General features: G+C 41.7%; 3 protein-coding genes across 7 annotated transcripts; 1 reads left to right on the top strand and 2 right to left on the bottom strand.

Moving 5' to 3' along the window:
• Window positions 1–57787: 57787 nt before the first annotated feature.
• On the top strand, window positions 57788–63978 carry CTXND1 (cortexin domain containing 1). Of its 2 annotated transcripts, XR_012652581.1 has the most exons (3): window positions 57823–57967; window positions 62752–62831; window positions 63841–63978. XR_012652581.1 is itself a non-coding variant. In XM_075043963.1 (2 exons), exon 2 carries the CDS (start codon window positions 62806–62808, stop codon window positions 62983–62985), a length of 180 nt encoding a protein of 59 aa, XP_074900064.1. In that variant the 5' UTR covers window positions 57788–57967; window positions 62752–62805. The 2 variants fall into 2 exon arrangements, 1 of the variants encoding a protein (XP_074900064.1); XM_075043963.1 differs by lacking the exon at window positions 63841–63978 and having other exon boundaries at window positions 57788–57967; window positions 62752–62985.
• Window positions 63979–74025: 10047 nt separating this feature from the next.
• FAH (fumarylacetoacetate hydrolase) lies at window positions 74026–91332 on the bottom strand. Its single transcript, XM_075043962.1, has 14 exons — window positions 91137–91332; window positions 88541–88651; window positions 87775–87896; window positions 86595–86644; window positions 84991–85081; window positions 84372–84469; window positions 84051–84103; window positions 82536–82635; window positions 81713–81843; window positions 80871–80946; window positions 80183–80229; window positions 79092–79193; window positions 77975–78092; window positions 74026–74248 (listed from the first exon to the last, which is right to left on the bottom strand). The coding sequence occupies exons 1-14, from the start codon at window positions 91215–91217 to the stop codon at window positions 74169–74171; spliced, it is 1260 nt and encodes a 419-aa protein (XP_074900063.1). The 5' UTR covers window positions 91218–91332; the 3' UTR covers window positions 74026–74168.
• Window positions 91333–94433: 3101 nt separating this feature from the next.
• ZFAND6 (zinc finger AN1-type containing 6) lies at window positions 94434–133429 on the bottom strand. 4 transcript variants are annotated; one of them, XM_075045109.1, is made up of 8 exons: window positions 133318–133429; window positions 131525–131567; window positions 130262–130355; window positions 106858–107027; window positions 105496–105607; window positions 103225–103325; window positions 95976–96089; window positions 94434–95394 (listed from the first exon to the last, which is right to left on the bottom strand). In XM_075045109.1, the coding sequence occupies exons 4-8, from the start codon at window positions 107006–107008 to the stop codon at window positions 95246–95248; spliced, it is 627 nt and encodes a 208-aa protein (XP_074901210.1). In that variant the 5' UTR covers window positions 107009–107027; window positions 130262–130355; window positions 131525–131567; window positions 133318–133429; the 3' UTR covers window positions 94434–95245. The 4 variants fall into 4 exon arrangements, with proteins under 4 accessions (XP_074901210.1, XP_074901211.1, XP_074901213.1 ...); XM_075045110.1 differs by lacking the exon at window positions 133318–133429 and adding an exon at window positions 132432–132632; XM_075045112.1 differs by lacking the exons at window positions 130262–130355; window positions 131525–131567 and having other exon boundaries at window positions 133318–133419.
• Window positions 133430–139938: the final 6509 nt, after the last annotated feature.

Genomic DNA, 139938 nt, shown 5'->3' with positions numbered 1-139938 from the left:
CCCAAAACTGAGGGGGGGAGGTTGGGGTGCAGCCTGCCGCCACCCAAAACTGAGGGGGGGAAGTTGGGGTGCAGCCTGCCGCCACCCAAAACTGAGGGGGGGAGGTTGGGGTGCAGCCTGCCGCTACCCAAAACTGAGGGGGGGAGGTTGGGGTGCAGCCTGCCGCCACCCAAAACTGAGGGGGTGGGGGGGGTGTAGCCTGCCACCACCCAAAACTGAGGGGGAGGGGTTGGGGTGCAGCCTGCCACCACCCAAAACTGAGGGGGGGGGATGGTTGGAGGGCCACCTGCCACTAGCAAAAGTGAGGGCCCTGCTGAGAGGGTGCAGGAGGGGAACCATTAAACAGCGTTAGCGCTATCCCTGTCATCACCAGACGATGATGGACGTCCTCTGGGAGGTGGAAGTGGGATGGAGCCCCGTGATTCCATACCTCTTCAGCGCTGCTTCTGCTCGGGCTTCAGGAGTGCTGTTCCTGTGGTTCCCCGGGATCAACACACACAACTGGCACGGGGTTGGCATTCAGCTCGGTCGAGCGTGAAGTGAGCCCTAGAGCTTTTGGGGGAAAAGAGGAGCTGTGGCGTCATCTTCACATTACAAACATGCTAAGTGTATGACTGTAAGATGGAGGACTTGGTGCTTCGAGTGGGTAGTGCTATACGGAAACATCTTAGTCCTTTGTTAATAATACTGATTTCCTGGAATTACAAAGGCAAATGTAATAACTCTTGGCGTTCTTTAAAAAAATATCCAGGAATTCAGAGACAGGTCATTCTGCGCTCCTCCGGGTGGAGTACAAGAGTTGTATAGTATCCCTCTAAAAACCGTGGTTTACCTCGCACTACGCTCACATTCAAGCTAAGCAGTGCAACTGAACAACTGATCCTGTGTAACTCAGCTCACATTTTAAGGCTTTCCATTACAAACACAAGGACTAAAGAATACACTTTGAATGAAATCTGAGATTTTTCTCATAACTCAAGTCTTTAAGGGGAAAAAAACCCCAGTATAATAGAATCATCAAACTGCAAGATTTGTGAAAAACCACCAGTGCAATAACTGCAGCAGTCACGTGTAGCATGTATGTAATAGTGAAAAAAAATTTTTTTTGATGGCTTTTTCACACCCCTGGAATGCTGCAAAGGTCTGTTAATCTTTAAACGTCTCCCAATGGCTGTGCTCGGTTGCCCTGAACAGCCCTGCAGAAGTTAATGGCAGCACTCAAAATGAAAAGTTGCAAATCAATCCCTTGCTTTGCTGAATAAGTAACCTGAAACAGTTTAGCCATTAAGGTGTAAATTGGCAGAAAGATGGAGAAAGCATGGAGGCTGTGTTTACTCGTTTCCTGTAGATGAGTTTAATCAGAGTAGCATTAAAATGCCCCTGCTTATCTAGAAAGTTTACTTTATCTTTGATTTATTGTGCTTTTGCCTATCAGATGTTGAGCTGTTTTTCTAAGCATCTTACTGCTTTAGTGCCTCCTGATGCTGTGGTGGTTTGGATGCTCAGCAGGTAATCTTAATTCTTATCTTAAGGCATTTACCCTGCTAATACTAGAAGACTGTGCTAATATCAGCAATTTTGTAAATACGGCTTATTTCCATTCAGATAAAACATTGTTGTGATTTGAGAGAACCTTGGTCACAGTATTTCTAGATTCTTACCTTTAATGAGGAAAGCAACATTCGGAGTAGCTTACCCTGCTGTAGGAAACAGGTCATAGCTCAATTCCTTTAGGTTTCTATAAAGTCTGGTGTTCAAATTGCACAGGTAATACTGCTCATGAAAGCTTTTCCGTGAGCTTCCATTATGTCAAGTTACATACATGCATAAAGGGCCAAACCCCTAATACTATAATGTTAGTAAAATACCTTATAAAACCATAATTTATAGCATTAGGCACTTCTGAAGTGTCCTCTGAAGGCATTTACACATCTTCATGGGTTAAGCCTTATCTCCGTCTTACCAGAAAAGCATTGATATTTCTTATTTCATTTCTATTTTAGAGATAAGGAAGCTACCCCGGAAGAAAAAAACCCAGAGAGATCTGACAGTGTGCTATCGTAGCTTTCGATAGACGTATGGAATAAGCCATAGAACGACTGAATATAAACCTGTGAAACATTCAACTGTGTGTGCTGTCCTCTTGCGTAATATCCCATGAGACGTTAGATTAGTCCAGAAAGAGCACATTACAGCCAGTATATTTGATATTGTGCTCTGCCTAAATAAGACCTTAGGGCTTAGAATGGAACACGTTCTGTCAAATCTACTGTGATTCAGACATAATTATGCAAAATAAAGCTTCTTTTCTTTTGTGTTTGGTGTGAGCTTTGTTGACTCGCTCTGTTCAGTTTCACACGCGGTTCTTTGTTCACTTAAATAGATTGAGAAATGAGATTGATTTTCTCTCCTCCCCATCTTCTCTATCTTAATAGGCAGTATTAGCAGGGTCTTTGAGAATCCTTGAAACAATCCATAAATGAATGGAACTATTCCCTGTTTATCTGTAATAAACGACTTCCTTGCTATCTCATTCTGAGCCTTTCCATGTCTGTGGTGAGATCTGTAACACTGGTAGCTGAAGAGAGAAACCATCACTGCTCTTAAAATTACGTTCTAGTAATGGTGGAAATGCATGCTCCGTGTTTTACTTTCACTGTAATACAAAGAACACATATACATTAAAGCATGAAATCAATCTAGTTACTGAATTTGTGTTTCCCCAAGTTCATGCCAAGCTGTGTACCTTGAAAGCCTAATTCCTATGGAATAGCATTCCTAAAAACAAAAGCAGAGACAGTGCTGGACTCTACCTTTGCACTTGCTGAGAGATTAAACAGCGCTACAGTAATACCAAGCGCAAAATCTAATACATGTGCAAAATAGCAATATACAAAATTTTTACTGTTCATGTGGCACAACAGGGGGTGCTTCACTTACCGTATTAATATAATTATAAACAAGTGTTGACATGATGTGTAGCAACAGGAAAGTAAATGAATTAAGAAAAGTGATTTTTATCTCAATCTTGTTATTATGTACCAGAGAATGTCTGTTAGGTGTCTTTACGTGATTGTTTCCAGTTTAGAGGGCTATTATCACTGATAGTAGTGCTCAGTGTACATGTGTATTCTGTATCTTGGCACTAACATTAGTAATAGATCAGCTGAGTAGTGCAGCGTACTGTAACTGCTTTTCATTAACGCCTTTCCTTTGAAAGTTCAGCACTGGCCTGCAAATTGGAAAACCTGGACTTGTACTTTTTATGTGTTTTCATCCCATGCCATGAACTAATAATTTCTAAAAGATTGTTATTTCTTTTAAATAGAGGAAATGGGGTTTTTTTATCATTTCCTTTGAAAAACTGAAGTCTTTCTGAGATGGTTTACTGCATGTGAATGAGTAAAGTCCAGAAGCAAAAAATTACAAAAGAAAAAGGTAATAAATTGAAGCAAATGAGAATATATGTTCAGTGTCAAAAATGGATAAAAAAGGTCTTTGGCTTTTCTTACCAATTTATGAAAATTCCACTTTAACAGAATTGAAAAACAAGGTCTGAAACCTTGAACCTACAGTTCCTCAATAGAATTTTCTTTTCTGGGGACATGAAGGAGCTAAGTGAAGCTTCAGACATTTTAATCCAGTATAATCAAAACCAGGGACATTTTAATGAAGTCTCATACTTTAATAAGACCTCCCAGCTACATTCTTTGATCTGTGTTTCCATTGTAATTGAGGTAATATACTGCACCCAATTCATCCAAAAGTCCTGGATAGTTTGCAACGAGTATGATATATGTATATTAAGCAACCCCATCCACCCAAGTACACGGCACTGGAACATTACATGCCCTTTTTAATTTGTTTTGTCACGTATGGATGACCACACTTGCCTAAATAAGCTATAGAGAAAATGATGAAATTTAAAACATGAACTATCATAGGGAGGTCTTAAAAGCATTTGTTAAGGAAATTACAACCTTGTTCTTTAAACTATCCCATATAATTTAAGAGAAAATTGTATTCTTCCTACAAAATGCAATAAAATACCTGGATAAGAATGTGGAAGTTATATTAATGTCTATTCAGTCCTGGAGGTATAGAAATGTAATTTCTATGATGTTCTCTACAGTTATTGCTGTTATATTCTGCAGTGGTTTTCCTTTAGGGGAAATGACATTGAGCATTAGAGAAACACTCCTAAAGGTGAAATGTCTGTGGCAGAAATGTAACGGAGATAAGACAAGTATTCCTGTGCTAGTAAAAGTACGGACCAGGAGCCAAACACATGGGCATCTTTTATGTCAACTTCAGCTCTAACATTTCAAGCTTCTTCTAAGTTTGTATAAATTTAACCATGTATTAACAACTGAAATTTAAACAATGAAACTTGATTATCAGGCCTAAGAGAGGAATAGCTGGTGCACACACATTAACACATAACTTGTTTTCTTTACAATATTTACTAAGCAGATTTTGTTTTATTTCCTGATATTAACATCACTCACTGGGAGAAGCACTGCGAACAATAGACATCATTAAGCTGATAGAGGCTGTTGGTGGTTACCTCAGGCAAAACTGACCACATAGCATATGGGAATATAGTTTCCACAGTGCATACGTAATTATATCCTTGAAACCATTCTGTGAAGCAAACGGGTAAAAAACAAAAAGCTGTAAACAATACTGGTCTACTTACCAAGACATGAACAAAAAGATAGATCCCAGAAACAGCACTGGGGCCTGAATCAGCAAACTGACACAGAGATCAGAAGTACATGCATCAAGCCTTTTTTCCCCAAATGCCATGTTTCTTACTTTGAAATAAAATAAAAGCTTATTCATTTGAAGGGATGTGTTTCTGGTATATTTTAATCAGGATATTATGATTTAAAGCATGAAGTGAGTGAGACCTGTTGGGTTGGAGACATAGAAATGGAGTTCCAAGTTAGTAGATAGTCCTGAACATCTTATCCCTTTCCACTTTCAGAAATAAGGGCCTAAGCTAAATTCTGCAGAAACAAACATGCACATCACTATTAGCTCCAGCAAGCTGAAGGCTTTCTTTAAGAATTTTGCCACTATGTGGCATCCCCCCCCAACTCACTAGTCCTATATAACTAGCTGGAGTAAAAAAATCAGTCAGTTTAATAAAAATTAACAGTAAAACAAGAGCTGGTCTTTTGCATGGGAAAAGGGCCTTTTTTTCACTCATTGCTCAGGGTGGGACCAAACTGCCAATTTCCCAGATCCCTGCTGCCCCATCTGCTCTATTACAAAGTCTATGAATGCAGTAAAATATAAGGATTCAAATAATGTAACATCCACACATCTTGACAAAAGCATTCCATTTCTTGGTTCATGATTTCTGGTTTTACAATATTTATAGAACTGATCTGTCTGTAATCCACAAAAGATTGATACATTCTGACATACAATAAAACTAACAGTAGGACCAGGAAATGTTTACATTTATGTCAATGCGGTTTGAAAAGTATACTTTAAGAACATGGTATATTGGAAAAATAGTGCTGCCAACTGAGTGGGGGCCTTTGCTTTGTTTGAAATGAGAATTTATGATGAGTATTTTGGTAAGTTCTATAAACAACATTCTATTCTCTTTACAGAGTTTGCTTTATCTCATCAGAGAGATTTACTGAAGATCATAAGCTGCAAAAAGACTAAAATGGCAGAAAATCTCTCACAGTTAATTGCAACAAAACCGTCTGTGTCCCATGAGATGTAGAAGGCAATTTGTGTCCTAAGGAAAATAAGAAATTATGAGGAATCTGAAGCATGCTGTGCTATTTCAGTTGAGCACAGGACAGCTGGAAAAAACCAAATATGCGAAGGAAGTGGCTGGCTGATATTTGCCCTCTATTCTAATGTGTTCCTTCTCTGCTTTCTTTAGCATCTTTTTCTCCAGCTACACAAGATAACAATTTCCAAGAACCGTAAAAGAGAACAGAAACACATGCATTTAATTGTCTTATAAATTGAATTATGATTTATGACAGGTTTTACATTTCACAAGTAAAATATTATGCAAATTCTCAGGAGACCCTTTCATTTAAAAGCTTGCACGAAATATTTTTGGTAGCTTCCTACTTGATTTTATTTCTGAAATAGACAAACTGAACACATGTACCTGTGTCTGAAAGACCAGACAGTACGTGCTTAATTATGTTCAAAAATCTAATCCCTGAATTATGGAATGCAGCATAATTCATTTCTACATTAGCAAAAGTGTGCTTTAAAAGTGACGGAGCATCCCTTACCATATGCTTTATGGTTCTTGCATTTGCATTAACAAAGAAGGAACAACCATCTTGAATATTTTAATAGCTGGATATATAGCCACAGATAATTTTTCTTTCTTATCCATACTTCCAGATCACCTCAAATATAATCAAATTCTTTTACTGTATCTGCTAACATATAAAAATAAAAGTGCATTAGTATATTTAAGTTAAAAACAGTTACAAATATATGGCAGCTAATCAGACTGAAGATCCACCTGGCCAAGCATTTTGTTTCTGACAATGTCCACTAACTCTGCAATGCTTGAGAAAACAGGGTGAAGACAAGGCAAATACTGAGTTATACTTCCCTCTGCTGTACTCTTGCAGCTTCCAGCAAGCTGCGACTAAGGGAATTCATGCAGTAGATGATTTCATCTGCATAATTAAAACCCCTCATAGCATAAGCCCAGTGTTCTGAATTAATTGTAAAATGTCACATCAATTAATTTCTATCCAGCTGGGCTGGATCATGTATTGATCCCCTCAAACAGGAGACTGAGTGTCAGGATTTTAAACAGTGGAGTGATAGAGTTGGCACACAGATTCCTGTTTCGTAGCTGCATCTTCTGGGGCAGGAGATAATGGTACAGTGCAAATAGCACTGCAAGGCACACTGAGATGAATGCTTATAAGAAAAAGACTGTGGAATAGCAATGCCTGAGGTGCGTGCTTTGAACTGGACAAAATAGTAGGGGAATCTGTCACAAAATATCCTGGGTAACCAGAGATGGAAATGCATTTTACTGTGTTCATCTCGTCTGAATTCACTATGTCCGAGTGTTTCATATCCACAAAGTTTTGTTGAGGATAAGGCTGCTGGACAATATTAGGCAAATGCATTTTGGGGGTTTGGAAGCTGGAAAATAATCATCTTCCTTTTCCCACTCACCTTTGTCTAAGAAAAAAAGAAGACAAAGTAGTTAGCTGTTTCACAATTCAGTCACCATATTGAAAAATGCAGCATGATGAGGGCTAGGTTGATAGTTCGGGCTTTTCCTGTTTGTCTAGCAGGTCAATTCACACTGCCACTCCAGAGCAACGTTTTTCCCTGAGTGGGCATGGAACGCACTCCAGGGCAGCACGCTCACAACAAACTTGGAAAGGAAATACCTTTAAAGCTTTGTTGGTGGGGTGTAAGCAGGACACTGTTTTTTCATACTACCTCTTTCATGATGTATTTTATCCTGTCCATTGGTGTGCGGCAGAAGGACAGATAAAGACACAGAGACCCAAAGAATGGTGGATTGGTGACTGATTCTTCAGAGCCTAAGCTATCATTTCGTAATGTGATGTTTACAGGTTTTGTCAGGGATTTCCCATTCTAAGCACGTTGTGCTTCACCTCAAAGTTACAATCTATCAATTAGAGTATTGAACGGTGATGGAAGGCAAAATCAGAGAACAGGATTTTCGAGAAATGCCCTTGGTGCATTGGAGCTATAGAGGACCACAGAGGTTATGCTAATTCCCAAACCCCAGTAGGGAGGATATTAAGGCTATGCAGCTGTATCTGTCTGGACAGGGCTACACGTTTTCCCCCATGCTACAGTAACATTGCCAGCATCTGTGGCAGTGACTGTGCATGGTGGAGACAGACCAGAGCACTGAGCAACTGCAGGAGGGAGCTATGCGAAATGTGGTTAGCCAGAGCCTAAGTAATAGTATGGGATTACAGGAAAGTACTGCCCCCAACGCTTCCTGGAATGGTGCTGGACACAGCTGATACTTGTCAAAATTTGCCTTTAATCATACTCAGCATCAGTCTAATGCTTCCTCTGCTGCTCCTGCTGCCTGAAAAAGATGATTTCCATAGAGAACAGTGAGACTTCCTAATCGTGACCAGGCTGCCCGAAAGCTGCTGAATGTTACAGAGGCACATGGGTAGATTCACTTCTTGAATGGGCAAGGCCTGATAATAAGAAATGTGCACACTGTTGTGACATTGTCCAATGCCAAAATGAGGATTGGAGAAGTTCTACATCCCCCTATTTACCCTCAGCTGCCTCACTGAATTTAGGATCTTCAAAAGGCTTGAGGAAACTAGGCCTTTGAGAATCTCATCCTGAAATGGAAGACCGTCATTAAAAATAGGATTGAGTACTCTGCATTTTCCTAGTGAAGAACATTCTCTTCTTCTCATTCCCAATGAACACATTCTTTGGTATGTGTTTGGGTTATTTGTTGTACCTCTCACTGCCTTACCCCAGGAGCACAGGTGACTGAATAGTAGGAATGTGTCCTGAAGACTAGCATCTGCAAAATACGTCTTTCCTAGCAATATTTTTCATGGAAAAAATATTGACACAATATTTTCATACTATCATGACTAATATCAAATGCTGTTCTCAGACATTATTTGAATTGTTTAAAAAAAAAAAAGTGAACTTCTATTAATAAATACCATATGGAATCAGATTAGCCCTGCTGCTAAAATATTCACGAAGGCGGCAAATCCTTCCATCTTCTCCTGCTCAAAGCAATAGCAAAATAGACATAAGCTGTGTGATTACCAGTTTGTGGGTGATAGAATTCAAGGTCATGTTGAATTACTAATCATCTAACCATCACTTGGCAACACACAGCCACACATGCAAGGCCCACTCCACTGGGTTGTGTTACAACAGAATAGTGGTAACAGGGAAGAAAAATAATTCCTTAAAATGCCAATGATTTTTCTGGAATTCACACTATATTTACCCCATAATTTTAAGTACAGATTAACTCTAAATTTTCTGCTTTTCTGTATTGTATCTTCAGAATCAAAACTCTGCCACAGTCAAACAAAGGTTTAAGTACCCACAATTAAATGGTGTGATTCAATGTTTTCAAATTCTTAAGTGTGATGCTGCGGGGCATGTCTCAGGATTAAAATAGAGGAGAAGAACTCAGCGGTAACTGCTCATTTATTCCTGTCTTCACTGCCAGGCAGAAGAAATAATACTCAGTAAATTCATGGCTTTCCCTCACCACCGGATCACAAGGGGTTGAAGCTTCACTCCCAGATCATCTGACATCCATTGCATAGCTCATCAGCATCATCTTTTTTTGTGTGGAGGAGCATGGAAACATGTTCTCCAGCCACCTGGGCTTTCTGTTAATGCTTGGGGCTGTTAAAATCTAAGATAAATGAACTCTAAGTTTCTATTCTACCAGGATTTGGAAGTTAGACATGCACCTCTTGCTAGGGAGGCGTGACTATTTATAAGAAGGCTTTTAGGGGACTTCTGTAGCATACAGTCCTGCATAGAACTGCCCTGGTTTTATCACTTTTCAGGCATGCATGCCTGCAGAAAGGAGTAAGAATCTGACTTCCAATTAATAGCTAATGCCAAGTACTTGGCCTGATGCCACACACATCCTACAGTTCTAGTGTTTTCCGAAATTAATTTCCCTTTAAAAAATGTATCTCTAGTCCTTCTTGATTATGAGGGGAGGGAAAGTGTTAGCTTTTGTGGTCATTAAATTGCCTGAATGAGCCCCAAGACAGGTTGCTGACATTTCTTGAATGGAACATTTTTTCCCAGAATCTGTAGTTTCATCAAAGTGTTCCTTTGGAATATGCTCCCCACCTCCACCCCCCACCCCCCCCCCCAAAAAAAAAGATTTTGGAAAAAAAAAGGAAGTATTATTTACTTCCTAATTTTATTTCAGTCATATCAAAATAATTAATTTCAACCAGAGAAAAACATTTAGGTTTTTTTCCCATCCTTATGTATCTGGCTTAACCATTTGTAATCTATTTTAATAGCACTTTAGTATAAAAGTCAAAACAGGATAAATTGCAAAAGTCAGCATCAAATACTTCTGTCCTATTAAATGAAGCAAGTCATCACAGCTTTCTGGACTTGAATGCATTTTTGCCACATCAGCCCCCCTAAAAGCTAGGGGTTTTAAACTGATAATGAAGAAAGTCCTTGAGGTGCTAGAATTCCCTGGGAAATTGCAATTTTATTTTACGATCAGCTTTTTTAAAATAGTATTTTGGCTATATTTCCAAATACGTGTGCTTAGCATTATAATATTATTTGTTGGATCGTTGACAATATTGACATTTTTAATTACTGCCATTAGGTTTCAGAGTAACTAATTAAACTGCTGTTATTTTCAACAAGTCTACCTGGCTGCTGTACTTATCCTATGGTCCTAAGTGCCTCCAAACGGCAAAAAACCCAGACATACCTAAGACAACAGCCAAATGGTCTGCAGAAGTTCTCAATATAAAAGCCTGCAAGATAATAAAATACTGAGATTGTGGCTATAGCATTAAAAAAAAAAAAGTAAAATTAAAGTAAATGCAAGTGCAGTAGACATATACATCATTCATCTGCATTCAGTAAGAGTCTCAGTTTTAAATATATATTAAGCTGCTACACAATTTCCTTTTTACTGGACCAGATTGTGAAAGAACATCTAAATTCTTCTGCAAAATTTATGTTTCATTCTGGTGCAGAGCACAAAGAGCTTTAATGCACAACACAAAATTGTCATGTTCTTGTCTGGGGAACAGTCTTGAAATCATTAGTCAGTTTGCCAGCATAAGGAACATAACACAGAATCTGTGAGATGCATATGGTAACAACTTTAAGTCTTATGACCAATCTGTTTTTTATAACAGTTTGTGAATACCTTTAAAGTAAATTAGATCTATTAATCTATCTCTGATTTTGGATGGGGTTTTTATCTCATGTCAATTGTTTCTTTGCAGATTTTGATGTTTTCTGTTTTAAACGTATGTCCTGTGATTAGAATACCAGAGTAGATAGGGATCATTAAAATAACATTTATCATCTTAAACTGTTATTGTTGGTTTTGGAACATATCTGGTTCTTTTAATGTGTTCTCCTTAAAGAGAAATAAATGACTTCATTTTCCTGGGAAAGTTCAATCTGTTCTTGTGAAAGCCTTGCTTTAAAGCTGCCTATACTGTCTACTAGGTTCTCATAATGCTTTTTATTCTTGTATTTTGTTTTGCCAGTGGCCGTCTCTAGGAAGCCAGTTTTGCCTATGTAACAAGATTGACACGTGGCATACTGGAGGGAAATTTTGTCAGAAAGGCCTAGTCCCACAAGAAAAATTGTTTGTCAAAAAGTATGCAGCACAGCTTTCATTTGCTCTAATTAAAGCATAAACATTATTGTTCTAAGGTTCTTTAAATTAGGCTTATTAAGCTATATGCCACGTTTTGGAATGCAATTAATGTGTGCCTAAGCTTTCCATTTCCTTTAATGTCACAGGGGATGTATCTGATATAATGTTATTTAATATTTTAACAGAAGCTACAGAAACTGAGATTAGGCAAGTTTGTTATAAATTAAATAGAACTCAGTGAATCAACTTTTCTTCTGGCAAGAGTAATTTCTTCTGCATGTTATATTCTTTCTGTGTGTAACTTACATTTCAAAATCCTACTCCCTAACATCAAGGATTTATACACAGTTCACCCGTTAATGGGCAAGATCATTTTTGTCTGTAATTACACGAACAAGAACATTCACACAAGGGTCATGGGAGGTTATTTAAATTATACAGATGTCGTATAGATGTAAATGAATGCCCCGATTCTGCTTTCATTGTGCAGGTTGGACTGTATATTAATCTATCATCTGAGCCACTGGAATTGAGGATATTACTCTGAACACAAGGTTTAACTGCATAAGTAGAGAATCGGGTCCCAGAAAAATATCTTGATTTGTCATTTTAAGGGACTAACTAAGACTTCATTAGACCAGTTTTATAGCAGCTTAACACAAGTGCCTGCAGGATCACATGTCATGAAATGTTTTCATTAAAAATGAAATGTAAGGACAAAATGCCAAGTTGTAGCATTAAAGGCTGAGGTATGGCTCTCCCAAAGTTCACACTCACCTACGGACAGCAGCAGGATGGAGACAGAGTTAATAGCCAGAAGTGCTAGACTCCAAGTCCCTCACTCATGTGAACGAGTAGGTCTGCAAGATCAGTTCCTTTGGACCTCCAGGAGTTCTGAGAAAACCAAATTATCCCACAAATAATATGACATCAATTTCTTACTGTCAACATAGTGTTTGATTACTTCCAAAGCTTTAAATCAAAAGAGGAAGCAACGAACAGGCAAAGTATGGGACAAATGCACCCTGAAAAAACCCTGCCACTCAAGCTTGCTTTTTTTGAAAAAAGGTTTACAATGATCAGAATTTCACATTGCATTTCTTAAAGTATCTTCTCTACTTCATGTTAGTATTAAATGAAATTCTGCAGTTCTTGCATAACGAGCAAGTGCTCATTAGTGTGAGTGGTTTAAAGAAGTATGCAGATGCAAGACCTTCTCATTGTAAGAGATGAGTATTAATGAACAGTAAAATGAGACTGAGGTACTGAATATAATTTAAATCACCAAGAGAGCAACTCTAGATAGTGTACAGGACTTGTGCTGTATGAGCCACAGAAAAAAAACACCAAAAGTGAAAAAAACATTTTAAAAACCATAATGTTACTTAACTGTTAAGATCTCTTTCTTGTTTGTTTCAATAATTTTGCACCTCTGTTCCCACACTGTTAAGACACACAGTATATTTGGCTGGTGACTATGTGGCATTGAGGTATTCTATCTATCAAGACAGTTTTGCATTCTTCATTTCCATTAAGGCCATCGCTTGCAGCTAGGAAGACATTTGGGCTTGGAAGTCTGACTCGTACAAGTAACCCTTAGTTTCACAAAGAGTCAGATCACAGAGGCAGAAGCAGCAGACAGGGATGGAGTGAGTTGCCTATCTTACCTGTAAGCTGATGAAGGAATAGCATGTCTGTTAACGTAGGTGCAGTACTAAGGACAATGTAATTAATTTTTTTCTGACTCTGATCCATTGTTGAGTAAAAGACTGATGTAAGGTCAGAAATAAGACATAGATTAGTTTATTAGCAATAATAATTTTTCAGTAGATTCAGTCCATGAATCCAGTGTCCCTGAGGAGAAGGCATTATTTACTGTCATCTAGATAAATAAGAAATTTAACTTTGGATCTGCAGAAATGCTCAAAACCAACTCATACAAGGGAAATCATCATTTGGATGGACATAAAAAATCTGAGATGTTGAGGCAAATACACCCCCGGTGCAAAGGATGAATACAAGGTAAATAAAAGATCTAAGATGCAAAGATTTCTGACTAATCACTAGTTCATATTTGTAACGAAAAAGAGTTTAGGATCCGCAAAACTACATGCTTCTAAGAGACAAATAACAGCGTGTTAGTAAGAGCTTGCTGAATCAATGATCCCTAAATAGGGGGAATGCAGAGACAGTGGTATTGTTGTATCACTGTCTTATCTGGCAAAAATAAGAAATAATATCTACCCAGACATGAATTTGGCTTTGACACAGAACAGCACAAAGTTAAAAAATACTTCTTTCAGTCCAGTGGAATTACATCTGACCAGCATTTCCAGAAATGCCTTTTAAAAATCCCCTAATAAACTCAGTGGGTTATGAAGTAATGTTGGATAGCAGACACAGAACAGCAAGAGGTAATAATATATGTTGTTGGTTTTATTTACTTACTTATGGCACAAGATTACTGTTGGAATACGTGCTGGAAGAAGAAAATGCATGGGCAGATACAGAGACACTGCGTTTCTATCCTATGGATCACATTAGAACAATTTGGGGAAAAAACAGGGAGCCCGATTATCAAAATGATGTAAGTGGATGAAAGTAATTTCATTCTGTGGAGTGCCTTCTTTGAGAATGGGTGTCAGAAGACGTAGCAAATACATTTTTACCTTGATATTCAGTGAGTGTTAGTAGTATTAGATAGCTGTGTGAAAAGATATTTTACAATTTTATTGGAGCTAGGACAGCCTTCCCTCTATCCAGTAGTAAAATTATAGATCAAAATGGAGAAATTTTTGTCTCATACATATCAAGGTGCTATGTTCAGTGAGGCACTGTGAAAGAAACATAAAAGTAGACCCTCCCAATCCTACTCACATACTGTCTCCTTGTAATAGACAAGATATTTTTCCTGTTGTCAAATAGAAAATGAAATTTATAAGTGGATTGTGAGTCTTAAATACCTCCAGCAAGCTGTTATGAAGTTCTTGATAATCCATCCTACCTATTTAAGCATATCACCATTAATTTATCTATTCAGATATTTATTTAGCCCTTATCTCTGCCTCCTGTGTTCTATGTCACTTTTCAACAAGGCACGTATTTTAAAAAATGCATATTTAACCCCTACGCATATCTTCCTGTCCTTTATCCAGCTATAAATGACATCAGTGTCAATGGGAAGACTCCAAATGACATCAGTCAGAGATGCTGAGTGTTTTGATCATTAAAAATGTTTCATTATTTATTTGTAATAATTTTTTCCCAAGGAAAAAGATTTTGTTGGTGGTGAGTTCAAACAATTCATTACGTTTGAAAACCAAACACAATGCTTGGTCCTGTTACGCTGAATAAGAGTAGAAAAAAAGCAAGAGAATTCATGGGAAAGGGTCAAGAGCTGTAGAGGGACCCAAAGCAAAAATGCATCAGAAATCCTGAAAATCACTATTGATGGAACACAATGAACTTCCTGAAACCAGACGTGCTGCTCCCAGTTCTCACACCCCTGAACTGACATCCACTGGTGCTGCAGAAGATCTCGTTCCCATGTTTGTAGCCCCTACACAAATATCTCTGAATGCAGCACTTTTTTTTTTTTCTTGCCAGGCCCAGAAGTCTTCATGTGGAAAAGTCAATGAAGGTTATGGCTGGTTCAGAGCATTTGAGTATTAAAATACCATGCTCACAACTGACTCCCCAGTCCTACCCGCTCACTGAACATACCTGGCAGGGTGTCTGAGTAGGCTCTCTGTGAGTACTGTGCAGAGCCAGAACCATTAATGTCATCTTTTTTTTTTCAATCACCCTTCAAGACTCACTTTTTCCAAGTCCACATGTTTCTTCCAGCGAGGATGCTGTTGAGTAACAAATCGGAGCTGTAAATCTGTGACGATTTAAGACCTGGCCTTCCCATGGGTTTCGTGAGGCTGTCAATGCCTCCTTTGTGATGGCAGTTTCTTGGGAGCAGTCCTGAGCCTTCCTTTTCCCTGCCTTGGGCTGAGAACATGGTTGGCCCTTAGCCAAGATGCAGAGAGTTGCTTAGGTGGATGTTAATTTGGAAGAGGCAGATGAACAAGGATAATACGTCACTCTGAAAACTCTGTGGCACAGTATTTCTGATAGACTTTATAATCCTCTGCTGTATGAGCTAGCATAGTTTTATCTTCAATGGAAACATTAAGCTAGTTCTCTACAGAGACGGAAAAAAAAAAAGAGCTGTAGCATTGCTCAATACTCTGTGCTAACATTAATCCGTGGGTGGACCTGGACATCTGAGCCCACATTGACACAAACTTAGGCAGATGTGTGCCTATAACACAGCTGGCACACATTCATTTTATTGAGGGGAGAGGGAATGGACTCAGCTATACCATAAGGGTCTGTTAGCAACCGCTCAGCAAACTGAATCATTGTTAAGGTCCACTGGGAGAATTTTAAGCACCCATAAAAATGCAATATTTATTCCAATATCCACCAAAGATTCAATCCAAAATGGTGATCATTTGCCACAGCTTAGAAGCATATTTAGGGCTTTGTGTTCCAACTGCACATACTCCAACATGGAAGTCACTATCGAATGATCTTTATTCTGCGGTGGGCTATGGCTTTTGTACTGCAGAGGGATTTCCTCTCAGAAAACTTAGTATTTTCCTGAAGATTTGAAAAAGAAATTCCAAATTCAAAAGCAATAATTCAATACTTAAGTGAAACCCACTTGGACGAGCTGTTGTTATTATTTGTAGCAAATATTTTTGTAGCATCTAGTGGCCAACTCATTGAGACAGGAAGATAATGACAATCCTTCCTCCATGGAGCCTGCAGCTCAACCGCTGAGCCATAGCAGACAGACAAGACAAATCTGTGGGATGGGGTGGGAGGCAGGCATGATGGGATTCCAAAAAATCCGTCAGAGAATCAGCTTCCAAAATATTTATTAAGGTTTTCAAGGCTTCAAAGATAAAAGAGTCATTCCAAACATAAACTCTCAACCCACACAGACAATGCTTGTACTTACATGCTGTTGTCTCAACGAGCTTTTGTTTTCAGTGGAAAACCTTATTGCTTTTGAATATAGTTGCGGGGAGTTGAGTTAGCAGATGTGATGTTCACTACAGAGAAGTGCTGCATGTGGAAGATCACTATTAATTTTTACCAAAGGGCTGAGCATGGCTTGTCTTAGCCTGTATGGCTTGGGATCAGGTTTAAAGGAAGGAAAGAAGGAAAAAGAGGAAAAAGGGAAGGGAAAAGGAACTATGTCACAATCGTGTTCAAACACAGTGTGTTTTCCAGAAGAGTTCAACCTCAAGGGACTTACTTTCCAGACAATTTCAATGCAATACATTCTTTTACTTAGAGTTTAAGCAAACCTTGAAACACCAGCAATTGCTGCAGCTCATCTAACATGCAGTAGCCTGATGAACATTAATTGATGAACAAAGGTATTAGCACTTTACAGATCCTTATAAGTAAAGCTGACAGGAGAATTCTCCACTGTGTAGAAAGAACAGTCTGGCTAATTCAGGGAAATATTAGTACAAAAAAAGCTGAATTTCAAACTACGAGGGAATTTCAGCTTCACAATCCAGTTTCAGAGTTTGCCCTCTTCCTTGTCCACTGAAAACCAAACCCCATCAAAAAGCTTGGTGATCAGTGCAGATCCTTATGGTGATCAGATATTTCTAGTTACCATATGCCCAGGTGCAGTAGGATTTACTTCCACCTGCTGCTGAAATAAGCACTGTGCAGGAGTGAGTTTCAGCCCACGTTTTCCCAATCTGTTCAGTTATCTCCATCTTTGGTCTCAACTGCATTCCCTTCCTTTTTCAGACTCTTCCTCTCATCCCCAGGCAGCTGCTCACAACCCACTCCTTCCTTTCTTGTTCCAATGAAGTCCTTTTAAGATTCATATTCTTTTTGATCTCTGGGCTCTCAGACTTGGCAAGCCAGCTGTGTAAAAGCCCGGGGCCTGGAAAATAACATTTTCCCAACTGATTATTGAGTTATTGTTATTTTAGCTCGCTTGAAGTTGTTTACCCCAGGTATCATGTCTCGATCGCTGTTTTGTTGCCCGTTGTTTTCCATCTTCTCCCAGACTAAATAGCTTTCTCAGACTTAACTATAAATAATCTTCACATGCACGGGCTGAAGCATATAAACTCTTCCTGAAAGCAGTATACTTAATTCCCCTGGTTCTCCAAACCACAGTAGTTAAGATCAGCTATCTAGAACATTATACTAACAATTCCCAGATTTATAGGTTAGATCATTGGTGGAAAAGACTTCTGTGCTGCAGGGTCTCTGACTCTTGAATTTGCTTTCCTTTGTAGGTCTTCTCAGCTCTCTGCTATTCACACGAGTAGAGGGGTGAGGAGGTAGGCGAGTCATCACCTGAGGTATTGTATAAGTAGGTATCTTCCTTCAAAAAAATCCTAGCAACCAGAGCTTTCATGCTTTGTAAATTAACTTGCTAAAATTTTCCCTTTGTTTAATGTTTTCTAGTTTTCCAACACTTCTGTTTCCTTATCTTTCTTTTCTGCCCCCCTCCAACTTACAATATTTTCATAACGGTTCTTTTTATAAATCATTTTATACCAAGAATATTTTTCTGATATAGCCTGAGGTTTCTCACTTTTTTGGATTTCTTTTTAAAAGTGGGGGGAACTGAATACAAGAGAACACTTCTAGCATAAAATGGAAAATATTTTTCAAGACTTCTTAAAATATACTATTTGTGGGTAGAGCAATGCACTGAAAACAGAAAACACTGCATCCTACTTCTTTGCCTAATTCCCCGCTTCTGCTACTTACAATTAAAATGAGGTACACTTAAAACCTAAGGAAACGAGCATAAATACCCAAAAGAGGAAAAATAACTTGCAAATACATTTCCAGTTTTCTGGGCAAATGTAGCTTAAATCAGCACGAATGTCAGATTTAGCAGCTGACATGTACAAACAGCTAAGTTATATGGTGAACACCTCTGACATGATGCTGCAAGAAGCTGCAGTGGGAACAAAAGAGGAGATAGGGCTGCAACAACTGCTGTCATTAACTCTAGCTTGCTCAGGTCCACATAACACTGTATTAAAATCTTTTGTGTCTTTTGAAACCTTGAATATGCCTGTGTCTCACTGCTAACAAGGTGGCACACTACAATAGCAGCAGTGAGGGAAAGCCTTCCTAAAGTAGCCTGGATCCATCTGGAGTTAACTTCTCCTACTAACACCCAGTGCTCTCTTCACACTTAGTGCAAGGCTGAATAGTTTTCTCCTAATTCAGCATCGAGGTGGAATTGCAATAGCAGGCGTTTTGTGGTACTTTGTAAGAAACTGCTGGAGCCACTGCAAAATCCATCCAGACAAAACATCCAACTGCTATATAAAATGTAGTATCTCGTTGCAGAATTAGGAAATGTTCCTTTGCAATACAGGAAAACCGTTCAACATGCTGGTATTTATAAATAGCCACACGTCACAGTCATGAACTTCTGAAGAACACATTCTTTCCAAGAAGAATGTCAATGTTAATCCACTAAGGAGTGAGTGGGTGAGTGCGAGAGATGGTGTGAACGTGTGAGCGCAGCGGTGCAGTGTGGCTGGCAGGAGCTGCGGTAGAAGGAATGAAGGGTGACTCTCCACCCAGCCAGCTGCCAGGGCTTGCTCACCTCCTGCCCCTGGCGAAGTCCAGCAGCTGGACCCTTGAACCCCTGGCACCGGTACAGTTAAAAGCCTTGTACATTTGATGAACTGCGCTATCTTGACACAAAAGAGAGAGAGGAGAACTGTATCCCGTAAGGAACAGCTTCAGGAGCATATCTGTGCACTGACACTATGGCAGGGGAAAGTCCTCTTCCAGCCTTTGAAGGCTTTCTGTTGAGCCACTTTTGGGGTAGGATGTGGAAGAAGATTTTGGGATGCCCTTGAGGAAAAGTCTGTCCCACATCTTCAGATTCTCCTAGACAATGGGACTCATTGAGAAGAATTCATTCTCTTTTCCCTGGCACATGATGAAAAAAATCCATCAATGTGGTCCGAGTAGCAGGAAGAAGTCAAAGTTGTTGTTATCGATGTGTAAGGCTTCTCAGAAAAGGATAGAACAAGCTCTGATTCCCTTCTTAGCTGAATAGTGAATGAGAAAGCCTGCAAAGGGATTCCCATGAAGATTTCCATCAGTCACACTGGGATGGTTTCTCTGGCGCGAACAGGCTCACACTTAGCTGAGACAGGACTCGGATTTTTTCTGCGTTTTCATTATACTAAAATATCTAGCAGCACTGAATAAATAGCAAACCTTACTTTTTTTTCCAAATGTGAAAAGAGTTGCAGGTCACTAAAAAAATTAAAAGCTCAAAACCCTAAAAAACATTCTATTACAATAACAAGGCTGAGGTCTAGAAGGAATTTTTTTCTGGTCTTTCAGTTTGTGACAGAGATTTTAAAACTATTTTAGTAAAGGACAGATAATCCTAATATGAGCAAAAATTAAAAGAAATTAGTTCACCACTGGACCATTCACAGACACTTGGTCATAAAACAGCAAACAACTCGTCATTCTTAATGTTATTCTTCTCTAGGGAACTGAGCTTTTTGTTTGCTGTAATGAACTGTTATAATTGAGCTCAACTTTACTGGAGTAGAGCTTTTTTCTTAAACAGCTGAAAAATGGAGATTTATTCTGATTAAAAAAAGATGCTTGCAGCAGAATAAATGTGCATGAGATATAACCAGGTTCTTCTATGTGTGTAAAAAAATGACGTTCTATTACTTTTATTTTGCACTTCCTTTTTCAAGGAAAGGCATTTCATATTCATTGCTAATACATGCTGGGCATAGAAGATCAGACGGCAGATATTATAATGAAGTGTTCTTTGTTTACAGAAAAAATTGTGTTCATGATTTTTTAATAATGTTTGACAGTTTCATCATAAAGAAATGTATGTCTCCACTGCAATTGTTGTTCGTCATATATCTGAGGCCTGAGGTTGATTTATTTTGTCACCAAGCTGAGCTGATTTTATTGGAACTAGTAACTGAAACTTTTCTTGCATCTTTTGCTGTGGCAGTGCAATGAATGAATTCCTAACGCACCAGCTGTATCACTCAGAAACTTGTCATTACCTGAATGCAGGCTTTCCCTCCATTGCCTGTTAATTTTTAAGGCTGTAATGTTTTATAAGGAGGTACATGTAGTAGGTAAATCAAGATATAGGGGTATCTTTGCTCTTCCCTCTACATCTACAGCTCTGATCAGAGCTGATTATTTGTGCCAAATCAAGCACTGACTTATAGAACAGACTAATACATAATACGTACAAGAGCAAAATAAAAATCCTATTCATGCAGCTTCATCTCAGGACCGTAGTGAGGTTTGTGATGTGGCTAGATAATAAGCCCACAGGTGCAATTTACATACCATCTTACCAAGCACATCAGCTAGAAAACCTCAAAGATAACAGTTCTAGTCTAAATTGGGCTTGGCATGCTGTTTTACAGCGCTGCTTGGAAATCACAGAGGATAAGCCTGGAAAATTATTTTATCTAATGAAAAAAATTGGGAGCATGTAAGCGCTGCCTTTCATACGACCAAAAAATGCTCTACGGAAGGAAAAGGACTGTGACAGCAAAACAGAGATGTGTCCCACCCAAAGCTCATCACCTATCGGCTCACTAACTAAAGGCCAGTTTCTAGCTTAACTGCACTTCCAGAGGAGCGTCGGCTCCACTGAAGTGGATTGCAAAAAACCAGTGAGTTAGGGGTCTATGATTTCTCCATTTGGATCCTAGGTATACTTTTTACAACAGCAAAGGAAATCTGGGGACTTGAGGGCTGGTTATCATCTATAGAGTGGTTTGCTTCTAAGCACAAATCAAAACCTCAGGAGGGAACTGAGTGCAGGTGGGACTTTCTTCTCCTGTGTGCTAAAGACCAGGTGTGTAAAAGCCATGACATTTTCCCACTGAACACAATTCTTTTTGAAGGTAAATTTTAATGGGGGCAGAAGAAGAACATTTTCTAGTAGATATCAATATATATGACTAATTTCATATTTTCACCACTGCTTAAGCAATATGAGGTTGTCTTTGTAAAAAAGAGAAGCATAACTTCTCTCAGACATTTCCAACCTCTTCTTAACCCATGTCCTAGCAAATAATTTTTCTCTCTCTTGTTTCATGCTAAGCTAAAGAGAGCAACAGTCTGACTTTTAGGGTTTTTTTGGAAATGCTTTCAGACCATTTTTTGACCCAACATGCCTATATATATTCTCTTTGGCAATGGGACATACTGGAAGGTTTATATTCTTTTAAGATATTTTTCCTGCAGTTCTCTGAACTACAGCAAGATGCCTGCTTCTTGCACAAAAACCCCAAAGCATCCATGGCAGGAAGGCATGATTTGCTCTCTAGAAGAAAAAAAACCCTTCCATTTGGCATGATGAACCTTTTTTTGTTCCAAGTCCATATTTTCATTTTGGTTCTCCCAGTCATAAATGTCTTGTGATACTGAGTAACAGCAACATAATCTTAAAATTATGCACAGATGAATGAGATCGTTCATAATTGTTATTCCTCATCTATGACTTACACATTCCACATACGATGCATTTTTTACCTGCATACTGTTCCAAGGGATACATGCCACGCAGAGTGGTAAATATTTGAGGGGAGCCTGGCGTAATGTATGACCCTATTACCCACAGGTCTTATGATCTATCATGTAATAACCTATTTTTGGTTTGAGATTGTTTCCATCTCTTAAGAAGGTCTAACTTACTATAATTATTTCTGGATTTAGTTTTGTTTCCTAGACATCTTAATTTTATAAGTTTTTAGTTGTTGCTTAATACAAAGCATTAAAAGTAGATTCACACCCAACTATTAACCACTTGATGTATCCAGACATTAGCTAATAAGCTAAAATTCGTGTGTTGAAACTGATTCTAATAGTCTGTGTCTGCCCTCAGAGGCCATCTGAAATGAACAGAAGAGTCTTTTCCATCACTGTTACTTCAGGTCCCAGGTCACCAATCTCCCAGAGTGGGAACCACAGTCATTTTGAATTGGTTCCACTGGGAGACTGAGCACATCAGTGTCTGCAAAGCAACAAGATCTATCTGCTTTCATGAGGGCTCATTACCTCTCTGCTCAGCGCTCCCAGCTTCATTGTGCAAAACCTGTAAAGACAGGAAACAATCCAGTTCTCTCCTGGAGAAACACGGGGCTAGGAGGATAACTCACAGGCGTTACTTTTTAACATTTGACAGTAGATTCTTTAAAGCATTGCTTGCACAATGCTTGCACCATTACCCATGTCAGACAGCCTCAGAGAGAATTACGGACCATCAGACCTGAATTCCTCTCTCATCCCAGCTCCTCCAGATTAAGTCAGAAGAACATTAATGGGACAGCATGGGCACTGCACTTGCCTTTCTCTTTGTAGAAGCTGGCTGCATAAAAGACCCATTTTACTAAATCCTTCATTTGCAGCCAGATTGCTTTCTCTGCTATTGCACTTCTTTTGACCCAGCCTTTTGAGTGTTTGACTTCAGCTCTGAAGAGAGTAAGAATAAAGATGCACAGATAAGGAGTTCATCAGATCATCCATTTTCCCAAAGACACAGGAGGAAGAGAAGAAAATATTTCTCAGAAGAGCTCATTCAATTATTGTTCTCTTGGAGGCTTTTGGGAACTGGCTGCATAAAAATAATTTGGTTTATTCCTCTGAATTTTCAATACCAAAGGAAGTTTGATAGGTAGAATTAACTCTGTTCAAATGGGAAAGGAAATTCATTATCTCTCAGCGCTGTGCAATAAATAACTGTCACAGAGGAGCAGTAAGAGACTGGTCGCTTGTCCTAGCTTCATCCCATGACCTGTATCAGAGTTGTGAATTTCCAGCCTCTGTCCTGGCACAGTAACTGATAGCCGGGGCTGTGGTTTGTCCACAGCCTCCAGGTCTCACTTTCCTTTTTTCTTCAGCATAGCCAAGAGGCAGCTAAACCTCTCTCTTCTGAAATGTCACAGCACCCTCCTCAGTTGCTGTTCAGGACTCTCAGTAGCTCCTGTCTGAAAGTCCTGTGCCTTGCCACAGCCAAGTTCTCATCCCCATGTTGACAAAATCAAAACCACACCACTTACTTAAACTATCCTTCAGCCTATGATTACCTCTGGTCAGGTCAAAACCAGCTCCAAAATGAACATATAAGCCTTCAGAGTTTAGTGTCAGTCAGTTCCCCAGAAAATCCAGTGGCAAGATCCAAATGCAAAATGTGTTTGGAGGGAAGACATTCTCTGATCTCATGGACAATCAGGGATGTCTGCATACCTTTCAGTTCGCATCATCTGCTTTCCTCAGTAACACTCTGCTCTTCTTTCCCTCATGCTGAAATACAAAACCATAGCTTCCCACAGCTCCATAGTACATCCTTTCAGAGCAGATGTCTTTTTGCCAAACTGAAGGATTTTTATGGCTGGGCCTGCCTTTTCACCACCCATGAAGGGCCTAATGCATTTTTGGGCACAGGGACTACAACTTTTGTAAAACTATCTTGAATATTCTGTGAGACCACGTTCAAATTCTATGATCCCACTTTCAATTTTACTGGGGACAAACCTGGATTTTCCTGTATGACAGGAGGATTTCCTCTTATTCTTGACCTGAGAGAGAACAATCATATAGGAAGGATAAGGAAAGTAAAGTTGAACTCACAGCTTTAACTGGAAAACATTATGGATGAAAAGTTGAGGATTAAATAATGCATTTTATTGGTAGCAAGTCAATAAGACTAATAGCACTGAGAGTAACAAAAGAAGAAAAGCTGAAACAGACTATAGAATAGTATGCAATCTGCTAATTTAAGAGAAAAATATAAGCTAATTAAGACATTGATCCCCATAGTTAAGTGCCCCATGCAATTTGAAAGTGTGTCTCTAATTGAAATGAGATGCTTTGCTGACTAAATACTCAGTTGCTTTTGCTTCCCATCTCCACAAGCTGTAGTATCTCAAATGGATCAGTTTAAGAAAGATTTGGAAATGTCCTCCTAGAGGGGACAGACATGACTCCTGTGCATTCACTTTTACAGGGTCTGCCTATGTAGGCATATTCACGAAAATTCACCTGAAATAAGTAAAGATGTGTATTTAAAGCAGATTCCTAAAAACTGCATTCCTGTTTAGTTTGTAGTTATATGCTTATGTTGAAAATTAAGGTGTTTTTCATTCAACTTAGGTTAAATTATTCTATAATAACAACACACAGATTATCAGAGCTATAGTTATGAATGGGTGTCCATCTCACACATTAAACACAGTTTAACCATGATAAGTTTCATTATGTATGCAAATCTGAATTTGGGCATCAAACAAAGTATTATTGTCCTAACTCTCAATGTGCAAATATCTAATTTTTGTAATCACTTTTCTTCTAGGACACAATATCAGGCAGATTTTCCTCTAATTACTGTCATAAGATGATGTGTAGTAAGGAAGTCCTTTTCCAGTGCTTGATTTTTATGGGTTGCAGTGAGCAGCTGACCATAAAGCCAGCTAAAAGATGATGAAGCAAGAGAATATTTCAAATTTGAATTACATCATAGTTTATTAAAATAACTAAGGAAAAAGGATGATCTTTTGCCTAACTCTTTGAAAAGACGCACAGAACATCCTTGGCTTTTTGTCACCTGAAGTTGTGCTCTCTGAATTCTCTGAAGACTCCAAGTGACTCAAGCAGGCTTTGCTCAGTCTCTTCCTCCCCATTTTTCTATTCCCTGTCCGGAATAGAAGTGCCAAGGTGATGTGCCTGCACACATTGGCCTGCAGTTCAGCTGCCCACTGTGCAGGCCATGCTCTTCACCTTGCTGTACAATAACCACCAGTTATCCCAGGCTATTGCAGCCACAATAAACCTGTCCTGTATTATAACACTGAGTAATTTGATAAAGGCAAATCAAGGCTGCTCCCAAATTCTTTTAAGCTTATGGAGTCTCTTCTTGACACAAGTATATTGCTACTGTATATGTCTTTCTATATTTATGACAAACAAATAAATAAATTTACAATAAACATAAATTCATATGTGAACTAGTTTACTTTTCTCATGGACGAGCACTCTGCACTATATGGCTCTTTTCAATATTACACGTCCAGAGTCAATTATAAGCCCTTTATGTTTCCATAGCAGGAAGGTTAAAATTCAATTCCCTTTTATTGCAGTTTGCAAATATAATATACTCTCCAGCTGGCTTGGAAAAGCTCTTCAGTTAAATCATCTTGTGCAACACTGCTTCTTAGACGCTGGTACCTCCCTACACAACAACGAACTGACAACCCCACACTTCCATGGTATTTATTGGTCTGTTCCTTAAATGTGATAGTTATTTTACAACATATTTATTTTTCACTGAAATGACTGCATAGACAGTTTTGGGTTGGGTTGCTTGGGGTTTTTTTTGAGTGGGGGAGCAATTGTGCTTTTAAATTTAAAATGTCTCCTAAAGGCTCTGAGTCAACGCTGTCGTCCTTTGTGCCTCTCCCCAGTAAATCATTTGCTCAGTTCTTTTTAGTTTTAGGGTTTGAAATACTGTTACTAGCAGAAAGTGAAGTGATGTGGTAGCATAGCAGAGTTTGCTGTGTTATTGAGCTGAGGCAAGGAGCCCAGAAAACTAGAGGAAAATGATCCATTGAAATCTATAATCCTTCCGTATGCCCTCACCATAGCTCCAGAACATAACATTATTATGCTTGTTAGAATAAGTACTTATCTGCCCATGGCCAGGGCTGGTGTCTACTGGAATGTTAAAAAGGTCCACACCTAATTACTGTGCTGACTCAATTATTTTTGTCCAACTCAAACTTCAAAGAAATCCATTATAGCTTATCCTCCAACCAAGGAAAGTAAATGGACTTACTGGAAGGATCAATATGCTCCAAAAGGGTGAGAGAGGAATAAAGAGGAGAATTTGAGTGCCTTTCTATAGGGTCCTATAAAAGCAGAGATCCTTCAGCATGAGTTAATTGTTTCTGCTACCAATGCTGCAGCTCCCAAATCTGGCCAGATTTTCTTGCTCTTCTTGCAACAAGGCTAGCACCTGGCAATCCTGGTTGTTACACATATGCATCATTTTGTCTGATTTTTACCGGATAGCCCTTGGGACAGGGACTGTGTCTCTTCTGCATTTTAAGAGTTAAGACATGGGCGCCTAATACACATTTACTATACACATCGAACTTAAAATTCAAGGCGCCTTCGTTGGTTCTTACTTTCTATGACTCAACAAATTTGTTATCTTGTGGTGCTAAACACAGCTCTGAGTACAACAGGGAGCAAAAAGGTCAGTTTTTCTACTACAGGAGTGTCTTCTCATTTCATAGAAACCCACTGGTGCTGACACCGCTATATCGTGTGCTGGTTTCCCCTCTCCTCCAATATGTTATTTTTGTGAAAGTGCAAACCAGCAAGCTTTCCAGCAACATCCGACAGCCAGGAAGACTCAGTATCTTTGGCATATTCACAGGCAGAAATTACAGCACTGAAAACAATAGGTACAGTACCAGTGGTGCTGAGGGGTATCGTAGAAAGCTGCATTGGTACAGAAATTCCAGAAAATGCTGAAGTCCAGCTAATAGAACACTTTCCAAAGGAAAAATGTGACATGCTCTTTCTAGATGCCTGTCCTTGACTGCCCTTTTTCTAAAGGATCCAATTCATATTCCTGCAGAATTTGTTAGCCACACTGTTTTGGTGGCTGGGATTTCCCCACGCTATCTGAAAGGATAATCAGCCTCTGGGGATGCTCAAAGCCATCACTAAGGGGGTTAAAGCCTCCTCTCACCAACATGAGGCTGCTGCTGTTCTCATGAGGACTTAAAGCTCCTGTCAGTGGCAGAGAAAATCTCCCCTGCCCAAAAGCCTTAGGGGGATGAGTGAATCAACACCTTACACAACACCTAGTCTCAAGAAATCTTAATTAATGATTGCTGTGTTATCTATTGGGGCACCTACATGGAGAAAGAATCACGGTTTTACCAGCAGGATTGCAATGTATTTGTTTTCACAGATTTACCACACATGGTTAGGCACAATTAGCACTAGCAGGTCACAGGAGGCCTGGGTAACAGGGAAGCATAGCACCAGAACGGGTCTTTTCTCCTAAGAGTCCCTTTGAAGGTCAGGGTTGGAGTGGGTGGCAGTCTGGCTTTGCAAATCTGCTCCTCCGTACACCTCGCTCGAGCTGGTTACAGGGAAAGCAAGTGCAATTCCACCATGGCTTCCCAAAGGCACAGAGTCAAACTTGTCACGGTAGTGAAAAAATTAGGGTCCCTAATGAGAAATTATTTACGGTGGCTCTTGCTCTTACTGCCTCTATTACTACTGCTTGTTATTTCTACCCTGTCAGCATGCTGTAGGACCAGTTCCCCCACCATACAGTGACAGACACTTTACAGACAACGGACAAGGGTGACAGTCCCTCCTTCAAGACTAGAGCAGTGCTTGGAGAGTGTTAAATGTGGGTGCATTGAGTGTTAATCCGTGAAGCTTTACGCTGCTACTTTTTGACTGTACTCTTTATGTAAGCGGGGCTGGTACAGTCTGTTTCAGAGCTAGGAAACCCATCCCCTTCGCTTGTACTTCTGAAATACAGAAGGTGAAGTTCAATTGAAAGAGTTTGTTCTTCAACATTTAAAAATGCATTGCCTTGAATTTGTAATGTAAACTTAAGATCTCTCTGAAACATAAAAAATAGCGTTCGGCTGTGAATTCGACTGCAAGTTACAGAATACAACAACTTGCACTATAAAGAACTGTAGGGCAAGATGAAGAGAACCCCAGCCCCCTTTGCCTTTAAAATGCCATGGAAGCACAGAGGCTTTCGGCAGAACACCTTATCTGCTCTCGAAAGCTGTGACTCTTCATCCTTTCATTATGAAGACCCAGGGGATTGCTTACTTAGCATACACCAGAGGCAATGGGTAGGGTGAGCAGTCACTGCAGCCAGAAAACCCCAGTACAGAGCATAGGCAATTACCCTCCACATGCAGAGACTTTGGAGCTGAATTGTGCTGAATAGAGAACCCCTCCAGCTGAGAGAGCCATGTGTGCCTGGGAAGAGCAGCCACTTTCACTCCGCTGAAAAGCAATGCAGTAAGTGACTTGGATATTGCAGCAGGCACCAGTTCCCTGGGTTAATCAGCAGCTTTTGCTGGGAGAGAGACAACCTCCAGTCCGGGAGCAGTGTCAGAGCTGCATGATTTTTCGTTGTCGTTGTTTCTAAATCAAGTGAGGGAATCGAGCCGATATGCAGTGACACTAACTGTATCATTTTGCATTGTGTGGGGGTGTGTGTATTGCAGGGAAGTGCTTGCTGTATGGTCCGGTGCTGAACTAGTACTGTTAGGTTTGTAGCTTTTTCCTATAGTCACATTTGACAGTGCTTAAGCAGAGATGGTGCTTAATAACTTAATGTCAGCTTACATTTGTGTGCTCTCTGTTAATTATACAGCATGCTTCCTATGCTTGGGTGCAAACTATTCTCTGTACTGTTACTCTAATGCTGGATTTAGAGGGACTGTGCCTTTGGAAAATGATAAATTGTAGATTGCAAGTATGTGAATGAGTGCCTTGATGATGAATAATACTTTTATTTGACTTCAGCAGATATGGCTAATTTCTAGTTTGAGGTAAATTCTTCAATGTGGTCTGAAATTACAGATGCTTTTTTGTAGACAAATGTTTATAAGCAGTACTTTATCATAGCATAGCTGTGATTCTTCTTGTGGTTCAAATGTTCTGTTTCTGTACTCTGCAGTAACAGCTTTCTATTTGTAGAATACTGTACTGGGTAGGAGAGGGAAAGCATGATTTAAAGTTTGGTTTATAAGAGGAGGGATTTTTACACAGTTTGAAAGTGTTTGCAAAATTAGAGTTTGGCCAATAATTTCAGGCCTTTGGAAGAAACTCTGCAGCATTTAAAGCAAATTTGACTATGCAGTTTTCATTCTGTTAATTTAGGGACTAATATTAAGCTGCATTCCTCTGGTTTCTTGATACAGCTTTCTCAGTGACTTATGAGGCTCTGGCTTTAGAATAACCGCCTGCCTTGAGAATAACTGCCATTTTGGGCTTCAGGCATGTTTAACTCTTTAAGGCAACGCATGCTAAATTTTTTAGAGAGCAGCACATAGAAATGCCAAAAGTTAGGGATTCTTTTCTTGCTGTTCAGTCAAATGTCAATATTAAATAAGCATCAATCTCTTGTAAAGGAGTACCAATGAAAGCAGTCTTTAATTTTCCAACTCAATTTTTGTTTAGAAGTTGGGGTTTATTTGGTTATTGTAAACTCTTGGGAAACATATAGCAAGAATTTACATAATGAAGAAAAAAATTCCTTTTTATCTGTCATTTTAGTTTCAAGCACAATTTCTAGTGTCACTCTATTAGAAGGGATAATTCTCAGAAATTAGACAAATGAAGTTCAGTTTCTGCTGAAAGAGTTTTTGCAGAGATGCTGCTAAAGATGTGTGTAATGTTTAGTCCTAGGAACAGCTAATGACACCAAGAAATACCCTGGCAGTTATCGCACTTTTCCACTCACATGCAACATGCATGTCTTAGAGACTTTTCTCCTTGAGATTGATACTCAGGTGCTGATAAGACCTATTTCTGACACTGCAGTCAAGAGAATTTTCTCCTTTTTGCCTAAGAGAACCCTTGTGACATATGGTGCTATTGAGTTGCAATTGTTAAGATAATGAGCAATTAATAAGAAAAAATTATTCTTCATTAGCTGCACAACTCTGAAGATGGACAAATCTATGAGGAGCATGAATCGCATCTGAATCTGATCTGCTCCCTACTTCCCTTTCTCTCCTATCCCAACCTCTCCCTTTCTGTTTATAAGCATTTGGTAGGTGTTAACAGTTGCTGTCATTTAAGGACCTGAACCTAAGATCAGTGCAATTTTTCCAGTGACAGGTTCACAATCAGTGAGTATATCATCGGTCCCCGTTTTCTCCACCTAGATATCCAGCAAAGTCAATAATGGATTTGGAACATAAGAGGATTTATTATAAGATATCTCTGAATGAGCATTATAAACCTAGTATTAATTTACCTATCGTGAGGAAATAGCAGGGATTTTACCTATAACTAGAACGTACTCAGAACATGCAGTTTTGATGACATTATCATCAGATGTTTTCAGGTAAGCTAATGCTGGTAATTTAACAAGCTACTGTTTTCAAATTATTTTTTCTGAGGACCAAAATGGGGGGAAGGAAAAGAAATGCAAATAAGAGCTGATGTTGGAAAGATACTGGATTCATAATGAGAATCACAAGATGAAAAGAAAGATTATAGCTGGGTTTATGCCTTCATGCAATTCTGAGTCTCTAATCAAAATATGTTTCCTGAACTGGAACCTTAGAATTATTGTTCATGTCAAATTTAAAATGGAGAACATTAGGTATAAAATCTAATTTCTCAACAGTCTAGAATAAGTATATTAGTAAACAAATGTTTTCACTTCTTCATCCTGTCTTTTAAGTAATCCTGGCAGGAGCCTTGCCTCATAAGTCAAGTTCACTTTATTGCATTGCAATCTTAGAGAGATACAAGCATAGGAAAGTTTACTAATTTTATCCTACATTGCCGGTAATGAGTTGCAAGTCAATTTAATTAATTAACTAACGGTAGTTGCTCAATATTTGTAGTCACCTAAACTACTTTAATTCACATCACTATATCTCTACTGCTTTTTCACTTGTAGAAACACTGACAACATTTCCTTACAATATGAAATACGACTGCACCATCTTGTCATTTAAGTACCAGAGACAAAACTTCCAGTACAAAACTGTAGGAAAGAATATACAGTGGGTGGATAAACACGCCTCATAATTTCAAAGCACAGTGAAAATGTATGTCATAGTTATACCAGGAACCAATGGTGCAGACAACGTTACATTAAAAGATACGACATTCAGCACATTCTCAAAGAGATAAGCTTAGCTGTATTCATACAAGAGTAGAGAATTTTTGTACCATGCTTAGTAGAGTTGTCATGTTTATAAAGCAAAATAACTTACAGCTAGTGGCGTCCCAAATGTGCCACATACATAGTCAATACTTTCCTTCTGACTACAAAAGAAAGGACATTTTCTTCCTTTCCTGTTATTCAAGGGTAGACTTTCTGATGGTGTCAACTACTTAGATATGCTGCATAATAATTATTTTATTCATATGTATGAAAGCAGATCTCTTAGAATCTTCATTATACTTACCTGCTGTGAGCATCAAGATGGACTTTAATTGGGATTTTCAGATAGACGCTTAGATAATCCATTTTCAACAACAAAATGAATATACCATTATTTGCTACTATCACTTCTTATCAAGGGCAATTGCGTAATACTCTGTAATAGCTACAATTCAGAATATTTTCTTTGCCACAGTGACTCTCTTCGCTTTCCACACCCACACAAGCCCCAGAACCTACTGTGTGTAAAGCAGCAGTGCAGTAGTAGTCAAGGAGGATTAAAGGACTAAGATTGGTACTTCCTAAGTACTGCTGCCTGAGCTGTTGTTTTAAACAGGAGCAAAAATAATGTACTTGCCTTTTCCAATGTTCAAAGGTATAGCTATGCAACCCAAACCCATCCAGAATTAGAAAGATCATGGTCTACATTTTGCAAAGTACCTTCAAAGTGCACCTGTAAGGCAGGCTGACCTTCAGAAGATGCAGAACTGGTCCACAATTCTTCCACCTTCTGTATCTGTGCCCTAAAGCTTTAGGCAAGAATTCTGGCATCTGCCTTTTTGGATGATAATTCAATACATTGAACTTTAAAATAAGGCTGTGAAAGTATGTATCCTAATGAACTTGATGATCAGTGACAGACTGCAAATCAGACATCTGCTTTTCACTGAAACATCTGGAGAAAACTCCAAAAGCTGTGTGCTCAGTTCTGAATCTTCATGACTTAGTTCATGGAATCTTTAATGATCTTTTCATCCCGTTTGAACATAAATACAAAGCAAACAGCATGTGAACTGAACAAGGATTTGCTTGAACAATGGCCACAGAGGCACATACCTTTTCTCAGCATTATTTTAGCATTTAAGTTTCAAATCTGTTTCATCTAGCCCTGGCCAGACTAAGCCTCTGGGGGTCCTATCCACAGATCCTCTGAATTCATAGTAGTTAGCCAGAGAGATTCCTAGACAGGAAGAACATCATATCCCTCGTGTCAGTCAGTACTTTGTTCAGAGGGAAAGATGAGGAAACAAGACAGAAGGTTGCTGAAAACACAGATGCTCACATTTCTTCTGCTAGAAACAGAAGAAGGATTTATTCCTTCTTATCATAAATCACAGCTTTTCTGTTATTGCTTTGCTTTAGAGTTTCAATCAGTGCTGATGCCTGTAAAGAACCACATGCTCAAGCAAATCTGAATTATCTGGTGGACAAACCTCCCCTTTCTCTCCCTGCCCTGTCTGATTGATTTCATGATTATTGGAGAATTTGCTACATCACACATTTTGTTTGTATTATAAACAGGTCCAAAGTAGCTGATGTCACCCATCCAATTTTTGTTTCCATATTCAAAATTCAAGCTCGCACTCCCTCTGTCAGCATCACCAATATATCTATGACTTCTTACCAAATAACCGTATCACACCATATGTTGCAGAATTGTTCTGGATTTTCACCAGCTGAGTTTAAAATTCAGCCCTCAGTCTGAGCATAATTCAGCTAGGAGGAGATATAGTAATAGATCATTTTTTCTACCTCACTTGGAGGCATTAACTCTTTGTCACATTGAGTCTTGGCATATTGATTCCTTTACCTCCACTATAAAAATGGAGCATCTGGCCAGTGGGGCTACCCAAGTCATTTTGTGATCCTTGGGCTTTCTTTATGGGGGAAATCAGGGGAAAGAACATGTTGTATCAATACATCAGAGTGGCTGAGCAGTGCTTGCTCACTTTCAACAATGATTTTTTAAAAGCCTGGTGGGAGCCATGAGCCAGAAGCCCCATCTGAGACTATGAAGAGAAGAGGAAGCCTTAGCCCTCAACACAGGAGCCAAATTTCGTCAGCAAGATCTTGCCAGGAAAGTGTCTCCCATTATTAGAAGTCCAAATAATGACAAAACATAACTACTCAAAGTCATGAAACTTGGATAAACCAAACCAAAAAGACTGTACTCTGAAAAAATAAACATTGCGTTCTTTTTGTCTTCCATTTTGGGGGATTCTTTAGGATTCATGCTTCAAAACTTTCATCTACAAGGATATGAGAACATTTTAGAAAAAAGAATTTGAGATCTTTGCACAATAACCTCACCAGAGCTTAAAAAGCATCACTGCATGTGAAAATCATACAAGTTTATAAGTCAGATAACCCCTATATTTAGAAGCACAATTTTACAAAGCATTGCTTTCTTTTTTTTGTTACATTTTTACATGCCTGTCTTTGTGTCTTAAAAGTTTCCTGGCCAGTTTCCTGGGAAGAGAAATGGAAGGATTTTCTACTGTCTGCATCTGCAAACTGCCAGAAAATGCTGTTTTCTGGATTGTATTCTGCTACTGAGTTCACTATACCATCACTGCAGTTTTGCAAGTTGCAAGCAAAAGGCAGCCAGAAAGGAAATACTCAAGTAAAGCTGATCCAATCCTTGTTCAGTTGCAAAAGTATTCAGAAAGATCTCTCCTTTCTCTTTTCGTGTGCTGTATTTGGTCAGCACACTGAAGATGACTAGCATTATATTCTCTCTCATTCAGACTCTGTCACACCATTACAGCATTTACAGTTCTCATCTTCCTGTTCACTATGGGTATTTTCTGGAAAGAAGCAGATTCTCCTGTTCAGAAAACACCTGCTGTCACTTTCTATCATTTTCCTTCTGCCAGATCTTAGTAATGAGCTCTTTTAAGAGTTGCCTGGAGAATGGGAACAGGTTGGTAGTAGCAAGTAAAAAAAAAATTCTAACCCATAATTGCATCTGTAAAGGAGTTTTTCCCCAGCCGCCTTCTGCGTTGGGTCTTGATCCCAAATTCATGGAAGGCAATGAGGAGACTCCCACTGACTTTGGATCAGAACCTAAGAGACTTCTGTGAAAAGTATATTGAGAATAATTTTGGTAATCTACAGCTACTTGCATTTGCAAAAGTTACTCTGCTTGTGATGCAGAAAAAAAAAGAAGTGCAAGAGATCCTGACCTTGCAAACACTCGCCTTTGTGAGCAACCCTCTCCTATGTAAACAGCCAGCCTTTCATCAGTGGCTTTATTTGCCAAAGTCCTTGCACATACATTAAAGATTTATAACGGGACTGTTATAGACAATGAGGTTATGTGCCATCCTGTTGTTTTCTAATAGTGGTTTGATTTAAGTTATGTGTGGAACAAAGGAAATAATATTTTAAGAGAGGAATGAAAGAATGATACAAGCACAAATAAAATTTGGTTACAGATGGAATTTAGGTAGATGGAATAACTTTTCTTATGAAGAAATACTGTGCCTAGGGAGAATGTTTTGTGTAGTACTCCATAGCCTGGGATTTGATTTAAACCATCCTTTAGACATCCTTAGATCTCGAAATGTAGCCCACTGGAGAAAACCAGCAAGGGGATGTGTCTTTTTTTTTAAGCATTTACTTCATATAATCCTCATAAAACCAAGATTTTGGTAAGAAATAAGAAGCGCATACAAATGAAGCAGTATCTCTGAAAGAAAAAAGAAAAAAAGCATATCTCAGTAAATCAAGATTTGAAAAGGAAATGAAAGCAGCATATATTCCACAGGAAAATTTCCTTAAACAGGAGTTAGTACTAAAGCATTTATTGTCTTTAATCTAAGAGAAAAAGCAATGTGTCAGCTGGATACACCTGCCTGTCTTGACAAAAGCAGCTGACCATTTCAGCAAGCAGCTAAGGGAAGGGATATGTTTATATGCCACTTCATTTCAAGCTTACCGGACAAGACTTGTAGAGCAAGCAGCCACAGGAACAGCTGACATTAGGATTTGTTTCCAAAACTATCTTGTGACACCATGACTGATTTAAAAGGATACTATCTAGCTGTTAGGAAGCACAATCCATGCAGAAATCATCATTGTCCATAAGAGCAAGAGGTTGAATAACAGTAAAATACAAAGAGGGCATTTCATATATAATTGTGTATGTACACACACACACACACGCAAACCTTAGGCTTCATCTTTGGGGATTCCACCAGCTGCTATTAAAAGGGCTGCTAAGAAGGACTTGAGAGCCACTGGAGCACACAAACACCACGACATTTTTGTAGCATTTATCCACAGTGTGAAAGGAATATACTAAGTTTCTTATGAAACAAAAAACGCTCAAAGCTTTTCTATTCCTCCTTTTTTTTTTTTTCCTGCTCACCTACAGATGTGGCACCTCTGAGCTTCCTTCCTTGAGCTTGTAGACCTGAGGAAATAGTACCTTATGAGCGCTGCTCCCTACCTTTGCCTGCGGGTAAGGGAAGCACAGATTACAACAGAGATTGAGCTAAAATGTGCAATCTGAGTCAACAGAACAGCTTGCTTTTTGTTCCCCTGCAGCTAGGATCTTGCTCTAAAAGGGATGTTATTTTTCAGGTGACATTTAATCAGTCACTCGTTCATAAGAAAACACCTGAACTGACTGCTAGGCTTTTTTCTGTTTCAGCTAGTGCTAAAATTTAAATGTACTGAGCATGGAACAAACTCTTCTGTGATATTTTCCTGGGTTTGAAATGTCTGGACGTGCTATACATGTAGTAGCTGAAACCTATCAGCCTACACATCACTTCCAAATATGAAGGATCAGTCTCGCCACCTATATGCAGTAGAGTTACCATTGCTATCATAGCAATCTGGTCCCATAGATTCAAAATTAAAGTGTGTATGTAAACACACTGCCCTCAAAACAATTCATGTATGTGCCAGTGACTTCACTGGGTAGTTTGGTAACAGATGACCTCATTGAAATCTTCTTAGTTAAAATTCACAGAAGTTACAGTTTAAAACTAAATTTGAAAGACTGGCTGTATAAGGGAACCACAGGTGCAATCAATCTAGGCTGAGCTTTTTTATGAAGTCTGCGATTTAGTGGTTTAAACTTATTTGGTTTTCCAAGATGGACTAAGAGCTCATAGGCAGTCCATTACCCTGTCTCAGCTGACAAGCGGCAACTTCTAAAGATACATTACCTTGGTTGCTTGCTGTCTTGAAAACATAACCCTACCGTATTGGAAGTAGTATTCTAATAAAAAGTTTGCTACCCTATCTGCAGTTATTGCCATGTTATGTGTTATGTGATAGTAATAACTGAAAGACATCAACATGAACTTTGCTAGAAATAGCTCTAACACAGCTTTGAAAGCCACTTTTTCAGGTGAATGAAGTAAAGAGAAACTTTTCATCTCCAGGAAACACGAGCCTTTCTAGTGCATTTCAAAGCCTTGGCCAACTGGAAGCAAACGCTATAGGAAACTGCTGTAGAGTCCATTTGGATGCTGACTCTAGCACAGGAATTGCAAGAAATGAATTTGGCATCTAAAAGGAGGTTTTGTGGAGTCAACGCTTTCTAAGCAGAGGACAGAGTGAGATTTGGCAAGGTTGGTGCATATATTATTGACATTTTATGTCACAAAGGGGTAATCCCAGATCTACCTCTGAGCCAGCTGAACTTGCAGTGGTCTTGAAGCCCACCCTTCCCAGCTGTATGACTTAAGGGATGCTGTGTGGCTTAGACCACAGTCTCTGTGTGGGTACATGAGTGTTAGAGACTGTCAGAAAACACACACATGCAAAAACCCCCACCACTTTTGCACTAACCTGTGATTTTCTGCATTCCCTACTACTGACCCACCAAAGATGTGGACAGTTTATGTGGACAGTTGTCAGACAGTTAGCATGGGAGTGTTGAGAAAGGGAATAATTATGCCTGCTTTAGGTTGTTCAAGCTGAAACACTTTTTTTTAAAGGAATCATTTGGAAATGGAAATCAATGATGGTTGGCATCCTACTCAGAACATTGCCTTGGGACACCAAAGTGCACAAATGCTTTGCTGATATTTTGGACACAGTGCAGGAGAATCTTCCAAGTGATTTTCCATCTCACAGCAAGAAAAATATTGCATTTTCTTATTTACATGTGGACATCTATTTGTAGCTTAAGCAAGTATCTGCAAAACATTAATGCCTACAGCAGTTTTTTAAAATTAATAGCAGAGAAGGAAATAACACTGGCACTTTTAGCAGAATTTTATCTGTTGGATTTGGTAAGAATGGGATACTCTGTATAAACAAAGTCTTGTTTTGTTATTTGTGTAGGGATCAGAACTATTGTCTTAGCTTTCTTTTCTCCTGACATTTTGTTCCTGTAATCTCCTTATGCTCCTACATTAAAGCCTTTGGCTAAATTGAGAGGTCGCTTAACTGACAGTTTAAGCTAGACATTAGTAAACATAACAGGAGGCAATGGAGCAAGTCACCCCACAAAGAAAGAAAAACAATAAACAACAGGAATCTGTACTACCTCACCTACTACTTTTTATTTCTTTTTAAAAAACCCCAATTCTTGCAATGCCTTCTTTCTTCCTCCACTTGCAAGTTACACCTGCTCATACTGAGTTCATGATATGTAAAATAGTTTACACCAGAGTTGGGTTTGTTCTAAGGAGATCCTTGGTATTGAACAGCGACAAGCACGTGAACTGCATGACAGGAGGACGTTGAGAGCCTGTGCATGTCCAGGGTAGTGAAGTAGCAAGGCAAAGATTTGAGATGGGCCAGGTGACCTTGTTTTGGGGTGTGTAGGATTCCTTAAAGTGGCTCAGCATCAGCTGAAAGCACCTTTTCAAGTGCAAGGTGGATGGCGTTACAAAACCTTAAGCGAAAAATCACACAACAGGTAATGCTAGGTAACTCCTTCTCAGAAATGGGGACATGATTCACGACACTAGCAGATTGCTGCTTAGACTCGGACAGAAATAACTGCGGCTAACAGCAGTGACTTGTCTGAACCACGGACCAGGATGTCCTGGGCACTCTCGGACACTCGGGAAGTTGAGTAGTTCCTGCCACAAGCTCACCCCTGGGCATCAGCCGCTGGACGGCTACTAGAGGAAGGAGCAACCACAGGTAACTGGTCTCAGCTACAGGGAAAACTGAATTTCAGTCAATGATTTCTCATGACAACTGGGGCAATGCAGTCCATAGAGTCCACTGTATTGGATGGGGTATTTTCACTGCAGGGAAGCCAACTGTGGAGTCATTTCCCAAAGACTACCAAGCAACACGAGTGCCTGATCATCTCAAAGAAGTGTTGCATAATTGTTCTCTCTCTCCTTACAAGTGATGTTCAGTAAAAATCATTCTCCTATTGCATTACCACCACACCAAAATAGAATCCCAAGGAAATAATCACCACCCCAAATTCCTGTCTCAGTCAAAGTTATGATCCTAGAGGCAGAGAAGCCCTGGGAACCTCTCAAAGGACTTTGCCATCACTGTTTCTCTGGGGAAAGATCATGGGCATTAACCAATGCAGTTAGTATGGCATTTCAAATCTGTTTTCTGCAAGAACCTGACTTTGCATCTAAACAGATAATATTTTGGGAAAAAACCCCTAACTCTGTGTTTTTCAAAAAAGGTTAAAAACATTTAGTATTTTGCCTTTTTCTGTGCACAAAATCTCTTTTTTTAGTAGATGCCAATCACTAGAGTTTTTTTGTTTAAGTCTGTCTCTGCGTAGGGCTTCTATAAGGTGAAAAATGAGCAATTTTAATTGAGTCTTTCAATATAGTTGAAAAGTTTTTGTCCCATCGATACAGCGAGTCTCATTCTTGCAGACCAAAACCAGGATTGCCTCACGCTGGGGCTAAAGCAGTACCACCAAGGTGCCCTGTTCTTAAGAGAGGAAGGGGCTGTGTTGGAAGGAATTCTTCTAAAGCACCCAACTACGGCTGCAGCTCCTCTGCTATCACATTTTCCTCACTACCTCTTTCCCCACTTCATCATATGATCCAACAAAGTGTTTCACCCATTGAATGTCTGGAAAATTTAATAAGTTTGATGAGGAAAAGTTTCTCCACCAGCTCTATTAAATTCACTGGGTTTCCTGAGAGAAGAGGATCTTTGAACAGCAGCAGGGTATATGACTGCAAGCAGACATTAATTATATTACGCAACTGCCCAATAGCACTTTTCTGAAATATCTGGAAGTTCTACTGCACGGAGAAAGTCAGCATTTTTTAGAGCAGTTTAAACGATAAAACAGAGTAGTAACCATCAGGGGAAAATAAAAATAGCTGTTCCTTCAAAATTTTTTGAGTGATTAGACTAATTTTCAACCTTTCCTGTACATGATCTATTATTTAAGGTCCCACCTTACCAAACAACATCTCTCTATTCTAAAGTTTTGTTTTTCCTCCATTATTGATGCATTTCTAACATACTGGATTTTTGCAAAATGCTTCTATAAGAGAGATCAGAAAGCAGGAGCAGCTGCAAACAAGGCTTCAGATGGCTGTGCCAGTTCTCCCGAGTGCAGTGCCATGTCACTGCTGCTATTAAGCATATTCCTCACCTTGAAAGCCAAATCAAAGAGAATTTTAAAACAAGGAATAAAATTAGAAGACCAAACATGTAGGGGTGAGGAAAGCTAGATCTGATCCAGTACTTACTAGGATAATTGAAATCAGAACTAGGCTTTCTTAATCGTGATCTTGATGTTCTTTCCTATATTTGTATTATCAGGAAATAAAAATCAGTAAATGCTCTAACTACAACCTTATGTCAGAGGGAAAAGGAGGGAGACAGTCAAGTTTCTACAATTTCTTGGCTTTTCTCATATAACATATAAGCTAACTGTTGCTTCTTTTTTCCACTTGATCTCTTTGTAAGATTATCCTAATGAGTTTTCCCCCCATGATTTGAAGAACTGAATACAATGAACAAATTCTATTTCTAAACTGATTTTCTGGGCAAAATTTTCCAATTTATATTCTTATAGTTTCTTCTGGTTGTATTAGCACTTTCTTTATTTCCACACAGTTCTGGCTAATATAAATTTGTATTTGATTAACATGTCATTCAATGAGCCCATAAACAAATTGGCATTCAAGGTATTTAAAAACTAGTAAAGTTCTTGTGAAAACACCTTTAGCAAGTGAGAATGCGTTTGAAGGATTAATAGCCATGTCTTGAAAATAGTAAAGATAATTCCACAAATCTCTTTTTTAGATTTTTAGATCTCAGTAACTTTCTGAGAAGCTACTGTTTAAAAACATGACACTGGTGTGAGCACAGAACATGAAATGTGGGGTCATTTACCTTCAATCCTTTTCAAAAATATGCTGCACTTGCTTGTACAGCAGAACAACTACAGGGACTCTGAAAGGGTGCTGCAAAAATCACTGCTCTGTAAAGTCCTTGCTGGTTACTGTTTAGAAAAGGAATTTGTGAAGGAATAAAAGCACTTTTTCACCAGATTACAAAAAAGGAGGATGAAGAAATAGTTTCCAGTTGCTGGAACTAAAAAAGGCAAGGAAGCACAAGTGCATGCAGAGGGGATAAAACACCATTCTCCTTTGCAAAGATGAAGGAATGATGAGCAGAAGGCGCTCAGGAAAATACTTCTAGCCTAGCCACGGGAAAGATTTGTATATAATCAACTTCTGTTTGCTGTATAGCTGTTACCGACATATTTCCATGCAAGCTGATGTTGTTTTCCCTGCTTGAGTGGCATAGCAATAATAAATACATTTATTATTCATTAAATGACATCAAAGTACTTTAATATGCCTCAGCATTTCCGAACAGTGTTCAAATCACAGCAATACAATGCCTTTCTTGCCTAATTTGCTGTATTAACAGCTAAATATAGTTTGCAGTTTAAACTTTCTGAGTGCTGGAAGCGGGGGGTAATTTTCATCACTGAGTGTTACAGATAAGGTATGATGGGAGAGGTGGCATTGGTGGGACAGTGGGACCTCATCTTGCTGAAGTATGGGACCAAGCATCAAAATACCCACGTTCTCTGTGATGACACTGCACGCTGACCTCGTGAGTGTAAGGCAAGAAATTTAGGCCACTCCTGAAAATTTCAGCCAATGGGTTTGTATACAGAGCTTGAGCCCATCGAGACTCCTGTTTTCCAGCTAGCAACCTACATTTGTGTAAAATAACCACAAATCTTTACCAAGTCAGAATACTTTTTTTTTTTTAAGACCCTTTATATACCAGTGAACACTTCCAGACAGAATGGAGAATCACTTTGGTATCCAGAGTCAAACCCTTAAAAGGAAGATTTTCTCTTAAAAAAAACACAAACAAACAAAAAACCTCCAAAACCACCCCAAAAACCCAACCCACCCCCCAAAAAACCAAACAAAAAGCCAGCCTTATACACAGCTCAGTTCTCCCCTATTTTAAAATAAGATTAATAAAAATTTACCAAGCTCAGAGGGTGTGAAGTGAGGAAAAGGATGTTTCTAAGGTAAAGGCACATCCATAGATAGGTGCTCTAGCATCTGCATGCATTGTTTTGTGTGGTTTGCTGGTTTTGTTGGGTTTTTTTATATACACATAAAAAAATAAGGAAGGAAGGAGGAATCAAGATGATTTACTCTTGTGGTTTTCTCTGCTTGCTGTTTGGAAGCAAGTCTTCACGTTACTGACTTAACTGGCCACAGGGTCCCAGCCTACATTTGCAAGATGGAGAGCTCTGCATAGCATTTTCCTGAGTGCCACTGCATGCCAAAGTAGATAGAAGATGATTTATGGACTTCGTTGTTTATGGGGATAAATAAGGACAGAATTATGCCTAGTTCACAGTGTCCCAAATAATTCCTTGAGGTTATAAAGTTTGCACAGCGCTGTCTTACCATAGGTTTATGCCAGCATAAAATCAAAATAATGGGAAGTGAACTACTGAAGCGGAATGCATAGGGAACGTACCAAAGCACATAGTGTTATAGGAGATGAATTTATCTACAACTGAACCGTATCAGCCATGGAGAAGAACCAAGTTTTATTCCCAGTTAACACTCAGTGCTTCCAGTGAAACACTCCCAGATTGTATTATTGTTACCAAGTGCATCATTTGGCAAGCTATATAGACAAAGTCCTGCAAAGTTTAGGGTATAAGCAAATGAATCTGAAAGCTAAACAGTTTTTCTTCTTAAAAGATTAGCACTTGAAACATCTAGCAGCAGTTACCAATGTTGTGTCCTGTTAAATACAAGGAGAGCAGTCATTCATCGATCTAAAAGCAGGCTGCAATACAATGAACAATAAAAGCAGGATACCCTACTCTTTAAGCAGCATGGAGATGACTCCTACCATTCTTGAAAAGAGTTCAGAGACACTATAGACATAATCCTACGTGATTGAAGCTGGCAGTAGCATATCACCAAGATGCAAAATAAAGCTGAAAAAGAATATGCTAGTCCATTAGTATTGGTGTTATTTACTGCGTGTCTCCCAAATAAGAATATGGAACACCAGGTCTTTAGAGACTGTTTCCCAGAGGTCTGTCTGTGCTGTCTTCTGAGTCCTGACAGTGAGAGAAATGCCATTCATGAATTTCAGCACATCCTAGAAGCTAAGGCTGATTTTGTCATTTCTTAACGTCACTGCAGTTCAAAACTTAAAACAGAACATGAATCTACTTGTTATAACTCTGGCCAAAGGCTTATTGCAAGGAGTTCTCTTTTTGGTATGTTAACTCTTGCTTTCATAGTGATAAGGTCAGGCATTGAAAAACTAGCTGTTGTTTGGGACAAATGCCACTGAAGTGGTTATATGAGGCTGTGATCTCCGTAAGTGTGGGATAAGATTTACTATTCAGTTACAAAATGGAAAAGTCCAATATTTGTAAATTAAATGTCCTGTGTTAGGAAGAAAAGCTCGCCAAAGTAGATTTCTATCTACTTGGTCCAAGGCCACAGTTATTTAATGTTTCTGTAAGCAGTAATGCTTTTGTCCTGCAAGACAAATACCCATTGATTTGAGTTTCTAATGACTGCTAGGTCGGGCTTGCTATATATTTGCTTAATTAATTTCTCTGACCTTCCTTCCATTTAATACTCAGGATGACAAACTTCCATTTTAACAGCTGTGTGGATGTTAGTCTGAGGCACTTATGATGTCAAAGGCTTTGTATTAATTTACTAAGCAAGTTATTTCAAGCCATTTTTTGGAAAATATGCCTGGTCAGCACAGATTTATGGTTTGTTTTTTCAGCTCAGTCTGATATCATTTGTCACATGGATTTAAATTAATGCATGCACATTGACCTACAGGAAGGAGATGGTTACTGTTTCTTGAGATATGAGGAAATAATCTGAATTCCAGGGAGGATTTCAGATAAATGCATTAATTTTTAAAGTTGGAAAGTTCCTTTCTACTTGTAAATAGCAATGCTTCAATTTTTTCCTTAACATTCAATAGTAGAGGTACAGATTGAACAGAGAAGTACCATATCCAGTACAAAGACTGCAATGTACAGGGTATTCTAGGTGCCATCCAGCAAACCAAGCAAATACTTAGAGCATGCATTTAAGTCTGGCAGTGTGAGTTGGACTTTGGGTAAAAGTCAAAGGCGTAGGAATAGACTGGCTCCTAAATCCTGCCTGGGAACCCCTGTTCTCATTAAAGTCTATGGGAATTTAGGAACCTAAATGCAATTAGGTATCTTGGCCTTACTGCTTTACTTCTCAGGGCTGCCCTAAGTACATATTTAAAGTTAGGCATGTACTAAAACCCTTATGTGAAAATTGCATTCAGATAAGTGATCTAAAATTAAAATATCAGTCTGACTCTTGTATGCTTGCAAATCAAATTTGTTTTGACAACAGGTTAGCATAAGACACAGCTGAGACAGAGAGCCTAGAGCTAGGTGGATTGTGTGATTTAATGCTCTGCAATTAAAAGACAAAGCCCAGAGATGCTACTTTTCAAATGTGAGTGTTAAAGTTCTGCCAGGATTCTGTTGTCTGCGTGCATGCCAGTAAACTGGAGCAGTTGTCATGCTACTTCATGGAAAATTGTTTAAGTCAATGATTTATTTAGTCTGTTTAAAGAAGATGGGATAAAACCCTGGGCTGGTATTGCCATGATGATTATGCTATTATTATTATTTTTTTAATTAATGTTGAGCAACCTGTACTGCAGCCAACTTCAAGACACTTCAGAAGTGCACTTCTCTTTCTCTGGCTGGAGAACAAAAGCCTTCATTCTAGACAAGGGTAGGCTAAATAATATTTTCATTCTAGGACCCTACAGAAAACTACTTTTCCTAGAATCCTCCATGCCCAGGCAGAGAAAAGAGTGTCTTGATTTTACTGTCTCATCTTACAGGGGAGATATTAACTTTTCTTTTTTTTTTTCCTATCTCTGAGAAATGAAATATAAGCCCAGAACAGATGGAGTCCCAGGTCTGAAGATCCCACCGAGGACAAACTCAAACCCTGTCTCCATGCTTCTATAACTCAGTGCACTATTTACCAGGTTAAAGCCAGACATGGCCACTTTCACCCTACTGATCTGGGATAAATTATTATTTCCACCTGTCTATCCAAACCTATCCATCACCCTCCCCTTCCTGGAGGAGCCCTTGCAGTCTGCCAGCATAACTGCCCTTGTGGGCATGCCCAGACCTCCTCTGGGTTGTTAAGGGGGAAGTTTCTTAACACTTTTGACAGAGGTGAAACAACACAGATTTTTATATCAGAGATTTGGCATTGGCGTAGAGGGGAAGGAAAGAAAGGAAAGAACAGCTGGGCGCAATACCCTTGCCGTGGTTTAACCCCAGCCGGCAACCAAGCACGACGCAGCCGCTCACTCGCCTCCCTCACAGTGGGATGGGGGAGAGAATCAGAAGGGCAAAAGTGAGAAAACTCATGGGCTGCGATAAAGACAGTTCAATAGGTAAAGCAAAAGCCACGCACACAAGCAAAGCAAAAGAAGGAATTGATTCTCCACTTCCCATGGGCAGGCAGGTGTTCAGTCATCTCCAGAAAGCAGGGCTCCATCCGCCATGTGTAATGGTGACTTGGGAAGACAAACGCCATCGCTCCGAACGTCCCCCCTTCCTCCTTCTTCCCCCAGCTTTATATACGGAGCATGATGTCATGTGGTCAGTTGGGGTCAGCTGTCCCGGCCGTGTCCCCCCCCAGCTCCTTGTGCCCCCCCAGCCTCCTCGCTGGTGGGGTGGGGGGAGAAGCAGAAAAGCCCTTGGCTCTGTGTGAGCCCTGCTCAGCAGGAACGAAAACAGCCCTGTGTTATCAACACTGTTTCCAGCACAAATCCAAAACGGAGTCCCATACCAGCTACTATGAAGAAAATTAACTCTAACCCAGCCAAAACCAGCACAACCCTCAACTCAGCATGTCTGACCACTAATCTCTATCTCTTTCTAGCAGCTGAATTTTATATAACCACTGGAAAAGACTCCTTCAGCTCACATGGGAAACGGTGCGGGTTTTGGTGCTAAAGGCCACCGATATATTGCTGTTGCCCCACTATTGAGGTCAGTGGGACAGAGGCAGGTGACTGTCAGTACCAAGTGATAATATCTGGATTGTGGAAAACCACGTTAATTCAAAGCTGCCTGACCCAGAGAAGAGAGCCATAGTTAACTGCAAACCCATCCTGGTGCAATGGTATAAAACTATGTTGTGTTAAATCCTTAATAGAAACAGTCTTCAGAAGCTATTTTAATCAATTAAGAACAGTTGGACCCTTTAGCACATGGTTACCATCATCTACTTATTATGTACTTAAAATGCAATTATGGACAGGAAAATAATGTTCGTTTTCTATTGACCTCTTTTTACTCCAGTGAATTAAGCCTACTTCTCATCTGCATTCAGAGTCCCAGCTGCTTCCTGACTGAAACAGATCCTGTAGGCTTTTTATATCCAGTAGCAATGAAGCAATGCCATATGTAAGGCCAGGGTGTGTGGGGGAGCTGGGATGGCTCCTGAATTGTCAAGCTGTTCCAAGTTCCAGTGCAGAATCATTCCCAGGATGGTGATTCATGAGGTAGCAAAGAACCTAGATCCAGTTCCCAGGCTAAGTTTTCAGAGTTAGAAAAGCAATCTTGCTTCTCAAGATTAAAAAGAAAAGGGGGGTGGGGGGATATGGTTTTTAGAGTCACTTTCTATAACAAAGCAGAGCTCTGAGACTATTCATTATCCAACAGATTGAGGGTAGAGTAAAAAGGGTGAATGTATAGTGAAGGAATTTTCCTAAACATATATAAATAGCAAACCATCACACTTTCACTGGAAGAAGCAAAATTTTCAGGAGGAACAAGTTACTATGCTTTGAAATGCATCTCACTTCAGTGACTGAAATATCTTCATACATAGTTTCAACAACCGACAAACCACATCTGAAATTCAGGGCAACGCGCAAGAACTCCTGAAAACACAAATGCTCGTATTCCCTAAATGACATTGACACAAGTTGCTTGCTACCGTAATTAGCTTTGTCAGAAGACCTTGAATAGAAAGGAATGAAGGGGAGTCCCTGCAGCATAAACCAGCAGATACATGTACCAGAGCAGTGCGTAGTAAGGATGTCCCCAATTTCTTAAAAGCAGAACTGCATTCATTCCTAACCACTGTACTTACATTGTCATTTGATGGACAGATATGCATAGGCTAGCTACGTTTCACCTTTAGATTGCTAATACAGTTTCAAGGTTATATTTATAAGAAACCTGACAAATGCTTTAATCGTTATCCACTGCAGTAGGTCACCAAGGGAAAAAAAAACAAACCCCAGCGTAGCATTCAGGAACCTACTTCATAAGCTTAGAGAAGTTTTAAGTTGGGACAAAACAGCCTATCAGGACTTAAGACTTCTGTGAAGACTCTTTAAACTATACCTTCAGTAGATACCAAAAGAATAATTTGAACACCATTCTTCATGGTCAAGCTTAGGTTTTTATGCTACTAATGTAATATGTAAACACTTCCTACTAAAAATTGCATATCAGTAGAACTGGCCATATCGAATGTCAGATAATTGCTGGCACTTATTTTTCAAAGTCAAAACTCTGCTTGGTCTTCCCTTTGAGAAAATGAGGGTTTTATTAGTTGGCAGAGAAGGGCAGGTGATACCAAGGGGAATTCTGCTTGGGAACGCGATGTTCCAGTTAGAGCATCCTTTCTGGCAGTAAGACTTTCCTCAGAGAGAAAGTTCAGCAGGGTTTCCTGAGACCGCTTAGCCCTCAGACCTGGATTGATGGAGGCCCCAGAAGATGTTGAGATGGTGCCTTCAGACATATGGACCCACCCAGCAATGCACAAACCCCACTATCTTTCTCACTGCATAGTCAGTGGTGACTCAGTGTGTGGCACTTGCAAAAAAAAAGTTGAGGGGGAGGAGGGCTGAAGTTTGTGCTAGTCACATCGCTGCATGGTATGGGAAATGCCAAGTGTAGGCTGTCAGCCTCTCTGGCCCACTGATTTCATGCAGGTGTCTCAGAAGCACAAAGTTTACTCAGCCCAAATATCACATTGGGTCTCCCTGCTCAGTCCTGACCGACCAGATGCCCCTGTGAATAATACTGCCCTTTATTTTCCTGCTCATGGGGGACATTTGCCAGAAAGATGATGACATTTGTCAGGCATTTGTGCTTTGGTTAACCCAAAAATACTGGGTTAAAGTGAAGCCATCAGAAGTTTCTAGCTGCCCGCAGTCTGCCTGGTTGAAGTCAATGCAGTTTTTGTGAGGCATTTTATTATTAAAAGAATTTCTCTAGAAATCAACCTGCCCACTGCCAGTCCAACGTTTACAAAACTAATTTAGTTCAAGGGTGCTCGCAATCAGGTAAGTGCAAGCCAAACGTTATTCTCTGCTAGGGAAAAGTCATTCAAAGAAGGTACCTAGCAACGTGCAGACCATGTTTTAACACGCCCATAAAGTGCTATTTTCTAGCTTAGTGCTATATATCTCTTTGCTTTTGAATGGTTTGCAGTTGCAATGTTCATTCAACCCAGGAAAGATGCCCTAGGCAGCTCTACCATACAAGCCCCATTATTTACTCAGGATATCACTGCAGGGTTGCTGACCTTGGTAACATTACATGCATCAGGCTGCTTGTGAGCTGGCTCTCCAACCGCCTTCCCTCACTCTGTCTTCTTTAGCGACCAGCCAATATATGTCTTTCCTGCTTTGAGGCTTGGTGGATTTATAAGAACTAAATTTTAAGGCAGTCTTAGGCTACTTTCCATCGCTGCCCCCCTGCCTCGAAGCTGCGGGTGCAGTTGGGGTAGTCATGTAAATGTAGAGAGATGCTTGACTAAATCTCAATTTGCAAAGTTCAATTTGCAGAGCAGCCTTAAACAGAAAGCACAGCCCTGTCAGGCACAGACCTGACTTACTGTGGGGCAACGTTGGAGGTTTGTGTTATTAAAGGAGATTCCTTGTGTCTTTGCTTAATACATTACTCTTAGTTAATAATTACTTTCATCTTACTCAGAAAAACAGAAGTCATATGATTTTATTTGCCTTCCTTTAGAAACATTAACTCCTAAACTCTGCTAAAATTGAGGTCTGTGCTTTCCCATTACAGGTGACTTGAACAATCCTGCTCTAAATAGCCATCTGGAAGCAAAACACGGCTCCTTGCCGGGTCCTGCCATAGAGAATCCCTGTGGCCTGCATTAGGTCCCACCGCACAGAACCTGAGCATCTCACACATCTTTACATCCCAGGCTGTACACACACAGAGGTCTCATTTTTGTGTCAATACAGAACAAAAAAAAACAAAAGAAAATGACTGGGCTTTTTTAGCAGAGAGGAAACAATTTTCCCCCAGCCACTGCAACCAGATAATTCTTTGTGTTAATCTGCAATGACAGGGGAGAAGGTCACAGGCTTTGCTAATTTTGTGAATCAGCTAATGTCAGAAACACTGCAAAACTAATGAAAACCAGTTGGCCTTGTTCACCTTCCAAGAGAAGACCTATTCTGACCCACAATGGAGTTACAAAAGCTCTTTCTGCCACTTCACTCTCCCCCTCCTCAATCAAAACCCTGTTTTAAGAAACCTGACTGTTGCTGGCACAAGAGCAGGAGTAGCTTCTGAACCCAGCACTGATGGAATAGCACCAGGCAGAACTGCAGCTGAGTGACAGAAAAGCAAGTGCTGTTTTTGAGCTGTATGTCCTGTCCTTCCAGACGCTCCCAGACTCAGCTGTGACACATTGAACCTGTGGGAGATCTAGAGTCATTCCTTACCATAACACGCAGCACTTAGGACCGTCTAGGAGACCTTGCAGGGAAAACAATCCAAGGAGAAGGAAAGAACGCTTAGTCCAAAAAACCCCAGTTTCAGATCTGCATTTGGACGTATGTAAAAATTTGCCTTGGAAAAGGCTAGTTCTGTAATGAGGCATGACTGCAGTGCAGTTAGTTCCTATCCTAACATAAATCTTAACATAGAAGTACTCTAAACAAGGCAGGAAAATTTAGTTAATCCTAATGGTATTGTCATATCTTGCTCCCTTATAGTTTTAAAGATCATTGGCTGGATGCTTTGTACTGAGTTACATGTCTGGAGAGACGGTGTTCAACGCTAATTCTATCTTTTTCAGAACACACGGATTTGGGGATGTAATTTCTATCTGTTAGATGTGTACTTGTTTCTGGCCCAAAGTCAAGTGTTTTGCAAGACAGCTAGCTCCCATTGCCTGCATTTGCAATTAACTAAACCTCCAAGAGCACAGACACAAAATGAGCCTGTGACAATAAATAAACAAATACCAGTCAGGGGACGGGCAGAGACCCACTGGGACACATCTCACCTTATTATTCATAGGACTGAGTTGTTTGAGCTTAGTTTCCTTTCATGCATGAAAAGCTTTTGAGGAATCTCATTATTGTACTGAATATGTAAATATAAAGAGACAGAGTTAAACTAGAAGCAAAGACCAGTGCCTGGTTTTAAAAGTATTAGAGCTGTATTACTTAAAGATATAGAGATTGAAGCTGAAATTGGATCAGATCTTTAATGTTTTCTCTTTTTTAATAGGGAGTTTCCAGGAGTCAGCCTGAAAGCATTTTAGCAATCAAAGAAATAAGAACATGAAAACCTGTTGCTGGGTCAGACCAGTAGTCCATCCAGCCCAGTACTCTGTCTCTGGTAGTGTCAAGGGGAGATGCTCATTAGGGATATCATGTAAGCCTGGCCACATTTGGCACTCCATCCTCCAACATCCACAACTGTTGTATTGGGGAAGTTATAGGGAAGACCTCTGCTTAGTGCTTTCGGTGTCTATTTATGGACCTGTTGTCCATAACTCATCCAACCCCTTTGAGCCTGCTGGTACTGTCTCCAGTCTCCTGTGGTGGCAAGTTTTGGAAACTTACTACTTGCTGAATAAAGAAGTACTTTTTTCTGTTTCAAGCTGATTTCCTGCTGGTTCCATTGAATGCCCCCAAGTTTCCCTATTTTGGAAACTGGTGAATTTTTTTAATTAGGAGGAAACCATTTTCCCACCCAACTGATCTTTTTGTATAGCTCAAAAGTATTATTCCTCAGCCACCTTTTTTCCCAAACTGAAGAGTCCCATCTTCTTCAGGCACATGTAAAGCCACTAATCATCCCTATGAGCATTTTAGTTGTTCTTAAGAGAGCTCCCTAATAGAAGGTATCTATTCCTCAGCACACGGACCTGCTTTCAAATTACAGTGATCCTAGTCCACAAGAAACCTAAATAATAAAGGTGGCTAGAAGGGGAAAACCAGCATTTAGGCTTGGGACGTTCGAGTACATTCAGAAGTTAGCGTGATCCCTGCCAGGGAGAAAAGACCTTCCAAACTGCTGAGTCAGTTCAGGCAAGCCCTCATCGCTCCCTGTGCATTAGGTTCACTTAAAAATGTTCCTTGTGGCTAATGGCGCATTAATAAGGTATTGGCTGTATAGGACTGTCAGGTGCTGTGCCAGAAACACAGTCTTTTATAAATTGAACGTGTACAAAGGTTCTGGCAGTTTGATTCCCAATGACCCACTGACAAGCTACTGATCTAGCTGAAGATGTGGAGATGGAATGTAATTGCACACAATCTTTTTAATCAAGGACTACACTTCCAATAATCTGCTGCACTGACAAAGAAAACAACATCAGGCTGTAATACACGGCTGGAATCAAAGCTCCTTTCAGGACAGTCTTAATTAAAGAGTGGCTCTGACTATGAATTTTATAGAATAGTCAATGAGCTTCCAGCTGAGGAAAGGACCTTTCTTGAGGTGATGAAATGGCTGGACGTGTACTTAGAGCATGATCAGAAAAAAACCCCACATAGAAACATAAGTAAAACTCAGGCTACGGGCTGTATTTGCTAATACCATCAATAAAGATTGGGATGAGAGGGAAGGAGGGAATGAAAAGGCATTAATCACCCCCAAAACCCCAAGCACAAAGCAAGCTATGGCCAAAGCTATCACTAGCACAGATCAGAGCTGCTCCAGGGATGCTGCATTACAGCCTAACTTGCAGCAGCCCCCCAGGGCTTGGGTGCCTGAGGACTGCAGACTTGGAGGTGATCCAGGGAGCATACCCCAGAAACAGGAATGGCGACCAGGGTAAGAGCCATTGGGTGGCTTTTCACCACTTGGACAATCTTCAATGTCAGGCTGTGCTGGTGGTCACTAAATCGGTATTCTGTCCACCTCATGCCACTAAAGCCCATTCAGAAAGGGGCCAATTGCTTTGCCATTCTCAGAGATAATTTTTGACTGTTCTCTGTCTTTGATTAAACACAAACTGTATTTTACACCCATCCATCTGGCACTTCTCATAAATATATTCTGCAGCTAAAAGATACTCGAAGTTTACGAGTTTATTTTGTCATCCCTCTATATAACCACGTTATAGCAGAATGACCTGTCTCAGAGGTCAAGCAAGTTTAACAGTATTTGCATGGGCTGCTCTTTGCCAGCCAGCCTCAAAGCCAAAAAATAGTCTTGAACACATTTGATTTACTAGCACAGATATAGCGCACATGTCCCATGAAGGGCAAGAGACAGAGAGCGTGAACAGCTGGAACTTAGACTCAGGAACCTGACTGATCCTTGCTCTTCTGAGCAATGGGCCATTTATCCTTTCACCCATCCTTGCTCGGTGACACACAGAATTTGGAGGCTGCTATATTTGTTATCTACCTACACAGAGCTGGAGGCTAGAGCTCAATTACCCTTAAATTTTTATCAGGATCCTTCACTCCTGCCAGAGCTGTCATGGAAATGTAATGCATGTCCTGCCTCAAGGTTTTGGTTCATTTGTAATAAAAATCATCTGGCCTCTCTCTGAAGGAAAATGCAATCCATCCCCATGGGGAGACAGTTGAAAATATAGTTTATCTGGATGCCAACTGGATCCTCATCAGAAAGAAGCTTTTGTGCAGTATTCACGTGCAGAACTGTACGGAAAGGGGGGGTGTGTGTCTGAAAACAGGAAGATTTTCTGTGATGTTGAATTGTTTGGCTGGTAGCACTGATTCCAGATGGTGCTCCAGGCACTCAGCATCTCTGAAAACGGGCCAATTTTCCTTCTCCCTGTTCTTATAGCAGAAAGAGAAAAACTGTTCTCTTGAGAAAAGAACACAGGGAAAAACTAGTAATGATATTTCTACTTTTCCTGTTGGCAAATTATAACCAAAATTAGCTAACATGCTACAACAATTCTGGCTTTCCAGCTGGAGAGGGTGAGGAGCAGCGAGCTTCTCTGGATGTCTCACGTAGCACAAAGCACTGCTCCCTGAAACAACCCTAACCCAAACTCATTTCAGATCACCTGGGGCCCCTAACTTTTCATTTCAGATCTTCAATTATTTTTTTCTCCAATTCCTCATACCAGTGAAGAGAGATAAATCTGTTTAAGTACGGTTGTTTTTGCCAACATTTTCTAAGCGTTGTTGGGTAAGGATCAAAAACACTTCTGGGCTTTGGGGCTGTTCTTTCTGTAGGTCCATTTTTGCCCAGTGACCTGGGAACAGATGCTGAACAGCATATAACGTCACATGCTGCTTTGCAGTCAAATTCGTGTTCCTACACAGGAGCACCTCTACATCCCATGGCTTACTCATTCAGTCTTCAATACCCCTTTGCAAAATTTTTTCAGTTTAAGATACAATGTAGTTCAACTGGCATCACGCCTCTGATTACAGGACCACAAAGAAACAGAGAAATAGCACAGTAAATTATGTGCGTGAGCACAAGCGACAAACTTCACCCTTCCTGTTCCCCGCGGACTAAACCAGTTTTGAAAAGGAACAAACACAAGCAGTGTCTTTGATGGGAGCCCTGTACAAAACTTGTGTCATTTTATTTGGAACCAAAACACACTCTGGCCTTTGAGTTTTATTTTTGCTTATGTTTATTTGATGAAATCCCTCTACCCACAAATTTCTGAAGTATCAGAAAAGTCTGTATTAAAAAAGTTTATGAATTAGTTATCAATATGGATTGATGAGCACTTGCGTACACAAACCTACATCTTTTACTACAGCAAAGCTACCTGTAACTTTTTTTTTTTTTCTGTTTTGCCTCTGACTTATAAAATCAATACCTTCTTGACTAGGAGTTTCCTTCATTAGTGAGAATTTAGCTTTTCGTTTTAAGTGATTGATTCAGAAATGAAGCAGGGCTATGTGATTTCTTCATGCCAATGTTTGTGGCAGTTCTTCAGGTGTAACCCCGCTATTTTGGTAAGCATTCATCCACAGTACTTTTCCTCAAACATCAAAGCATTGATACAGCCTCAATCTGACCCAGGCGCACGTAGCCTTTCAGTATGAAAGGGCAAAAGATGTGTCTCTGAGAAGTATCCTGCAAGTTAGAGAATATTGGACATCACCACCACAAAGTAGATATTCATGTAAAAAGGAGTTGCTGTTCTTCCTTGAAGTGCACCTTTTGGTTTTGTAAAAAAAAAATAAATAAAATCTTCAGAGCAGGAGTGGAAAAATTATGGTTTTTCTTTTTTCCTCCCTGTCAGCTTTGCTGCAGTGAAAAATTTCCACATAGCTTTGCTTGTAGTTCTCCTGGCTAACAGCCACACCTTAATTTATAAAATAACTGGCAGGACCAACAGACATGTTCTTCTCCTTCCATAGGATTTAAACAGCAGAGAGTTTAAACAGCAGATACTCCATTAAAAAGAGTTCATATCATATCTATTCAGACCTTACAAGCTTTGGCTTAAAAGCCAAAGCCATTTGTTTTTCTAAAACTCCTTTATGTTTGCTAGTCACCATGATGAAAGGGGATGCACACACTGTGCATCATAGCACTGACTGATAAGAAAAGCAGCTTCGGACCCCTTATCAAAATACATATTGAATGAAGGACGGTCCTGCTGCAAGACAGACGTTCCTTTTCAAGCCATCTAAACTTTACATATCATAGGTATTGCTTTGCGTTTTCCTGGCATCATCTACTAAAGGATTTCAGTCCCTGATGGATCAATGTTCCCAACAGCCCCCCCGGGTAGAAGGGAGTACCGCAAGGAGGACGGGTTGAACCATGTTACAAATCACTGCAGCTCTCACACCCACAGCAGAAACACAAATAGGGAACTAAAGAAATGTCCCCGCAGCGTGCACAGGAGACACGGATCTCTTTTTCCCAGGGCTGAGCTGGGCTATCGGCTCGCACGTTGCCCAGAGCCTGGCCAGCCGAGGACAGTACTAGGGAGGTGTAGCAAAAACCCCTCGACTGGGGTCTGAGGGAGCGGTGGATGTCCTTTCTTCTCTTGCTCCCTTATGGATTGTAAAGCTACAAAGACAACATTACAGCCTCAGGCCTGGCTTACCTGCCCTTGTTAACTAGTGCGTTGCTTAAGCCCCAGCACTTCCCACTGTCGTGCCCAGTAGCCAGCAACTCATAAGGTCCATCTCTGATTCTACCCCACCTTTTTACCTCTGAACTACGATTTCCAGTCTCTGAAAAAGGTTCCTAGATGTTCTCAGGCTCTCACTTCAGCAAAGTTTAGTCAAGGATTATCCGCACGAGTTGAACTTTGGGAGACTGGAGGTGTTTTTCTCTCCAGAACCCAACTGTCCATCAGTTTGCTCAACAGCTCTAAACAGCAACTTGCTCCCAAGCACAACCATCTATTTTTTTAATCTTTTCTTAACAAGTAATACCACATGCTCCTCAAGTGAGTGAGAAATAATTATTTGATTTAGGATGCTCTGAAATTATAAGCAGCCCACAGTTATTTTAAATGTATGTTCCATCTTTTTCTCAATGAAGATTAATGTTATTCCTGGCATGGGGCTATGTAAGAAGGAAATATTTGTGCAACAGCAATTTTTAACACCTTCCGCATATTGATTTATGCGTTTATTTGGTTTCAACTTTTGGGGCACCCATAAATGATGTCTTTAGTCTTCTGAGGGAATACTGACATCCAGTAATTTATGACTGGCTAAAAGCAAGTGTGTTGAGGGAAAACTATTTGTCTCTTGACCATAACTGAGTGGGCTAGATTGAATAAATGAGTTTGCATAAACTAAGCTGAGCATAAAGATTTGAAGTCAATATGTAAAGCAAGCAAAAAAAGTCAAAAACAAACCAAAAAGCCAAACAGTGGGTTAAAAACAAAGATTAAACCTGCCTGTTTGCTACAGGTACGTAGGAGAAATCATGCTCATAGGAAGCCAGAGTTACTGAAATAAAGTATTGATTTTCTGCTGAAAGAAATGTAAGTATAAAAGGACAATTAATTTTTAAATGAAAGTAACGGTCATATTATTGCTCTCTGGATATAGAAAGAAGCTCATCTGTCTATATCTATCTACAGCATTTGACTCTGTGCTCAGGGGCAGTGAGATTTTAATCAAAACTAGATTGTTAAGAATATTAGAGTATGATTAAGTGTCCCAACCACTCTTTTATAGATTTGAACTTCAAATTGAAGGTGAGTTCATTTCACACAAACACACACACACACTACACACCTGAAGCAGCACTTCACCTTCCTTCCCTGCCATTCACCTCTACTCCCTTGCCTGAGCAACACCCTGTCCTGTTGAGTCCCCTCACCTGGGATTTGGGGTCATCTTTGGCTTGTTCTCTCCAGCCTTCACATCCCACACCTTAAAATTCCTTTCCATACCAACTTCTCAGAGTAACCATCTCTGCAGGCATCCTGAAAACAACCAGGCAGGCTCTTACCACCTCACAGCTTTAATTATGACGACCTCCTCTCCTACGGCTTCGACAAACACCTCTCCCTACCACTGCTCCAAATAGCACTGCAGAGGTCAGCTCCTGCTCCTTCCCCGGAGCTTCCCCCGGACACCCGCGAGCCACCTCCCCTTCCAAGGGCCACAACAGCCTCTCCCCAGCTCTTCCCACCATCTATCCCCATTATGAAAAGGCCAGTCCGTGCTTCCCTTTGGCCCTTGTTCCAGCATCTGTCACTCAGTCAGCACCCAAATCCCCTTCAAAGATGGGAGAGGAGCCCTGCAGAGGCTGTCTGCAAAGTAAGTAAAACCTCGCTGTCCTGCTGGTACTCAAGGTGTTGAGTCATCAGCCTTGGGTCCCCAGCCATTACCTGCCTCACCATCTGCTCTCCAAGCCAAATATTCTCTTTTCTTCACCCTTAGACCGTAAGTTCCCTGGAACGGTTGCTGTTGTTTTGGTCCATGCTCACAGAGACCTTAGCATGGTAGGTATGGTTCATGGCAAAGTCCTGACGCCCATATAGCAATGAGGAAAAGTAAGGTTTTGAGCAATCTTTCTGTGAGTTGATAACTGGTGCTGCTGAGCAGGAGTTCTGGACTTTGGGCCATAAGAAATTCCAGAGAGTTAACAAAGTTGAGTGGGAAAATGGGTTTGTCATCCAGCAAGTTTTAAGAGTTTGTCTGGTTGAAATTATTTTGTGTGCATATAAAAAAGAGTATCACCTCATATCAGACTGAAAAAAAATCCAAATCATTAATAGTTTTTAATTCCTGGTATATCAGTCCAGATCGATCAAATAGTTTTGTTTAAGCAACTGAAATGTTTCACTTTGATTCTGACCATTTTTGTAAAAAAAAGGTTACAAAAATCCAAAAACTAACTAAAGATGCAGACTCCTGAGCAGTATCAATTCAGACCTGGTTGATCTTTCACTATGAATTAAAAATGGGATTTTTGCTTGTTTAAGAAGAAATAAAGATATGATGACTTTGGCCTTGAATGTCGCTCTTTGTGTCATAAATGTTCTTTCAGGGAGTGTCTGACAAATAAATCCATCTTGTGTATGACTGTATCCGATTGCCTCAGGCTGTCACTGGAGCGATTCCCAACCGCTTAACGAATCTGTAACGCCCACATCCTGCGTGATGAGCAATTGTGAATTATTATTTTTTTTTCCAGAACACACCGGTGAGGAGAACTGCTTCCAGGTCTGGGTGGACGTGAACCTGAGTGGAGCCTGAATGCCGTTAAAGCCACACTGACTAACAAAACTTTTAAAATATGACTACAGTAAGGATTTTAACTCCACAATGCTGCCATGCTGGGATGTGACAGGCTTCCTCCCCAGGTCTGGAAGGTAGGGATCTGCTTGCATATATGAAATCACATAGTTTCCCTTCCCTCCCTTCCCCTCCCTGCACATCTGTTGTTTTGGGAAAGGAGTACAGAAGAAAAAAAAGAAAATGTTTTGAAATATATCCTATGGGTTGAGATGAGCAGAAAGATGATTAACCAGCATAGGAACTGGTATGGTTTAGACCAGCTCTCTGCAATATATGTGGGTACATTATTACCTTTTATTTAAAGTGACAGTGCTAAGATTGTCAGGTCTGGGAAAAAAGCGTGTCTTTTAAAGTATCATGCATAGGTAAGAATGACCGCAAAATTCAGCCACACCAATGAGCACAAATATTACATAGAGTCTGTAATAGAGCTGGTGTACTAAAGAGGATGCCAACATATCTCTTTCTGCTTGTGTACATAAGGTCATAAAAAATTAATATATCCTCTCTTCTGTGGCAATCCCTCATGAAAAGAGCACCGGGAAACACAAAACAAACAGCAGAGCAAAGACAAAATGCTCAGGATGGATTCTTCATTGAGGTACCAAAGCTCTTTAGCCCCAGGCCATGGTCCTTGACCATTCTTGCACATGACTGCCAGGCTGCAGGGTCTCCTGACTGCAAGAATGGTCAGACAACAACAAGCTGGGGAGACCAGGGCATCAAAATGAGATGATGCCGACCCCTCTGAAGAGACACAGCTGCTGCCTAGTCCTGGCCCTGGCCCCCACTTTTGGTACTGAATTACACTGCCCACCACAAGCCAGCACAGCTCCATCCATGGGAAGATGAGTCTGCCTGCAGCACCCATCTATTCTCAAAGGAGTTAGAGGGGGAGAGATTGTATTGAAACACCTGAGGATTTACAGAAGAGCATACGCTCAGGACTGCTAAACTGCCTAATAGTTTGAACCAGGAATTGCCCTTCTTCATCTGTTGGCTTTGTTTAAACTAAATTATATTTTCAACAAATCTGAAGAAATTAAAAAAATATAATTCTACAGCTCGGTGCTGACAAGCTGGAAAAAAAAAGTCATTTTCTACAATTCAGCTATTCAGAGAAAACTTGATCATTCGAGTATGAGATTTTATAATTGTTTCTGCTAATCTTTCCCCCCCCACACACATATGCTGTAAACATCGCCTGTGCTGGTAAATAGGAGCAAATCATCCAGCCAACCAGTCTGTAGCCAGAGCGAGAGTTAGTTTCAATAGCACTTACTGATTTCACAAGCCACACAGGGATCTGCAAAACCATTCTGCTAACGTACACAGCACGTTCCCCCCATGGCTGAGATAGATGGTAGGATGTGCAGGCAGAGCCTCCTCCAGCAGAGACCAACTCTGCTTCAACCTGTAAGACACTTCCACCTCCAAGCCTGGCTATACTGCTGGGCACCAAGGAAATGAAAGGGGAGGTTAAGGCACTGGCCAAGCAAATGGGAAATAAGCAGAACAAGTTGTTCAGCTATTCTAGAGATGGAAGACCACAAGAACCTGGCAGACAGCGGGGAGCAGCACGTAGCTGCTGTACCCTCCCGCCCTCACGTATGTAAGCACATCATTGCCATGCAGCAGCCTCAGCTGTCTGTGCTGGGAGACACAAGGCACGTTGGATATTCACATGGGAACAAGCTTGTTCCCTCCCTATATGCTGCTGTATCCACAGGCAGATCCCTACCTGCAGTGGTGCTAAAGGGTTTTTAGGAAATAATAATCAAACAGCATGCCCACGGTAAAACCAGGGAGCTGGACTTTCTCAGGAGGAACCAGCCCTAGTGAACACATGCAAATAACTCCTTTCACATCTGAGGACCATCTCTTGCTGGTCCTCAGATGCATGGTCTAGAACAGTAGTATGTTCCAGCAACAATAAATTAATCTGGAGACAACTGCCTCAGACTCAAGCCTGTTACAGCACTTGGCACCATTCAGCACTAATAAATGTCTCTACACTGCCAAGCCCGCTGAAATGCAATTGCAATAACTAACAGCACAGAACACCAGCAAATGCCTTCTGACACCTAATCCTCCATGTGACTCGGGTGAGCATGAACATTATGTTGGTGCAGCTCTGACAAGCTGGACCTGCAGAGGAAGTTTCCCCCTCTGACAATGCTGGTGCGCAGGCAGATTCAGGTGAGCAGTCAAGCTGTGAGTGAGGAGAGCAACTTGGAAAGCCAGGTCCTTCTGGCCAGCCCCAAGAAATACATTCTCCATCGGTAATGACTTAATGTAGAATAGTAGTCACAGCACAGAAATGTTATCCACTTTACGGGGAGAGCAGAAGGATGGAAGACACGTAATGTATACAACTTCAAGACTAGAGCTTTTTTGGAAAAAAATATTTATATTTCCACTGAAATGCTGGCTTTTTGGCAAAACAGATCAACCTAAACCTGAAAGCATTAGATCCAAGCTATCACTGTAATTTCCAGTGCAAACTACACCTCAGATGCCATATGCTTTTACTCTGCTCTCGGGGTAAAGCTTTCTGCCTGGCGTATCCTCTCCATAACGTGCTTTTCCCTTCCCATAGGAGAGGGGGCTGCATGACAGCTCAGGCGTTTCATAGGAAACATCATCCAGCCATGGTCCTGGGGGCAAAGGCAAGCAGAAGGATGCAGCACTTGAACCACAACTCCCATGAGATGGTGTGATGCCATTTTGAAAAGAAAAATCTCCAAGGGATGGATGTCTACTTGAAACCTCAGATGATTTTCCGAGTAAATGATTCATCTTTTAGAAGAAAGTACATTTGATTGAAAATGCAGGTTTTCATCAAAGATCAGTACTGATGGAAATTACCAGGCGGTTCTGATATTCTGCAGGAGGCAACAGTATGAAATAACAACACATGGTACAATAGCCAGAATGTCAGGAGGGAAAAATCAAATCCATCCTTGTTGGACCTTCAAGGACTGGGCTACATTAGTAGTTTTGATAACATTGTTTTTTTTATTTTGCTCCACAAAAATGTATCCACAGTTAATACTCAGCCTTGCTGATGAAGTCTTGACTCTTTTTCACCAAATGAAGCCATAAACTGTAATGTAAGATCTCTTGGCTGGTGAAGTCGAGCGTTAATAGAGTCTTCTGGGAATAATAGACCTCTGATCAGGCCAGGTGAGCATTACATGCCTGACCCCACTCCTCAATGATTTCTTCATGAGCCCAAACTAGCTGGTCCATCCTAAGGATGTGACTGTTAAATACATGCGATGTCTGCTTGGTTTCATTCACTTTATGCCATCAGCTTCTCTTTCATCTCCCTGCTGCAGGACCGGCTGTCACAGTAATTTCTGTGCTTTCAGGAAATTAAAAAAATCTGCCATCCTTGTGCTTAAAATAGACTAGAGGGCCCAGCTGATTTATACTTGCCTTGTAGGATCTAGGAGGTGGTGAGATGGGAAAACAACTTGAAAGGAGTAGATTATGAGACAGAGAAGGAACTGTGAACTTTTAAGATAAAAGATCCTCAGTTCACTCTGAGAAAAATTCACAGGGCACAAGAGTTCAGGAGTCACTGGGACACCCACTCACAGCTGGCACAGCTCGATGATGCAAGAACACGGTGCTCCAGCCAGATGTGAACCGCTACTGCAATAGCCCTGCCAGCAGCATCAGCTCACTGGAAACGTAACGAGGCAAACTTGACTATGTAGATAAAACCTGTACTTGGGATTTCCTCACTGCATTAATGTAGTTATAGAGACCAACTGGTCCATTTGATACCCAAGTTTCACCCAATTCTCCCTGTGGTTCAATATCTTCCCTTTCCCATCTCTGTTCTCCAAACGAAGCAGGGATCGGTTTTTAGATTGATTATTGCATTTGATGTGAACCACTTCTTTGTCGTTGTTGTTTGCTTTAAAGAGGCATTCCATATTCCTGCTCTTTTACAGTAGTAACCCTCAACACTTCTACCCCCCACCTTGGCCAAAGGTGGATGTCAGGCAAAGTTTCCCCCATCCCTGGGCAGTGACTCAATTCCATGAATCAGGTCAGCTCCTCTCCTTCAGCATCATCATACAAAGCAATTTGCATTAGCAGCTAATGAACTATCCAGAGGAAAACTTGCAGAGGTAGAAGGGAGTCAATCTCTGCTGAAGCCATTTTGGTTATGGATTCAGATGAAGAAGTCAGAAGAGACCTTCAGCTATGTAGACACCTGCATCAAAAATGATAATCCTTGTACTAATAGTGCCACCACATGTACCTCTTTGGGTGATAAAACATCCACTTAAAAATTATATTGCTCCTAAAAATCTTCAATTGCCTGGAGAACGTATGAGTACCAGAGATTAAATGTTATGGAAAATAAGTATGCATAATTTTCACTTTGCTTCGTGCCAGTGAGAAACAGGGAATATTTGGACAGAGAGGAAAATTGGGATAAAAACAGTCTGCTCTGCCATTTGTCTGCTCTTTCACAGCAGCAGAGGAGGGGAAATATTTTTATGATTGGGAGATGCTGAGATGAGAACAGTGTCTGTACCTCTTTTAAGAGATGATATTTCAAGTGGATAGTGTTCATTCACCACAGCTTCTCTTTTCTTTGTTAACATCTCTTTTTATTGTCTAATATTTTAGCAAGAATCATTCATGGGCTAAATTAAGGTGGAGATGAGGTTTATTCTGTTCACAGCTCTCAGTTACCTGGGCTATGACATTTCCTGCAAGTTTATTTCCCTACAAGAATATATCACAGAGATTTTCTGTTTCCAGTTTTATGCCCGAGTTTCCCCATACTCAGGAGCAGCAATCACTTGTGTCTGACACCGTGTTTGTTTTGCAGGTGGTTGATGATGTTAGGAATAAATATAAACCCAGATGAAGAGCGGCATAAGCAATGGAAGGACCAACCCCAGAGCCTGTGTACGTTGATGTGGACAAGGGACTGACATTAGCATGTTTTGTCTTCCTCTGCCTCTTCTTGATTGTGATGATTATTCGCTGTGCAAAAGTTATCATGGACCCTTACAGTGCCATCCCTACGTCTACATGGGAGGAGCAGCATCTAGATGACTGAAAGGACTTCACTAGACAGAGCCATAAAGTGCTGCGATCCAGGAGGCCTTTTCCCACCTGGAAGGCTAACACACAAACAGCCATTTTCAGATATGCAGGGCAACGGCAATATCTCTAAGAGCACATAGTGTAAACGACTCTTGCTCGACAGATCAGGATATCAGCAAGCCATTCTGGCAGCACAGTTTAATACTATGCAGCAACCCTTATTTTAATGAAAACAGTTATCATTGTAACTCAAGTAGCACAAGCCTCTGGACTTTTCCTAATGTAACTCTTGGTCTAGCACAGTTTGTCCTCCCCTCAATATCTCCTGCAAATCCAGGGTAACCATCAGAATCTGGAAAAGCAACAAGAACATTTTGTCTTTCCTGGAAATAGATTGCTTCAAATACCTTCCTCAGTCATTATATTTGTGTTTCAAAAAAGGCCCAGATTTTATAATTATGTATCCCAGAGCATCATTAAGTAGAAGCACTAAAGCACCCCTGGTTAAGTAGGGTTATACAAGCAGATTTATTCTCGACTCACTTGGTTCTGCACATACGCTCCCTACCCCACTGCAGCCATATTTCCAGTGATCAGGATATAGAAGCTCTCAGACTACAGTTCCCAAGGGGGTCACGGACTACTGTTGACCCTGTAGCACCACCTGACTCTATCCTACTCAAACCAGGCATATCATCTGCTACAGGTCCATAGATTAGCCAGATGTGTCAGACCACTTACTATGAGCTTGGTAGCCCCCAGAAGTCCATGGAGCAGAGCTTGAACACTGCTGGTTTCAACTACATAGAATTTGTGGCGATTTTCAAAGAGTGATTCCACATGCAACTTCATCCATCTTTTGTTTCAGGTGCACTTCAGTGGGATGAGACACAAATACAATGATAAAGACAATAAGCAAAGAGACATTGCTCCCAGCTTTGTCACTCAGACAGACTCCGCAGCATAACAGTTACAGTGACATACAATAATATGCGTTCTACCTCGGAGAAATTCAGCAACTTTAAAAGAAGAATTTTCCCACAAATTTGTAAGGTAAATAGCTGTATGTTTCCTTCTCTCGATTCATTAAGACAGCCGTTATGCAAGAAGGCATAAGTGAACATGGAAGCTTTGGAAATTTATTATTTACCTTTTGAAGAGTGGGGACTGAGGGATTCCCATGTCCTCTACTCCCCAAATTCTAAGGTTTGCTCACAGCTGCCTTTTTTAGTGACTACATATTTGGCTTATGGGATTGTAAGGAGCTGCTGAAGCAATAAGGAGAAGGTACTGCAACCACAACAGGCATCATGAGCGGACAAGACTTGAAAGCACAAATCTGCAAGAAGGGTGTTTCACTATTTCTCCTCTTCCTTACCATCCTATCTGACCTCTAGGTTCTGGCCATAAGGCAATGCACAGTGGGTGAGAAAGGTGGAACCAAATGTTGTAGTGAGGAATCAGGACGTAGGCTTTGTTGGTTACTATTCTCAGCTCTGACAGATTTGTTTGACGATCACATAAGTTACTTCTTTACGTGCCTCAGTCTACTCATCAGTGAAATGGGTACAACGATATTAACTTGTCTCACACTATTTTGTCTGTCTCATAACACCGGAAAGCACTTGGAGAGCCTTAGATAGGGACACAGAAATAAGGTACTGATTTACAACTCTTTCTTGCAAAACTAAGGGGGAAGGTCTGAATCTTAGTATACAGCAAGGGAAGTTCTCCCCAGGCAGAGGACTTGTCCAGACCTTCATTTACTCTCTTATTAAGGTCGCAGTATTTTGAGTCATGCCAAGTGGCACCTAGCTTTGTTAAATATTCCACTGATTTCTGAGGACAGTCTGGATGTAAGGCGCTCAGCACTGTGATTACAGAGATCCCAAAATAGCAGGCTGTGAGGCATATGGAAATTTTTGCATGGATTTTTTGCACTGCACAATTTTTGCTAATCTCTGTTGTAGGAGATCCCATTTGGGAGGCAGGAGATTTGAGGATTGGCTTTAATTCTGCTATTCTCTAGCAGGAGACCTCCACTGCTTCAATTACCCACTGCAGCTTGCTCATCAGGCTGTTGTTTAGCCCCCGTTTCTGCTAGCCAGTTAATCAGCAGTAACTGAGGACTTTTTCAGACACGAATGTTAATGTTCACCATACTTTGGGCTAACACATTGGTCTCTCTTATTCATTAATGTGTCTACCTGCACCATAGGAATGGATGCCCTAGCTCAAAGATTGCCTCTGTTCCCTGGGCTAAAGTTTAGAATCCATTTTTTGTCATTAAGTCTTGTATCCCACCTTGATACTAGTGGGGCTACTTACAGAATAAACAATATAACAAAGTAAAACTATTTCCAGGCTAGAGACGCTTTCAGTTTGCAGGTCACCCGGCTGCATTCACAGCTGATGCAGAGCAAGAACAGAGCTTGTCATCACACCTCCCGATGCCAATGCTCCAGCCAATGTTTAGCTGCACGCAGAACTCCTTGGCTTTGTCATGCGTCACCGATAAGCCCCTGTTCAGCCAAGGGCTTACGCACATGCTTAAGTTTAAGCCTCTGAGAGGGCTGCCTGGCTGCACAGAGACCAGGGTCGGTGACGTGCTGTGTCCTTGACAGGGCAGGGACAGCAACGCACAGCCCTTGCAGGAGCAAAGCCTGTGTGAGAGCAAAGGGTTACAAATGCTGGGGAAGCAAATTAATAAGTTTGCTTTGCAAGAGTGTTTGCCACTTCTTTTTTTCTGTTTGTCCAGCTGTACAAACCATTTTATGGATTTTTCTGAAAATCCTAGTGGAAAGACCCCTATGGGTAGCTCTGTTTTCTAATAAAAAGGCACTTGTCTTCCTGGCATAGCCTGTCAAGTCCATCCTTCTGTTGTGAAAAAAGGCCTCTATAAACATCTACATATTCATGTCCAATCTTTTCACATGACTGTGTAAAAGTCAAAGCAATTGTTTTTATATAGATAATGTAAATGCATTCTAATTCCTGCCTTCCCCCACTGATTGCAATCACACAACTTCACCACTCTTTAACCAAAAGCAATACTAAACATCACGCCAAAAGCGGAAATTTTATCCTCCTTGCATTCGGACTCAGGACTTGCCCACCCGAGGTGCATCATTGCAGCTCCCACCTGCAAGCCGTGTCGGCAAAGCTGTGCTTATGGCCAGTGGAAAGTGTTTTAGCAGGGGCTGCATCACTGGGCTTGGTAGTAATTTCAGCTGCATGCAACAAGTGCCTCTGCTAGTTTTGGTTCTTTTTTAATCATTATGCCATACTACCAGCAATTGCACTCAGAGGAAATAGTTCAAACTTGTTGCAAATGTATTTATCTTACACAATAAACAGCTTCAACATGGAAAACCTTCTTGTTGTCTCTGTTGTGGTTCACTTCTAGTTGCCAGGACCTCTTAAAAAACTCCTACAACATAACAACATGATCTTCAAGAGAGATATACATTCCTGTCAGCCCTCCTTGGGGGGGGGGGGGGGGGAAGCAGAGAACTGCTCCCTGTGTAGCAACACTACTACAGCCTCTCAGGAGCTCAGGACAGAGCTGATGGAGCTCCAAGTGTTCCTGTGGCTCTGCTGGAAGGTCAGCCCCTCCAAAGTGGCTATTTCAGGTTACTCCCTTGGTCAGGAACAGCACTGAGCTGAGCTTCAGTTCAGCAGGGGACTGCAGCATGCTGTATTTCAGCAAATCATTATCAGTAACGAATTGCATACCAAAAGAAATAGGGCCACTGAGACTGGCATCCCTCCTGCCAGCAACTGAAAATGAAGAGTGTGGAGCATCTGTGGGGTCTCTTTGAAGAAGCCACAGAGTATGGGATATGCTGAGTAAAAAGCGCCCAGGGAACTCCTCCTCTTGAAAAAGATGAAGAGACAAATTGCTAATTCTTTCATCTTGTAAAAGGACTCTGGTCCCTGAAAGCTGGGTGCTTTATGTATCTACTTGTCCCTGCAGTGAGTCCTCTGGCAGAAGGACCTTTGTGCCTGAAACCCAGTTTGCCACAAAGACCCCACTGGTAAATCATTAACTCTGTCCTAGTCAGAAGCAGAGGCTGGAGTCTTCATGCTGTTTTCAGAGCAGCTACTATGGCTAATATAAAAGTAGACCTGAACCGAAGTCAGCAGCAGCTGAATTTGGGCAGACACCCCGGAGAACTGTGGGCATAAAGGTTTTTCTGAAAGGAACAGGACTGATGCTAGCCAGGGAACCACACGAGCAATGCTGCTGCAGCCTGTGCTGTCCAAAGGTGTCCCCAGCTTGCTGGGTCATTACAGGTCTTGGCAGGTAACTTCAACCCACATTGCTAGAGCTCAGAAGTCAAGTCGGCACAAGACTTAGATGGGGAAAATGCTGTGCTCAGATTCCAGCAATCTCCATGGCACACATAGGGAGGGTGGTAAGGACAGCAGACCTCAGGTATTTAACTGGTTCACTTTAGAAACCAGTGTTCCAGAAAACAGTGCGTGTATGAGAGATGAAGGCAGTGACTTTTCAAGACAGCCCCAAATCAAACTTGCATGGAGCAAGGCTGATGCTGGTCCTCTGTGCTACCAGCAGCTTGCATGCAGTCCCCCACTAATGCTCAGTGATAAGTGAGCCTACACAGCCTTGAGCTTCTCCACCCCAAAAGACCCAAGGACAGCAGTGACACCATGACCTGTGCGTGGACAGAGCATTACTGTTGGGGCAAGGAGTCATCCCAAAGGAGCAGCCACCTTGCAGTTTTGCATCTTTGAGGTCAACATGGCAATGCATGGAGTGACACCCATGTACCACCTCCCCTGCTTCGCACCCAGCTCAGTCCTGGTCCGTGGTGGTGCTGGATCTGCACCAGCCGCTGGCACAGCAGCACCGTTGCAATGGCTTCAGCTGAGCTGCCCATGGTGTGAAAATCCTGAGAAACACAGGTTGAAAATTTTAAATTCATCTTCTCCCCTTCCTTACCCTCTCTGTCTCTGACCTTGTCAACCCAGACTTGCCAGGCTTTAAACCAGTTGTCTTAGCTGTGTCGTGGTTTTACACCTCAGGTGATTTGATTTAAATAAAGGATATAAAATCCCCAATTTTAATCATGTCTTAATGCTGCAATGGGAATTCTTGATTTCAGTCAACATTCTTTTGCATTTGCACTTTTAAACTTTTTAAAAACTGTTTTTGTTAAAAATAGTTGATGCCCTTTGGTCACTACTTCTTGCTAACCAGGAGGAAAGCACTGCTCACACATACGTTTTTAAAGCAATACACAGGTTAAGATTCCTGGCTGCATTTATTCTCAGGGTTCAATTCAATGCAAAATGGCATTAGGAAACATTGAATGATACGCTTCTTAGTTACAAAGCTCTGTATTTTGTACTGGGACTTGGCCAGGCAGCTCCTGGAGGGAAATCAGAAATCAATCAAAAATATATTAAAATTGCATTAAGTGTGCTGAAGCCTTAAGGAAATATTTTATATTTAAGACTAATTGGATTTGTCAAGGAGCAGCCATATTGCCTCTGCAGAAAAACCAAAGTGCCTGGTAGGGGCAAGCAGGCAGCAGAGCTGGGCACCCCGCCAGCCCCCGAGGCAAAGCCCAGAGCCACCCCTGGAGCAGGGTGCTGGGACCAGGGCAGCCATCGCTCTGCAGGGCAGTGGAGCTGCCCACTGCAGGTCCTGAGCCCTGAAGCACATCTGCCCTGGATCCAGTGCACAGCGAGGAGGGGGATGAGAAACCCTCCCTGCGCTTGCAGCTCCCAACCAGTCCCTTAATATTCATTGACAATGGTGTCAATCCTACAGGCTGACCCAACGGGTGCTCAGCTGCCACCAGGGACTTCTGCCCCTGCAGCATTCCCCTTACACATCAACTGTGTCTACCCCAGCTCTGTTACAGCTGCCAGTTAGATAATATGGAGCAAACGGAGAGAAAATTAGAAAGCACAGGTCTGTAATTAAAATTTCGTTGAAAACCAAACACACGTGCAACAGAGAATGCATTGAGGTGAAGATGTTCTTGGGAATGAGGGGACACGAGAAGGAGGAACAGCTCACAGCAGATTTGTATGGGGCAGCATGGTGCCAGTATTTCAGCATGTCTCTCACGTACTTCCAAAGCCTTCAATCAATTTTAAAATTCCAGAAACGATCTCTTTCTTTCTCACTAAGCAGCAACTCTGTGGACATCCTGAACAGAAGCAGCAATCAAGCCTGAGAAATGGCCTCCTGCCTTACTGCTTAAAGTCAAAAGTGATGTGAATATCACCTATGAGCTCTGTCCCTCTTAACAAAGTCACTACCTTGACCCTGAATAGCTAGCGAAAGAGTGTTTTACTTTGAGTTATTACTGCCTGCTTAATGAGGAATTATGAATATTGCTGACCCAAACGTTTTCATCAAAACCGATTTTTTTTTCCATGAGATCGCATCCATTTCTAATTAGAATCTCTGCAGAAAACTATTTTTTGGTGAAGAATGCCAGCATTTTACACAGAAAATCCATTGTTTCCTTTAAATTCTGAAATATGCTTTAGGGTTTTATTCCATGCTTTTCTTTTGACACTTAATTATACCAACAGAGCTATTATAAATTACACCCAGCTTTTTCATTACACACCAACCAGATGATGCTTTGATCTATAAGAAAATGCGTATCAAACAGAGGCTGCCCTTAGTTTTCTTACCAGCAAAATAACAAAACCAGATGAAATATTATCAGGCAGTATGATTCATTGCATCTACAACCACCCCATGGTAAGGCAGGACAACACAGAAGCACCTCCTGCATCGCTTCAAGACCTTTCATCCAACATCTCCGCATTACTTACACCCAGGATCGCTGCACTCCAGCACAGGTCTCTACTGGGAACCGCTGACCTCCGCTAAGCGTGAAACACTCGACCAGCAAGAAGGATGCTCCAGGCAAGCATAAGAGCTGTGGCTTCCGTTTAAGCACACATTTCCATTTCCTCTGGTCAGGAAAGCAGGGTCTCTCTTCCCACACAACATTGCATGACTCTGAAGGAGGCCTCCCAGGTGGCTGACACAGCAGAAAGGTTTTATTTTTCCTCCAGGCTTCTGAAGATCGAGGGAGGAATTTCTTCTCCTACACCCAGGTCACAAACCTGGTGCTATGACAGGGCAGAGGAAAAGGACATCTGGGTTTGATTTTTTTTGTCTTTTTGTTGTTGTTGGAAGCCAGGTTATAAGCAAACTAAGGAAAACAGATTTAAATCAAATTAAAATTAATGACCTCCAGAAGCAGAGGGAGTCATGCGCGAACCCAATTGCAGCAAAAACTTCCAGAAGCAGAGGGAAAATTCTTTGTAGAGAGGGTTAGCCCAATTGAAATGGCACTTCAAAAGTAAACTTTTCTAAGCACCAGGTCTACATACTGAACTAACAGCACCCAAAGCAAAGTACCGTCCTGCTCAAAGAGTGAAAAATATCACTCCTATTCAGCTTCACCCCTACCCTGTATTCACCTTCTCCCCAAACCAGAAGAAAGCTTCATGACCTTCAATTTAAAGGCCAAGGGTGCAAGTGGTCACAGCTGCTCCAGTGGAACTGGAGCAAGTGGGAGGTGCCCAGAACACCTGGGTGCTTCCCAAAATTGCATTGGAGGCTGCTGCCTCCCTAGGCAATGGGTGCTGCTGTGGCTGTAGTGCTGCTAGTCCTGGGCAAAAGCAGTGCTATTTTAAGGACAGCACTGCACATTGCAGTATAACTATACCCTTCGTTTGCCCCTTGACTCAGGGTACCCTGGCAGGGATGAAAATCAGCAGTGCTGGTAGCTCCTGGCTCGCTGTGTTGGGCGAGGGCAGCCCAGCTGTGGGTCCCCATTCTCCCCGGTGCCCACCCAAATGAAGCCCACTGCCTTCTCCTGGGGGTGAAAAGAAAGTGGCCTTGGGCATAAAAAAAAGTTTCTCTCCTTTTTTAGCATCTCTTGGCTTTTTGGCCCCCATCCATGCAGCAGGCAGCAGACAGCAGACGTCTCTGAGCTCTGTCCTGAGCAAGGTTTTGGACTTTCTCCAGCTCGCCTCTGAAGCCAGCTCTCAAATATGTATTTGAGCTCCTTTCCAGAAAATCTCCACCTTCTGGGAACCTGGGACTTTTCCAGATGTCCCCAGGCTAGAGAAGCTCAGCTCTGTCACCTTGGGGCCACAGGGGGGACCTTACCACATCCCACCCATCCCCAGCATGGTGCAGGGGTGCTTGGCCAGACACTGGGGGTTGTGAACCCAGAATGGAAAGCATGGCCGCAGCAGATGCAAAGCCACCCTCCTCGCTCAGGGCTGGGGCTGCGGGTGGCAGCCTGGCTCTGGGTTGGGAGCCAGCCTGGGGGGATTTGTGGCTGGGTGCCTCCATCCTGCCAGGGTTTGGTTTGCAGCAGGACTCAGCACCACTGACCTTCCTACCTGTCCAAGCATGGAGCCCAGTTTCCACTTGCTGGCAGCAACTGCAGCATCATGTCAGCTCTTTGGGAGAGGAACGTGTCGCCCATGTACAGGACTCGCCTTTACCTTGCATAAAGCTAGGGAAGAGCACTACGGATTTAACAGTTTCTACAAGTGTTCTGGTTTCAGCTGGGATAGAGTTAATTTTCTTTCTAGTAGCTGGTATGGTGTTATGTTTTGGGTTCAGTATGAGAAGAATGTTGATAACACACTGATGTTTGCAGTTGTTGCCAAGTAATGGAACTAGCTGGGCACCAGTTGGCAGGCGGGGAGCAATTGCATTGTGCATCACTTCTTTTGTATATTCCAATCCTTTTATTATTACTGTCATTTTAACACTGTTGTTATTATTGTTATTAGTTTCTTCCTTTCTGTTCTACTAAACTGTTCTTATCTCAACCCATGATTTTTACCTTTTTTTTCCCCCGATTCTCTCCCCCATCCCACTGGGTGGGTGGGGGAGGGAGTGAGCGGCTGCGTGGTGCTCAGTTACTGGCTGGGGTTAAACCACGACAATAAGTATTCCTGCACCCAGAAAGCATTGACACCACTGTCCTTCCTGGCTGCAAAACATCTTGCATCAAGGTCAAAACCCATGACTAATGACATATTGCCCCCACATCAGCTCTTGTCTCTCTGTGGCTGCATCCCTCTCCTCAGACATTGCATTTCCAACACATCAGATACGGCAAGGTGCAACACGGATGTTGCTTCTGTGGAGAAATTTCTCCACTGGATAAATGCTTTCTGTGTCCTCCTGCTGCTGCCAGGAGTAAAGCCAGGCGGAGGAACCGCACAAGTTATTTCTAAATCCAAGAGGGAAGGTGTCAACTTGTGGTTGTCCTTTGAGGTCAAAAGAGAGCATAAAGCATCCTATAAATTGACAACCGAGTCAGAGTGTATTAAATAAATATCTGCCTATCAGTTCAGCTCCGAGTTTCCACAAGAGCCTGAAGGGGAAATAGGTTTTCCTTGATAAACAACAATGAGCCACCATTTTCCTGGCCAGGTCATCCCTCCTGGTGATAGTGGACTGTCTTAGGCTAAAAATTTAAATTGATTTGGGGATGATCCTCCAAGTATAATTCTTTAAAGGGACTACTATTATTGCACACTGGAAGAGTGCCCATTTCAGTGAACATGCCCCGTTAGCGGTGATTTATCTGCAGTGCCACATTTTGTCATTAATCTTCATTTCAAATTCATTTTTCTCCCCTGCGTGCCCAAGCGGTTCACATTCCTGATCAGCACTGGATGCTCCCCAGGATGACATCAAATACCCACATGGCCCACACTAGCAAAACTACCCGGCAGACTTCAGGAGGAGCAACGGGGCAGCCACAGGAAAGCAGCAGCCTACGCTCATCCTGCTGTCGCTACACGAAGCCGGCAGCCTCATCAGGCTCTTCACTTTGAGGACCAAGCAAATATTTAACAAGTTCCCCTTGCACTGTACCAGAGTTCATTATCTGGTCTCCTGAGCTCCTTCAGTCAGTAATATCCTCTAATTGATGTGATTTGGCACTTGGCCATAGAGTTAAATTGATTTGTAGGCCAGCGGGAGACGGCAGATGCCCTTTACACTTGAGAAAAGTGGCATGTGGCTTTGTTTACTGCCTGCTGCAAGGGGATGCCGTGGCAAGAGATGCCTTTTAGAAGTGCAGGAAGGGGGTCTGCCTCCTCCGTGCCCTCTTACTGCAGCCCCTGTTAGGTGACAAGGTGTGACTGCCACCAGCGTGTGCCTGGGGACCACTCCAGCCACGAAGATCACCCTCCCTCCTTGACCCCAGGGAAGACGGTGCACAGGGCGAGAGAAATGGGGAACTCCCTCTGTAAAACCAGGGCACGAGGTATCTCCATGCTCTCTTTTGAGGGGTGCCCCAACGCAGGCTCCCGTCTCCGGGCTGGCGTCAATTTTTGTTCTGGGGCGTGGAGAGTTGCGTCTGCTTGTGTAAGGGCAGGAGGAGTAGGGACAACCCTTCTGCTCCCGGGGCAAGGGGAGGGCGGCAGCTGTAGGCTGCAACCCGCTGGGGTTTATTTCCACGTGCTGCAGCGTAAGGGTTGAAATCCAAAGCCTGCACAGGTTTTCTTTCTAAGATGCAGGAGTTCAGCGCTGAGCCTTCTTGGTCATCATTAGTTGTTTGGTGGTGGGTTGGGTTTTTTTTGTGCAGTACAATTTCTGTTTTCGCTATTTTAAAAGGTTGTTAGTTTGTCTAGTACTTTTTTTGTTTGCTTTCCTGTTGCTTTCAGTTGTATTGATTATCACATTTGCAAATTGCTTTGTTACAAATTAATTTAGGGCATATTCATGTAACTCTCTTTTATTGAGGACGGTCTAGAAGTTTTCAGCATCCATATGCAACTCGCCTTCAGGATTCTACCTCCAGCATATTAACACTGTGAAAAAAAGAAGTCAGCATGCAATCTCAGCTGTTACCACCAACTAGTACTCTGAATATTTAAGTTTACTTGAAAGCTTCTTTTTATAATTATGAAAAAAAATTAATATAAGACTTAAGAATCTCACTTTCCATTTCAATCATTCTCAGAATTTTAAGCTAGCATTTAAATCCTTTTCTTATTGCACCAGAGAGACACATTCCTCTTTAAGATATTTATTGATAATTAAAAAGAATAAGATTCCAATCACTCATATAAAAATAATAAATCTGAATAAAGCAGCCTGACTGTTAGAGGTGGGGGGAAAGACCCTCCTCCTCATATGTCACCTTACTCCAGTCATCATGGATCCGACAGGGCTGGAAGGATTTTTCCCGAGCACTGGCCAAATCCCACACGGAAGCCATTGCCCTGGCAGTAACCTAGGGCCAGAAAACAACAGACAGCTTGTTTTGTAAGGACAGCAGGATTTTACCAGGAATAAAAGTGAATGAAGGCATAAAGAGACTAAAAAACGAGTGGAAACATTTCAGAAATGCAATGAGGGGTAAAAAAAAGAACACCTGGAAGAGTTCAAGTAGCCCAGGAATATAAAAAAAAAAGAGCAGCACAAAATGTTAAACACGGCAATAAGCAAGTTCAGTGAATTGATCAAAGAGCAAACAAGATGTGCAATATTTCTGTTTTCAAACCTAACCTGCAGCATCATCAATCTAACTGACAAGCTGATTCGCTGCCTTGCCCAGCCTTGCAATTAATAAAGTAAATCTGGATTCTCTTTCTGCAGCATTAGGACTGCTCTTGGGACACTGGGATGCTTATAGCCAGAAAGATGATCATTAAACTCCCTCAAACAGCAGGACCTACCCTTGCAGAATCTGTTTTGCTTGCTAAAATCTAGTTTAGTTCCATGAGAAACTCAGCATCTGACTCAAAATATTCATTTATCCTCTGTTATATAAACAGGCACTGAAGGTCTGCTGACTGCTGCTGAAGTTACCGGCCTGTGACAACATCTCTAACTACAAGACGATTCAATCTCTCCCTACTCCTGCATGATGGGAGAGATGACATTAGGACGGAGATGCCGCAGAGCCTCTTGTTGCCACGGGCCAGCAGAGCTGCTCCAGAAACAGCATCCGTTAGCAAAGCTGCAGATGAAGGAGGGGAGGGGACACAGCCAGGGGCTTCTGGCCCATCTGGGAAGACTATTCTGGGAAGAAACAGCTGAGGAGACCTACTGTAGCTCTCTGCTACAACAGCTGATCAAAGGAAGGACACAAGTGGCATATGCTGTGTTTTAAGGACTGATTTCATAGTTAGAGATGGATTTTCCTAAAATAATGGAATATATCATCTTCCCTGCATGTGATAAAAACCAGCTGCCTTCGAGAAGCCAAAAGGGAGCTGAACAGAACAAAACCTAACCCTAATTCCCGCCCCTAGCACGGATCAGTGGAAACCTCTTCCGAGGAAGGGGAGGATGGGTGGGCTCCGGCTGCAGGGCAGCCAAAGGTATTGCAGCGATGAGGACAGACCCTGCCAGCTCTAACCCACAGTGCAGCCAGGCTGAAATAAAGTTTTTCCAAGGACAGCAGTGTCTGTAAGTGCTTGTGTAGCAGCCTGCCCACAGACACCATCCCAGTATCTGCTGGGTAATCCTCATTCGTAAGCAATACTTGAGTAAGACACTTGCTTTAAGGCTCAGCTCAGGTTCCATTTGTCTCATTAGGCTTCATTGCCAGCTTTCCTTTAAGCGCCAGCTTATTATTTCAGTCTAGTTTAGTTACCCCCGGTGTCAACTATGATTTAGAGCAGTACCAAGGAGCAGCACATTTAACAAAGCAAGCTCTGTGCTGCCAGCAGCATCGGCCTGAGCAGAGTGCCAAGGAGCTACAGAGAGATTTTGCAGCCGGCTGCAGCACACCGTCAGCAAGCCCTTCCCTTGCAATACTCCCTCCCCAAGACGCACTTCTTGGGAAAGATATATTTCTCTCATTTTATTTGTTAGGGCCCTGAAATAGCTCCCACAAGGGGAGGGAGAACACAAAGTTGAAATAGGAGACTAGAAATTATGGGTTAGGCACTTGGCAAGAGCTGATGGCACTGCCTCGGGAGAGGAGGCAATAGCACTAGCCCTGCCTCCAGGGTGCCCTAAGGCACTGGACCTGCCATACATCACTAAATAGGAGCAGATCCCAAACTGCCCCAGCAGACAGGCCCAGCAGCACCTGGCTCTCACGAATGGCACGATGCCCTGATCACTACAATCACAAACTGTCGCTGGTGTAAAATAGCACGGCAGACTGATTAACACAATACTGTCCCACCGGGGCAACGACGCCTTCATCCAGGTTAACAACAATGCCATCGTGCCATCTTTAAAGATTAAAGCATTCAGGATTTAAAGTATTTATTTAACAGAGTTTGTTCTGGGCATGAAGAACAACGTGGGTCACGGTCTAGTCCCGTTTAATCCTCAGCTGGCCACCTTGTGCCAGCAGCTCCCAAACTGCTAGGTGCTCATTGCCAATAAGGATGTCAACATGTAACTACAAAGGGACATTCACAATACCTAACTGAACCCTAATTTAGGGCTCCTGGCATAGTTACTGGAGTGAGATCAGCAACTCTGGAGGGCAATGTGGTACTGTGAATAGCTCGAGGAGTGTCTCTCTGCACTGAATATCTAGGGAGCGTATGGAGAGTAGTGTCAGATGCCTACACATTGCAGCATGAGTAGTCACTGGGTTGCTGGGAGGCTGAAGGATGTCAGAGGAATTGGGCACTCCTCAGTTTCATCCCCTACAGCTCTCTCCAGTACAATTCAATGTCCAACTGTCTCAGCATCTTCCTCTGCAAAACTGGCAGCACCTCACAGAAACATGATTTTCAAAGCTATTGTGTAGTCTGCCAGACAGGAGGCACTGGGGCTCTGGCTGCAGCACTACCAAAACCACTTATAGAGCCATCACTGGGAGACTGGAATACATGCATATGTATTTTTTTTTTCATCACATAAAAGTTCTTGGGTTTTGTTAAAAAGCTTTCTGAAAAAATGAGAAATTTAAGACTGTTTTGGCAAAAATCCTAAAAGCCCTGGTTGGATTAAGCAGGCACAGGTATGTGAACGCATACTAGCATCACACCGTAATGTCCTTCACGTTGCTGCATAGGCATTAGTCACTCACATTTTCTCTGCCCTAAGTCACAACTGCAAGTATTTTCTCATCGCTTGAGCTGTTTTGTTCTCTGTGCAGACTATCTCTGATCACATCAGCATGATGGAGTTGCTCAGAGCCAGCTGTGGCACTGGCTGGGTCTCATGTGACGATGCACAACATGCCACGAGATATTCTCTAAAAATTCAGTAGGCAACATAGCAAAGACATATACAGGCTTGAATCAAAAGTTTCTCATGGCTGTTCTTGTCAAATATTTGCCACGTCAAAGCCATAAAGGAGTTGACAAGATGAGAGGAAAGGAAAAAAATAGATTTGTTTTGCACTAGTCTTTGGATTAAAAGAAGTAGGAGTGGGATTTAGATCACAAAACACCACGGTAGGTTTTAAGTCATAAAATCCTCAGTTTATCAAGATGAAAATTAAAACCATGGCCCAGCATGAAACAGCTCTCAAGCACAGCCCTTTTCAGAGGGGAGCTGGTCAGCTGTTCTAGCAGGCTTCATGCTGTTTCCCACATATTTGATTTGCAACACACTTCATTGAATACGCGTATGTTACAAATGAAATATTATTTGCAAAATAACTTTTTTCAGCATTTGCCAAGCTCTGCTCTACGTGCAAACTTGGATCATGGTGGCAACAATACATCAACTGCTTCTAGTCCCAGGATATTTTTGCCAAAAAAGGCAAACCTACCTCCATCATCCCCTTAGCACTCGCACACAGGCATAGCAAGATCATTAAGTACTTAGCAAAGCAAATAATCTAATCCAGAAAGCATTTATTGCAGGGAAATTTCTATCCACCTGCTTTTGCCTCCTGATGGGTAGGATGGAAATGACTGTGCTTGCATGCCAGGTATGTGCAGAATAGCCCATCTCCCCGCCAGGCTCTTACACTGCTGGGATCAATCTATGGAAACACGTCCTCGGTGCAGTGTAAGAGCAGTTGTTCGGCCATTACCTGTCAAAATGATTTCATCTCCATCCTGCAGGAATTTACGAGACTGTCCACTGCCAAGAGGGATTTCTTTTGTTCCGTTCCAGGACAGCTCCAGCATGGAGCCGAAGCTCTCCGGCTCCTGCAGCAAGAGTTCATAAACAAATAAATAACTTTTTAGTATCTGTCCTGCTGTTCAGCTACTTGCTGCTGGAAGTAGACACACAAGTATGTTAGCTCTGTAGAACAGAGATTTGCTGTTGATGTAATTCGTTGATGCATTGGTTTGTTTTCCTGCCTTTGCATTTTAATTGCTTGCTGGCTATAAGCAGTCATGCTTACAGCTGTTATCATCTGGTGTGTTTAACATAGTGCTAGACCCTGTAAAAGTAGTTTGGGTCTGCTACAGCAAGAATGGAAACAAATCGAGGGCACTTCTACAAATCCAGTGCTTTTACGTAGTCACGTTTAGGATTTTTATTTACATTTTATTCTTCAGAAGAGCAAAACTGGCAAATGTTTATAAGTCTTTAATGTCAATCTGCACTACAATAGTTTGAAGGAAGCAAAAGGCACTTGAGAAATGCTCAGAATGGAAGTATAGGTATCCCAACTTGGAAACATCTTACCTGAGGCTGTCTTTCAGAGAACATGAACAGGATTTACAGGTGATGTTTCAGAAAGTGCAAGTTACCCATATATTGCAACAGCTGTCTGTATGGCAGTTCAAGGGGAATAATAGCTTGTGAAACTAGCTCCAAATAAGTAGTGTTAGAGAAACTAAAAGTTATACCCATGCACCTTTTACATTCTTTTCAGAAACTGAAATGCTGCATTTCATAGAGTGTAAATGGGCCATGTGGATGCTTGTGCACAGAAATTAATTTGCATCTGTAGTAAAATAGTTCTTAGGGAAAGGAGTACAGGAGAGATTAAAAACCAAAACCCAATAACAACAAAAACCCCACCACTTCTCAATGTGATTTGGGGGCTACCAAAGCATGAGCCCAAAGTGCCTAGGAAAGAACTGCAGATATTTTCATGGCTGCTCAAATCAAACAGGGCTTAGACCCAAAGCCCTACTCAGCTGGTTTTTGATTGCTGACCAGTTCCCAGTGACTGTCATTATTTAAACACTTACGGGTCCACTGATCGTGCCGGAGGCCAGGAGGTCTCCAGGTCTGAGGTTGCACCCATTGATCGAATGATGAGCCAGCTGCTGTTTCATGGTCCAGTACATGTGCTGGAGGAAGGAGGAAGAGGATGTTAAAGCAATGAAGGACAAACCTCTCTCGTGTGCCATTAGGCTATGCAGAACATCTTGCATTCTTGGGATGATGCTGGTAAGACTGTCCCTAAAGAAAAGTTTCCTTATTTAATCAGGAACCTTCAGCAGCCTAAAAGCAACCTCCACAGTTACTTAGTGCTGCATTCTCAGTAGTTACTGTGGCCTGGCTGATTGCTTTCTAAATGACAACTAGGAGCTGCTATGTGCATATAAAACATGTACTTTAACATGCAATTTAGTCCCCTAAAATTTCTCTTCTTTCAGCTGGATGTCATTTCTCCTCTTCTTCCTCTTTAAGGCCAGCACTGCTGACCCAGGATCCATGATTAAGTTCAGTATTTTAATGGCTTTATAGAAAAATCTCCTTATTACTGATTTGCTGACTACTGATTTACTGATTGAGGTAATTACTATGCAAAGAACCGACAGCGAATATAAAATTGATTGAGAAATCCTGCAGCTGGGACATATACCTCCTAGTTTCAATCAGGCTGTAGAGGCAGAGCCACCACGCTGCCCGCAGAGGGGCCGGGGCAGACCCGGGCGCAGAGCGGTGTTGCAGCAGCAAGTCTGCATCTAAATTACCAGCCGTGACTGCGAAGCTGTATTGCGCCTCAGCAGGGCAAGAGGCAATTCCCTTTTCCTGGGAGCCCTGCGCTCTCACCGCTCCCTGCTAAATGAGCGCACAACTTATGGCGCGCTGAGCACCCTAAACCAAGCAGCAGAAAGAGCTGCCCCCTTCTTCAGTGCTCCAGCATTCAGGTGTTTCCCTCTCAGAAAGGGTGAACCATCACCACCCTCCACTCTTTTCCCTCTGTCCCCTATGCACACACGCACCAGGTTTGATCTTCAGGTAATGCAAAAATCGGTGTTTGAAATTGCCCAAGGCTGGAGCTGATGGCATCAGCAGGATTTCAAACAAGTAAAAGATACTGCAGTCTTACCTTGAAATTGGATCTGCATATAGTAGTTGGCATGTTCATCCCTTCTCCTGCAGAAAATAAACAATAAGAAACAGGGAAGAAATTTGTTTGTGTTGGATGAAAGATGTTGGAGTCTTTTGATTTTACAGATGGATAGAGACTTCTTTTAGCATTGTAATCCCTAGCAAGAAACAAGAAATAAGATTTTCCATAAGAATGGAAACAGATTCCATTCGTATCAATCGTTTTCCATTGATACGAAGGCCAGCATTTCATAGAAAACAAGCGTGTGGATGGCGCCAGGGTAGCATCAAGCTGCCAATTTCCTACTTTCTGCTCTACTAGAGGAGCAACAGCTGGACCTACCGGTCAGCAGGGCCATGAGCTGGGGGTCTGAGCTGGGTTAACATGTGAATCCCACATACATCTGCTCTTTCCATGCCCTGCTTACCCCTGCCCATGCAGGCAGAGCCCACAGGGACCCTCCTCACCATAAGCTCATCATCTGGGAGTCATTCCCTCCTTGACATGTTGCTGCACGGCCAATGGGGAGCATGAAGAGCTTTGCCTCTTTCTCTGACAGAGGCAATCTGGGCAAAGATGGAAAAAGAGGACTGCAGAGCCAAGAGCAAATTGTCTGAAATACGTGGTGGTTCTGCATTCCTTAATTGGCAATTTCAGCTTTATAACCCACTCAGCATTGCTGTACCTTTAATAGCGACAAAGAGCTTGATGTCAAAAGTGTAGGGTTCTTTATCCTGAAGGTAGGGCAGTGGCTTGGGATCCTAAAAGCATATAAAAGGCATCACAATCTAAACAAACAGAAAGGAAAAATTCTACAAGCCGTCCCAGTGACTTTTTGTTTAACCAGCCTGTGCTGCCCACCCCATTTACTTCACTGTTGTTAGAGCTCAGATTATTGCTTTGCTTGCTCTCATGCACACACTTTCAAAGATCTTTCTGAACAGATGTGATACCCATATAATCTGATTCAGTTTTCTGCATGTGGGCACCATCATTACGGCACGGACGTTAATCCAAAACAAATACAGTGCTAGCATACCTTTGCTCTGTGCCTGTATAGAGAAGAAGGTGAGTTCTCTGCAAGACTCTTTATTATCTTTTTCAATTTTAACTAAACCTCTACATAATGCAGACAACTGGAAATACTTGAACAAAGTGTTTTGGCTTGAGTCCACTCTCTCTCCACTGCTTGCTGGATGCTAAGTGCTACCCAACGCTAACAAGAAGCTCTCTGATCAGTTTATTTTCCAGGTGTTTTAAAGGAGATGATTTTTCTGCCCTGCTCAAGCAAGAAGGATGACAGCTCAGGGCACCATGTGCCAGCACCAGTGACAATCAATGAGCATTTGACCTCAGAGGGCCCAGGGTGCCTTCACATGTTTGGAAGCAGGATCACGCTTTTAAAGTCTATGAAGAAAGCGCTTGGCATTGGTACAGCTCAGTGGTTTCTACTGATGGGACCTACCAGCTCTGCTGAGATTTTTCTAGCACTGCTTTTCCTTTATTTCAGCCCTTTCTCTTGCTAACCTGGACAGGGTTTGGCAACACAAATGGCATGAGAGCTTCCATGGTAACAACCCAAGGAGAGATGGTTGTGCCAAAGCTCTTGCTCAGGAATGGACCCAGAGGAACGTATTCCCATTTCTGGATGTCACGGGCTAGGAAGAGAAAATTCAAAGCAATGCTGTTAAACATATCCTAGGAGTTGCGCAGCCATCACACCTGTGAAAGAGTAACACAGATAGGAAATGTTATCACCACCCTTTTCTAGCCATTGTGCCCAAATCCTGATTTAAATCCATCCTTTTCAGACCCTCAGACCAATTTTCTTAGACCAGCTAGATTAGGAAGAAGTCAGCAATAATTAAAAGTCAGGCCATCCCCATATAACCAGTATTTTTATCCCCAGGTTAGTTAATGCTTTTACACCCAGCTAATGGTCCATACCAGTCATAGGGCCAGTTTCAACTAGTTAAATCTGTGCAGAGTCTGAGGGATTTGTGATTGCCAAATTCTTTTCCTACTCCTGCCATTGAAATCAATCCTCTGTTGGAATCACCATCCTTAGGGCTGCTCCATCCCTGCCCAGAAGAAACTAGACTGATATTAGCTCTTTCATAAGTAAATAAATCTTCATTAGGCAGCAATTTCTGGTTCTACAGATTGATTGAAGATGGATTGAGATAGAGCCTGAGAAATGCAGACAGCATTTCATTTTCGTCCCTTTAAACTGTACCCAGTGGTTTCAATGATCACTAATCTACTATTAAAATGTATAATTTCTCCCTAGCTAAGGCTTCCCGTGACACTGTAACCCCCTCTCTAGGCAGACTCCCGCAGCACCGGTTACCGCTCCAGTCATTCATAAGGACCATCCCAAAGATGTGCTCCTGGGCTCTGCTGATAGGAATTGGCTCCCCATACGTATTTCCAGGACCTACAAAGAACGCCTGAAATTGAAAAGCAAAATGTTGGTTAAGGAAGTTTTTGAAGCTAAAAATCTTTACTGCACAGAGGGTTACACACACAAGGAACAGAGGCTGGACAGGATGGGATTTTGCATCATTTCCCGTACACAATTAGACAAAACCTATGGCCTACTCCCTCTTTCTTCCTCTCCATGAAGCTGGCAGGCTTGAAATACCTAAGAGCACTGTGTTGCTAAGAGACAGTCATTAAACAAGGGCATGATGTTGTCAAAACGCAGGAGCAAAAATGGTCCCTCCTAATTACAATCCGGATGCAGAACAGGTTTGCCCACTGAAGTGACTCTGCTGCAGACAGTGAACAGGAAAGAGTTTAGAGTCATCCAAGGGGATGCTGAATGCAGCTGGAGCCTGTCATGACAGTGGGGAAGAGGAGGCAGGTAGACAAATGCGCCCACTAAGTAAAACAGGTCATGAACTGCGTGCCTGCACTTGCTCCCTTAGAAAAATGTACAGCCTGAGCGTGTATCAGAGAATTCTACAGGGAATCTCAGTTGTCACTTTCTGCCAACAATGTGGAAGGTTTTTCTTCCAAAGCCTCCATCAGTCTAAATCCACTCTCACAGCAGCCAGCAGTAAAACTCAGGCTGCAAAGCAGAGGTATAACAGCACTTTGTGTACCCCACTTTATGGGACTGCCTCCCACTTCATAGCATTGATCTGCAAAGCATACAGCATTAAAGGCTTTCGGTCCATTTTTAGTACCATTTCCCTTAATATTAGACTTCTTCCACTTTTTTTTTTTTAAGGGGAGAGGTGGGGAATAAATTGTATAAAAATTATATAAGTCATATAAATCATAATGAACAATCCTATAAAACTCTCCCTTCTGGACCACACTAAGCCACAAGAAGGTGCAGCTTACAGGGATGTTTTATTACAACACCCGCAGCACAGGTTTCATCTTTCCAGCCAGAAGAATAAGGAGTTTGAATTGCACTCCCACGAACACTTCCTCTGCTCTAGACTCAAGGCGCAGACAGCCTGTACTTCCAAAATCCCCAGCATCCATTGAAAGACCCTGGCTGCAGTGCAGAGGTAACTGCTAACCAGATAACAGGCTGTCGTGTCTGATAAAAAGAATTGTGCCTGCCTGCTTCCAGACAGCCGCACTAGTGCTCAGGTTTGGCCAGACGAGCTGTTTCCAGCCTGAAAGTTATATTAGCAAACCACTCAATGAGCTAATGCACCCTGCAACTTGTCGGAAGGGAAGGTTTCCCCCCTAGAAATCTTTATCACCTGCTGCATAGACTGTTCATAGGGAGACACAGGAATGGACCTTATGAGACATTCATTTTAGGAGAAGCTAAACCTAGCTTTTCTTCCCTGTTTCTGTTTTAATGTTTTTCAAGTGGTAGGGAAAAAAAGCCCCACCTTACCATTTCTAATTCAATATCCAGACGCTTACAAGCACCAAACACTGGAGGTTTATCTGTGGGTAGAAGAAAGAGTATTTTACGACAGGGAGACAGGTAGGGGAATAAAAGTAACAGCCAGAAGAAACAGAGCAGCTGATGCTGCCTGGCTTGCAAACACAAGATGGACTTAACTCAGGACTTTCTGTTGCCCTGACCCCAGGCTGGGCTTTAGACAAGGCATCCCAGACCCTTCCTCTCCACTATTCTGTGATGTGGAAGAAAAATTTAAAAAAAAAAAAAAAAAAAAGCCGCAGCCACATTAAAAGCCTACCATGGACTCACCATTGTCAGGTCTCATTTGCCCCACAGGTCTCCGGATTGGTGTCCCCGACACCACAACGGATGACGCCCGGCCATGATAACCGACAGGTAAGTGCAGCCTTGTGAAAGAGCATCACAGAGTGTGGGTTAGCCACGTAACCATCACCATCCAGAGCAGCTTTTCAGGGTAGAAGCACCACGGGGGTGCAAGGTACGAGGAGAGCACTCCGCATAGATGGGCACTGACATTTGCACCTTACTTGCTCTGAGATAAAGACATGAACAAACTATAATCCAAAGCCATGTGGCTGTGTTAATGCACTTCTGTGCTACTGCTCCACTTAATTCTTGGAGCTTAAACCCTGCTTTTTTGTCGTTCAGCAAAAAAAACAATTTCTTAGCTACATCTGTCTTTGAACCAGAAGGCTGCATTGTAATCAGTGTGGCTGCTGCAAGAAATGCAGTGCAGATTTGGCTAAGGCTGGGAAAAGTTTTTGAAGTCTTGACAGTACAGAGTCTCATCTGCTATGAACTCAAATCAGTATTTTGCTGAAAGACTCCTCAGATCTTTAAAACATTATATACGTACAGATAAGCATGCAAAATAATGGTGCACCAGAGAAAAACCTCAACTACCCACCAGTTAGGCATCAAAGCATTCTCCTTCCCCCTGAACATGATGCCAACGTTTGTGGCATGTTGGCGTGAAGAATAGAAGTCAGTGTAATCTCCTGCATGGAAAGAAGCCCATAAAATAGTGATCAATGGTAGGAAAATCCCTCATCTGCTGGGGCTAAAGCACAGAGTACGCTGCTGGCAATGAAAAGAGCAGAAAACGAGACAGTGAGAGCGCTAGGCAGAGGCATGTAGCAACATTTAACATTATTAGCACAGGGATGTAATTAATAGCATAAAGGTGATGTTTAGCACTTAAACTGTAAATTTTGCATACAAAACCGGCCTTTTTTTTGAAGCCTCCAGTAGAGAAGAGGGGGGAAAAGCGCAAGGACATAAAGCAGCAGGCAGCCAGCTTTCCAGAGGCAAGCCGAATCCTCCTGCTCTTTTTGTCTTGCCAGTGGTACCCAGGTGGAGAGAATCGGCTCATACTCAGGACATCTGCTGCCCTCTGCTGCCATCCCTGGCAAACAGCTCCCCACCTTTCAGATTAAAGAGAAACCAGAGCGTTTAGGGGAAAAAACCTCAACTTGGACGGGGGCATTTACACTACATTAAGTTGCTTTGCAAGTTCAGCAAGTTATCTTGCAGCCCCAGCAGAGGATACAGCCAGTGCTTGCTCTCAGGACAAGCACGAATCATGCACAGGAGAGGGCTGAACGTAAGTGTAGTGGAAACCTGAATTTTAACTCATAGCTGCATGATACAGCCAATGTCATGCTACCAGGGCAGTGGTCTCATTCACAGCATTCACAAGTGCTAGGAGCCAGCAATTTTTTGCCTAGATATATTCAACCTGAAACTATTTTCAGGAAGGTATCACATCTATGGAAACTCCTTACGGTTCCTTTGGGCTAGGCTAGCCTTTGTCCCAAACCAGGGCTGTGCCCCATGAGAGCCAAAAGTCCAGCAGGAGCAGGGCTTGGCTGGGAAATGGGCGAGTTCACATCCCCGCTCCTGTGAAGGTCATAACCCTCGAGTGATTTTTGATCAAGTTGGTGTGGGTCCTAATATAAATTTCTGTTAAAAACAGGAAAATATTTATATACCTATTTGAATACACTAATTCCAAAGCAGTCCACGGCCTCATGGGAGTGGAGGTAAGATTTGGGATGCAGCGTAATAGTCCAGGAGCAGAGACTCATGCTTGTTTATGAGGCTATGCCGGAGTACCTGCCTTGCAAAACTTTGGAAGATCTGGATTATTTTCTGATAGCATATGGGGAATATGTTGGAAACTGAACAAGAGTTTCTTCCCTGGCCCTAGTCACAAAGGCCTCTGGTGACACCACTCTGATCACAAGAGTTAGGTAGCACCAGACAACCCTGATTTAGTGAAAATTGCATCCAGGAATTTTCTGGCTGCTATTGAGCTTCCGCAGGCTTTTATTCTTGTGCCACAGACAGCACCTACCTTTTATTACGTACGATAATCTACTTCTGGCTTCTGCAAAACCCATTCCCTGTCACAGCTTATGATCTGTCTGTCTGCGCAAGCTGGAAGAAAGCAGCTTCTCCAGGCAAGAGCAAAGGGCAGCGCTGAGCAGCCCTCAGCTGCGGCAGACTCACCGATGCTGGCTGGCAGGTGCATCATCGCAGAAGCTTGAGGTACAAACGCTCTGAAATGAAAAATGACAACTTCAGCTCTCAGAAAACTTGCAGCTCCCGCCTGTAAGTGGTTTATACACATGTAAGAGGCTGACTCTCTCTCCTAGCTCCTTCCTTAATTTATTTTGCAAAGCCTTGCAGCAAAAAAACCCTCGCAGAAACCAAGCTGCTGCTGCTGGGATGGTTACGACCGAAAGGAGCATCCATCGGCGTGTGAGCGGGAAGGGAGGGATGCTGGAGGCGAGCCAGCCGGTTTCCCCAGGGGCACAGAGAAACAACACCCCATGCCCACGCACACAGCTGAGTAGGTCACCGCTGCCCCTGCTGCGTGGAAAGGATGATTTTACGGGATGCAGCTCTGAGGGTGCCCAATTTGAACCGCTGGGCCTGCTCAGGGAAGGTCCCTGTGTCAAGCAGCGGTTCAACCCCTCTCCCGCACGCGTGTGCCTAAATCACTCCGGCAAGACAGGGAGGAACAGCTCCTGCCTGCTGCCCGTCAGGCGCTCGCAGCGTTTCAAGCATCACTCCGGACAAACAAGAAGGTGTGTGATTAACGGGGGGACACATTTTCCGTCAGCGCGGCACAGAGCGGAGCACAACCCTCCCCTCCCACCCCTACACCAGCGCGCTGCCCCGTATCTGAAGCCAATTTGCGACAACAGATTTGGTTTTAGCGAAGTCAGGCGGTTTCTGAGGAGCAATTGGATGGGTGTCCCCACGCCAGAAGATGCTCCAGGCGGGAGAGGCAGGGCAGTGCTGGGGGAGGTGGGAGAGGTGGAGTGGAGACCCTTGCAGCCGCGTCTTCACCAAAGGCCGTGGCGGAGGGGACGGGGTCCGCGGGCCAGCCTGGCCCCACGCCTGCCCCCCCCGGCAGCCCAGCTCAGCCCTCCACAGAGAGGCACCAGCTCTGGGCACACCCCAGGGAAGATCTCGGTGTTCCCAGGTGGAGGGTGGCACCCCGGATCTGCGGGCAGCTGAAGGATTAATCAGAGACTTAATTGAGGGAAGATCTCAACATGCTCAAATCCCAGTTAATTCCCACGTAGGTGGCAGGGGGCCACGTCCAGACCTTCGATGTTGGTGCCAAGGAGCGATCCGGGTGACAGAGGGCACAGCCGAAAGGTCGCCTCCGCGCCCTCACCTTCTCCGCAGCTCCGCGTTGTCCCTCAGGGCCGGCTCGCCGGCTGACAGCAGCTTCTGGAGAAAAGCCCTCGCCTCCATCCACGCCGCCCGGCCCAGCCCCATGAAGGCATTCAGGGTAGGCTGACAGGCGACACAGAGAGGTGGGGTGGCAGATAAAAGACCGCGTTTTGCTTAACCTTCACACGCATGGAAGATGTCCTGCACTTTCATCCCGCGGTCGAACGCCTGCGGGACGGGGTTACGCAGCGGTGGCTGCCAGGTTGCCCATCCTCCCCGTTCACAACTGCCTGCGCTCCCATCCTCCCACCCCAAGTCCTCTGAAGCAGGACCTGCTGCACGGTTCCATCATGCCCGTCCTAACACGCTACTTGAGACCTTCGCGGCTTTGATATCGCAACTAGCTGTAACCGGAGGTCATTTGTACTTAACTTTACCCCTAACGCAACCTGCCTGTCATTAAAAACCCAGCTGATTCCTTGCCATCAAGTGCTGAAAGCACAAGAGGGATTGAAGTAACGTTTAGGCTTTGTGTCAGACCCCTGTGTTGCCAAAGTCTGATGAAACTTTCAGCAAAAATGTTCTTCAGACCCCCGCTGCTTCTGCTCTCCTTGCTATTGCAGGTGTGATGAGTTTCACCTGTAAACAGAGCCCTCCTGACGACACATTTCCAGTTCATGTGCACTACCTCACCACAAGTTGTTAAAATCGCTTATGGAATATTTCTAAAATGTGCATGGAAATTAGAACAACACACTGATAAATACCTGGTCAAAGACATGCTGATGTTTGGCAAGAGCTGGTCCTTTGAAGAGATGTTTAATGACGCTGAGATCCAAAATCTGGTCTCCAATCGCTACCCCGAGCCTGTGCCTAGGCTGCAAAGCAGCGAGAGGAGGAGAGGAAGAGAAGAAGAGTTTATGCTTGTACTCACAAATCCTCCAGACAGGTCATGGGGGAAGATAGTGACCACAGAGAGTTTAATCCATCAGGGACAAGGGTCTAATATCACAGTAACTGACCATTAAAAGCTGGTCGATGAGACTGGCTGCTGAAAAATGTTAAGACCTAGAGGCAGAGCATCGTTGCAGACTCCCTGCAGACCTTGAGGGGTGGGAGAGAGCCTTCTCCTCATCCCCATCTTTTGGAGGAAGGATAGGCCAACAAGCAGAGGTTTCTTTCCCTGCTCCCTTTCCCCCAGGTATTTGCCCACCCCTCATTAATGACAAGGATTGCAGAGTAAGTCCATACATCTGAAATACGCTGTGAAGTAGGAAAATGCTGCTCCTCCTACAGGTGGGGAACTGAAGCATAGGCATGCTATGGGCAGGACTGATCTCATCCCTATGACCATGTAATTGGAGAGAGAAACGGGCATTTCTGCACCACAGTTGCTCCCCAGAAGACGAAGGGTGCTCTGGACTCCACTGACGATATCGGGAGCGCAGTGCATCTTGCTCAGCCCCATCAGTTCTGTACCACGTTGAATGAGGCTGCCTGCCCTACATAACCCATCCTCATGCCACGCAAGGAGCCCACAACTTGCATGCAAACCCTAGTCTAGATCCTTGCTACAGGAACAGCTTCCCACACGTACGGTAGATTGTGGCTCCAGTCACCGGACAGATGCAACCTAAGGCACAAAGACCCCGTTCATCCACCGCAGCTCCCGCAGGGCCGGCGCCAAGCGCGTGCGGAGCCGGCGGCGACGGCGGGGGAGCAGCACGGACGATCCCACTGCATCTCTGCTGCAGCTGTACGGGGGGGGTATAAAAATGCTGCAGCATTCAAAGACAAATTTCCATTATTGGTGTCTTTAGGCAAATAAAGACAAACTAGTTACAGTCATTAAGAAAACTAGCTTACCCAAAGGGAATAACCATCTATGAAAATCCACACTATTAAACCTATTTTTCAACCTTTAATTTCTAAACAAGATTCCAGATGTGATAATAACAACTATTTATTCAGCAAACATTCCTGCAGAAAAAAACTAAAGGCCATGTCAGGTTAATTTGTAACTGGGATAGTCAGTAATGACGTCAACTGCTTTAGCTTGAAATCATTAAAACATTGGGCTACTTTTAGAACATTATTTTCCTAAATAATTTCCACAAGTCCTTGCCTGTCCTTTCATAGGGTTTGAGCGAAGACGTTTTTGTCAGAGAACAGTTACTGGAGAAGGCAGAAAAGTAATCCAAACTTGCTAGATAAAAACACACACATCTAGGAAGAGATTAAATGAACCATCTCGGTTTTATCTTTGGAAAATACCACATCAGAAAACACAATCTTCGGGTTTAAATTCTTTTTCTTTAAACCTGCATGGATAAGCCGAGACAGCAGAAACCAGGAGATAATCATGAAGTTTCCGTGAACAATGATAAATAAATCCCCTACTTTTTCCTTCTGAGATGCAGCTCTTGGCTCGTTTCCCTTTCTCCAGGAGGACGCAGCTCTGGGGCTCTGTCCTGTCAGGCACTCGGAGGTGTGAGGTTCAGCCTAGCTGAGCTCAGCTCTCATGAAAATGGGAACTGGGAGCTACTTCCTTGGAAGAAAGGTTGAACCGTTGTTTCTTATGTGATTATAAAATATAAGGCCTGAAAATGGCTTAATCTGTAGCCTTGGGGTGCAGCTTTAAACGTAACACACTTTTACATGTTTAATGCACCATTGCATAAATGTATGACCAATAAAACACAACAGGTCAGCTGAAAAGACAGAAATGAAATGTATTTTGTGCCCTGGTTTAACGTTTTTGCAGCCACCAAACAAACTCACCAAGAACAGGCTCTTAACAGACCAGAAGACAACACTCGCTTGCAAATACAGTGTTTTCAATTCAGACTTCACTTTTCCCTTGTGTCAGTTCATGTTGTGCAAAAGGGACTGGACACTTCAGAATTAACAGTAGATTAAAATAAATATTTAATGGGGCTCCTTAAGGGTGACAGTGTGACTATACTAAGTCACAAAAAAATGAGGGATCGAGTTTAAAAAAAAAGTCAGCGTGAACTGTGCTGTGCCTCTTTCAAGAGTGAAAGGATCAAACGCAGATTTAATGATTTCACAAAAACAGTCAAAACCACACAAAAACTACTCTATGTATTAGCCAAAGTATTTCTCATAAGTATGAACACTTTTCATCTCTTTTGTGCAATTTTAAAGAAGCTGTCATCAAAATAACCACATTAAGAAAAAAGACAATGCGGCAGCTACAGTTTTGCTGTCGAGTCAGGAAGCCTGTGCAAGCGTCTCAGGCTGGGAAGTTTTCCTTTACCCCAGGTTGCCGGGAATTTCTACTCTTATTCATAGCCTTGGAACAATTACAACACCCCAAGGACAAAGTTTGCTCTTACTCACCTCCTCCTTAGTGGAGAAAACCCCATAGGGGAGATTTTGGAGAGGAAAATCCGAGTCCTTGTCTACCTGGATGAAAGACATGCTAACACCGAGCAGTCCTTGCTTACGGACAAGAGCCCCCACTTCCCGGGCTGCCACGCGCCTTCCTAGAAGAAGATCCTCTCCAGATGTTGTAACCCAGAGCACAGAAGCACCAAATCCCACCCTCTGTCCTCAGCCCCAAACCAATCGCTGATCCGTCTCCATCCCACCCCTCTGCCTGCGGTTAATTAGTGCCAGAGGTTTGTATGAGTCAGCAGCTGTTAACTGTTCCCAGCAAGGTAGGGACCAGTGCAGAAACAGGGTCTTCCTGCTCCGCAAACCCTCACGTGAAACTGCAACCTTCTTTTAACAGGTACAGCGCTGCAGGGACAGCTCTAAGACCAGAGGTAGCTCCGCTAATTTACGTTCCGAGGGGTCCCTTATGTGCCAGAGCGATGGTGAAATGATTATGCCCACACTGAGCAGTTCTTCCACCAGCAACCCTTAGGAAGTTGCACAACTCACACCTGAAACTGCAACTCGTGTGCTTTTCAGTTTGGTAACACTGCATCTGAGTCCTTCCATTTTCTCCAGATGGTTCCAGCAGCTTAAACACAGAGATACATGTGCAACCAACCGTAAAGAGCAGGGAAGCTGCTCTTTCTGCTTGCAGGCCCAGCTTTCTCCCACCTGCAGGAGAAAATTCACCCATATTCAGGAAAAGTAGAAACCGATAAGGGAATAGCCTTGAAATTAGAACTAAATAACAAAGACCACCCCTTTTCAGTAAAAATGGTTAGATGCTTGTGACTGCCAAACCAAAGAACGGGTTTCCCGCTCGACTTTTTTTTTTCTTGGCAGAGAAGACTCATTAGAAGAAATGCAGCAAGCTGTACAGCCAGATATTCAGTGTAAGATGACAAAACAGCATTGATGACAGCCCATCTGTGACAGCTCTTCACTAGTGGAGACGCAAGCTCACATGGTGCTGTTTGAAAGGGGGTCTTATTTAAATAATACAATGCCCAGCACAAACTTCTGTAAAATTCCTGTACCTAAGGTAAAACTCCGTTCCACTGATGGCTGGAAATGTTTTTAACACAGTGAAGAGGTTTCATGCCAAAGTTATAGGACTTCGGTAGAACCTGTTTATTCCAAAACCAAAACAAAACCATCTTGAAAGCATGTTTCAAATACACACTGTGCATCTTGGGAAGACAGATTTACTCAAGTGTTTTGTAGTGCTGTGAATGTGCTGGTATTAATTAAAATGTTCATCTGCTAAGCTCAAGCTGATGACACCAAATATAAAGCTTCACTAGTTACCCAGATTGAGAAGCAGATCAACCACCATGATAACACACAGCCAATGCCAAAGCAAACAAAGATGACATGCAATTCTTAAGCATGAGGGAAAGGTGGATGTCCAGTCTAAATGCAAGCTTATAGATCAGGACCATATACTCTTTCAATATTCTTAACACTAGAGAAATCTGCACAAGCCAGGCCAAATGAGGTGTATTAGATCGCTTTGAGAATGATAGGTGTGCCTGATGCTGATCTGCCTCACTGTCAGTACTGCCATGGCATTGCAAGGCAAGTTTTCTCCCAGCACCATTATGCTTCCCACTGTATAATCGAGGGCCAGAAGAGTTGTTGCTTCATAACAGGTGGTAGTAAAGGGAGTATGTGAATTCCAAAGGCAGTCGCTTTTCTTGTACCTTTTTGTCCTTTCAATCTCTCAGATACCAGAAAATACAAACCTAACTGGTTTTCCCCCAATTGTGAAATCTACAGCGTGTGCTCTCTGCTTGGCCCAGAAGTATCCCTGTCAGATGAAAGGCACGTAGGGGAGACAAAAGGACACTTTTCGGAAAAGGAAGAGAGAAACCAGAAATAGGGAAGAGGGAGGATTCAAACTGAGAAGAGAAGGATTAGAGAATAGGGAAGTAGCAGCAAACTGAGAAACACCCATGAAAGAGAAGATGCTGCTGCTCTTCCATGGTCTGTGCTGTACAAGAGGAAGTTTAGCAAATGCTCTGAGGAAATACAGGATCTTTGACCCATAAAATGGCAGACCATTATGGAAACTGCTAGAAAGAGTTTACTCCCTTCTTTACTATAAAAAAAAAAAAGTGCTTCATAGATTGTGCTTAAGCCATTTTTGCAAGCACAAAATACTTCATTTATTATTGGGTCTTGCAGATTACTTTCCATAGCTATCTGACAGAGAAAGCTCCTTCTGCTGCATAGTGTTTATATGCTAAATGTAGTGCTTTATCTACTAATTGCCAGCCATAGCTTTTAAAGAGCATTCCAAATTTTAAAGGATGTAGCCAGCTTTGATTAAAAATTTAATGTTTTAAATAAAGCCATGCAATCTCATTTATTTCACAAACGCTTCAAAGCAGCAGCAAGTCACCAAGTGAAATTTAAACTGCAGATCAGTACCATCTGGAGAGGAATTAGCTCTGCTTTAGCATACTGTTAAGTTTGGTGATAAGCAGCACTGGCTGAAGTTCCCATGGCACTACATAAACCACTCAACCTTTGAGTTACATAGATGACCGGGCTGGCTGAATGGTTGAGGCACAGAATCTGATCCGACGAGACAGGCAGCCTTAATTAAAAGAAACTTATTAAGCACCCTCACAAGACAATAGAAGAACAATTCCTCCTAGCCCCAAATGTGGATCACTTACAAACCTGTAGATCTGCTAAGGAGGGTGGCTGTGGCAGTGTTCAACACTGAAGTCTATGGTTTTCGAGCCTCAAGAAGTAAGGACATCTCACTAGAGAAAATTTCTCAAGAACCATTCTCTCACCTAACTTCAAGGAAGTCTGTGCAGTCCTCTCTGTCTATCAGACAGTGGATCACAAACCCGATGGCTGTATTTTCTAGAACCAGAATCACATGCATGGATCCACAGCCTAGTCACTGGCCACATCTGTTTTACTTGTAGGTCTGCCCCCAACTTAAGAACATTGTCACAAATGACCCCAACTCCTGTACAAGTAACACCCTGCACAGGAAGCACAGGAACTCCCTGGGCAGAATGTATCATGGCACAAGGTAGAAAGCTTCTGGAAACTGTAGTCTCTCTGATAGTTATAGGTGAAAGGGTTAAAAAAAAAATCAGAAGTTAGCTGGCATTAGGATATACAGGGTCTCTGTGAATAAATACACTGTAAGTAAAGGAACCACCAATGGAAAGTACCCATGAAAATAAAGCAAGAGAAATCCAAATTACATACGCCAGTGACAGCCACAGGGGCTCCGATTTTTTTAAATTTTATTTAATCAAAGTTAAGACGTGGATAAACATAAATACAGCACAGGTACTTCAGATCATTCTTCATATTTGTGTACAGACAGACTGATGGATGTAATCCCAATGAAACCTGCAGTCAATGAAGTGCATACAGCCTTCCCCCCACACACACAAAACCAAAACCCAATTAAAAAAAAACAAACAAACAAAAAAACACACAGACAATCTCAGCACACACTCTCATTACAAATGATTCATACATAAATAGGTAGAGGGTGCAAACAAGCTAATATGCGAACATGTATAACCTCTCGTTAATGGGGAAAAAAAACCAGAAGCAGCCATAATGATTAAAATACATTCAGTTACTGATAACTAGTTGTGCCATACAAGGCATTATCAAAAAAAAAAAAAAGGAAATTGTACTGCAGAGAAAAGCTATATACAACAAGAAAATAAACTGCAAAGTTAACGCATGCATGTTTTATCCTGGAAAAGCACAGCCCTCCAATATTTTCTCCACGTTTGTTATAAAAGCCCTCTGCACTCAACTAAAATTAAAATGATCTTAAAGGATAATACTTGTAAAGTTTACTTAAGTCTTCAGCCACAGAAAACTGCAATGAAAATAAATGTTCAGAGTCATTTTCAAAACAAAAAACAAAAACAAAAAATCTATTCATCTGATGACATGCATGATTAAAAGGTCTAGGCAAGATACACTGCTCTACGTTCCTGATGACTAAGGAAAAAAGCTCAAGTCAATTTAATCTGCAGATGGTCAGAGGATTTTTGTATTCCAGCAGAAGCAGCAGTTCAGATCTTCTGGATCTTTTCCCCAACAACTACAGGATTCTCTTTTCTGATTTTCTCAGCAGCATCGGCTTTGTAATTGTAAGAGCAACTGTGTACATCTGAATAACGGTGCATACCACAGTAAACGTTTCCACACCGACATTCAAACCCTGTGGACAGAAATATTAGCTTAGACATTTCAACATTCTTCATTATACCGGTTTGTTTTAAATCCTGAATGTGTTCACTCACTAGCAATAAATCTCAGTCACCAGTGTCAATCAGCCAAAGAGCCTCTGCTGCAGAAAGCATAAGAATCACAAACAATATATTTTTAAGCAATTACAGTAAGGTTTGACTTGATCATTCCTTCCTATTGCATAACACTAGCACAAAACAGCTCTTTTTCTTTGTTTTTGAATCTTCACCCCACAGAACTCAAGTTTTCTTAGGCCCTTTCACTGAACCACTTGCAAAGTTCGTTAGCGAACAGCAGCAAACTACCATCCAATTCCTCTGCTAAGCAGACTTCCGAAGGGAAGTATTTGGAATTAGGAACTTCACTTAAAGACAAGAAGTTGAAAAACGAAGTGATACATGAATGACTAAATCTAGTAAGAGACAGCTGAAAGTACCTTTGGCGAAGTTTTATTTCAAATCAACAGCATCAAAATGACTACACCCCATTTTCCCCTTAGGAGACCCTTTCGAAGGTCCAAAGCCTAAGAAAAGTGAAATCAGTGTTTCTTACCAGTAAGTCCAACCTTCTTCCTGCACATGAAACAACGATTCTTCTTCTGTTTTGGTTTATCAAGTGACTTGTCTTGTTCTTCAGGTGTAGGCTCTGCATTCTCTGACACTGAAGCTAACATTAAAAAAGTTAATAAGAACAATGGAAAAAAATGTCTGTGTCTCTCCCCTTCCTCTAAATCATACTATAATCTAAAGCCCACGTTGTAAATTTACAGGTTCTGGTGTTAGGCATTTTGCTGCAGCTTCCATGTCTGAAGTGCAATAGACTTTCAGTAGTGATACTGGAACTCACTTCAAAATAATTTAAGGGGAGAATTCACTGAATGCTCATACAAAGTACACATTACAAAAATACCATAAAGAAACAGAATAATTAAAAATTAGGTTTAAGAGTAAGATTCAGTGCTGTCAGATTTAGGAAGAGAATCCAACACCCAAGTGTTTCCCTACTAGTGTTACTAGTCCAGTTCCTTTTAAATCAGCTTGTACAAAGCATTGTATTTATTACGATCAGTTGAGTAAAACACTCCCTTTCAAATACTGAATCAACATTATTTTTGCTGAAGGCTGCAATATTGAGGCCACACAAAATGCAGTGTTTCAGAACAATCTCTACCACTGTGACACTGCTGTTCTTGCACACCTGGAAAAAGTCTACACAGAGGCTAGTCGCTACCTGGGGTGAGATACCATTAGCTCAAGATAAACAGACTTACAGGGAGGAAGTACAGTACTCTGAAACCAAGAAGGAAGCAGGTAAACACCTCATTTTAAAGACAGTTCTGCTAAGACAACTTTCAACCTACTTTAATATTCTCTCACATCTGAAAGAGACAGGTTACAGGTTGTGCAAGAGAATATAAAGAAGTAATGGTAGTATTCGCCTGACCCAGGTAAAAATAGAAATGGGCTCGTTTTCCCCAAGTATTTACACATTCCTTACATTATAAAACAGAAATAGAAACCAAAAAAACCCAACTTCATTTCGAGAAGGGCTAAGAGCCAATCTCTGCCTACCAGCCATTGCTAGATCACAGCAGGACAAGCCTCCAATGAGTAAGGTACACAGAAGCTAGGAGTATTTGCAGCAAAGAGGCAAAGAACAAAAGCAAACTCCAGCTGGGAAGAGTGGTAATGGAAGCAAAGCTAGAACCAGTGGTGTAAAGAAGGGAATACAACAGCAAGCCCAGACATTTGTCAGGGAAAAAGCTGCAGGCATCTCTGTGCAGCTGGACTTTTGTTAAGCGGAGACTATCAGATGCAATTCTGTCCTAGTTCTACACCAGCCGACTGCTATTCTGCATGACAATTCTGGTGGGGCTTTTTCCTGTACTGCTATTCTGATGGGGGTTTTTTTTTTGGTTTGTTTTTAGTTTGGTTTGGTTTTTTTTTAAAGGAAAGGGCTCTTTCCATTTTTGCAATGTAACAAAACATTGTAGTCTGTATCAAGCAATATCAATGGGTACAAAAACACATGACCACCAGCAAAGACTTTGCCCAAGCAGACAATATATTCCAAAGGTTAATCTAGCAGAGATAGACTGTTATAAACGGTTTATTAAATACTTTAAAATTCACTATGTTACAAGCAGTGCTTTTGTTTGTCCGGAAATTTGTAAGCATTGATAGTTTGTAAGAAAAGGTTAAATGGCTTTAAATGGCTGTTAAAGGGCACATTTCTGAGTGGACAGATAATATCCAAAGGTTTGCAAGATAAGAATCAAAAGCAGTAAGGATTAAAAGATGTGAGATAATTATCAGAAGTGGTAAGACTTACTCAAATGAACTCTTGCAGTGTTATACAGAACAGACATTGCAGTGTTTATTAATTCATTATGAAAGCTTCATGCCATGACTTAGCGTTTAGCAGCTAACATGCTCAAGTTTGCATTTCCTGTTGTAGCAAAATCCAGTTACCTCAATATAAGTTTTACTAAAAGCCTCTGTCACTATTAGCCAAATTTAGGAAAAACTGGCGCTGCTCCCTGCATAACAAGGCTCTCTAATACATACATACTTACATTTTCTTTGCGGGTATGGCTCTCACATTCAAAAGGTTTAAAAATATTTAAGGGCTGCTGCTCACTGTAGAACTGAGTGGGAAGATTCTTCTACTGTTGCTGCAAGTCACTTTGTATCTACTGTAGTGACCATAAATTTTAGATGTCAATTTTTTTTGCATAGAAGCCAGACATTTGACTCAAAATCCTCTATGATAATCATGAATATCCCAACCACTAAGCCACCTTTAGATAACAAAGTGCCAGTGTTTAGTGCTCCATCTACAAGCTAGCTGTGATGAATGCAACAGAAAAAAGCCAGGTAATATGCAATACCACCCAGTTTGAAGCTTGCAGGAAACATGTTGCAGCCACTCCCAGCTGCTGTACTTTGTCTAGATTCCAGGATGCTGCTGTCTGCTTTGCTGGAACCTATTCCCTCCCTTCCCCCAGTCCCAGCTCTGCCTTTAGGTGGAAAACAGAAGCATTGGGACCACCAGTACAAGCAGCCAACTAACCAAAAAGGAATAAAGCAGGAACACGCACTCATTTTTCTGGAGCTGACAAGTTGGCCTGGCCGCTATAAGTTCCCTGTTTTATAGACCGTGTTCTTAGGTGATCAAAACAAGCAGAGCCTGGATTTCCTCCTAAAGGCAGGAGCTTTTGCTACTGCTTAGCTTGTGCCAAACCTGCTTGAACTTCAGCGTACTCCAACTGACCATGAAAACAGCACCCTCAAGATAAAGCACACTCCAGTCCTTGCATCCCTGCAGGCACAACACACAACTCTGTATTTGCTGCAAGACTCCTGACACCTCATCTGTTCTCTCCTCTCTCCCTACTCTGGATGTTTTGTCACCCCTGCATTACTAGGTAGAGCTTCTCAAAAAAAAAAAAAAAAAGTTCATCATTCCCTCAGGAAGAGTATAAACAGCTACATTTACCTCTTAAGTGCATGTGACCAGACCTAGGAAGAATGCCTGCTCCTCTAGAGGAATGAAATGTGAAGTTAATCCTAAACAGAAGATCCCTACTTCCTAACATTTTAACACTAAGCTGAAGTAATCAGCCTAAAATACACTGTTTCAATGTTAGGAAGAGGCAAATTAAATAAGAGCACACTTACCTACAGAATTTAGTTTTAAATCTCTCTGGCGAATGTTTCCTCTCTCCCTGGAGCACTCGTCCAGTAAATCAGGATATCCTACATTATTTTCCACACTTGTATCATAATCATACTCCACCTCTGAGTCCCTGGTACTGTCACAAAAATCTCAGGTATCCATCAGTTACTTTCCAGTACTATCTACTGAGCTAGCCCTGATAACGTCCACTGAAGTTGACACCATTAGTTCAACAGCATTCACCTTAGGTCCAGGTTATCTCCACATAAAATTCTGTAGCAACTTAACTGTTTTAATATCAAGTTTCTTTAAACTTAGTCAGCAATGACTGAATTATTAAACTGGTTTACTTCACTAAAAACCTAGATGAGGATAAAACCAGGTGACTTCACTCAGAGGAGCAGCCATATACCTTTTAGCTAGTTACTGAAATATCTGTATTTTGATTTTTTCAAAATAGTAACCACACCATATTACACAACTGGCTGCATTTTGCAATGCTAATGTATGGACCTCTCCAATTCACAGTGAGTTAGAAAATCAGAGTGACTGTTTTGGCTTTCAGAAGTTTTCAGCCTCTTTGAGGCTGAAAGGCCACCTGTTAACACAAATTACACTTTTAGCCCTATGTTTTTGAGTTGTAAATGCTCCATAAACTATATGGTGGAGTGCTCCTGCATTCCATGACAAGTTTCATTTACCTTTAAAAACCTCCCTGAAACATGAAGCATGAATCCTAACCTGGATGGTTTTAAACTCATTAATCCTAGAGAAGTAAAGCCCCTCTTTACCTGCTTGCAGGCAGCCCTGTTAATTCCCTGCCTAACAAATAAGGAATCCTGACTGGCTAATCCTAACAGGGCTGTAACGTTGAGTAAAAGGTACAACAGCCCATGAGGCAATCTAAAATGAGTTGGAGAGATGCTCAGAATAGAAGAAAGCTGCTAGAAAAGCTGAATTGTAACTTAATGAGTTTCATTTTAGGTCATCTTTAATGGTATATTCATGACATTTAAGAACATTAAAGTAAAAAAAATAATAATTCTATTAGCCCCTACCTAGCATCTGGGCTTTTTGCAGTGTTCCACACCTACAAGCATTATCACACAATCACTAAATTTAAAATCTAGATTAACATATTCTATAGTTTTCCTCTATTTCTTTTGCAATGCATAAATCCAATGAAGACAAATCTGAACTGCTCTTTGGGATTTTTATCCCTTTGTAGTTTTAGCTTGTCTGCAAACAGCAAGGACTGTATGCACACAGCTCAAGTCCCATTTATCTGTCTGCTTTAAAAAAATAATAATAGTAATCTAAGAAAGCTTAACGATTCACCCAATCTTTCACTCATTGCTACTGTAGCCTAGTAAATTTTGTTACATGGCAAGTTAAGGGGACCTCAACTAAATACAATAGACTAATTTATACAAGTAGCATAGAACAATTTGTTCCAGAACAGACATTCCAGTGAAGCAAGATTTTTATCAGAATAAATACTGAACAAATGATCAAAGCAGACAATTTCTTTTTTCCTCCCCTACATCAACAGAAATAGCATTATAAGCTCTTAAGTCTGGGACCAACTACCACATTTCTGTGACTTTTTTTTTTTAAATGCTACAAAGCCAGACAATACTAAGTAACTTTGATTCACACATTTCTATTACATTCTTGACAGCAGCCTAAAATTCAAATTCTGAATGATGGAGGGTGGGGGGGTGGGGAGAAACTTTAGGATGCACAGTTGTGACAACAATTCAATGAAATCCACTTAGCATCCATATAAGCTACTTGCTTTCCAAACTTACACTTTCAAAGCAAAATACTTTAAAACTGTAAACACTACATCTCCTATGATTTTCAGTTAAGGGATAGCACAGAAGCAACTCTTCAGGAAACAAGGCTGACCCTGCCACAGCGAGTTATAAATAGGGATTGTAATTTAGAACTGCAATTACATGGTGGTGGTGTTCTTAGTTTAGAAATCACTATGGTACAAAGAAAAGGACACAGACAAGTACTCTAGATACCTGATATAGGTTGATCCTTGAAATATATAATGTAAAATGCAAATATGCCCCTGAAATCAAAGCTTCTAGTTGAGAAACCTATCTTATCTTCTCATAGGGAGAATTTGCTTTAGAGGTAGAGAATTAGAATAAGCATAAATTTTTCCGAATGGGTAAGAAGAGAGACATTCCTCTGAAAACTTGCTGGGAAAAGTATTTTCACAGGCCCAAGTCACCTCACAGTACAAGCATCAAAGATTATTTTGAAATAAAGCACTCCCCCCACCTCCCAGTGAAAAGACGGTAGAAAAAGACTGCAGATGCAAACCTAGAGTTTCAACTTACAGCTAAGCCAAGCAAGTAAGATACATATGTAAACAGAGACTAATTCAGGCACTGGATGGAAGACGAAGAATTACAAGACTAACAGGAAGAAGGGGAAAAAAAAAAACCACAACAGGGTAGTAGGAAGATCAGCTCACAGAATTTGCCTTTATATTCTCCAATATATGCCACATCCACATCAGCATAAACCAACAGTGCAATATTCATGTGCCTGAGTGAGGTGTTCTACTTCTGAGGTTCCCAGAAAGGGATGTACCTGCATGGGAGCTGGGTTACAGCTGGCATGCAGCACATCCCAGGTTCCCCATACTGAAGAACACAGATGAAAGTAGAGCCATATCTGTATTACTCAGAGGTATATCAACTAAAAATCTAGCTTGCAAACCTACCTCCACTGTGCAAATATATAGAACTTAAGAAGCATAAGCCTCTTCAGCACTTGCGCTTCTCTCAAGCTGGGTAAGGCCAGACATCATTGATCGGTATTAAGAGCATGCCTTATGTGCATTGTCAAAACTGAGGCAACAAGAGCTCTCTGCTCCAGAAAAAACCTAAATCACAGGTATTAGAACATATGTCTAAAATACACCTTTTTAAGAGTAAACATGTTTCTAATAATTGACATCTCAAAGGCTAGTACAAAATGGCATTAGCATTAAAACCTTTTCTCTGAATTTTACAGCTACTGTTTGTGTGACCAAGGAGGTGGCCTTACTCAGCACAGTAGCTGAATAATGACTCTTCTATTCCACCCTACAAAAAGGAAGAGTTCAGGTTTAGAAAAGTATTTGAAAAGCAGAACTTTGATACCAGAGATACAATGAGAGAAGAACTTATATTTAGCATCTTTCAGTGGAATTACATGTTGTATCTGTGGAAAACCCAAACTCCTATGTTTAGACTAGTCTACAGAAACATAACTCTACCCACTAAAACCTTAGCTGTGTCAGCAGAAGTAAAAGGCAGAACACTTACTGACTTACCTTTAAATACCTTTTATAATGTCTATGGATTACAAGTCTGAGCAAATTTTGTACACTATCTGGCATTTTTACATTTTCCTAAAAAATACTATTAAAAAGCCTCTTTTCTTTTAAGCTCTACAAGCCTGCACATAAAAAGAAAAAAAAAAAATCAAAGAGAAAAAAACCCCAAACTTTACATTGTATCAGCAATAGGGATTTTAAGCCAATATAGTTAAAATTGCCCAATCACTCAGCCATTTTCCTTCAAGCAACCAGAGTTTGTGGTTTGGTAATTTTGTATTTGATAAAGTGAATTTCAGTGGGTCAAAAATATTACACCACTACAGTTCATAGGTGAAAGGTTCTTTTATAGGTGTTTCATGTTTATACATGATACTAACACTGTTCTTATAATAGCTATGTCATAACAACCTTTACCACAAATATGCTTATAAACTGTGATATTTGCTGCAAGTAACTACTCTGAGAAGTAACAGATACTCAGAACTCTACTTACATGTAATAGCTGTGGCATAAAGACAGAGCAGTAGACTGATTTGTGCACTTCCAACCTCAATTAACACACTATTTATGGCAGATACTGAAATTGCCAGTTAAAAAGTTTTCAGTTTAAAGACTTGCCTTTTAACTAACTAAGAAAGTTTATCCTTATTTTGCCTTCTGACTTCACAGAATATTTGGGTTTGAGAATAAGCCATCTCTTGAATAGTAGTGTATTAAGAACAGTCAAGTTTTAAAAACATTATTCATAAGTTCTGTCTTTGAAAACTAGGCACCAACCTTGCAAATCTTCTGTCTCAGGTACTGTTTTGTCCACAGCCGTACTATCCGGTTGGGATGATGCTACAGATTCTGTTAAAAGTGACTGACTTGACACAGGGCTGTGGGGCAAAAGAAAAAAAAAGTTATGATGTTCATGAGGCACATCCACATTCTATAGAGCATTCCTGAAAGAAATACATTAGACTACATCTTGATGAAAGAGCATGCCAAAACTTTTCACTCTGAAGTTGTTTCTTAATCACTTAAAAACACTGCAGTGTCTAAGAATACCAGACAATCTGAATTGATGAAAAAGTTAAACATTTTTGCATTCATATTGAAAGCAATAAACCAGTTCAACTATAAAAAGGGAAAAAATATTTTGAAGTAGTTTGGCATACCATCCTTCCACACAGAAGCAACAATGCAACATTCAACATGCAAGGATTTTTTTAACAGAAGTCAGCAAGATAATTGTAGAGCAGCTACTTTTGGTGTTCTAGGGATACAAACAAGGAAATTGCAGCATGTCAATGTTTCCAGAAATAAGGCATCTGCAGCTGTACACAGAACCCCTTAGATTTTGGCACTGTAAAGTAGTGCTGGCCAAACTTCCCAACCCTGTCAGCCCTACTGCTGAAATCACAGCATGGCTGAAAACTAATACCTTGGACAGTTATGGGAGAGAGATTCAATACTAGCAGTCACTCACAGCCAAACGGCTCATCCAGCAGCTCTACTGTGGAACAAGACACAGCTGAAGTCCCAAGTGAGAGATAGCACTACCCCATTCGCCTAATTTGTTTCTCCCTTTCCACTTAGGGATTCACTCAGTCCAAGAAATTGGATTATCCAGTAGCCCATGAACCAGCAAAGCCCTACCAGGAGTCCATGACACCACCAGGGCATTGGAGTCACAATTTTAGTTGCCAAGAATTGCACTTAGGTCTTGAACTGCAGGGTTGGTCACCTACAAAAGGGCATTGTCAATTTACTAGACATTTCCTCAGAGTATCATAACTCTGAGGTACTACCAGAGACTGAAGTTGAATCCCTGCTTTTATTTTGGAAAAAAGAACAAGTGACACTGATTTTTTTTGAAGTGCAAGTCTAAGAGCAACCATCCACTCACTTCTCCTGTAACCAGTAATCAAACTAGTGATCAAAGAGATACTTCTTTCTCTTTCATGGTATTATAAAGGTTGTGTGAGAAAACAAACCCAAGGCACTGTAATTGGTTCACCTCTGTACACTGACCTGGATGATTTTTTTTTTTTTTTTTTTAAACACATACCAGAAGAGTTGTATAAGGGTAAGATATCTATTTTCTACCTCAATTAGAAATCCCAGAATGGAAAGACCAAATATAGCACCAAGCATGACACCTAGCTCTCAGTTCATATGCAGGATCCAAGCATGAGATAACACCTCCTATAAAAAGCTAAGGAGCAGAAAACACAGTCTGAACAAAATCAGCCAACAATAACTGATGAAATCACCCTCAGCCTGTGTTTTACTACATTCTGATTTTTAAAGGAAAGTTGGAATGAGCATTACCACAAGTTAGCTTCCACAGCGTAACACGTAACATTTTTCACTCAAAATATTTCCAAAGCATGTAAGTCACTGTTGGTTGTATCATTCTAAACTGAAATGCAGCCACTAAACATAAACAAATATTTAGCTTTTACAAATGGAGAGCACTTAGTAAGTCTGAGTGATTTACAAGAGGACATTATGTCTCCTTGAATAATCCAGTTGGAAATTACTTGTTTAATAAGAAATCAGTTCAGTAGCACAACTCGTACTAAGATTCAGATATATCCTTCCCCTGTTGTAGTATGCTCCACTTTTTGTGGAGCAACTAGTTTGTTCACACATTATCATACATTTATTTATGACAGCTCTAGTAAATAGCTTTCTGCCATTTTACAAAATCCTCAGGTTTCTAAGACTGAAAGAGCTCTCCTTTGGTAAATGTACAACCAACTGCATGTTGTGGAGTCAGAAGACTAGCCAGACAAGTCTCTGTAGAACAGCATGAAGCTGGCAAAGCTCCTATTGAGGCTAAATTCTAAAGATGAATTTGCATTTGAATGCAAGATGCAGCTAACAGATCAGCTACTATTTACTGATAGATCCCATGCTTTAAAGTTAGCAGTTAAATCTTACACATTTTCCTAATCCAGGTCCTAGCATTTAATTATGCAGTATCAATACACTTCATTTAATCATCTTGATACAGATTTTTTACATAAAACCACAGAACAACAGACAGAAACAGCTTACCTTGGCTGCATAGATGGAGTCGATGTAGAATCTAAAGTTGACTGAGTTTCCTGGGCGCTGCCTTCTGTGCACTGAACCGGTAAGGACTCAGTTATACTACTGACAGAAGTTGCTGGAAGGAAGACACTAATGTAAAAATGCGTTACACTACTTCCTGGGATTACAAAAGTTACACAACGCAATTATTCTTTGACCCCCATGACACCTGCCAGGAAAGTAACTGAATCTCAGCTTATATCATAATGAAACATAAGTTTATGAAGAGTAATTACGTTTGGCCATATTTTAATCATGTTCCAGCCCCAGGCCCCCAGAAGCTGCATGACACAAAATTCTGAAGCTGAAGCTTTAAAATAGTAACTATTTTCTGCTAATTAAAGCATCTATAAACAGCTTGCTCAGCATAAACAGCAGTATTCTGACATGGTAAGCTTAGGTTTTGTTTAAATAAAACAAGATGGATCTGTGAGAAACAGTAGCATAGCATCCTAATGCCAACTTAGGATCCATTTTGAAGTTGTAGAACCTACGTCCCCAGATTTCAACAGAAGCTATTGCTTCAATTTTAAAAGTCAAGTTTTAACATTAAAGTCAAGGATAGAATTCTTCAAGAGTACACCATGAGATTCCTTGCTGTCAGTATTCAGCCAAGCCAGAAGAGACATCTTAGAAGCTCCAGGGAAGCACTCCCTAAACCTCCTTCCCCCAGAAGAACATGCTGAAGTTGAAAACATCAGGGTGAACAGAGCAGAAAAAGGGTTCTTCTTTCTGAGGGCACTACCATTAATTTAAAGGGGGAAAAGCCCTCTAGCTTTTTCTAGAGAGTGAATGTAGGAAGACAGCACTTATTTCAATGGGAAATCTGCTTTGTTGGAAAGACCATAGCACATGGGGCACTGGGCCAAAAAGAACAAAAAGTATCTCTATCTGAAGTTAGGAGAAACTGCTCTTAAAAAGTGTCTGCAGGTTAATCCTTCAGCATCAGGCTGCAGAAATTAAATACGTGTATTTTAAATGCTTTTCACAAACATTCCCCAAGCTAAACGTTATCTCTACTGTCAGTAATTTCAGGAAAAATATGTTGGTATAGTATTTTTTTTCCTGCATTTTTATATCATCAAATTGGAAACACTCGGATTAATACAAAAAACATCAGCAAGAGTCTACTTCTGAGCAGATTAATCACAGCACGAATAAATTATAAGCATTTCATCCAAGCTAATTCCATAAGGTAAGATACTTGAATAAAACAGTTTACACTAATGCTCCTATATTTCTAGTATTTGGACATGATCAGGAAGCAAGTTGCTGCCTACTGTGTCATTTTCAGTTGTTCAAACAGACATATGTTAGCATACTTACCAGGAGGGCTAATTCTACCATTACTGTTCTGCCTTTGAAGATGTTCTTTGTAGCACACTGAACACATGCCATTTGTACGAGGATTCCCATAAAATCCGCAACCAGTGGAACAAAGCATAGGCACTTGGCTACGGTTAGTTTCTTGAGCCATTTTCCCTTCTTCTATAAACCTGGAATTGATACATATAAGCCAGCATTTAGAGTTCTGAGAAAACCCTTCTTTAACAGTTGACATCTGAAAACCTGGAGTTTCCTATAACTCAGTGACACGCAGCAAAAAGATCTTCTAGAAAAGATGCCTTGCAGGTAACTCAACACCCATTCCTAAAAAGTCTAAAAAGTCTGCCCAATAATACAAATACAGTCATATGTATGCTTTGCACGACCCATACATACAGACCCTTTCAGCCCCACCATTTTATGGTCAATATATAGCCCACAAAGAAAGTAATTTTAGAAAATATTGCAAGTATTGCTGCTTCTAGAAGTAAGTTAAGGGGAGGTAGGTGAGGGGGACACCTACTCTTCTTGAAACTTGAACACCCAGTACTGTGAATGAGAACTATAAACTGAAAGACAAGCATGGTAATACATGCTTACTTACTGCATAATAATTATAATTAACAATAGTCACATGAATTGGCAAGTTACTGTTTAGTCACTCCATCATTAGTGAAGGATGACAGAACTACTTACCACAAAACCCGTATTATGATTTTTCACATGCAAAAGGAAAATCACCCTTTCAGTCAAAAATACTAGACTAGGTACAGATACCTTCCATATATAAATTTTGTGTGAAAATATACTAAAAAATGAGAAGTAAAGGGATAATATCAAGGCAACTCTCATAACATCCTTAGATTTAGTTTTCATAAACACTGTACAATTTGTGGGTTTTGTCTCTGGCTTGTAAAGATCTGTAAACCTTCTTAATAAAGGAAAATTACAAGTGACCATTTTCAACAGTGTTCTGAGCCTCCTAACTATTCTCAAATGGTCTAACTTGTAAATCAGTTATTGACGTCTGTCACTCAGTGAGATAAAATTAATTTTCCATTTTTTTGCCCCCCCCCCCATTATATTCTTACCCTTTTTTGTATCAGTTTTGAAAGAAAACCCACTCTTCTCAATAAGAAACTAAGTATCTCAAGGTATCAATTATTTCATTCAAGATCAACCTAGGTCTACCATTTCATACTTCCTGATTAAAAATTAGGCCGAAGCATGGATAATTTTAATTCTTGCAAGTCAAACCAATGATAAGCAATATTACTGAAAAAAAAAAAAAAAGAAAAAAGAAAAAAAGAAGATCAATCTTTCAAGTAACATCAACATATATTTCAAAAGCAAAGAAAAGAAAATCCAGAGGGGAATTTAATACTTCACCAATTGCCAAGTTATAAAACTAGATTAAATGACAGTAAGAAGTACACCAGGGTAAAAAGATTTCCTTTTACATAAGATGTATTTGAAGCCAAATACAAACAAGTTTCCCATTATTTTGTTTTTAGACAAATATCCTCATCTCCTCTCACACCCACATCCATTGCATTTTGTTTTTATTTCCCCAAACCATACGAAATTGATACCTCAAAAGCAAACCTCTAGGTTGCAAAGCTAACAGCAACACAGAAACGACAGTCAAGTCTTCTGTTCACAGCAGTAAGGTACTCTAAGGATGAGAAAGTATTCAAGATATAAGACAAAGATGATGTACAGGCAGGAAGACAAAAAAATGTCTCTGATAATATCTTACTCAGCTTCAACCTGCAATTAAGCTTATTTCAGCTGTTTGACTGCACTCCCCCACCCCAATATAGAAGCATTTGCTTTCGACATACAAAGCCCCCATTGACCTCAAACGACAGCTAAATTTGATTTTACTGAAGTACTGTACTTGTAGCTGAAAGAGCACTTTCATTCCTGCCTTTCTCCAGACAGCCCTTTAGAACAAAACTGCAAGTAGTGCATGTGGGAATTGAATTCTTATGCTGGGCCCAACAATCAGCGAAGCCGTTTCAGGAGAGTGTAAATGAACATGATTTTTCCGTGCTTTGGTAACTCAAACCAATTTAACGATGAATCCTTACGCAAGTCACTCTTAGTACAGAATGTTTAAGCTTGAAAGACCAATTAAAAAAACCACTTTGGACAGAATATTTCAAGGGCTAATAGAGCTTCAGTGTCACAATACAAATATCAATCCTTTCCATTTCAGACAGCAGCACATTAGAAGAACCCTACCACACTAACTTTCAAAATCTACCATGATTGCCTTTCTGTTCAATAGTTAGCTTCAAGCAGCACACAGGAACTCAGTAACAGCACCAGTTACTGCTAATTTTCTTATTCCTCAACACAACTGTTGCTGAAGAGACCAGGTGCTAATGCAATCACAGCATAACAATTTCTAACATGGACATTAAAAAAAAAAAGTCTGCTCCAATTCAATAAACAAATTGTGAAAGGTGCACAAAGATGCCCAGAAGAAAAACAAGAAAAGCTGGACTGAGTTCCAGCTAAGCCAGTTCCCAAGTTCATTAATCAGTGGATCCTGCCACCAGCCAAAGCACAAGCCACTGGCATGAGGCTCCAGAACACTTAAATCTCCAAGGGGAAGTGCCAGGGATTCTTCTGAAGAGTTTTAATAAAAGCCACAGGAAGCAGAAGATCCTTCATTGGTTGCTAAAATTTGGGGAATAAATGGAGAAGAGATAGGATCAAACTGATGCAATGTTATGAAGTCAATTAAGAAAGAAGTTAACTAATACAATAGCTCGTTGCATTCAGAAGGGGGCAAGTACATACAATTGCCCACACCAGCGCTCAGCTGGACCCTCATCCACCTCATTAGTCCCCTGAGCCACCAAAAAAAACCACCAGGAAAAAAAGGGCCATCACCACCATAGAAAGTTTTCTGACAGTTCAGTGAGCTCAATCAGTTCACACACACAAAAAAATCAAACCCCACAAAAACAAAAAGAAAAAAGCAGAACACACAGGGGAAAAACTCTGGAACTGATGCGAGGGATGACATGTGACCAGGAGGGACAACACACATTTTAGCCGCCTGTAAGCTGCTTAGATGGTTGAACTGATCTATTTGAACCCTAAAGCCACAGAATGCCAAACCAGTATAATAAGCTCTTGCTCCCCAGCTTCTCACTCCCTCTCCCATGCTGTTCCCCTCCTCTCAGTGCTCACATGCACTGAAACGAATCAAGGAAGTGATCAAACTTAGAAAACCAACCACTCCATCTTTTGTCCATTAATTTTAACATAGACTGGTTTCTGAGCTTGTGTTTGTCACATGTGCTGTTTGGGCATGAGAGGGTCGAGCCGAAGATGTGTGGAACCACTTGTTTCAGCAGCAGAGCAAGCGTGAAGCATTTAGGAGAACCACGAGCCAAAAAACAGGCATTGAAAATGTAAAGGAACAGAGATCCAAGTGCTGGTGGTTCCTGCCACTGCAATTCAGACATGCCTCTCCTGTACACATCCACTGCTGCACGAGGGCAAAGGCCAAGATGACACAGCATTGTGCCTCAGGGACTGTTCTTCCTCACCGCTCAGGCAGAAGTCGAACGGCTGCAAGCAGAGCAGCCGGACTCTGTCCCCATCTCAGCAAACATGAACAGCAAGGGATCATTGAAGAGATGTTTTGGGGAGAGGGAAGACCCCCCCTCACTCCAGTTCCCGGCTCAGCCTCAGATGATTTTTGTTCCAAAACTGTCCATAATTCCTCATGCGGGAAGATCCATAGTATTGCTAAGTCCAACAATCACATAAGCCAGTAATGGTGGGCTGTCGCTGAACCTGCAGCCTCGAACGGCTGTGAAAGGGATGAGCCTGCTCCCACAGCCCTGGCCCCTGCTGTGCACCCCTGCCCCTTCCTTGAGCCAGATCAGTTCATTCATCTGATGGAAAACAGGAACATTTATTCTGGTGGACTGGAGAGCTTGCTGATCTGACAGAAGATCAGCTCTAGAGAACTCACAGACAGTGCAAAGGAATTGACAAGGCTAAAAATAGGACAACCCTTTTTAGGGGCAGCTAGCCCTTGCTGAGCATCAACCCTCCTGTAAAATATATCCCAAGTGCATACCGTATCCATAATTTCAAAACTGGTCTCCTAGCTTGGCTTCAGTACAAACTTGAAGCAACTTCATAGCCAAAGCGACAGCAAGGTCTTGAGATCAACATGGCTACATGTATGTCCCACTTGGTTTGAGGTGTCACAAAACAAACATGGTGCTTGTAAAGCTGCTGGAAATAACCTGTGGGCTCTGCCTGATTCCCCCCAAGCTGTGCTTGCACAACATTCATAGGGTCATCCTGTTACTGTGAATACAGAATTGATTCATCTTAAAGAAAAAAAGCAACCAAACTCTTTACAATATTTCAAGCATGTTCCCCACTTTGCTTTACAGTATAGTTGTATAACCAGTTGTATGAGCACTAATGAGAAGGAAGCATACTAGAGGGAAGGGCAAGAGCCTTAAACAACCCCCCTCAATGCAACCCCAGAACATCCACTTCATTGAAGATTATGGAAAAAAGGGCCTCATTTTGTATTAGTTAAAAATTGCTAAGCTTAAGCCAAAATTATCTCTGATAATTTCCTTCGCAAAAATATTTATTGCACTAGAAGCATAGCAGCACACAGCTCTGCAGGCTAAGACCTTCTTTTCCTACAAATTTGGTGCTTAACGTCCACCCATTCCCATTACTCATGTCATACATGGACAACTTCATGCATCTACGGCCTGCTTACTTCTGCTGCTACAGGTCCTACCCTTCCCCCTTCACCAATGCACATCCTCAGAGAGTAAATAATTTTCCGTACCAAGCGAAAACCACAATAAATCATATAAAGGACATTCCCGATTATAAAACGTATAGAGCTGAAGCTGTAGAAACACTGAAGCAGGTTAAGTCTTTTGGACATCAGGTTCTCCGGGAAAAGAGCTCCCTCTTAGAATACTCTACAAAGCAAGTAACAAAATACTTGTGTGTATCTCTTCCCCACAGAGCAGGCACCACGATACTGGTGTGTCCCGTGTTCCCCCCCCCCCTTTTCCTTTTAATTAAAATGTTTATATGCTACTAGTTTCAAATAACTGATAGCCTAGCTTTATAGGCTTCAAATGTTAATCAGTAAGATCAGAGAGAGCAGCATTTAGCAGGATTAAACACACAAGGTTTAGGAATAATCTTTTTTCTCCCCTCTCAAGGAAAAAAAAAAAAAAAATCCTGCACAGAAGCCAGCCTTCTCTTCATCCGTCTTCCCCACAGAAAAAGGTCTCTTGAATTCTAGTTGTCCTCATACTTCAAGTTGTGGTAGGGAAAGCAAGCAGATCCTCACATCCAACTACACCAGCTGAAGTACAGTCTTGTGTTCTGCAAACTCTCCTAAAATTCATGACTGGTATGGGAAGGATCCCTCCTAAATGCTAATGCTGAAGCAGAAGAGACCACCCAAACAGCATTCTGCTCCAGCTGCAGTACCAAACCAGACACAGTTTGAACCATACTGATGCCTGCTTTGAAAATGCTTCTCAAAGAGAAAGAAAATTTAGTGTAAGCTACTCTCTTCACTGTCAAAGATCAATGCACTGACAGATTTCAGCTGACACTCACCTCAAAGGATGAATCCAATTTTTAACAAGCGATTAAAATATTCCCTCCTCTATCATAATCACCTTTATAATGAAGCAGCTCTGCACTGATTTAAGTAGCACCAGTACTAATGATCGTTTTCTCTTTGTGCTAATGAAGCAAGGAAGAAACTGCAAAAACGGTAGTTTGTGCTGTTTAAACATACAAAGCTTCATCCCAGGCACAAATAAAAGCAAGATAATGAAGTTGTGTAGACAAAAATATGTTTCATTTCAGGCATGTACTGGTACAGATGTCCGATACCACCTGTATCACTGTATGAAAAGGCACGTTGGTACAAAAAACTAAATAGGAAATTCATTCCTCCACAGGCTTATCAAAACAAATGGCAAATAAAGGCCTACGAGCAGAGCCCTCTGGAATCTTGCTGCAAACACTACCAAAGCACCGGCTGCGTTCAAGGATACCACTTCATAGTGGAATTTGCAGAGCCACAGCTGCTCAGGTATCCTGCTGCAAGCAGGACACTACTCAGGGTATAAAGCACTAGACTCACAAATTAATAGCAAGTTACAGAATGGTCCTGTTTTCTTTTTACTCCATTGCTTTCTCCCAAAAGGCCCGAATTTACATTCACTGAGCAGTCATTTGTAGCTGCTTTAAGGCATTACCATGTACCAGCAACTTGCTATGGAGCCAAGAAGAACTAGCAGATTTGAATAGGGGCCTCAGTCATTACAGTTCGGCCCAGCTTGCTGTTGCAGTCAGACATGTCACTTCATCTACAGCTCACCCTGGCTAAAACACTACAGCTGGTTCAGATTTGCCAGCATAGCTACATGTGTAGTTACACTCTGACCCAGTTTCATCAGAATGCTTTGAGTTAAAAAAGTGAATACGGTTAAGGACCAACTATGCAAGCAGATCTGTGAGGGCAGTGACCTCTTTGTTCCTGTAGCAGCAGAACACACAGCTGCTGCATTTTTCAAAGCACAGGAGTTATCCAACTTCCTCAGCACCAAAAGAATCCATGCATTTTAAAGCTTTCAATTCATTCCAGTAGGCCTCCAGTTTTCTTCCTGCTCACAACTAAATACAGTTTTCAGTTGCAATTTGAACTACTGAAGTAGAATTTATATAATGACTTAATATTGAAAACGAAATATTCAAACTGGTGACCAAAGACTTACATAAGATGTTCTCTCAGCTCACTTGACAAGTCATCCAATATCTAGTTATGTTCCAGTCTTTTCCTGTTGAACAGCTTTTTATTTTTGTTTCACGCATAGACTTATTTTAGGCTAAAAACCAAGCACTTATATTAGACACTCCTAGCAGAAACTTTACAAAAAGAAAGACTTACAGAAGTCTTTTCTTCACTTCTAATTCTAAGTAGTCAGCGGGTTTAAATACCTCAGTACAAGAATAAATATATAAATAAAATTTGGACCCTCAAGAAAGCTACATTCCCTGTACTGTGTAAATCCCAGATTTAAGATGGCAGAAAGACTGTGAAATAATCACACTGGTGGAAAAAAGAGCCACACATATGAAATAAAGTGCAATCTCAGAAGTGGCAGATGGAGAGAAAACAGAGAGTTCAGGTCTTGGGAAGGGAAGGAACATTAGCAAGTTTCACAACTAATCTGAGCCAGAATATCATACTACCAATGTTACATCATTATACAACCCAGGAACACTTGGTATAGACAAAGCCTCTAGTGTTAAAGCATGTATACTGCCAACTACAGCTGTCTGCTCTTGTTCTCAAGGTTACACGAGGAGCAAGAGAACATTTCACTACAACCTCTTCACTCTTACTAGGCAAGAACAAAGACACACAGATTCTATATTGGTATCAAGATCACTGATAATAAGGATTCAGCTTTCTATGCTTGTCTGCATACTCTATTAATAGATCTTACTTTGAAACTGTAATTACTACTTGTGGCCACGCTCAACCCTTGCAAAGTACGGATTACTAGAACCAAAGATTAACTGCTGTAAAACAGGGTCCCTCAGAAACTCTCATTCACCTCATACAAACACATCAAATTACCTGCAGTGACCGCTTCAAGCGTACAAACTAAAACCAGAAGTATAAGCATGTTTTTCTTTTTTAATTTCCAAAATTTTTAGTATAGTCACCATACCAAATAAAGGGGCAATTCCATGAAGTTCACTACTCTACTGAAGATTAATCCTAAAAAAATAACAAGCAAGGCAACAGGACATTTTATTCACTAGTAGGAAGAATCACATTTTGTTTACATGGGATTTCAAAGAGGCAGAGTACAGACAAAAGGAGTTTTTCATGAAAGTGTTGTAATTCCAGAAAGCTGCCACACAGAGCTACTGGCTTTCACTACATGACGGTGGGGCTTTTGCGGGAATGACCACTACTTTATGCTGGAGCATCTGGTATCTGCTGCAGCACTCTGTATAAAGCCTTCGAGAATTTTCCTCCTATTTATCATGTATTTCAACCTGAGCCTAAAGCAGCAAAATACAAGTCAAGATGCCAAGGATTATCATTGTAAGTACATTTAAACATGTATGTCTGACTTCTTAGTTGTTCAAGACTAACACTGCAGCACCACTAGAATTAGACCCTTGCATATGACAGTATCCAAACTTTGTGAAATTCAAAGAAACATCATTTTTTCCTCTGACTTAGAAAACTTAATAGCCTCTTTACTTCTTATCCCCCAGCTGCACAATACATTTGCAGGCAACCCCAGCTAATCCAGCCCAGAGAAGTACAGAGATGCTTTCAGAAAGAGCACCACTAGCATGTTCTAAGTTTCTGTCTCAGCAGTGACAACTATCAGAAAATCTAAGCTGACAAAGCTGCCTTTTTGGAGAGGTCAACCTGAATGCAAGTGAAAAAACAAAACAAAACCCACACACACCAAAGTCACTTCTTGGATTCAAGAGAAAAAACAGCAAATAACCCTTGGAGCTGGACACACTTGTTTACAGCAAGACACAACAGGGACCTTCAATAAAGATAACTAGTTAAACATTAAAAGCACCAAGAGCAACGCAGTAACTATAGTTCTGTACAAAGTAAAGACAATTTCTGAGTGAATTATAGACCAAGAAAAGTGAATATGAGAAAAGAGCAAGTCACATGTTTCAGGGAGCTATTTTTCTACTGGTATCTCTGGGACAATCATAGCGAGAGAAGTCCAAGAGGCATATCTGAGGAATGCAGAGAGGACACTGGCCAGCCACCCCACTGGTCATGTTGTCCTACCCAAAGCACTGTATGTCCATACACAAGCAGAAGAGAGACCAAAGCATTCTTCTCCCAAAACGTGAGGTTGTACTTACTCAGTTTAGCCTACGCAGATCACCCAAGATTTAAGGCTAGAGGCAGACAGGCTGAGCAGGTCCATTTTTGGAAGACTGCTGTCTCTATGACAAGATTGCCACAGAAACCTTAGACGAAGTTACACTTGTGATAGAACATGCAACTACTAATAAAAGAGCATACTTTTAGGTAGCGTTTGCTCTGGCGTCTCTGCTCAAGAGAAAATTCAGGAGTTACACCCATTAGAAAAATCAAACCATCTCAGTAATCGCTTGTCAGCAGTCTGCTACGTCAACTCACACAAACCACAGTTTCCATCATGTGTAGCTGAACCAGTGTCGAGCTGCACTAGTTGCAGATACAGCTCGAGGAGCCCTTTTCTTTCCTCTGGAGTTTGTGCTATCTCATAGCTGTACTTTGGCATTGAGGTGCCTAAGCCAAAGACTGCAGGACTCCTCAAGTTGCTCTCCATATTTCTACACAGCCCTATAAATGTAGGGTTTACTTGAAATCTGTCATATTACAGAAATGCCTTCTTTTAAAATGCTCTAGAAAAGATAAGAAAGCTACTCTGAAACAGACAAGACAAGGCTACATTCTGCTTTCTTTGGCATCATATATTGAAGTCGGCCATTTCAGAAATCAGAGGTTGTGTAAAATTAGAATCAGGAGATTCTAAAATTCTCTATATTCCCTTAAGATACCAGACCAAAGTTTAAGGGATGCAGAAGGAGGGTAACTCCATAAACTATCTTTGATGCAGTATTTTAAAACAGGTTTGAGTTTACAAACTGATGAAAAATAATCTTTAAGGATTCAAATGCTTATGAGATTACCCATATAATTACTGAAAGTACAGATATAGATTCAGTAATCGTGTCTTCTGAGCTTCAGTGAATAAGTAATCTTCTCTCAATACAGCATAAGTTTCACTTATTTTAAGCATATCAAACCCAGAAGAGATAAAAGCTGCTTTAACACAAGTTCCCAAAATAGACAGCTTCTTGTTAACAAAACACCTGTTGCCTAGAACTGACAGTAAGCACAAAACACATTATAATTTGTTTTTGTAAACAGCACTATGTAGAATTTTAATTAGCTTATAATGCTACAGTTCTACATGTGCCTAATGCTAAGGGAGGTCCTGCTCTAATATCAGGGTTCCTAGCTATTAATAAATAAAACTATCATCATCATTTCTGGCTAGGGCATCTTGAATTCAACTTAACTTCCAAGAACATTGTGATTATCATGCATGATGTGTTCCTCTATTTAGAATTATGCACTATGCCTAATTTAAGTGTGCAAAATTATACAATACCCTTACTGTGGTTTGACAGGGAACTCAACCTAAAGCTGAAGCCTGACCAAACAAAGAGGGTATTTAAGGACAAGTTTTCAGCAGAAGAGGTGTAAGTATGACGCTTCCTGTGGCAAAGCTGCATTCCTCATCTTTTGCAATGCACATAAATTCAGCCAATGGACTCAAAGGTGCTACTTTGTTTTAACCCTAATGCTATTCTAGGGGTTTTCGTTGTTGGTGTTTTTGTTTGTTTGGGGTTTTTTTTGTTTGTTTTTTTGCTTAATTATTTCAGTCACTGGGGAAGCCAGGTTACATGAATCCAAACAAGTTACTGGAAGTCTAAATACTAAAACCTATCACCCTGCACAATGCATAGGAAAATACTATACAGTTGATCAGCAGCCACCATGCTGGACAACTGATATTTATCCACCACTTTAATATACTGTCAAGTTTCACTGAAGATACAAATATACCAACTGGTCACACTATGAAGTTTTCCATCTTTCCTTAAGTTTCCTCTCAACCTTCACCTTACACTGCCTGAAACACTGTAATGTATAAATGTTTAAGTGCAACCAATATACATGCATCCAATATGTATTTATATGCAACCAATGCAATGGTTTCATGATATAGGTAATCTGGGGCTTTAGATACTTCTGCCAGTGTTGCTGGGCCAGAAACATATCTACCTTGAAGACTTAATTCTTCAAAAGCTTGGATTGGTTCTTGTATCTGGTTTATGGTGCAGCTCTACAGCTCTGTGCCTGAAGAGTCAAGGTTAACAATGCATCAGGAGGAAGGTGAAACTACCTAGTTAGTATCAGAACTGAACTCTAAGGCATAGCCTCACTCATAGTAAAACCCAAGGAAAAATGCACACATCACCAAGAAGTCAGAGAGAAAATTAAGTAAGACTTGCCTTGTGTCAGCCTTGACTATCCAGATAGTGTCAGATTAACAGATACAGGGCTGTCCTGGTTTTGGCTGGGATAGAGTTAATTTTCTTCCTAGTGGCTGGAGGGGCACAAAAAGCTGGGAGGGGACACAGCCAGGAGAGCTGACCCAAACCAGCCAAAGGAATATTCCATACCATAGGACATCATGCTCAGTATACAAACTAGGGGAGTTGGTTGGAAAGGGGTGGATCACTGCTCAGGGACTGGCTGGGCATCAGTCAGTAGGTGGTAAGGAACTGCGCTGTGCATCACTTGTCTTGGGTTATATTTCACTCATTTTCTTCCTTTTCATTATAATTATCTTTTTATTTTAATTTCAATTATTAAACTGTTCTTATCTCAACCCACAAGTTCTACCTGGTTTTGATTCTCCTCCTCATCCCACCTGGGGTGGGGGGAGGAGTGAGGGAGCAGCTGCATGGTGCTTAGTAGCTGGCTGGGGTTAAACCATGACAGGGGCTAAGGAATGATCAGAAATTTGCAGTGTGAGACACTCTCCTTTCTGAAGGTTTCCAAAACTCCACCATTTGCTCTGAGGGAGAGGTCATTACACTGTTTAGGAAAAGCTTAAAAATTATTGGAAGAAACTTGATTGAGAACAATGGTGTTTTTTCCCCACTGCCACCATGGAACAGAAAATAAGGGCTTTTATACTTCTTTCCTAAGCCCATACAGAACAGACTGCACATATTTCAGCTTCTCAGCTGACGAGAAAGCCAGCCAACATCTTTTGAGTAAAAGTCTGTATTGCAACATTGTGTTTTAATCACCAGGGCATCCTTTTTACCTACTAATACTCCAGGTACCACTCTGTAAACTGCCTTCCTGATAACCAAGTTTGCTATCCATTCCGTTTTCAGACAAGATTCAGCTATGTGAGCATGCATTTCTAGTACAATGTCTCCCCCACTTACTGTCCCAAACACTTACATCAGCAAGTTAAGAGCACAATAGCCTAAAAATAGCATGGCTGGATGCCACTGTCTCCCCATTTATTACGATGATACCTTTGTACAGAGTTCTTTCTACAGTTCTGCATAGAAAAATACAGCCATAAATGGCTTTAAGGGAGGGACTTGTATCCAAAAGGGCCAAGTTGTTAAGTAGTGCCATGGGATTCCCCCTTTTTCCTCAAGCCACATAAACAGAAGTTTGCATTTTTAGAAGCATTTTGAACAATAACTCTTTAAGTACATCTGACTTCTCTTTTTATCCTCTTGCCATAGTGATTGTATTCTGCCAGAGAACATATCAACACATGACAGTAACAGCACTTCACAGAGAAAGGAAAATTCATGATATAAAGAAGCACACAAACATAGAAAATGCAAGCCAGATCTCTCCAATTATTTTGCTTGGACTATTAAAGCCTCTGTCACACTTTAGAATGGACAAAGAGGGAACAAACTCTGCTCACAAGATACTGAACCTCAACTGGCAGCAAGGTGCGGCTTTCTGTAACAATATTCATTCCCTTCCATTCACAAACACCAGCCAACGGGGCTTCTACCAGGAAACATTGGAAAAAGAGCACAATATATTCCCTTTTATTATGGTATAAGGTCAGAAACAAGATCAGCAAGACCAGTACCCTTCAGCTTGGCCTAAAGATGCATTCACAGGCACTGCAGCTTCAGCCACTGCATTACACTAGGCTAATTCCACAAGTATCACATCCTTGAAAAACAAAAGCCCAATGCCCTGACACTGTCTCCCAGAAACGTCTCCTGTCTCACACTCCTTTTCTGAAGACAAAAACCACCACACTACCATTGAAGAATATTTGTATCCCTTAAAGTAAAAATCACCAATTTTAACCCATAACCCTGGGTTTCAAAAGAAGACTTTCCCATTTTAACAACTAACTTGATGCTGCTTAAGTTAAGCCAGCAACACTGCAACATGCATTTTACACTGCATATGCCACCCTGTGCAAGTTCACCAGATAGAGCTATCAGGCCATACAAAGACGTTTCAATAAATTCTTCATCTCAGACCTTGACAGTCTGAGAAATTAAGGTATCAGAGCTGAAGCAAGGACAGAGGTATTGCTTAACAGAGCAGACTGATATTTCAAGCATTCTGATTGTGCAGTGGGGGATCTGAGGTAGAAGATAGAAGGATAAGTAAGTAGCAACTAATCAGGGATTTATTTATATACAGAATGACTAGGTATAAACTTAAGACCATGGGTCACAGCCACATTATGACTTTGCAGAATAACAAGCTAACTCTTGCAGTTAGTGAAACCATAGGTAACAGTCAAAAGCTTCACAGACACCAAGTTAGAGAAAAGCAAATGCAGGAAGGCAACACAATCAACTAAGTGACCAGAGTGTGAAATTAGATTTTGTTGTTGTTGTTTTCCAAAAAACTTTTTTAAAGCCAGTGAATTACTCCACTGCTATGCATAGGGGTTTTAAATTGCAATCAAAGCTCTAAGTCAAGTTTGACTAGACTTATTAGGAAGGTAAAAAATTAATGCACAGCAGCCAGGCCAGTACACAACAAATCAAATACTCCTTGATCTCAGCACTAGACTCAGCCCCTGCATGGTCTGTCACACTCAGCTAACAATTTGTTGGTTATGTAACTAATAATACATTTACCTTGACCTATTGTTACTAATGCTGCCTTCCTCCTCTCCCAGGATACTTTAAACAAACCCCATGAAAATACACTGATATTCAAAACAATCCTATTGAGCAATTCTGAAGTCTCTTCCCTAAAAGATGTTCCAGGTAAGTCTTTCTATATTGCCACAATTTTTTTTTTCTTTTTTGCAAGTTGGTAATAAAATGTTTTTGATATCATAAAACACTGAAATAATTACTTTTCTAGTTACTTTTCTCCAGGACAATAATTAGAATTAGTTATCAAACAAATGTTAATACCTACAAAATCACTTTATTCAAGGACTTAACACCAATATGCAACAGTACGTCATACTAGCGTGATATTTGGATAGCATAATCCCAACATAAGTCTGGTGAAGTTCACTTAGAAAACTCTCCTGCATCGGCAACAAAAGCTATCTCGTAAGCTTCTTACCTGATTCTGAAGGAACTAGGCAGGAAGAACAATCTCCAAACGTTTCAGTTGAACACTCAAAACCACAGCCACTTCTTTTGCCCCAACCTTGATAATGGTGTAGATTCCAATGCAAGGTCATTCTGTTGCACAAAAACTATTCTGCTACATGATAACATTATATTGCATCAAGGCCTTGATTCTATACGTGATTTTAATAAAACATCTTAAATTCATACAGGGAGTAGTAGAGAAACAATTTTATCCTTCTTTGAAGTCTCACATCTCCCCTACCACCTCATCCTCAAAATCAGCATGATCAACAACTCGTTAAATGTTTTCTTCTGACAATCTAACTCAAAAATAGTCTTTTGTATAAAAAAACATTAATATGTCCCATTTAGGTACAGAAATTCTACATTTTTGCCTGCAGAATCAGTGGTTCTCTCTCTTGCCTCTCACTTCCAAATATAATTTAAAACCTTAAGTGGAAAATACCTGCCTTCCCCATGCAATATTCTGCTTTCATCAACCCAATTATATTCAACAGCACACACAGTAAAACTGTCTAGCCTCCTGCCTTGTTCAAGCTAATGGTGAAAACTTCAGTCCTTGTTTTAAAAAAAACAAACACATCCAATGCAAAACGTTTAAACAAGCTGAAAGCACCTCACTTCTGTTCTCAAAAATACTGTATTAAGCTCCCACCCCAATTTGATTATTAAGTTTATATTTGTTTCCCTAATCCTTCACATAGATAAAAATGCATTAGCATCATGAATCACAGGACACACCACTGCAGTGTCATCTTAAACCCTGGGCTACTTAAACTGTTCAGGTGGTTGCCAGGGCCTGCCAAGTCAGCCACACTGTTTATAGTTTAGTTCCAGATACAGGATTATTATGTTTCAGACTGACAAATACCATATCCTGAAGGTTAAAGCCCTGTGATACAAATACATCCTGACAGTGCAGAATGGCTGAGCAGGGGTGGTCTTCAGCACAGAGACAGTTTCAGCTTCTGCAAGATTGCTGAACCATTAAGTTAAAGGAAGAACTGTGTGTTTAATAAAACTGCTGCTTAAAAAGGAGCTATTTTTAGGAAATACTCAAACATAAGTGTTCATTTGTCTAAGTAATACTCAAAAGATTGTCTTAAGTTGATCTAAATGGAGAGAAGATGGATCAAGTTAGGATTTCACTCGGTTTATCTCTTAACGCATAATTTAATAGCCAATAAAGTTACTTTTCAAACAAAAAGTCCTCAGTTTCTGTCCACAACTGGAGAATGAGCAAGAAAACACAACTTGACTGAGGAGAAAATTTTTGCACTATCAAAGCTTTGCTTTTGTTAATCTCTATTTAGCTCAAAAGCCCTGTAAACACAGTTGGAAGAAGGGATCTGTTAAAAATATATCACCCCACCCCTTCAATTAAGGGCTGAGAAGCTTATGACACATCTGAGACATCCAACAAGAACAGGGAAGAAGGACTTAATGTTCCTGATATTTCTAAAGGTAAAAAAAAAAATAAGCAAGTTTAAAAATCCCAAACCTTTCATGCCTCTGTTAAATGGATTTTAAAGCAAGAACAGATCCAAGCTATTTTTATTCCTTTGTAGGTCATGTGTAATTAACTGCTTGTTTTCACAAAACCTTATTACAGTGTAAACATCACTGGCCAGATCATCTGCCCCACCCAGACTGAACTCCACACCACAGAAGGCCAACTATCTCCGTGAGGAGTCCTTGCATCTGCATGAGAGGGCTGTCCCTCCAGTACCAATCTCCCCTGCAACAGCACGGCTGTAATGATCAACAGCTCCTGAGCTCACCCCTTCACCACGTCTTTCCTAGAAACTGCAGGCAAACCAGTTAACAGGCCTAACCCCACATCTAAAACTATGGGCAGATGTCCCTCTTGGGATAGAGCTGAAACTCTCTAAGACGACATTATTCCTCTTCCCAACTCCCTTCTGCCTTGGGCACATGGCAATTAGCAGAAACGATCACTAAACCACTTGGGAAATAGGGGGAGGAAGAGGAGGGCTAAGAGCCAGTTGGGTTGGCTCAAGCCACTAATTTAAAACAATTTAAGCTAGCCTAGTTGACTTTGCCCCCACTTTGCTCACACGACCCGCTCTGCTGGAAGAGCGGCAGGAGGCCCCTGCACGTAGCAGAGGGCACTCAACAAGCAGGGATCTGAAGCCCATGTCACTGTTTGCAGGATGGACGTCTGCCCTCCCTAAGGCTCCCGGCATGTTTTACAGAGATCATCCCATGGCAGGCGTGCAGCCTTCTCTAAGTAGCATTAAACAGAACCAGAGTGCGGGGTTACCATCCCAGCACATGGTGGGCTACCCACTTCACGACACCGGGAAGTGCCACCAGCAGCTGGTGGACCATAGGGCACAGATCCCCTTTGCCTCAAACAGTGGAGATAAAATTTGGTCCTGCATTTTGTACACAGGTTTACAATCACTTTTAAGAATCTCTTACTCACATCAGAGATGTATATTCCATCCTGGCACAAGAAGCAGACACATAAATCCCACAGCACACAACACATTCACAGTGTTTTAAGATCTGCAGATGGAGCATGTGCAGGAGAAGGTTTTATGAACAACTAGTGCCGGAACAACCAATCGTCATGCAGGGACAACACGGGTCCTGCCAGCGACGGCTTTGAATGCAGGCAAGAAACATTTGCTGTAGCCTGAATACAGAAGTTGTACAGCTGTGCCAGCAAAGTGGTATGTTTATCCTTTAGGGCAGATTTGCTTTCTACAAACAGCCTGCATTAGAATTGTATACATGTGGTGAGAGAGTTGAGCATTTCACTTCTGTGTCGAATAAATCAGGAAAATTGGTCCCAGATAATACATCTTTCCTAACTAAGTTGGAGGGCAGAGGGGACCCAACAAGAATGGCTACTCAGTCATCAAGCAATATGAACCACATTGCCTCATGTATTCAGCTTTTTTCTTGTTCTAAGCAAAACCAGCCTTTGGCTAAACACAGTATTTAATAGCGCACAAATACTTAAGTTTGCTTCCTTTTGTTTAAGCAAGTCTAATACCCATAGTCACAATATAAGTTTACAGAAATTATAGCAAACTATACTATTCTTCCTGCCCTCACCTCAGACATCTGACCTAGCCACTCAGTCGATGCCTAGCATCACTTTTAAGTTCAGGAATGAATCAAAATCCAAGTATTTAAACACTTACATATCCCAGTCTTAAATATCTCCCCTGATACATGAGACCTGGCCCACCTCTCAGCTAAAAGACCATATATAGTCACTGCTCATTCTAAAGTAGTATTTCCAGGGTTTAAATAGTCTAGAACATTAAAAAACACTATAAACAGACAAAGACAGATAGCAAGAGTGAATTAGTAATTCAGACCTATAAGCCACTGGAGCATGGCAAGATGCCAGTGCATCAAGACACTCTGACATATATAAAGTAATCCATACATAGCATTTTGGGAGAAAACATGGCTCAACGTAAAACTGAAAGAATGAGGTATACTTTAATAATCGCACTTGTTTACATTTAGTAAAGGTCTAAGTAATCGCTTTCCACTGTCACGTGGAAGATTGTTGCTCAGTTTTCACATCCATTCTTTTATCATCTTGACTAATCATACAAAACCCATCAAACTCCTTCGATTCAACAAGTATTAGGGCCATGACTATCTCTTTCCAATTCCCAGGAGGAGCTGTACATAGACACAAGTGTTTTTATAAAAAACAGGATATATTTAGGGAAGTAAGAAAATAATATTCACCATTCTGAAAGCATTGATCTGTATGCATCTAACATACTTGTCAAAGATACAGAAAGGATGACAATTAAAAGAAAGTCTTCGTTCTCATTAGAAACCCCCTGCTTCCTGACTCACCACTTCCTGCTCTCCTCCCTCTCACCCTATCCCAAGCCACCCATGGCAAATCATACTTTTCCTGTTCCTGAAGACCTTTCAGATGCAGAAACAGTCACTAAAAATACCATATACGATAAACCTCATACAGAAACTGAAAATAATCTTCCCTCAAAAGAAAACACCTGCTATCGTCAGGCAATACAGGATTGAAAAGAGATTCTGACCAATCCCAAAGGAAAAAAAAAATCTCCCCCCCCTTTTTTTTCCTGGAAGGGTAGTAGCTGCAACACAGGGCAATAACACCCAATTTTCCTGCCTGTGTTTATAATCAGAGCTCTGACAGACCCAGATACCCTGCAAAACTGATTAAAAAAAGAAGAGAAAAATTGCGGTGTTTTACATAATTTTTACATATCTTTGTTCTAAATGCTAAAGACCTGCGAGACATTCATCTCATCAAGAACAAATGCACAGACAACAGCACAGCAGTCTTCAGTGATACAACAAAAGACAATTTAAGACAAATGACTTGGAGCAAATGCTATCACTGAATAATCCCATAGCAGCTGTCATAATTAGTTACCCTCAAATCTCATCAGAATCAGAGAAGTTAAGAGTTAAAATCGAGCTCTCTTCCTGTAACATTGTGTAACTCCAAACCAGCAGCATTATCCTCACTATTTTAGAATTAACATTTCTCCAAAAGGTAAGGTGGAACGACTCGATCCTTCCACGAAAAAAAACCCGGTGCAAGCCAACAGATGACAAAAGAAACTCGGTCAAGTTTGAGCCTCTCAACACCTTATTTCCTGTCTAAAGAGCCCTTTTGTTCTGCTTCCCTGCATAAATGTTAATATTCTGCCATCATTAGAAAACGAAACAATGAAAAAAAGCCCCACGCACATGAACTTCACTGCCCCAGAGGGCGAAATAACGCCACACGACGCGATTAGAACCGGAAAATTCCTACCAACAAAATCTCCACAATTTTCTGTTTGCTTCACCCCAGATTAACTTCACTTGAAGCTGTACTTCGGCGCAACCTAGCCTGGACGCGGAGCCCCGCCTCCTCCGCCCCTAGTGGCCGAGGCGAGGCGGCCCCGCCCCGCCAGCCAGGCTGCGCTCCCCGATTGGCGGAGCGGCGTATCCATTATTTAAAGAACTTTTCCTTGCTAGCAGGTTAGGCTGGGCAGGTTAGAGCACCCTGGGCGAGCTGCTTCTTAAAGGGACAGCACCCCGCTCCCGGCTGTGACAAACTACAACCTCCGGCGACGCGTCGCCCCGAGCGAGCTCCGGCGAGCGCCCCGGCCGGCGGCAGCGGGCGGCCGGCACCCCCACACACACCCCCCCGGCGGGCCCTCTGCGCCTCCCGCCGAGCCTCCTGGCGGCACCGGTCCCGGCGGGGCACCTACCCCGGCCCAGCGCCCTGCTCTCCCGCCGGATGGGCTGAGGCTGGAGGAGAGCGAAGGGCACCCCAGCGGGCTGGGAGCGCTTCTCCCGCCGCAATTACACAACCGCCGCTTGCTCTGCTTGCCGGGTAGAATCAGACGATGGGGGTTTTGAGCCCATCCGCGCCTAAAGAGGGACTGGAGTTAGCCCGGGAAGCCGGGCACACGACCTAAACCAGTAACCCCGGCGGGAAATGCGCTGGGTTGCCAGTTCCAAAGAGTCTTCTCCCCATCTGAAGCATGAGTCAGCAGAAGGACTCGCAGGAAGCGCCCGTCTCCATCTCACAAGGTACCATGGCTTCTGCCAGAAACTTTTTGCGCTTATTCAGGCTTCACTTGACTGGGCGAATTTGCAAGATGTTGTTCACGTTCTGACAATCAACAGCGTTTCTCACAGCACAGCTCCTCTTAACACTAGACAAAAACCTGTCGTTCGGATTAAAAGTGTTTCTTTCTCCTCAGTGCAAACACTGATGCGGTTCCCCACCCATCTATCAAGTGAAAAGCCTGGAACGTGCAAGAAGAGGAGAAACAAAACAAGGTCTAATAAATATTTCACAAGTGCAGATATGAAACTTGTTTGAGAAAAAAACCTTGCCCCAGTCCAAACAAGCAACACGGGCAAGAGCCAGAACACGGTCAGCGTTCCCTCCTGCACCCACAAAGTTATCGTCATAGTTAATGCAAGACTTACCTGGTTAGCAAGGCTGCCTTACACAAAAGGCTTTCACATGTTTAGTGTATAACAACTAAAAATATTAATCTAGAGGAAGATAAAGCACCTGTCAGTGTAAGCACATTTGGGTCAGTTTTGTACTGCGCAAGGGCAGAGAGGAAAAACTCCTCCTTGTTTCTGGCTCTTGCCACCTTTTCCTCTAGCCAGCACTGGAGCAACCTGCCTTCCCTAGCTTCACTGACTGCCTATACCCCAAAATGGGTATCTGTTTTAACTTCCCTAATGCAGATTAATCAAGTCCAAGACAGTTTAGCATACTGCTTTACTGCAAATAGCACCCAACATCAGGAAAATATTTACAGCTAAGTATTCCCTTGAGCTGTGACATATACATCAAAAGACCATAAAAAACACCTTCAGGAAGGACATCTAGTTCCTCTAAAACGGTCAAATAGCACATTTTCTGTTATCTTCTATTTTAGAGCAATCTATCACACTACAAACCCAAACAGGACTGGAAAGCAGCAATTCATACAGTTGTAAGTTAGTTAAGTATGAAACACTACAAGAACGGAATTAACAAGATTTACATAACTTCCCCTACAGAACCTAAAATATAAGCTGAAAGAACCAGACCTTAACCCTTGCAACTGAATTCAGTGCCCCACAGAAGTCAGGACTGCTAGAAGTTAATCAGGTCCCCTGAGTATAACTGTGAGGCCATACTTCCATGACACTTTTTTTGACCAAACGTTATCTAAGCAATCGAAACCAAGAACATAGTTCATGCAAGTAAAACATACCAGTAAATTGTCCTCCAAGTATCTCAGTAACCAATCTTGGAAAGCTTCAGTTTAGAGCATATTAGCTTTAGGCCCATAAAAACAATAGCAGAAGTCACAAATCTTATCAACCAAACTGCCTGGTGCTAGAAGAGGACATGACAACCCTAAAGTCAGGTTTTGGGTGCTTTCAAAAGGCAAGAAAAAAGAAAACAAACCAAACACATTACCCCAAAACTCTCCAGCTCTATATGCTACTACAGAAGTCTAGCCACCTCACAACTGCAACAGCGATGAAAAATAATTTTTATCGTCAAACATCCCACCCACACTTCAGCTCACACTCCTGTTACATGGGCAACTAGCAGCTCCTTATCACTACAAGGGAGAACTTTCATCCCTTTTTCTCCCCACCTTTCCCCTACCAGTCATGCAGTCTGGCTGACTCCCTCAGCCCAGCTCTGGTGCTCATCAGACCCTTCCATCTGCCTCTGAGTCACTGATCTGGCAGAAGCTTGGTCAGCTTCTGATAAGCAAAAGCGTGGCCTACCCAGAGCATAAGAGGAATGGCAAAGCAGATTCTCCTCCATTCAGCACTGACCTCCTAGATTTGCTTACCTCACCTCATTTAAAACCAAAAACCCCACACAACGCAAAACTATCACACTAAGAATGCCCCAAAAGTAACTTGCTATCCTCACAGAAGGAAAGATCCCCCAAAAAATCTGTGAAACGGGGTATCCAAATGTCATGGTTCACAGTTGACCCTCCCTCACTGGACTAGAAATCACGGGTAAACACATCTGTATCTAGATGTTAGGAATCCAGACATAAAAAAATTGCTACTCAAGTTATTATCCCATGCTGAAGGAGACCTAGTGAAACTAGACATTAAAAAGCCTAACTTACAAGCTCAGTTTCTGCACATAAGCCACCTATTTTCCCTGTAAACACACATACATTTTAGAGAAAATGCAGAGGCACCATTTTAAGGTCCAGGCTGAAGTTATGCCTTTGCTACTCTTACAATATCTGTAGCAATGCAGAAAAAACGAAAATAGCAGACTGCAGCTGCAAGTACATTAAGCAGGGAAGCTTTGACAGCAGTGTAAAAAAGATTGAGTTTGCTGCCACTGAACTTTGCACTGAGGACAGTAACAAGAGAGAGCACCTGACTCATTTGGCTATTGTAATCATGGAACAGCTAAAAGGCTATTCGTTCTGTAATCTTACACATACAGAAGACAGCAAGTTTGGAGGACTTGACAGCTCAAGAGATCAAGAACAGAGCCTTTCATCTTTAAGTCACCAGTTCAAACAGAGACCAGAATAGTAGCGATCAAAAGCTACATGTGATGGCTGTTCAGGGATTAGACGAAGAGATGGTTACTCGCTGTCCAGTTCCCAACAGATCAGTGCGAATCAAGAGCTTTCTTCACAATTTTGCACCTGTTTTTCACAGTCTTGAATACATTATACCTCCTGGATTCTGTACACGTTAATAAGTAGCAAAAGCAACTGAACTGCTGCATACGCATACTGAACTTGCATTGTAGCAAAGGACTTTACCCTCTGCTTGTCAATTATGTCAGCACTACAGCATGTGCTGAATTTTTTATTTATTGTTTTTAAGCAATTATAGCTCTTTTAGCTTTTTTATTATTAGAGACAGCTTTAAAAATAGTATTTAGCTTCCCATTCCCTTCAGACCCTCAGATGCTGCAATCCTGTTTATACACAATAATTCTCAAAAACTTGCTGTATAAGATATTTTTGGAAACATATTAATTTCAAAAGCACATTACTATAGGAAGTTCAGAACTTTGGAACAAATTTCAGAAATTTGAGAAATTATTTTGAGACATTAGTAATCACTTTTTATCACACCTAAACAGCATAAACTTCATGAGGATCATGTCTACATAAGGACAGGGGGGGAAAATTCTCTGTGTGATGAAAAACATTCCTTTTCATATTCTTATACATTCTTCAGTACATCAGTGTACAGTCTCTAGAAAGTCAATTAGCAATAGCTCCTTTCCAACCTGACTTTAGTTTTAAAAGTCTGCAAAAGTACCTGGAATTTCCAGGCTGGATAAGCAAGATGAAAACAAGTTCAGAGTGTATGTTGACTGAAGGTTCTGGAGCACAGGTTCATTGTCCTGCTACAAACACCACTACCAAAACCAATCTTCTATACAACCCCAGCGATACATAGTTCCATAGTTCTTAGTAGCGTATTACTTCCCAAGAATGAAGTTGCTGATGAAAAGCCAAGATCCTAGAAACTTCATTATCCTTAGGAGTAACTATGGAGGCCCTCACATACAAAGAATTCAGCTTGCTATTCCAGGAGCCTAGAGAGAACAACATACCAGACTGATGAGATTTCAGTAATCTTGAAGAACTTTTGAGATTTCTCTTGCTGCTTTCAATCCAAGATGTACTAGTGCACAGCAATAATCAAATCTGGAAACAACAAAGAGGTGCATGTGGTAAATACCGGGTCTTCACAGGACTGGTGAGTTGTCTGGACAGCAGTACAGATGTACCAGACAGAAACACATTCCCTTGTAAGTTTTAGCAGCCATCTCAAACCACCCAAAGCTTAGCTACCCTGAGAACTTACTGAAGTTCATCCACATGTTAGATTCCAACTGCTTCCTTCTGTGTAGGGAATAAGCCATTAAGAGAATCACTCCCTGTCTCCCCTGTTATCTCCTGACCTATAAAGCTGCACACCTCTAACAGGTCTCACCCACTCTCAGCAGTTGCCATGTTGGTTTGGAGGTGGCAGGGGGTGTTGTTGGGGTTTTGGTTTTGTTGTTTGGGTTTCTTTTTTTTTTTTGGGGGGGGGGGCATGGGGTTTTTTGGTTTGCTTGTTTTTTTAATTCAGGACACAGAATTATATCTTGTACAGCTGCACCACTGAGGCCTCCAGTGATAGATGGCCACATCACTCACTTCAGTCAGAGTCCTTGAGAAAGGATCTAGACATTTTAGAAGACTTTTCCTTGACATCAGAGATCTCTTGGGTGAAAAGAAATAAGTATACTACAGTTTCCATTAAATTCAGCATGCTCCAAGTACATTTCTATGTAATCTATAATACTCTTTGTAGCTTAAATCAAGTATCTTGAATGCAAGTCATAGCCCATTCAGTATTAAAAAAAATAAATAAAAATAGCTGCATAGCTATTAGCTGCCAAGAAAATGGAGCCAGAAGTTTGTATACTTACAATTCTCTCAGAAATCAGACTGATTAATATAGCTGTTACAAAAGGACACACTTTCACAGAAACAGGGATTACCTTTATCTGTAACCATAGCAACTTTTCAGTAGTTTGTGTTAATGCTACTCTGCTTCCGATAACCTGCCACTATCTCTTTCAAGCTATTTGTATAAGGTTTTGAATGTGCCATCTGAGACCATAAAGTAACCAGAAGTTGAAATGTAAACTTAACATTCTTAGATCACTCTTAAAAGCACATTATGTAACATACAATGCTGTGCATTTTTGCCATAAATTCATCATTAGTCAAGAAGTAAATTTATTTTAATCTGTTATTATTTTAACATGATTCATAGTTTTGCAAGACAAAAAAATATTTTAAGAGGTATCCTATGAAATACATACAGGAGATAGCTTCTTCAGCAGTGAAGAATTTCTTCTCCTCTATCTGGAAAGTAGTAAACACAAGGAATTATGCCACTGATATGTCACAGACTTTGATATCCAGTATCATAAGGAACAAAAATCCTCCTAAAAAACACTTACTTTTGCCTGAACAAATATATGACAGATCAGAAAAGAGCCAGTCCCCTTGGTCTAGGTTAGGTGATAATATAAAGAACAGGTATAGGAACCTCAGCACCAGATAAACAAATGAGGCAGAATTCAAAGATCAAAGCTATATAAGTTAAAGGAGAGACAGGAAAGAGACTAAGGAAGGAATTGGCATATTTGCTTCCTCAATTGTTGAGTTACCATCATCCACAGTTCAGAAGAGGATTAGCACTCTGTGAAAGAAATTATTTAAGATGACATCAGACAAACAAAGTCATTTGCTTGGAAGCAGGAGGAGGAAGAGAATAGTTTCTTCTCCTCCCCCCCCCCCCCCCCCCCAAAGTTCATAGGGCAGCTTACGAAGCTGTGCCCTTCTCTCTTCAGTGTACACAGACAGTTTGGCACAGTTAAGATGCAAGTATAGATCCTTAGAAGACTGAAAGAAACTCAGCATGCTCTTTACTCCCTCTAACTCTTATGCAATGACATCTATTATAAGACAAGCCTGGACAAACATCTAGGGAATGGACTTCAGAACACAACGGTGCACTTTAAGTCAGTCCACGCAGGGGGAGAAGTAACTACCTTTGGTTTTGCCAAATGCCTCCACATTACATCAGCACATTTGGTGGAAGCTTCTGTATTTCATTGTTGTTGCCGTTGTTACTAGCAGTACAATAATTAGCGCTTTTTATTTTTTAAGATTCCCCCATCCTACCATCCTGTGGAAACACGAGTGGATGTTCACACCCCTTACCTATCACTCCAGGCTTTCTGCAGAGCCTAGAAGGAGGTAAGTCTGGTTAAATTTCGCAGGGCTGCTCGGTGAACACAAGAGCAACAAGAAGAACTTTTTGTCCAACAAAACGCCGAAGGATGACAGACGGTGCAGACTTAAACCCTTGGTTTAACTGGAAGGGTGCCGCAACACCAACTGCACGTTGCTTCCTAAACACTTCTGTCCCCCAAACGAGACAAAACCGCTGCACTGAACTTATCCGAGGGGCAGACACCAACAGCCCCGGCCCGGGGGCAGGCCCCGACAGAGAGGCGAAGGGGACCCCCCCCCCCCCACTACCACCACCACCACTTCAAGTCCGATCCCCCCAGCAGCTGGGAGACCCGCCGGCCGGGGACGCCGACCCCCCCACCCCTCCGCCCCGGCCTCTCCCACCCCACCTAAAATAACTCCGGGGGCGGGGAGGGAGGGGAGCGGGCGGCGGGGGCCGGGCGGCGGGCCGGCCGGCTGCCTCTCCCCTTCCACCCAAGGACACGAGTACAAACACCTCTGCCCTGGGATGGCTCCTGCGCACGCAGCGAGAAGCTACCCGGCGAGGGGGGGGGTGAGGGGAGGAGGAAGGAACGACCAAAAAAGGGAGAAAAAGAGCCCCGGGGCCCTGGGCCCGGCCCGGCCCCGCCGCCGCTCCGCAGCCCCGGGCCCGCCGGCTGCGGGGGTCGGGGGTGGGGGAAGAGGCGGTGGGGGGACGACGACACGGACACCGTCCCCTCAGCCCCCCCGCCGCTACCCAGGGGCGAGCGGGCGGCCGCCGCCCCACCTGCCCCGGCGCAGAGAGGGGCCGCCGGCCCCCAGCCCGCCCGCCCGGCCGCCCGCCGGTGCCCGGCCCTCGCCGCGCTGCCCTCACCTGCCTCCGGGCCCGCCGCGTCCCGCCGCCGCCCGCCCGGCCCCGCCTGGCCCCGCTCGCTCTTCACCAAACTTTTTTTTCCCTTTCTCCGTGTTTCGTAGCCCTCGGAGTGACGCGGGCGGGCGCTGATTGGCGGAGCCGAGGAAGGGAGGCCGCGAGCAGCAGGAGGCGGTGCTACGGCCCGCGACTAATTATTACAACGAGACGGCGGCGACGTGAACCACAGAATGCTATTTAAAGGGACAGCGGCCTGTCCCGTGTTTTCCCCCCCCCCCCCTCCTCGCCAGTGACCTGAGGCGAACGTAGGGGTGGGAGCGGGGGGGCGAGCGGGCAGCGGCCGCCGGCACTGGGCAAGTTGGGCGGGCCGGGGGGGCCCGGCCGGCGCTGGGGGGCTGCTCCCCCCAGTCTGGGGTTGGTGGCCTGCGGCGGCCGTTTGGGGGCAGCCCGTGAGGAGATCGCCCCCTCACACCGCGCGGTATCTCGGCACGTCGTCGTCCATCCTCCTTTCCCCCCCCCCCAGTAAATTCGTTTTGCTGTGAATATCCCGTGTAGCTGCCTGCTGCCACCCCCTCTGCCCAAGGTGGGTGTTTCACAAAGGTGAAAGAGAAGGTTTCCTGTCAGCGAGCGGGTGTCGCCCGGGTGGGCTCGGAGCGGCTGCGTGGGGGGGTGTGCGCCACCCGCCGCCCCCTGGGCGGCCGCCCGCTTTACATGCCCTGTAAAAAGTCAGCTCTGGGGTCTGAGTCTCTTGTTATCTACAGTACGTCACCTGACTCGTTTCTGTTTTCTTTTCGTGGGGTGTTTTGGTTGGGGTTGGGTTTTTTTTTTCCTTGTGGGGCTCTGAGACAATACCCCACGGCTTATTTTTATACAGAACATTTTCGCGTCACGCCCGCTATACACAGTCTTGCCTAATGTCACAGGCGGCTGTAAACTGTACCACGAAGGAAGGTTTTAAAGGTGAGATTTAAGGACGATGAGTGGCTTGGCAGCTCGAAGCAGATAGGAAGGGAGGACAGGAATCCACTGAGATGTAACAAGCCAAATAAAAGAGGAATTTTATCTGTGGATAGTGGAGAGGAGCAGGCCAAGCCTGGAGGAGCTGCCAGGAGGAGAGCTGAGTTTGTAGAGAGTTTTGCAGGAGGAAAAAAAAAGTGTGCAGTTGTGAAGCTCAAGGGAAGCCAGAGAAGCTGAGGATGGGTAAAACATGCTTCCCTTTACTAGGGGAACACTGAACAGATTTTAAAATTTTGGTCTTTTTTCGAGTAGAGGAACTTGAGACTAGCCTAAGGAAGGCATTGCAAGAGGACACATAAAGATTTCAGCAAAGATAAAGTCCTAGCAGAGATCGTCCATTGGTAAGAGCTCACTATCGCCAACATTGTGAGCTGAGCAGGCAGATGCGTAAACCTGGCGAAAGCACTTAATGGGCAGAAGGCCCCTAATTTTTTTTAATTTTTTTTTTAATATCTGAGCTTGGATCAAAACCAGAAAATGCTGGTGCAACCAGCATGGAAGTGCTAACATAGCTTTACAGCTATTTTGGTAAAGATTATTCACTCTTGGCTGTCTTTGCTGATGCAATAAGTCTTCCAAATGCCAGGTTGCATGAACAGAAGATGACCTGCATTGCATGTGGGTATCACAGCATTCCCCACAACATTATTTGGAGCGCTTTCATGGTCTTGGCAGTAATCATAAGGAGCTGTGGGGAGTGATGATCACATGCCTCCAAGCCTCTCCATGATCATCTTTTTTTTTTTGTATCATTTTTTTTAAACCTTAAATTCCCTTTGGTTCATCTCGGACTGCTTTCTTTGTGCCAGGTTTCATCTCATCATTAGAAAGATAGATACAGAATAGTAGTGTGGAATATTCACAGTGTCTGTTTAGAAAAAGGCCAACTGATTCTTTTGCAGTTGTGAGCAACCAGCACAACAGCTGGCAGTACAGCACTGGGAATAAAAAGGGAAATGCAAACAGTGAACAAGATGGACACTTCCTGCCAGGAGTTACTGACCAGCAACACATGGTGGAACAAATGTTAAGTTATGGCATCAAATGTCAAGGGGGGGCAGCAGGATGTTCAGATGTGATCTTCCTCAAGTTGTGTAAGAAGCTTGTCTGTCTTCTGATGTGCCAAAATGAGAAAACTCAGTTACAGTAATGCTGGAGTAAGTAGATTTCTTGCAGCATTCAGAACTCAACTCAAAAGAGGCAAACAACTGGGAAATAAGGGACACAAAGGTCTATGTTATCTGCAGAAAAAGAGCTAGTAGTCAAACTGTCTCTGAGGGAGAAAATTCATAAACAAGATGGCCAGGCTTATTCTTGGGGTAGAATACAGGATGGAGTTAAAAATTAAATGTACATCTCAATCCACTGAGAATGGAAGACATAATATTGAAGAAATAGCATTCATTTTTCTCATTTGAGGACCTCAAGACTGATGGGCTAAAAAACCTTGCTTAACCCAAGTAGGGTGAGGAAAGAGGGAAGTGCATAATCAGAGAAATTACACTAAGCTCTTAACCACCCAGAGAAGGGCATCCTTGACTCTGAGAAAGGGTCAGAAGTCAGCTAAAGAACATGGGAAGTCAAAAATGACCCTGAGCCAGCAGATGAAAACAGAAGACTGTTTTCTGTAGATCACTGCAAAGGAGTTAGAGGCTGTTCATCCACCTTAAGTTGATAGGAATAGTTTTGATTTTTAAGAGTACACAAATGTTCAGCAGGACATAGGACAGCCAGAAGCATGCGGAGCTTGACAGGTAATGGGATGTTCATCTTCACGGAGCAACTTCATTCTAACCAGGCATGATTTTGCTTCAACAGAGCAGTCAAAAAGAAGCTCCAGACGATTAAGTAGGGGATCCTGGTACAACCTGAAACACCCAGGAGGGAGGTGAAAGGTTTCCCAGCTATGCCAGTGATTTGATGATGTATGGCGAAATGGAAAAACCAGTGAACATTACTTCCTCATTTATAAATAACGTCACAACTGAAACAGTGTTTAATCTCCTTGACCTGCATTATTTAGATCTGCCTGTCATATTTTAAAGTTCCCATCACCTTGATATCTCAGCACAATTTATTTCCATGTTTTTAAGGGCCATCTGTTCATACACCTCTTTAGAAAACATTGGCACAAATTTTCTGAAAGGAGTTTCTCCTAATTTTTACTCCCTTCTCCCAAATCCATTTAATATATCTGCTAACACAGAGGACCTTTTTCTTTGGTTCCTTTTATGTTTGCTTCTGCTATAGTAGCTTGGTTTTTTCTTTTGCTAAATCTTTAAAAATCACTTGAGGAATCTTAGTAATGTATCCATTTTGAGGTAGGTTTATCTTCAGAGCTGATAAATAGAAAGTCTCTTCTTCACTTCACTGGGCTTTGGATCAGGTGTTTAGCGCTAACATCATTTCAGTTCTTCTAATCTAGTTGTTTGGGGCACAGCATGCAGCCTCTGAGACTGCTGAGATATTCACCATAGGCTTTAATGAGAGCAGAATCAGCCCCTACTTCCTGAGAGATAGCCTATAAAAATCCAAAAGAAATAAGCACAAGACTTTCTTGAAGAACTGAGTCTTAAATTTCATTTTATTTGATTCTGAATCTCACTGGATTTTTTTTCTACAGCCACTTTGACCTCTGTTCTATGTCTTATCTTAACAGGATGGGCTGGAGTTTCAGTTACCCAGACCTACTGGAAATTGGGCCCAGCAGTCACTTGGCAGTGGCCTTTCGAGAGCAGCAATGCCAGCTCTCTATTGCAATGCTCACATTCAGAGATCTGTAGAATCTGCAAATTCTGCTTGTATTTGCAAGCCCAGAACGCCACTGACTTCAAGGGGGTTGTAGGATTTTAGCCAAGAGCAGAAATTGGCCCCAGATTCCCTCATGCTTCTGATTATATGATGTTACCGTCAAGAACTAACAGCATGCTTCATGACGCATTTCACTTTTAAATTACATAAAGGATATTTGCTGTGCCGATGCTACATAATTTGCAAGAAAGATGCACATATGGAAATGAAAAAACACTAATCACCATTAGGATTTCCAGCTTTCAGCATTCATTTTCCAAAACAACCCTGGGACTATTTCTTGTCAAAAAAATGCACAAATGAAAATCCCATTTCTTGGCATTTATGTATGTCATTCTGGAGTCTTACTCACCAAGTCTGTTGTGAAAATGGTCAGAATAAAAAAAAGCCTTATAATGTACAAAAAGTTCAATACTCTGCTTTTATTTTCTGTATACTGGTTTCCTAGGCAGAGACATGAGTCCATCTCCAAAAATAATTAACATTTTTCTGCCTTTCAAGGGCTGGGAGAAGAGAAGGAGATCTGGGGAAAGCTGAGTGATCACCAAGGACAACAGGTAAAAACACAGAAAAAGGTTGAGAATGAATGGATCAAAACTGTAAAAACAGGTAAGCGGGATGCCAGGCAGAGCACGTCAGACAATGCCCACTGCTGCCCGAAAGCATCCGAGCAGTCAGTGGAGCCAGGTCAGTGCTACCCTGCCCAGAGTGATGGCACCTGCTTCAGAGCCAGCAGCTCATGGATACTTTCGGAGATGCAGAAAGAACCTGAGAGCAAACTAGCCGCTCGGTGTCTTTCTGGAGCGGGGAGCAGCGTAGGATGGAGGTCCTCCACAGGGCAGAGCTCCAGTCTGGTTCTAGTCGGAGCTACTGGGCTGCTCAGTATCCTTCGAAATGAGGCAGACTGTTTTGCCACATGGTTACAAGTCTGAGAGCTTCCTTCTAGATAGTCGTGTTTAGAAATACGGGCTGGGGCCTTTTAAAGCCTTAACAACTCCCTACTTAAGCTTTTAATATCCGTGTTAAATAGTTCATTGAGCATGGCCTGGTATTCGGGAGAACAGTGTGCCATTGTTGGCCGATGAGTAACTTTAGGCAAAGTCATTATTTTGTACCTCTGTGCTTTTTCTTCTCCTGCATCTGCTTTGTCTACGTAGATAGTAAAGTCTTTCAGGAAAGGAGTGGCTCACACTATGCACGTCTAGTCATCAACACAGCCAACTCCAGTCTCACTGAGAGCCCCTCTGTGCCCCTCCGTCCTACCCGTAACAGTAGCATCTTAACGCGTCAGCCTCTGTATACGCTTGCTTTTCACCCTACTGTAGAAGCAGGGTTTTAGTATTAATTACTATTTAAAGTCTGGAGTCCTAAATTCTCTAACATTAAAGTATCCATATACTGTGCTTGCATAAACCCTTGCACAAATAGGTCACTGTATAGAAGGCCCAGAGGCTACTAACTGCTGTGGCAACCAGGTGCTAAATTGTGCATATAAAGGGGCCAGAGATGCTCTAACAGGACAGCAATATTCCTTCGGCCACTGGAAAGTCACCACGCACGCAAGAAATCTCACCCTATCTGACTCTGCTCTAGTCCTTGCAATTTAAGGGGAGCATCAGGGCAGCACTGCTTGGTGATCCCTTAATAGCAGCATTCCTTCCAAGGCCTTTAAAAGCCAGCAGAATTTAGCGCATCCCTGAGGGTGCTCTGGGCCAATTTTTGCTTTTGCAACTTCCTGTTGCCTCTACTGCATGTAGCAGAACTCTTGGCTCATACTGTGCCGCTGGATTCTTGGATTGAGAGGGCTGTTCTGTGTAAATAATCTTGGTGCCTGGGCACATCCTTGTGTCTAGAAAGCAAACAGTGTGCTCCAAGCGTCTGTCAAGGATCTAGATACAAATGTTCCAAATGACAAAAATGTCTGTTCATCCATCTACCTGCCTGCTTAGGAATGCTGAGAGCACCAGAGTACTACGGGTTTGACGCTCTTGTTTGTTCTGTTACTGTCCATCTGACCTTGCTGTTTCAGATAGGCTATTTGTCAATGCCACAGAAATCTGCTGCAACAACAGAGGGAATATCTGGTGTCAGTATTCTCCGGCTCCTTGAGGGAACTACCTCATTAGAGAAGCTAAAACGTCGCTTTGATTGCTTAGAAGCAAGACATTTGTTTTGCAAAAATCTCCAAGCAGTTATTCACGTCTTGTAAAATCATAATGCCTGAAGTCTTTTTCTAAAGCAGTCTTGGATACTGGAATGACTTGAAATTTGCAGTCAATAAAAAGTTTTACAGCAAAGCAGATCTGATCAGTGTTTCCTTAAGTGAGACAATTAATCTTCTCTGTCAAAATGTCATCAGATTTTGGTGGATTTAAAAAACAATAAAATGTTTTACTGGAGAAAGTAATAAAACAGGACATCTCTATAGCTTCACAGATGTTCATAATGCATTTGAGATTCTGTATGCTTTCTTTAGGAAATTTGGAGCTGAGACTTTTAATATACCTAGAGCACATATTTTTGTCCCATAATATCCAAGTATTTTGTCACGATCAGCTTTAACCTCTCTCATAAACTTTGGCAGGGGACATCGAGCTGAAATGGGATGACTGCTGTCCTGGTATTCTACCTTAGGAAAGAAGCCTATTGGAAGATTGATAGCTATGTTTGCTTTTGGGTAGTACCTTTCATTCAAGGATCCTAAAGCAATCGCAGAAATCCCAAAGTCTTCCTAGCCAGAAATATGACACAGCCTTACTGCTTTTCTGAAGTGTACTTTACTCATTGTTGTATTGC

Source organism: Buteo buteo, chromosome 13, assembly GCF_964188355.1.
Source record: "Buteo buteo chromosome 13, bButBut1.hap1.1, whole genome shotgun sequence".
In the NCBI taxonomy this organism is placed as follows: domain Eukaryota; kingdom Metazoa; phylum Chordata; class Aves; order Accipitriformes; family Accipitridae; genus Buteo; species Buteo buteo.
This window is presented reverse-complemented; position numbering and strand designations above follow the sequence as displayed.

Excerpts from the sequence above, each read along its gene's own strand:
- CTXND1 (XM_075043963.1), top strand. The coding sequence starts at position 62,806 with ATGGAAGGACCAACCCCAGAGCCTGTGTACGTTGATGTGGACAAGGGA.
- FAH (XM_075043962.1), bottom strand. The coding sequence starts at position 91,217 with ATGTCTTTCATCCAGGTAGACAAGGACTCGGATTTTCCTCTCCAAAAT. Across the intron at positions 88,652-91,136 it reads TTTTCTCCACTAAGGAGGAG|CCTAGGCACAGGCTCGGGGT; the intron begins GTGAGTAAGAGC and ends GCTGCTTTGCAG. Across the intron at positions 81,844-82,535 it reads CCTTATGAATGACTGGAGCG|CCCGTGACATCCAGAAATGG; the intron begins GTAACCGGTGCT and ends TTCTCTTCCTAG.
- ZFAND6 (XM_075045109.1), bottom strand. The coding sequence starts at position 107,008 with ATGGCTCAAGAAACTAACCGTAGCCAAGTGCCTATGCTTTGTTCCACT. Across the intron at positions 105,608-106,857 it reads TGGTAGAATTAGCCCTCCTG|CAACTTCTGTCAGTAGTATA; the intron begins GTAAGTATGCTA and ends TCTTCCTTCCAG. Across the intron at positions 103,326-105,495 it reads ACTCCATCTATGCAGCCAAG|CCCTGTGTCAAGTCAGTCAC; the intron begins GTAAGCTGTTTC and ends TTTGCCCCACAG.